This window comes from Somniosus microcephalus, chromosome 25, assembly GCF_052327205.1.
Source record: "Somniosus microcephalus isolate GS21.2 chromosome 25, FLI_Smic_1.0, whole genome shotgun sequence".
NCBI lineage: Eukaryota > Metazoa > Chordata > Chondrichthyes > Squaliformes > Somniosidae > Somniosus > Somniosus microcephalus.
Window position 1 is genome coordinate 37,190,845 of NC_141011.1, and position 144,179 is coordinate 37,335,023.

At 44.8% G+C, this 144,179-nt stretch overlaps 2 protein-coding genes across 4 annotated transcripts in view; one reads left to right on the forward strand and one right to left on the reverse strand.

Annotated features, from left to right (window-relative positions):
- Window positions 1–7,064: 7,064 nt before the first annotated feature.
- On the reverse strand, window positions 7,065–72,329 carry LOC147100710 (dnaJ homolog subfamily C member 11). Of its 3 annotated transcripts, none has more exons than XM_085967237.1 (16): window positions 72,205–72,329; window positions 61,194–61,323; window positions 60,894–60,967; window positions 54,156–54,257; window positions 46,996–47,121; window positions 45,750–45,872; window positions 44,159–44,232; window positions 41,668–41,857; window positions 40,986–41,071; window positions 40,520–40,636; window positions 39,314–39,469; window positions 37,885–37,954; window positions 27,518–27,575; window positions 20,297–20,439; window positions 18,918–19,047; window positions 7,065–7,448 (listed from the first exon to the last, which is right to left on the reverse strand). In XM_085967237.1, exons 1-16 carry the CDS (start codon window positions 72,274–72,276, stop codon window positions 7,423–7,425), a joined length of 1,677 nt encoding a protein of 558 aa, XP_085823363.1. In that variant the 5' UTR covers window positions 72,277–72,329; the 3' UTR covers window positions 7,065–7,422. The 3 variants fall into 3 exon arrangements, with proteins under 3 accessions (XP_085823363.1, XP_085823364.1, XP_085823365.1); XM_085967238.1 differs by having other exon boundaries at window positions 72,283–72,301; XM_085967239.1 differs by lacking the exon at window positions 46,996–47,121.
- Window positions 72,330–105,293: 32,964 nt separating this feature from the next.
- Window positions 105,294–144,179, forward strand: part of LOC147100711 (calmodulin-binding transcription activator 1-like) — a 744,706-nt gene continuing 705,820 nt past the window's right edge. The window contains exons 1-2 of the mRNA XM_085967240.1: window positions 105,294–105,396; window positions 141,417–141,535. Of these exons, the coding sequence (XP_085823366.1) occupies window positions 105,372–105,396; window positions 141,417–141,535 (144 nt within the window). The 5' untranslated portion in view covers window positions 105,294–105,371. The remainder of the gene's footprint in view (window positions 105,397–141,416; window positions 141,536–144,179) is intronic.

The window sequence follows — 144,179 nt, forward strand, 5'->3', positions numbered from 1 at the left end:
CTTCTCAAGGGCAATTAGGGATGACCATAAATGCCCACATACTGAGAATTAATAACAAAGAATTAGGCAGGTAAAAATTGAAACCTGATCTAGTGAACCCTGTCCTTGGAGCAATCCAAGTAAATGATATATTAGCGGGTTCCTCTAATGAGGCCATATGGGTAGAACTTAAAAACAAAAAGGGGGCAAGCACTTTGCTGGGAGTGTACTATAGGCCCCCAAACAGTCAGGGGGAGATAGAGGAACAGATATGTAGGCAAATCTCAGAGAAGTGCGAAAATAATAGGGTAATAATAGTGGGGGATTTCAACTTCCCCAATATTAATTGGGATAGTCAGCGTGTGAAAGGCTTAGAGGGTGCAGAATTCTTAAAGTGCATCCAGGAAAGCTTTTTGAGCCAACATGTAGAAAGTCCTACAAGAGAGGGGGCGGTACTGGACCTAATTCTAGGGAATGTAGCCGGGCAAGTGGTGGAAGTGTCAGTAGGAGAGCATTTTGGCGACAGTGACCATAATTCGGTGAGATTTAAGGTGGTCATGGAAAAAGACAAAGACGGCCCGGAAATAAGGGTTCTAAATTGGGGAAAGGCCGATTTTAATATGATAAGGCAGGATCTGGCCAAAGTGGACTGGGAGCAGCTACTTATAGGAAAATCCACATCAAAGCAGTGGGAGACTTTCAGAAGGGAAATAGAGAGAGTACAACGCCAACATGTTCCTGTAAAGGTCAAGGGTGGGACCAACAAGCAAAGGGAATCTTGGATGACAAGGGATATACAAAAATGCATTAGGAAAAAAAGGGGGGCTTTTGGCAGTTACAAAAGACTAAAGACGGAGGAAGCCCTAGAGGAGTATAAAAAGTGCAGGGGCATACTTAAAAAAGAAATTAGGAGGGCGAGGAGGGGCCATGAAATAACACTGGCGAGCAAAATAAAGGAAAATCCTAAGATATTTTATAAGTATATTAAGGGCAAGAGGATAAGCAGGGAAAGGGTAGGGCCCATTAGGGACCAAAGTGGCAATCTGTGTGTAGAGCCAGATGATGTAGGCGGGGTTTTTAATGAATTTTTTGCATGTGTTCACTGTGGAGAAAGACGATGTAGACATAGAAATCGGGCAAGGGGACTGTGACATACTTGAACATATTAGCATCGAGAGGGAGGAGGTACTAGCGATTTTAGCAGGCCAAAAAATGGATAAATCCCCAGGCCCGGACGAGATGTATCCCAGGCTGTTGTGTGAGGCAAAGGAGGAGATTGCAGGGGCTCTGACACAAATTTTCAGAACCTCTCTGGCCACAGGGGATGTACCAGAGGACTGGAGAACAGCTAACGTAGTACCATTATTCAAGAAGGTAGCAGGGATAAACCAGGGAATTACAGGCCAGTGAGCCTAACATCTGTGGTAGGGAAATTATTGGAAAAAATTCTGAGGGACAGAATTAGTCTCCACTTGGAGAGGCAAGGATTAATCGGGGATAGTCAGCATGGCTTTGTCAAGGGTAAATCATGTCTGACCAATCTGATTGAATTTTTCGAGGAGGTGACTAGGTGTGTGGATGAGGGAAATGCTGTGGATGTGGTTTACATGGGTTTCAGTAAAGCTTTTGACAAAGTCCCGCATAGGAGACTGGTCAAGAAGGTAAGAGCCCATGGGATCCAGGGTGCCTTGGCGCGTTGGATCCTAAACTGGCTGAGTGGCAGGAGGTAGAGGGTGATGGTCGAAGGTTGCTTTTGTGACTGGAAGCCTGTGTCCAGTGGGGTACCTCAGGGATCGGTGCTAGGACCCTTGCTGTTTGTGATCTACATAAATGATTTGGATGAGAATGTAAAAGGTATGATCAGTAAGTTTGCAGATGACACGAAAATTGGTGGGGGGGTAAATTGCGAGGAGGAAAGCCTCAGGCTACAGGACGATATAAACGGGTTGGTCAGATGGGCGGAAAAGTGGCAAATGGAATTTAACCCTGAAAAGTGCGAGGTGATGCATTTTGGACGGACAAATAAGGCAAGGGAATACACAATGAGTGGTAGGACCCTAGGAAGTACAGAGGGTCAGAGGGACCTTGGTGTACATGTACATAGATCCCTGAAGGCAGCGGAACAGGTAGATAAGGTGGTTAAAAAGGCATATGGGATACTTGCCTTCATTAGCCGAGGCATAGAATATAAGAGCAGGGAGGTTATGATGGAGCTGTACAAAACGCTGGTGAGGCCACAGCTGGAGTACTGTGTGCAGTTCTGGTCGCCTCACTATAGGAAGGATGTGATTGCTTTGGAGAGGGTGCAGAGAAGATTCACCAGGATGTTACCTGGGATGGAGCGCCTCAGCTATGAAGAAAGACTAAACAGGCTGGGGTTGTTTTCCTTGGAGCAAAGAAGGCTGAGGGGGGACCTGATTGAGGTGTACAAAATGATGAGGGGCATAGATAGGGTAGATAAAGAGGAACTTTTCCCCTTAGTAGGGGGGTCAATAACAAGGGGGCATAGATTCAAGGTAAGGGGCAGGAGGTTTAGAGGGGATTTGAGGAGGAACTTTTTCACCCAGAGGGTGGTTGGAATCTGGAACTCACTGCCTGAAAGGGTGGTAGAGGCAGGAATCCTCATAACATTCAAGAAGCATTTGGATGAGCACTTGAAATGCCATTGCATACAAGGCTATGGACCAAATGCTGGAAAATGGGATTAGACTGGACAGGGATTGATGGTCGGCGCAGACACGATGGGCCGAAGGGCCTCTTTCTGTGCTGTATAACTCTATGACTCGGCCTCCATCCACTCTTGCTATCTTATGTTTTACAGGATGGTTTTAGGGAGGCTTGGCGGGTCAGAAATCAGGTAGTGTGTGTATTAATCTAGGATGAGGTAGTAGGACAGACGGCTATTAGGCTAAAGGTAAAGGAAACGATTGATGGGAGGCCTCTCAGGGGAGGTTGGACAGTTCGGAATAAGGGTGTCTTTTTAATGTATTTAAGAAAGCCTAGGATTTTAGAATGATCTCGGAGCAGGACTGGACACCCTCAAGTGAAGCCAAGACAATCCAAGTCTGATCACCTCAGAACCGTGTGATGTTAGTCAGGTTGTATATCAACGTTTTATTCGCTGTTTAACTATTAATAAGTATAACCGTTGCATTTTAACTTCTTTGCTTCTTGTATTGTAGTTTCTTTTATAAGTATAATAAACACATATAGTTTGGAACAAGGCTCCCTCTAGTCTGAGTATTAAAGACTGAATCTAACATAAATCACTTACACTCCTTCATGATGGGATAACCTGCCGCCACTCACTGTCTAGATTCACACATGGAGAATAGCAACTTGGGTCAAGTACCAGAGAGCAGTTGGTGGTTCTGGAACTGAACTCAAGCGAGAGGGAAAAGGCTTAGGCCCAGTCTTGACGATGTACCACTTGTTCAATGAGCATTTCGCCTATGCCGAGTGGGACTTTAGCAGTCAGCATCCACCCTTCATCTGGTGGATTTCTCGCTCAGCCAGAGGTTTGCTGGTTTTGCTCTTCCACCCCATTGAATGGAGACTAAAGTCCTGCGGGAGGTTGTGTGGCATTGAACAGTCGTCTGACAGAGCCTGGTTTGTCCACCCACTGCTGCAGGCTTCAGGTACTGACCGAATATAGGAAGTCCCTAGTGCAAAGAAAGGCTCATATTCTCCCTGAAAACTCAAAGCAGGTAAACGCTACAGATATGGATGACTGTATACCAAGCTCACTGGGCCCAGAAGATCTCACACAAACAGCTCACTACAGCTGGTCATCACCACACTTCACCCTAATAGAGAGAAACCAGCAAAAGCATCCCTGTAATTCCTGGCATGACAGTTAAACACCAACCTAACCAAGCCCACTGCCTTGCCCTGACTGACTCCAAAGGCATTTGTCCGTGCAATGCACTTGCTCCTCAGGGAGGCCAGCGGGGACCTAGAAACAAAGAGCTACTCCCTCTGGCACCCAGCAACTCTATTGTGTCCTGCCTTCTATATCAATGCATTGTTCCTCACTGAGGATCTTGTCTCTAATGACAGCATACTTTCTAGCTCCTTTCATCAACCCATTAGCAAAGAACGTTTCCTGATTGTCTATATTGTGTGAAGATGCTCACAAGCTTCTTGTGGCTGTGTCGACTGAAGGGGTTAGGAAAACACAGAGTTTTAATCCAGCTACTTTATACTCCCTAGAGGATTGGTTTAATCTTATCCTAGACCTAGTTATTGAACACCTTTACTCTGAATGAGAAATCCAAGATGATCACTCTGCCACAGATCATCCAGTGGGCTGTAGCTAACCTGACATGATTCCACACTGCATTTTGAGGATGCACCTTTAGCTTAGCACTGGTGGAGTGATCCACCGTAACAGATAACCGCATTCAATTTGACATCATGCCCAGGCGTTTTGACCCAGTGGCCATCAATAGTGGCAGCCTCTCTGAGGCCGCAAGGACTCTGTGTGCAATTGGATGGATGGTTGGTCTAACAGTGAAGTTCTGAAGGAAAGTTGTTCAGACCATGTTGTCTATGGGATTGATCAACTGGGAGAAACACAGGAAGAACCATTCTTCATAGGGGGCTGGTTCCAAAGGTGCGGTACCCCTGACATTTGGTCTCATGTGATCCAGGCTTATTGCTCAGCACCAAGCAGAGGCTCCCAGCTTTGACCACATCAGTATCTGTATATGCTAAAAACTGGCATTGCTGCAGGAGCTCCAAGCTCGTGTGGAGGCGCAGATCCTCAGTCCCACCTCAAGTGTTTTGTGCTACTGTGGTATATTTCCTACTTTGGAACAAATGAGGAAGAAAAATAATTACCAGGGCTAGTCTTCCTCATTGACAGAATGTGTGATTAATTCATTGACAACTGTATTACCTTTGCCAACGCATGTAGTTCAATAAAGTGACCATTAATGCAAGATTGAACCATATACTGTCCAGTCCTTGATGTCTGAGCTGAGCCAAGAGTTTTGATATTCCTTTCAGTGTTGCACTCTAATCATGATGATTGACACGTCATAGTTTTCTTTTAGTTGAATCAGTTTAAGTAGGACTCCCAAAACTCGGACAACAAATTACACTCCTAGATACCAGCACAAATTATCAAATTTGTCTTACAAATTGTGTTTGTTAAAAACATTTTTTTTTAAATGCATATTATTTGTAAGACATTACAGTGAAGAATTCTGCATCAAGCAATCCCAGGTCCGCGACAGCATCGATTCAATGCAGAGTAAAGCTCCACCTGGGTTAGCAGGTTGCGGGTTTGAGTCAGTCGCCAGCACTTGAGGGCAATCTAGGCTCAGACTCCAGTGCAACATTGTCAGAGGTTCAGTCCTTCAGCTGGGATAGAAAGACTTGCATTTATATCGTGCCTTTCACAACCTCATGACGTTCCAAAGCGCTTTACAGCCAATGAAGTACTTTTGAAGTGTAGTCACTGTTGTAATATAAGTAAATGCGGCAGCCAATTTGCGCATAGCAAGATCCCACACACAGCAATTAGATATTGACCAGATCATCATTTTAATGTTCAATGAGGGATAAATATTGACCAACAGAAGGGCACACTCACCTGCTCTTCTTCGATATAGTGCCATGGGATCTTTTACGTCCACCTGCTGGGGCAGATGGAGCCCTGATTTAACGTGTCTCATTCAAAAGACGGCACCTCAGACAGTGCAGCACTCCTTCAGTACTGCATTTGTGTGTCAGCCTAGATTCTCTGCTCGTCTCTGGCGTGGGGCTTGAAACCACAATCTTCTGACTCAGAGGTGAAAGTGAAACCGACTGAGCCGTGGCTGTTAAATCAAAGTAATTGATTAATGGAACCTGTTCAGAGCCCATTAAAGATCCCACTGCACTATTCGAAGAACAGTATGGAGCTCTGCCAATGTCTCTCCCAGTGTACTGGGCAGGATTCTTCCATCCAATCAGTGCCACCAAAAAAGAACAGATTAACTGGTCATTCATCTCATCGCTGTTAACAGCAGGATATTGTTAAATGACTACCACATTTCTCTAAATAAGTGACAGCACTGCAAAAATAATTCTTTGTATGAAGCACTCGAAGATGTTCCAAGAAATAAGCTGCCATAAAAATGCAAGTATTTCTTTCTTTCCCTCCCTTCTGTTGCTCTGCCCAGTAATTTTCCTCAGAAGCGACTTCAGAACAGCAGTGTGCTCCACGGAGTACGTAACTTCACCCTGTAACTTCCAATTCCATTCTCAACAATATATTTAAACACTTCTGGGTGAAATTAGTCAGCAAACCACAAGTGCTTTTGCTCGGACTCTGTTTCAAATGTCTCTAAAGTCTTGCTTGAGACTGGTGATTTTCCACTTGCGTCCGCCAGCTCTGTGCTCACAGTCCAACTTCAACAGCCTGCTTGCCTCCACATCATCCTTGCCTGCTGATATTCTGAAGACCTGGATCATGTCCCCTTACCAGTTCTTCATGTCTCCATTGAAAATAAGCTCAGCACTGGGATAGCTGTAGCGTAGATTCAATGCAAAGTATGTGTAACTTAATAGCCCCAACAAAAAGGAATTGCGTTAAAACAACTTGGGACAGATCTTGACCTTGTGCGATTGTGTAAAATGGGTGGCAGAGAGTTGGCAGCCCGTTTTACAGCTCCCTCGATTTTGGAAAAAAAATCGGAAGAGATGTAAAACTGGCTGCCGACTCGCCATCACCCACGTTATACTATCGCACAAAGTTAAGATCTACCCTCTTGTGTTCATACCTGCCCCTTAATAGAAGACATTTTCCAAGGCAGGTCACATAACTGGAGAAAGGACACCGCGCAGTAATGGAGGAGTTCGGAGAGATGCCTCGATAGCATGTTTCTGAGGAGGGAGAGAGGTAGCGAGGCAAAGAGCTTCAGAGAGGGAATTGCAGAGTTTAGGGCACAGCCGGGTGAAGGTGGTGCGTGTGGGGTACACGAGAGGTCCGAGGTGGCGCACTAACGGATACAGGCGGGGACAGAGAGCTCGAGGAGTTTGCAGAAGTAGTTGGGGGATAGGGACAAAACAGTGAAGGATTCTATACAAGAGCAAGGTTTATTATGGCAAGTGTGTCTGGTTTTATTTTTTATTATACATCAAATAGACTTAATAAAACAGAATCTTCTTCCAGGACACAGGAATTGCTGACAAAAGGTCTGAATTACTTCAGATTGTTACAGCATCCCATTACAAATATGACATGGAGAAAACCACAACCGAATGTTGCTATTGAGTGATCTGTAAAAGCATTTTTTAAATCTTTTATACAGGGAAAAGAACCAAAAAAATCTACATACATAAAAATAATCATATATGTGCACGTTCTCTTTAATTTATGCGATATGGAGAAGATGTTTAGCAGCTGGTCTCTGTTCCGGTCCAACCTCTTACCACTGTCTGCACATATTCTCCTCAACCATCTGTGTCAATCCTGTGTGCTGTGGAGGGAATCAGAGGGAGCCGTTATTCCGCAGTTACAGACCATACATCTACACGCAGAAATAGCAAAAGCTGGCAGCAGCTTCAAAAAAAAAAGCCAATGAGGCAAAAATAATCTTTATTAGACAAGAAGTTAGACTGAAAGCGCAGTGGGATACATGTTCGGAACATTTCCATCACTCTCATAAAAGGGAAAAATACCCAAAGTGAATAAAAGCTCAGATCGCAGCAGTGAACTTAGAAACTATTGAAGGGGACATTCGTGTTGATCACAAGGGATTTATTTTCTATGTGGATTTGGAGACATGGGAGGTGCTCAACACCATGGCTAGCTTCCATTTCCTTTCTTAAGCCAATTTTCTATCCAGCAACAGACCTTACATTTATCTCCCATTCTGTGATTCTATATCTTAGTCATTAATGTCAAACCTTACCAACAGCTTTCTAGAGCGCTCCTGTCGACTAGGTCAGTAATATCTTATTTTGGGGGTGGGGGGAGAGAGAGAAAGAGAGGGTGAATGTCCAGCAAGCCAGTTAAACATTAAGCCGGTTAATCCCTTTCCTGAATCCATGCTGACTGCTATACTTGTTAAGTGCTCACATACCAGATCTCTCAAAATCATTTGAAACTCTTTCCCGACAACTGATGTTAAACTAACTGGTCTGTGATTTTCAGGTCTGCCTCTTTATAACTAATGAAGTTGTGTCAGCCCAAAGCCAATCTCAGGAAGCCCGTCCAAAGTTAACAAACTTACAAAAAGGTCAATTACAAGTTTTATTAATTTCATTTCCCATAAGATTCAAGGTTGCGAGATGTCTGGGCAGTTGGTGAGTACAGACTTCCTGTTGTTAAAAATAATACATGTTGGTTACTTCGCTTTTTGGTTTTACCGCCCACGAGAGAATAGTGTTAATACAAACGCACCGGCTGTAAGCAGTGGGGACTGTACTCTGATCTCCGCTGTGTGTGGCTGATGGGACAGCCTCAGGAGCAATGGAAACCCACATTGGGCAACGATTTTCAATGTTCCCAGAAGGCTACTCCTTTTATTCCCTGCGGCTCGGCGTCAAGTTTTATCCGATAACCCTCCTGTGCAGCGCCTTGGGACGTTTTACTACATTAAAGGCGCTATATAAATACAAGTTGTTGTTGTATGACTTTATTAGTCCAAAGTCCACCCAAACTTATCACATTCACAGCTGGATATTAATGCTGCGATACCTACTCTATTACAAGCCATAAGTAAGTTTGTACTCATGGCTCTGGGGCACCTCAGCGGAGTCCTGTTCTCCTGAAGTAACAGCAAACTAATCTACTCCCTCTCTCTCTTTCAGATAAAAAAAGACTTGCATTTTTATAGCGTCTTTCACGACCACCGAACGTCTCAAAGCGCCTTTAAAATTAAAAAAGGGCAGTAGACAGAAGGCTTGAAACTATAGACCGGTTAGCCTAACATCTGTGGTAGGTAAAATTTTGGAGTCCATTATTAAGGAGACAGTAACAGGACATTTGGATAATCATAATTTAATAGGACAAAGTCAGCATGGTTTTATGAAGGGGAAGTCATGTTTGACAAATTTGCTGGAGTTCTTTGAGGAAGTAACATATAGGGTGGATAAAGGGGAACCAGTGGACGTAGTGTATTTAGACTTCCAAAAGGCATTTGACAAGGTGCCACACAAAAGATTATTGCTTAAGATAAAAAATCACAGGATTGGGGGTAATATTCTGGCATGGATAGAGGATTGGCTATCTAACAGAAGGCAGAGAGTTGGGATAAATGGTTCATTCTCAGACTGGCAATCAGTAACTAGTGGTGTTCCGCAGGGGTCAGTGCTGGGTCCCCAACTCTTTACAATCTATATTAACGATTTGGAGGAGGGGACCGAGTGTAACATATCAAAGTTTGCAGATGATACTAAGATGGGAGGGAAAGTAGTGAGCGAGGAGGACATAAAAAACCTGCAAGGGGACGTAGACAGGCTAAGTAAGTGGGCAGAGATTTGGCAGATGGAATACAATACTGGAAAGTGTGAGGTTATGCACTTTGGCAGGAAAAATCGTAGAGCAAGTTATTATCTTAATGGCAAGAAACTGGAAAGTACTGAAGTACAAAGGGATCTGGGGGTCCTGGTGCACGAAACTCAAAAGGTTAGTATGCAGGTGCAGCAAGTGATTAAGAAGGCCAATGGAATGTTGGCTTTCATTGCTAGGGGGATAGAATATAAAAATAGGGAGGTATTGCTTCAGTTGTACAGGGTATTGGTGAGACCGCACCTGGAATACTGCGTACAGTTTTGGTGTCCATACTTAAGAAAGGACATACTTGCTCTCGAGTCAGTACAAAGAAGGTTCACTCGGTTAATCCCGGGGATGAGGGGATGGACATATGAGGAGAGGTTGAGTAGATTGGGACTCTACTCATTGGAGTTCAGAAGAATGAGAGGCGATCTTATTGAAACATATAAGATTGTGAAGGGGTTGGATCGGGTGGATGCGGGGAGGATGTTCCCGATGATGGGTGAAACTAGAACTAGGGGGCATAGTCTTAGAATAAGGGGCTGCTCTTTCAAAACTGAGATGAGGAGGAACTACTTCACTCAGAGGGTGGTAGGTCCATGGAATATGCTGCCCCAAAAAGCTGTAGAAGCTACATCATTACATAAATTTAAAACAGAAATAGACAGTTTCCTAGAAGTAAAGGGAATTAAGGGTTACGGGGAGGGGGCAGGAATTTGGACATGAGTCTAGGTCCGGATCGGTCATGGCCCTGTGGGTAGCAGAGCGGGCCCAGGGGCTGTGTAGCCTGATCCTGCTCCTATTTCGTGTGTCTAATTCTGTTAGATTCAGGAGATGGTTCTGTGATAGTGGATTGGCGGTTAGGATCAGATCAGCCATGATCTTATTGAATGGCGGAGCAGGCTCGAGAGGCCGATTGGCCTACTCCTGCTCCTATTTCTTATGTTCTTATGTTCTAGCCAATGAAGTACTTTTGAAGTGGAGTCACTGTTGTAATGTGGGAATGTATGCAAGATAGCTTTCTAGATCAGTATGTTGAGGAACCAACTAGGGAACAGGCTATTTTAGATCTAGTATTGTGCAATGAGAAAGGATTAATTAATAACCTTGTAGTAAAGGGGCCTTTAGGAAAAAGTGACCATAATATGATAGAATTTTATATTGAGTTTGAAAGTGATTTAGTTAAATCCGAAACTAGCGTCTTAAATCTAAACAAACTACATAGGTATGAGGGGAGAGTTGGCTGAGGTAGATTGGGAAACTACATTAAAAAGGTATGAAGGTAGAGAAGCAATGGCTAGCATTTAAAGAATTAATACATAATTTACAACAAATATACATTTCTTTAAGGCACAAAAACCCCACAGGAAAAGTGGTCCAACCGTGGCTAACAAGAGAAGTTAAAGATAGTATTAGATCAAAGGAAGAGGCTTATAATGTTGCCAAAAAGAGTAGCAAGCCTGAGGATTGGGAGGGTTTTAGAATTCAGCAAAGGAGGACCAAGAAATTGATAAAGAAAGGCAAAATAGAATATGAGAGTAAACTAGCGAGAGACATAAAAACAAACTGTAAAAGCTTCTATAGGTATGTAAAAAGGAAAAAAGATTAGCGAAAGTAAATGTGGAAGGCTGAGACAGGAGAAATTATAATGGGGAATAAGGAAATGGTAGAGAAATTAAACAAATACTTTGTGTCTGTCTTCACGGAAGAAGACGCAAAAACTTCCCAGAAATAGCGGAGAACCAAGGGTCTAGCGAGAATGAAGAGCTGAAAGAAATTAGTATTAGTAAAAAAAATAGTACTGAAGAAATTAATGGGATTGAAAGCCGATAAATCCCCTGGACCTGATGGCCAACATCCTAGGGTTTTGAAAGAGGTGGCTACGGAGATAGTGGATGCATTGGTTGTCATTTTCCAAAATTCCAGATTCTTGAACGGTTCCCGCAGATTGGAAGGTAGCAAATGTAGCCCCACTATTTAAAAAAGGGGGGAAGAGAGAAAACGGGGAACAATAGACCAGTTAGCCTGACATCAGTAGTAGGGAAAATGTTAGAATCTATTATTAAGGACATGGTAACAGGGCACTTGGAAAATAATAATAGGAGTGGGCAGAGTCAACACGGATTTATGAAAGGGAAATCGTGTTTGATGAATCTGTTCAGAGTTTTTTTGAGGTTGTAACTAGCAGAATAGATAAGGGGATGTGATGTATTTAGATTTTCAGAAGGCATTTGATAAGGTGCCACACAAGAGGTTATTAAACAAAATTAGGGCTCATGGGATTGGGGGTAATATACTAGCATGGATTGAGGATTGGTTAACTGACAGAAAACAGTAGGAATTAAACGGGTCATTTTCGGGTTGGCAGGCTGTAACTAAGTGGGGTACCGCAAGGATCAGTGCTTGGGCCTCAGCTATTCACAATCTACATCAATGATTTGGATGAGGGGACCCAAATGTAATATATCCAAGTTTGCTGATGATACAAAGCTGGGTGGGAATGTAAGTTGTGAGGAGGATGCAAAGAGGCTTCAAGGGGATATAGACAAGCTAAGTAGTGGGCAAGAACATGGTAAATGGAATATAATGTGGAGAAATGTGAAGTTATCCACTTTGGTAGGAAAAATAGAAAAGCAGATTATTTTTTAAATGATGAGAGATTGGGAAATGTTGGTGTTCAGAGGGACCTGGGTGTCCTTGTACACGAATCACTGAAAGTTAACATGCAGGTACAGCAAGCAATTAGGAAAGCAAATGGTATGTTGGCCTTTATTACAAGAGGATTTGAGTATATGAGTAAAGAGGTCTGCTGAAAGGGGAGGTGAGGGGAAAATGTGTTTGGTGGTGGGATCACACTGGAGGTGGCAGAAAATGATCCATTGAATGTGCAGGCTGGTGGGGTGAAAGGTGAGGACAAGGGGAACCCTATCGTGGTTCCGGGAGGGAGCGGCAGGAGTGAGGGCAGATTCTGCAATTATATAGGGCCCTGGTGAGACCACGCCTGAAGTACTGTGTATAGTTTTGGTCTCCTTACCTAAGGAAGGATATACTTGTCATAGAGGGAATGCAATGAAGGTTCACCAGACTGACTCCTGGACGTACAATCCCTCTACACCTCCATCCCCCACCAGGATGGCCTGAGGGCGCTCCGCTTCTTCCTTGAACAGAGGCCCAACCAGTCCCCATCCACCACCACCCTCCTCTCTGCCTGGCTGAACTTGTTCTCACGTTGAACAACAACTCCTTTGACTCCACTCACTTCCTCCAAATCAAAGGTGTTGCTATGGGAACCTGCATGGGTCCTAGCTATGCCTGCCTTTTCGTGGGATATGTGGAACACTCTTTGTTCCAGTCCTACTCGGGTCCCCTCCCTCACCTCTTTTTCCAGTACACTGATGACTATTGGTGCCATTTCCTGCTCTCGCCCTAAACTAGGTAATTTCATTCACTTTGCTTCCAATTTCCACCCTTCCCTCACCTTCACATGGTCCATCTCCTACTCTTCCCTTCCTCGACTTCTCCGTCTCCATCTCTGGGGATAGGTTATTGACAAACATTCACTACAAGCCCACTGACTCCCACAGCTACCTGGACTACACTTCCTCCCACCCCGCTTCCTGTAAGGACTCTATTCCAGTTTCTCAGTATCTGCTCTGACGATGCCACCTTCCATGCCAGTACTTCCGACATGTCTTCCTTTTTCCTCAACTGAGGGTTCCCCTCTACTGTGGTTGACACGGCACTCGACCGGGTCCGTTCTATCTCCCGCACTTCTGCCCTCACCCCTTCCCCTCTCTCCCAGAACCACGATAGGGTTCCGCTTGTCCTCACCTTTCACCCCACCAGCCTCCACATTCAATGGAACATCCTCCGCCATCTCCAGCGTGATCCCACCACCAAACACATTTTCCCCTCACCTCCCCTTTCAGCATTCCGAAGGGACCACTCCCTCTGCGACACCCTGGTCCACTCCTCTATCACCCCCAACATCCCTTCCCCTTCGCCCGGCACCTTCCCATGCAAGCGCAGGAGATGCAACACCTGCCCTTATACCGCCCCCCTTCCCACTGTCCAGGGCCCCAAACACCCCTTCCAGGTGAAACAGCGATTTACTTGTACTTCTTGCAATCTAGTATACTGTATTCGCTGCTCACGATGCGGTCTCCTCTACATTGGGGAGACCAAACGCAGATTGGGTGACCGCTTTGCGGAACACCTCCGTTCAGTCTGTAAGGGGGACCCCGAGCTTCCAGTCGCCTGTCACTTTAATTCTCCGCTTCACTCCCACTCTGATCTCTCTGTCCTCGGCCTATTACATTGTTCCAATGAAGCTCAACGTAAGCTCGAGGAACAGCACCTCATCTTTCGATTAGGCACTTTACAGCCTTCCGGACTCAACAATTTCAGATCATAACCTCGGCCCCTATTCATATATATTTTTTTATCCACATTTTGTCTGTCTTTTTTTCTTCTCTCCCACATGGCAGCTGTCTTCCATTCTGCCAGCGCAATTTACACTTCATCTCGAGCCATCCTTTGTTTCTTAACCTGTCCCATTACCGTCTCCTTTTTCCTTGAATATCTCTTAATGTCTCTTAACCTCTCCTGCCTTCTATCCTATCACAGACTTTCCCTTTTGTTCTTTCATTCCCCCCCCCCCCCCATTTCCCAGCCTCTTCACTTGCTTAAAAATCTGTGCCATTTCCTGCTTTTTTCCAGTTCTGACGAAAGGTCATCGACCTGAAACGTTAACTCGGTTTCTCTCTTCACAGATGCTGCCTGACCTGCTGAGTATCTCCAGCATTTTCTGTTTTTATTTTTGATTCCTGGAAGGAGAGGGTTGTCCTATGAGGAGAAATTGAGTAGAATGGAGCTATACTCTCTGGAATTTAGAAGAATGAGAAGTGATCTCATTGAAACATACACAATTCTTAGAGCTTGACAGGATGTTTCCCCTGACTGGGGAGTCTAGAACCAGGGGTCACAGTCTCAGAATAAGGGGTCGGGCATTTAGGACTGAGATGAGGAGAAATGTCTTCACTCAGAAGGTGGTGAATCTTTGGCATTCTCTACCCCAGAGGGCTGTGGAGGCTCAGTCGTTGAGCATATTCAAGACAGAGATCGATAGATATTTGGATATTAAGGGAATCAAGTGATATGGGGATAGTGCAGCAAAGTGGAGTTGAGGTAGAAGATCAGCCATGATCTTATTGGACAGCAGAGCAGGCTCGAGGGGCCAAATGGCCTGCTCCTGCTCCTATTTCTTATGTTCTTATATTCTTATATTCATTCCTGATTTAAACTTTATCAGCCGACTGTGGCACTCAGGTTACATGATCTGCAGAGGCCTCACTCTTATCTATACTTTCTCAAGGTTGTAGACCCAGTTCATTCTTCTCTTTGTATTTTCTATTACCCCACTGCTTCTACTCTCCAAACCTTATTTTCCTGTTCCGGCGGTTTGCTCAAAATCAGGTTCTCTCGTGGGGATGTGACTGGCTGCACATACTAACTGGAACTAACTTTGCTTACCCACGAGGCCTGTGTTAGCCATTTTATCACAGTTTAGTGCTAAAACCTACACAGAAGCACCGTTATTTTTTAACACCCACCTCCACTTTTAAGCTTCCCCTTATTATCTACCAGCAAAAGGTGGTAGAGAGAAAACGGGGAATTATAGACTGGTAAGCCTAACATCGGTAGTGGGGAAAATGCTAGAGTCCATTATAAAAGATGTAATAGCAGAGCACTTGGAAAACAGTGACAGGATCGGACAAAGTCAACATGGATTTACAAAAGGTAAATCGTGCTTGACTAATCTACTGGAATTTTTTGAGGATGTAACTGGTAGAATACATAAGGGAGAACCAGTGGATGTGATGTATTTGGACTTTCAGAAGGCTTTTGATAAGGTCCAGGGGGAGTGTTTGTTAGTGCTCTGGGGGAGGGTTTAAACTAAAATGGCAGGGGGTTGGGAACCTGAGCGGGGAGACAGAGGAAAGGGAAACAAGGATAAAAGCAGAAGACAGGAAGGAGAAAAGCAAAAGTGGCAGACAGAGAAATCAAGGGTTTAAATCAAACATGGCCACAGTAAATAATAATTCTAAAAGATCTAAGAGCGTTAAAAAAACAAGCCTGAAGGCTTTGTGTCTTAATGCGAGGAGCATTCGCAATAAGGTGGATGAATTAGCTGCGCAAATAGAGGTTAACGAATATGATATGATTGGGATTACAGAAACATGCCTCCAGGGTGGCCACGGCTGGGAACTCAAAATCCAGGGGTATTCAATATTCAAGAAAGATAGGCGAAAAGGAGGTGGGGTAGCATTGCTGGTTAAAGAGGGGATTAACACAATTGTAAGGAAGGATATTAGCTCTGATGATGTGGAATCTGTATGGGTAGAACTGAGAAATACCAAGGGGCAGAAAACGTTAGTGGGAGTGGTATATAGACCTCCAAACAGTAATGCGGAGGTCGGGGATAGCATTAAAAGGGAAATTAGAAAAGCGTGCAATAAGGGCACAGCAGTTATCATGGGTGACTTTAATCTACATATAGATTGGGCTAACCAAATTAGTAACAATACTGTGGAGGAGGAATTCCTGGAGTGTATACGGGATGGTTTCCTGGACCAATATGTCGAGGAACCAACTAGAGATCAGGCCATCTTAGACTGGGTATTATGTAATGAGAAAGGATTAATTAGCAATCTTGTTGTGCGAGGCCCCTTGGGGAGGAGCGATCATAATATGATGGAATTCTTTATTAAGATGGAGAGTGAAGTAGTTGACTCAGAGACTAGCGTCCTGAATTTAAATAGAGGAAACTACGATGGTATGAGGCGCAGGTTGGGTAGGATTGATTGGGGAATGTCACTCAAAGGGTTGACGGTGGATAGGCAATGGCAAACATTCAAAGATCGCATGGATGAACTACAGAATTTGTTCATCCCAGTTTGGCATAAAAATAAAACAAAAAATGTGACTCAACCGTGGCTAACAAGGGAAATTAGAGATAGCATAAGATCCAAGGAGAAGACATATAAATTGGCCAGAAAAAGCAGTAAACCTGAGGATTGGGAGCAGCTTAGGATTCAACAAAGGAGGAAAAAGGGATTAATTAAGAGGGGGAAAATAGAGTATGAGAATAAGCTTGCAGGGAACATAAAAACTGACTGTAAAAGCTTTTATAGATATGTGAAGAGAAAAAGATTGGTGAAGTCAAGCATAGGTCCCTTGCAGTCAGAATCAGGGGAATTTATAATGGGGAACAAAGAAATGGCAGACCAATTAAATACATAGTTTGGTTCTGTCATAACAAAGGAGGACACAAATAACCTCCCAGAGATGTCGGGGAACATAGGGTCTAATGAAAGGGTGGAACTGATAGAAATCAGTATTTGTTGGGAAATGGTGTTAGAGAAATTGAAGGGATTGAAGGCCGATAAATCCCCAGGGCCTCTCAATCTACATCCTAGGGTACTTAAGGAAGTGGCCCTAGAAATAGTGGATGCATTGCTGGTCATCTTCCAAAATTCGATAGACTCTGGAACAGTACCCATGGATTGGAGGGTAGCTAATGTTACCCCACTGTTCAAAAAAGGTGGTAGAGAGAAAACAGGGAACTACAGACCGGTAAGCCTGACATTGGTAGTGTGGAAAATGCTAGAGTCCATTATAAAAGATGCAATAGCAGAGCACTTGGAAAACAGTGACAGGATCGGACAAAGTCAACATGGATTTACAAAAGGTAAATCGTGCTTGACTAATCTACTGGAATTTTTTGAGGATGTAACTGGTAAAATAGATAAGGGAGAACCAGTGGATGTGGTGTATTTGGACTTTCAGAAGGCTTTCGATAAGGTCCCGCATAAGAGATTAGCGTGTAAAGTTAAGGCACATGGGATTGGGGGCAAGGTCTTGACTTGGATAGAGAACTGGTTGGCAGACAGAAAGCAAAGAGTTGGAATAAACGGCTCCTTTTCCGAGTGGCAGACAGTGACTAGTGGGGTACCGCAGGGATCGGTCCTTGGACCCCAGCTATTCACAATATATATTAATGATCTAGACAAGGGAACTAGATGTAATATCTCCTAATTTGCAGACGACACAAAGCTGGGTGGGCGTGTGTGCTGTGAGGAGGATGCCGAGAAACTCCAGTATGATTTGGACAGGTTGGGTGATTGGGCAGATGTATGGCAGATGCAGTATAATGTGGATAAATGCGAGGTTATCCACTTTGGTGTCAAAAACAGGAAGGCAGATTATTATCTGAACGGCAATAGACTGGGAGAATGGGAAGTGCAACGAGTCCTGGGTGTCCTTGTGCACCAGTCGCTGAAGGTAAGCATGCAGGTGGTTAAGAAGGCAAATGGTATGTTGGTCTTCCTAGCAAGAGGATTCGAGTACAGGAACAAGGATGTCTTGCTGCAGTTGTACAGGGCCTTGGTGAGATCACACCTTGAGTATTGTGTGCAGTTTTGGTCGCCTTATCTGAGGAAGGATGTTCTTGCCATGGAGGGAGTGCAGCGAAGATTCACCAGACTGATGCCTGGGATGGCAAGAATGACATATGAGGAGAGATTGGGTCGATTGGGCTTATACTCGCTGGAGTTTAGAAGAATGAGAGGGGATCTCATTGAAACTTATAAAATTCTAACAGGACTAGACAGGCTAGATGCAGGAAGGATATTCACCGATGGCGGGGGAGTCCAGAACCAGGGGTCACAGTCTAAAGATAAGGGGTAAGCCATTTAGGACAGAAATGAGGAGGAATTTCTTCACCCAGAGAGTGGTGAACCTGTGGAATTCTCTACCACAGAAGGCAGTTGAGGCCAATTCATTAAATATAATCAAGAAGGATTTAGATATATTTCTTAAGGCTAAAGGGATCAAGGGATATGGGGAGAAGGCAGGGACAGAGTACTGAGTTTGGATGATCTCACTGAATGGCGGAGCAGGCTCGAGGGGCCGAATGACCTACTCCTGCTCCTATCTTCTATGTTTCTAAATCATCTTCAGCTGCTTCTTCACTGACCTTCCCTCCATCATATGGTCAGAAATAGGACTGTTCGCACAGTGTTCAGCTCCATTAGCAATTCCTCAGATAATGAATGCAGCACGATCCGGTCAACATCCAGGCTTGGGCTGATAAGTGGGAAGTAACATTTGTGCCACACAAGTGCCAGGCAAAGACCATCTCCAACAGGAGAGGGTCAACCACCTCCCCATGATATTCAATGCAGCATAAATCGACCAGCAAGTTCTGGAGATTCGCAACTCATGGCGTTATCTCTTCTCTTAATCCCCTGAACTTGCTGGCCGATTTGTACAATAATAACGGCATGCATCGTTAACACGCTGTTATTTTCCCAGCAAGATCTGGCTCATGATCTCCTTTAACTGAAGGTCAATGGGGGTGCGTGGGGTTCAATTTGAACATACTCACATTGCTTTGGTATCCTAAGGGACTCATTGTCTGCTGTCATGACCTGGTGCAGAACTCCTCGGAACATGTAAATTACTTTCAGACTCTTTTCCTCCCCAACACACGGGTCATAGAATCCTGGTACGCCTGTCTGTGATAAACACACAATGCGCGAGGAATTACTCAAACAAATGCACACGGCTTAATTCAGCAGGAAGAATCTAGGAACGTACACAACGCCGGGCCCTCCGAGCACTCTCTCTCTCCCCCCCCCCCCCCGGAAACTGGGAGGTTGGTGCGGCACCGAGTCACACAGACCAGAAAGGTCCTGGTTTCATCCTCGTCTGTGCTGAATCATAGTCAGGGCAGTAGTTGTGGAGCAGGAACAGGAACCGGTCAGGAGAGAGTTCGGGAGCGGCGGGGGGGGGAAAGAGATTTAGGATGAGAATGAGGGAGCTGTTAGGGATATAAGGGGAATGAAGATAAATCTTGCAAAGTTCCCACTCCTGATCATCTGTTGGGGAGGGCACAATTGCGGATTCTGGTCAAGGTAAAGAATTATGCTTGGTTGTGATGCCACCCATAGTCCAATATCCTACTGATAATCCTGTTTCGGTTCTCATATGCAAAATGGCCGCTTGTATTTGGCACATGGCACTGCACCTCAGCAAGAGTCACTACCATTTATAGAACGATCATTTCATTTGTGAAATTTAGTTACGGAAATTTCTTTGGAACTTGAATCTTGCTCACTGGCAGGTGGCAGCTTGGCTCAGTTGGTAGCACTCGGATCTCGGAGACAGAAAGTTGTGGGTTCAAGCCCCACTGCAGGACTTGAGCACATAACCTAGGCCAACAGTCCAGTGCAGTGCTGAGGGAGTGCTGCACTGTCAGATGAGACACTAAATCAAGGCTTCTTTAGATGACTGGAATAGATTAATAAAGAGCAGGGAGTTCTCCCAGTGTCCTAGCCAGCAGCTATCCCTCAACCCACACCATCAAAACAGATTAACTGGTCATCATCACATTGCTGTTTGTGGGACCTTGCTGTGCGCAAATTGGCTGCCACGTTTCCCACATTACAAGTGACTACACTGGCTGTAAAGTGCTTTGGGACGTCCTGAGATCATGAAAGGGGCTATATAAATGCAAGTCTTTCTTTCTTTCACTTCTATCCTGATCACTGCTGGGATACTTGTGGGGAGCCAACCAGTGCAGGTCAGGGAAACCTCAGGGAGGGAGTGAAGAATGGGGAGCAGGAGGTGGTAGTTGGGTGGGCGGGAGAAAGAGGAAAAAAAGAGCTGGAGAGTCGCTCCTGGTCCAGTGAGGGCGCAGTGGCAGGGTGGGCAACACAATGTCGGAGAAGTGCAGATCATTTTCAAACAAACATTTAGCCTCACCTTACACGCTTCAGTAAGGATGAGTTTCGACTCTTTCACCAGACACTGAAGAGGAACAGTCACATCAATCACCTTTGCCCTCTCGTTCCTCCCACTGTTGTCAGTCACGAACTTGCCGTACCAGGCATTGGTGATGATTAAGCCTGGAGGAGACAAGTGGACAGTTACACGTGTCCCAGCAATACCACGTTCACAACAGGCACACCCTGTACCACTGCACAAGCCAGTGAGACTCGAGAACAGAGATTCTCAAAATGGTTTCCTCAAGGGTCCTGAGGAGGGCATGAGGTCAGTGGATTCCTGTCTGTGTGGGGTCTGGCACAGTGCGACTCTATATTTGCCGATTTACAAGCGTTTTATTGCAATACACCAACAATAAAACATCTGTGGCGACTATAGCATTGCTTTTCTTCAGGTTGCTGAAACACTCTTGGTAGCCAGCACAGGGGGTCCCTGGAAGTATGAGGATACGGGCCCGAGGGGCGGTGTCCCGGGAGTATGAGGATACGGCCTTAGGGGCTGGGGGGGGGGGGGAGGTGTCCCAGGAGTATGAGGATACGGGCCCGAGGGGCGGGGGGAGGTGTCCCGGGAGTATGAGGACACGGACCTGAGGGGCTTTTGGGGGGGGGGGGGGGGGAGGTGTCCCAGGAGTATGAGGATACGGGCCCGAGGGGCGGGGGGAGGTGTCCCGGGAGTATGAGGACACGGACCTGAGGGGCTTGGGGGGGGGGGCGGGGTCCCAGGAGTATGAGGATACAGGCCCGAGGGGCGGGGGGAGGTGTCCCGGGAGTATGAGGACACGGACCTGAGGGGCTGGGGGTGCGGGGGAGGTGTCCCAGGAGTATGAGGATACAGGCCCGAGGGGCGGGGGGAGGTGTCCCGGGAGTATGAGGATACGGGCCTGAGGGGCTGGGGGTGGGGAGAGGTGTCCCGGGAGTATGAGGATATGGGCCTGAGAGGCGGGGGGGGGCGGTGTCCCGGGAGTATGAGGATACGGGCCCGAGGGGCGGGGGGAGGTGTCCCGGGAGTATGAGGATACGGGCCTGAGGGGCGGGGGGGGGGGGGGAGGTGTCCCGGGAGTATGAGGATACGGGCCTGAGAGGCGGGGGGGGCGGTGTCCCGGGAGTATGAGGATACGGGCCTGAGGGGCTGGGGGTGGGGGGAGGTGTCCCGGGAGTATGAGGATACGGGCCTGAGGGGTGGGGGGGGGGGGGGGGGGCGGTGTCCCGGGAGTATGAGGATACGGGCCCGAGGGGCGGGGGGAGGTGTCCCGGGAGTATGAGGATACGGGCCCGAGGGGCGGGGGGAGGTGTCCCGGGAGTATGAGGATACGGGCCCGAGGGGCGGGGGGATGTGTCCCGGGAGTATGAGGATACAGGTCCGGCAGGAGGATTGCTCCCTGAAAGTACATCAATATTAACAGGGGTCGCCCACACAGAGAAGATTGGAAACACTCCTCTATCATCATCTTTCGACACTATATATGGAGGCAGCCCAGAAATGGGAGGATATAGACTTTGGGAGGTGTGATTTCTCTACACGGCATTTATGCATCCACCAAGTCACAGAATTCCCCCCATCCCTTCTGTAAACAGTCGGGGCCTAAAGTGGTTTAAACTTTTCATAAATTGCTCTCTGCCGCAGTGCACACTATTTCACTAAGTTTGAGGTTTTTTTTAAAGTTATGAATTAATCTAATTTTTGTCCACCGGGTGGTGCTGTAGCCAATGCTGCTGCTAAGGTCAGGGGTTTTGCTTCCTGTATAGGTCAGCACAAGGTGGAATGCCAGGATGCTGGGTGCAGGCCTGTCTGTATGTGTTTCCCAGTTGTTAATAAAGTACTCGTGTTAATTCTAACATCTAGCCTCTTCGAGTTCCTTGTTTCACTTTCTGGATTTATCACATTTGGCGACGAGGTAACTAAAGGACCCTGAATAAAGAAGAAAAGTCTGCCGGGACGTTTAAACAACAAAATTACGAGCTACGGTTAGCTACCAGTTTCCGCTTTTGATATTCAAGCACAAACCTGGGAGGAATACTGTGAAGTGTTGGGTTATTTTTTCGAAGCAAATGAAAGAAATGATGCCGGAAAAAGGAAAGCCATTCTGCTTAGATCAGTGGGAAGCCAAACCTACAGTTTGATGAAGAATCTGCTCAGTCCTGAAAAGCCTGGAGACAAATCATTTGTTGAATTAGTGGCCTTGCTAAAAGAACATTTCAACCCTAAGCCTAGTGAGATTGTATAGCGGTTCAAGTTTAATTCAAGGAACAGAAAAGAGGAAGAGAGCATAATGGACTATGTAGTGGTGTTGCGTAAATTAGCACAAGATTGCAATTATGGGAACAACTTGAAGGAAATGCTGAGAGATAGGCTAGTTTGCGGAATTATGGACGACCGAATGCAGCGTAGATTATTATCCGAGACTGGGCTTACTTATGAAAAAGCATTGGAACTTGCTCAAGCCATAGAGACAGCGAACCGAGATGTAAAGGAAATACAGGGTTCAGACAGGGCTAATGCTACGCAAGTTGCAGGTCAGGTTGTTGTGCACAAGTTGAACATGCGTCAGAAACCACAACGTGAGCATGTGAAGGCATGTTATAGATGCAAGGGCGATCACCTGGCGAGTGAATGCCGGTTTCTGGAGGTAAAGTGCTACAAGTGTGGGAAACAAGGACACATAAAATGAGCTTGCAGGGCAAAATCACCTGTGGATGAATCCAAACCAAAAGGGGGAGGACAGCAAAACCAAGGGAGAGAAGTGAAAAAACATGGAGCACACCACATCAGCGGGGAAGCTGAGGAAGAAGAGGACATGTTCATAATGTATGGCATGTTAGAGAACATTACAAAAGTGGCTCCTATCACATTGCAACTGACAGTAAATGACTCTAAGGTGAACTTTGAAGTGGATACAGGGTGCGGTGTGACCATAATGAACAAGGCAGAGTACTCAAAATTGTGGAATCGTGCAAAAGTTCCAGAGTTAAAACCTTGCTCCCTGCATCTTAAAACATATACAGGTGAACGAGCAGCGACATTAGGTACAGCTAAGGTAACTGTGCAACACAGGGACACAGTGGAACAGCTACCTGTAGTTATAGTATCGGGTACCGGACCAAACCTGTTAGGTCGGGGCTGGATAAAAGAACTTAAATTAGACTGGGGAGCAGCACATCAAATAGATGCGGGCAAACAGTTGACTTTGCAAGAAGTGTTGAGTGAACATGAGAATGTGTTCAAGGAGGAACTTGGCACATTTAATGGCCCCCCAGCTAAGATTTATGTAGACAAGGAGGCACCGCCAAGGTTTTTTAAACAACGACCTGTGCCTTATGCCATGAAGCCAAAGGTAGAGGCTGAGCTTGACCGTCTATTGAGAACATACTGGAGCCAGTGAAATGTTCGGAATGGGCAGCTCCCATAGTACCTGTTTTAAAACCGGACAATTCGGTAAGACTCTGTGGAGACTATAAATTGACAGTCAATCGGGTGTCCAAACTAGAGCAGTATCCTATTCCCAAAACAGAGGATCTCTTTGCAAACCTGGCTGGAGGAAAGAAATTCACAACGTTGGATATGAGTCATGCCTACTTGCAGATTACACTGGATGACGAATCAAAGAAGTATGTCACCATAAATACACACAAGGGCTTGTTTACATATAACCGCTTACCATTTGGTGTCTCATCTAGTCCAGCTATCTTCCAGAAGGGATTCCACATGTTTCCATCTATCTGGATGACATTCTGGTGACGGGAAGAACCGACCAGGAGCATCTGAGCACTCAGAGAGGTACTACAGAGATTGGAGAGGGCAGGGTTCCGGCTCAAGAGGAGTAAGTGCACTTTCCTGGGGAATGAGGCAGTGTTCCTGGGACACAGAGTGGGCGCCACCGGGCTCCATCCACTCAAGGAGAAGGTACAAGCACTGCAGGACGCCCCTGCTCCTACAAATGTGGCTGAGTTAAAAGCTTACCTGGGACTGTTGAACTATTATAACAGGTTTTTACCAAACTGGTCAACAGTGTTAGCACCTCTTCACAAACTACTGCGCAAGGAGACACAGTGGCAGTGGGGAGAGGAGCAGGGGGTTTCATTTGAACAGTCCAAGAAACTGATGCTGTTGTCGGATGTGCTGGTTCACTACAATGCAGAGAAAGACATCATTCTCTCTTGTGACGCTTCACCTTACGGGGTGGGGGCAGTTCTTTCAGTTCCATCTTCCATGCAGTGTGAAAGACCAACAGGGTTTATGTCCCGAACTCTAACACCAGCGGAAAAAAACTATTCCCAGTTAGACAAAGAGGGGTTAGCAGTAATGTTTGGGTTACAGAGGTTCCACAAGTACATATATGGCAGGAAGTTCACCATATGCACCGATCATAAACCTCTTATCTCTCTTTTCAATGAAATGAAAGCAGTTCCACAGATGGTGTCACCCCGGATCCAGAGGTGGGCCGTGACGTTGAGGGCATATGAGTATGTCATCGTCTACAAGGCGGGCAAGTACCATGGGAACGCAGATGCCTTGAGCCGTCTTCCACTGCCAGGCACACCTGTCCGTGCAGCTCCAGAGGACAGAGTGTTGATGTTGGAGGACACTGACACAGCACTTGTGACTGCAGAGCAAGTAAGAACATGGACAGGTAAAGATCCAGTACTGTCTAGAGTTCGAGAATATGTGGTGAGGGGATGGCCACAGCATCCGGGAGGGGCTGACTTCACACCCTACAGTGTCAGGAAAACAGAGCTGAGTGTGCAGGATGGTTGCGTGTTGTGGGGAGCACGAGTGATTATTCCACAGCCAGCACGACAGTCTATCCTAGAGCAACTACATCAGTGTCATCCTGGGGTCGCGCATATGAAAGTCTTGGCTAGGAGTTACTTGTGGTGGCCAAAGCTAGACGAGGAGATAGAAAATCTGGTCAAGACATGCAGCACTTGTCAGGAACACCGGAAGGCACCAGCAGCGGCTCTTCTCCACCCCTGGGAGTGGCCGGATAAACCATGGAGAAGATTGCACTTAGATTATGCGGGTCCATTCATGGGAAAGATGTTCCTCAATCATTGATGCACATTCCAAATGGATGGATGTTTATCCTGTAAATTCTGCTTCCGCCACTATTACTATAGACTGCCTGCGTCGGAGCTTCAGTAATCAAGGGCTACCAGAGATCGTGGTAAGCGACAATGCCACTTGTTTTGTGAGTACAGAGACAAAAGAGTTCTTGAGGAAAAATGGCATAGTGCAGGTGACCTCGGCTCCATATCATCCGTCCGCAAATGGACTTGCGGAGAGCCGTACGAACATTTAAAGAGATGATGAAAAAAATGCAGAAGGGAGTTTAGCAGCCAAAGTGTCACAGGTTCTGTTCAGCTACAGAATAACACCTCAATCCACCACAGGACTCTCTCCTGCTGAGATGTTATTAGGTCGTAGACTACGCTCCACTCTTGACCTTGTCCACCCAGACCTAAAAAGGAAAATGGAAAACAGACAAAACAAACAAAAAGAGAACCATGACAAAAGAACAAAGAGCCAAAGTTTTGGAGAAGGAGATGCGGTCCTTACCAGGAATTTCAGTTATGGACCAAAGTGGATTCCTGGTTTCATAGACTCAATGACCGGTCCAGTATCATACAAGGTCATGTTGGGAGATGGTAGGGTAGTGCGCAAACATGTAGATCAGATACTTACCAGACAAGGGGAAATTGAAATGAAGGTTCCAGATGCAACGGCTGAGGACAGGTTGGCCCCCAGTTATTCAAGTGCCTCTGTGGTGACACCACCAGGGACAGAGACAATTCCACAGGAGCCCATTCGTAAAGAGGGAACAATCGTTGCAGAGTCAGATACTCCAAGCACTGCTCAGGAGCAGCTGGTGGCTTCACCACAAACAAGCAGGGACTTTACTGTTAGACGTTCACAAAGGACTTGCAAGCCACCAGAGAGATTGATACTGACCTGTTAGATTTGTCAAGTATGGAACATGGTGAATGGAGACTTGTGACCCTTAGGAATGGTTGTTTGTTAAGAAATTCATACTGAAATCTTAAGGGGGGAGGGATATAGTGATCTGGGTTGTTATGGTTGGGGTTGTCCACCGGGTGGTGCTGTAGCCAATGCTGTTGCTAAGGTCAGGGGTTTTGCTTCCTGTATAGGTCAGCACAAGGTGGAATGCCAGGATGCTGGGTGCAGGCCTGTCTGTATGTGTTTCCCAGTTGTTAATAAAGTACTCGTGTTAATTCTAACATCTAGCCTCTTCGAGTTCCTTGTTCCACTTTCTGGATTTATCACAGTCACTTTAGGTCAGCTGTGGCTCAGTGGGGAGCACACTCGCCTCTAAGTCAGTAGGTTGTGGGTTCAAGTCCCACTCCAGGGACTTGAGTATATAAAGCTAGGCTGACACTCCAGTGCAGTGCTGAGAGAGTGCTGCACTGTCGGAGGTGCCGTCTTTCGGATGAGATGTTAAACCGAGGCCCCATCTGCTCTCTCAGGTGGACGTAAAAGATCGCATGGCACTATTTCGAAGAGGAGCAGGGGAGTTATCCCCGGTGTCCTGGCCAATAGTTATTCCTCAACCAACATAACAAAAAGAGATTATCTGGTCATTATCACACTGCTGTTTGTGGGAGCTTGCTGTGTGCAAATTGGCTGCAGCGTTTCCTACATTACAACAGTGACTCCACTTCAAAAGTACTTCAATGGCTGTAAAGCGCTTTGAGATGTCCGGTGGTCGTGAAAGGCGCTATATAAATGCAAGTCTTTCTTTCTTTACAGCAATTCACAATCTACAGGAAACTCTTTGCTATCCGGCACCGACGGGACCGGCGTGGTGCCGGTTTATCAAAAAGTCCGGATTACAGAGAGGTATAGTTAAAAGGTACGAGAACTCCGTACACAGCAACAAATCCAGGCTTCCCTGTTGCTTAGCAACATGTGCAGGAATTCCGGCCACAGACCAAGCGTCCCTGTTGCTTAGCAACAAGTGTAGGAGCCCCAGTTACACAGCCACAGATCCAGGAACTGCCACTAATATGAAGTAAAACTTACCTGAACCTACTCCTGAATTTTGCCGGTTAACAGAGATTTCCGGTTATTTAGGTGCTGGTAAATCGAGAGTTTCCTGTACATGGCTTGGCTAATGCAGGGTTAACGGGTGATAAAGAAAATGCAACAAAAAACGTGACACAAATTTTAAAACAAACACGTTCTCACCCAGTTTAGACTCCTCTGTTTCTATAATTCTCCTCACAGACTCCTGCATCAACCGAACCTAAAACAAAACAAAAACTATTAAAGAACAGGTACAGCAAGCAATTAAGAAAGCAAATAGTATGTTGGCCTTTATTACAAGAGGATTTGAGTATGAGTAAAGACATCTTACTGCAATTATATAGGGCCTTGGTGAGACCACACCTGGAGTATTGTGTACAGTTTTGGTCTCCTTACCTAAGGAAGGATAAACTTGCCATAGAGGGAATGCAACGAAGGTTCACCAGACTGATTCCTGGGATGGGGGGGATTGTCCTAGGAGGACAGATTTAGTAGACTAGGCCTATATTCTCTAGAGTTTAGAAGAATGAGGGGTGATCTCATTGAAACATACAAAATTCTTACAGGGCTTGACAGGGTAGATGCAGGGAGGATGTTTCCCCTGACTGGGGAGTCCAGAACCAGGGGTCACAGTCTCAGAATAAGGGGTCGGTCATTTAGGACTGAGATGAGGAGAAATTTCTTCACTCAGAAGGTGGTGAATCTTTGGAATTCTCTACCCCAGAGGGCTGTGGAGGCTCAGTCGTTGAGTATATTCAAGACAGAGATCGATAGATTTTTGAATATTAAGGGAATCAAGGGATATGGGGATAGTGCAGTAAAGTGAAGATGAGGTAGATCAGCCATGATTTTATTGAATGGCGGAGCAGGCACGAGGGGCCAAACGGCCTACTCCTGCTCCTATTTCTTATGTTCTTAACTTCAGTACACAGATTACCTACCCCAAACAGCACTAGATTAACTTTCTTACTCGATACAGTAATAGGGACATTTGTGAACAACTTCTGCTGGCTTTATTTACACATTCTGTGAAGCACTTTGGGATGTTGTTCTACATTAAAGGCACCAAATAAATGCAAGTTGTTGTTAATAATAAAACATAGGAATCGCAGGACGTAAAAAGACCAAAGTCTATTGATCATCCTGGTAGTTGCATGATGCAAAAAAGAATGGAGTTGTTGACTAACTATCAAATCGGGAATTTAGGAGAAACTTCTTTACCCAGAGAATTCCAAAGATTCACCACCCTCTGAGTGAAGAAATTTCTCCTCATCTCAGTCCTAAATGCCAACCCCTTATTCTGAGACTGTGACCCCTGGTTCTGGACTCCCCAGTCAGGAGAAACATCCTCCGTAAACTTGAGCGCACCCAAAACTCTGCTGCCCGTATCCTAACTCGCACCAAATCGCGTTCGCCCATCACCCCTGTGCTTGACCAACATTGGCTCCCGGTCCGGCAACACCTGGATTTTAAAATTCTCATCCTTGTTTTCAAATCCCTCCATGGCCCTCGCCCCGCCCTATCTCTGTAACCTCCTCCAGCCCTACAACCCTCAGAGATCTCTGCGCTCCTCCAATTCTGGCCTCTTGCGCATCCCTGATTTTAATCGGCCCACCATTGGCAGCCGTGTATTCCACTGCCTAGGCCCTAAGCTCTGGAATTCCCTCCCTAAACCTCTCCGCCTCCTTTCCACCTCTCTTTCCTCCTTTAAGTTGCTCCTTGAAACCTACCTCTTCGACCAAACTTTTGGTCACCTGTCCCAATATCTCATGAGGAGAGATTGGGTCGACTGGGCTTATATTCGCTGGAGTTTAGAAGAATGAGAGGGGATCTCATTGAAACTTATAAAATTCTAACAGGACTAGACAGACTAGATGCAGGAAGGATGTTCCCGATGGCAGGGGAGTCCAGAACCAGGGGGCACAGTCTAAGGATAAGGGGTAAGCCATTTAGGACTGAGATGAGGAGGAATTTCTTCACCCAGAGAGTGGTGAACCTGTGGAATTCTCTACCACAGAAGGCAGTTGAGGCCAATTCATTAAATATATTCAACAAGGAGTTGGATATATTTCTTAAGGCTAAAGGGATCAAGGGATATGGGGAGAAAGCAGGGACAGGGTACTGAATTTGGATGATCAGCCACGATCGCATTAAATGGCGGAGTGGGCTCGAGGGGCCAAATGGCCGACTCCTGCTCCAATCTTCTATGTTTCTATGTTATGTTGCTCGGTGTCAAATTTTGTTTGATTACGCTCTTGTGACATGCCTTGTGACGTTTTACCATGTTAAAGGCGCTACATAAATACAACTTGTTGTTGTTGTTTGCTGCTAAGGAAAATTCAAACCGAAACCTTAACCTTAATAACGAACCTCCCCACGTCATGGGACATAGCAGCACAGTGGCAAAAATTGACTATTTTCCAAAAGCAACAGACTCTAGGCCTGGGTTACGCTAGAAATCTCCAGACACCCAATTCACAAACCAGGGAGGCCTCAGATAGCGAGTCAGTGTTCTAAAACGCTGCACTACAGACGCAGGCCATGACCCACAATTCCCCATGTTGGCGAGTCCCAAAAACTTGCATTTAGTCAGCACCTTTACGGTAAGGAGTGTCCCAAGGCGTTTCACAGGTAGGCGCAGACAAAACTGATGTGAGGGAGGCATAAGGAGGGGTGGCCGAAAGCTCAGCCGAACACATGAGCTTTTTGGGGAGGTTTTTGTTAAAAGGGTGGAGAGAGATTAAGAGGGAATTCCAGAGAGTAGGATCATGGGGACGGAAGGCACTGCCAGAGGGGCAGGGTGTCTGCAGTAAAAGGAGAGCGAGTCAGAGGAAATTGCAGCTAGGTTAGGGCAAGAGCAACGAAGGACAGGAAATCAAAGATTAAAAAACACACGGACACTGGAAAAAACAAACAGCTGGAAATACAAATTAGAGATGTTTCCACCAGCAGCTGGGGGAAAAAAACGTGTGTGTTCAGAGCTCTTGCCAGTATTTCGAAGAAGGGTCTTGGCCCAAATTGTTAACCTGCCCTTTCCAGGTTCAGGTACTGACGGACCTGAGTTTCTGTTTACATCAAGGGGCCTGCGCTGGTGCAAAGCTCTCTGGTGCCACGTGGTGGCAGAAATCTGGTACTACACCCAGCTGATTCTCCGAGGCACCTTGTAATTCCCAGCTAAGCACCTCCAGAATTTGGGTCTTAACAACAGGCGGAAGATGGGGTCACTTTCAGTCTTTCCCCTTTATCTAACTTGCTTCAGTGTTAACCTAGCGACTTCTAAACACTCAACTCACCCACAGAAGAATTGTTTTGTTCTAGTGATTAAGTAAGGAAGTGATCTTTTCCCACTGACAAAGTAATCTCCCTTTCCTCCCCTAAAGGTGCCGATTCCTTGCTGAGGTACAGTTCCACAGGTGCAGTCTGATTCCTTGTTTAATTGGCCTTTGTGTCAGCTAGGACAGTGAGTGTGGGCTGGATTACATCGGATATACGGCACAGAAACAGGCCATTCGGCCCAACCAGTCCATGCCGGTGTTTATGCCCCACTCGAGCCTCCTCCCGTCTTTCCTCATCTAACTCTATCAGCATAACCCTCTATTCCCTTCTCCCTCATACACTTGTCCAGCCTCCCCTTAAATGTATCTATACTATTCGCTTCAACCACTCCCTGTGGTAGCGAGTTCCACATTCTCACCACTCTCTGGGTAAAGAAGTTTCTCCTGAATTCCCGATTGGATTTCTTGGTGACTATCTTATATTGATGGCCTCTAGTTATGCTCTTCCCCACAAGTGGAAACATTCTCTATCCACTCTATCAAAACCTTTCATAATTTTGAAGACCTCTATTAGGTCACCCCTCAGCCTTCCTTTTTCAAGAGAAAAGAGACCCAGCCTGTTCATCCTTTCCTGATATGTATACCCTCGCATTTCTGGTATCATCCTTGTAAATCTTCTCTGCACCCTCTCCAGTGCCTCTATATCCTTTTTATATGGCGACCAGAACTGTACGCAGTACTCCAAGTGTGCTAACCAAGGTTCGATACAGGTTTAGCATAGCTTCCCTACTTTTCAATTCTATACCTCTAGAAATAAACCCGAGTGCTTGTTTTTTTTATGGCCTTGCTAACCTGCGTCGCAACTTTTAGTGATTTGTGTATTTGTACTCCGAGCTCCCTTTGTTTCTCTACCCCACCTAGACTCGCACCCTCCAAGTGATAAGTGACCTCACTATTCTTCCTACCAAAATGTAATCTCTCACATTTATCTGTGTTGAACTTCATTTGCCAATTATATGCCCATTCTGCAAGTTTATTAATGTCCTCAGTATTGACTATCCCTTCCAATTTGGTGTCATCTGCAAATTTAGAAATTGCATTTTTGATTCCAAAGTCTAAATCGTTAAGAACATAAGAAATAGGAGCAGGAGTAGGCCATTTGGCCCCTCGAGCCTGCTCCGCCATTTAATAAGATCATGGTTGATCAGCTCGGCTCAGCTCCATTTCCCTCCCCGCTCCCCATAACCCTTCACTCCCTTATTGTTCAAAAATCTGTCATTGTCCACCTTAAATATATTCAATGACCCAGCCTCCACAGCTCTCTGGCGCAGAGAATTCCACAGATTCACGACCCCGAGAGAAGAAATTCCTCCTCATCTCAGTTTTAAATGGGCGACCCCTTATTCTGAAACTATGCCTCCTAGTTCTAGATTCCCCCATGAGGGGAAACATCTTCAGTATCTTGTATGTTTCAAGAAGATCACCTCTCATTCTTCTAAACTCCAATGAGTACAGGCCCAACCTGCTCAACCTTTCTTCATAAGTCAACCCCTTCATCTCAGGAATCAACCTCGTGAACCTTCTCTGAATTGCCTCCTTTAATTGTGAACAACAGTGTTCCCAGCACTGATCCTTGTGGAATGCCACTACCCACCTTCTGCCACTGTGAATAATTACCCTTTACTCCTACTCTCTGCTTTCTGTCCTGAAGCCAGCTAGCTATCCATTCTGCTACTTGTCCTCTGACTCCGCATTCTCTGACCTTGTTCATCAGTCTCTTATGGGATACCTTATCGAAGGCCTTTTGAAAATCTAGATAAATTACATCTACTGCATTACCATTGTCTACTCTCTGTTACCTCTTCAAAAAATTCAATGAGATTGGTCAAGCAAGACTTTCCCTTTTGAAATCCATGCTGACTATTCACTACTATATTTTTGGTTTCTAGATGTTCTTCTATTTTCTCCTTTAGTAGGGATTCCATTATTTTTCCTAACACCGATGTTAAGCTACTGGACTATAATTCCCTGGACATGTTCTATCCCCCTTCTTAAATTATGTTAGCTATCCGCCAATCTTCTGGCACTACACTTTTTCTAACAAATTATTAAATATGCGTAGTAATGCCTCTGCTATCTCTCCCCTAGATTCTTTTAAAATGCATGGATGCAATCTATCTGGATCAGGAGTTTTATCCTCTGAGTTTGATTCGTTTATTTAATATAGCCCCTCTTTTTATTTTAAATGCACTTATCTCATTACTAATCTCATCATCTAATGTTATGTCCACCTGTTCTATCTCCCTGGTAAATACTGAAGCAAAGTAATTATTTAATATTTCTGCCATCTCTCTATGGTTACCTGTGGTTACTCCCAAAACAAGCGCTCTACTCGGAGCTCCGGCATGGCAAGAAAGCCCCAGGTGGGCAGAGGAAACGCCTCCTTGAAAAAGTGCAACATCCCCACCGATACCTGGGAACCCCTGGCCCAAGACCGCACAAAGTGGAGGAGAAGCATCCGGGAAGGCGCCGAACACCTCGAGACTCTTCGCCGGGAGCAAGCGCAAGCCAAGCGCAGGCAGCGCAAGGAACGCACGTCAACCCAAGCACCCCACCCACCCGCCCCTTCAACCACCGTCTGCCCCACCTGTGACAGAGACTGTAGGTCCCGCATTGGACTCATCAGTCACCTGCAAACTCATTTTTAATGTGGAAGCAAGTCATCCTCGGTTCCGAGGGACTGCCTAAGAAGATGACCTGTGGTATTACCTGTCTATCCCCTAATGACCCTATTCCCATCCCAACCTTCCTTTTTTTTTTTTAAATTGATGTGTCTGTAAAATATTTTACTATTTTGTTTTATGTTCCTTGATAATTTAATTTCATAGTTCCTCTTTGCCTTCCTAATTGCTTTTTTGACTTCTCTCCTAATCTCTTTGTATTCTTCCTTATCATGCACTCCCCTGCTGTCTATGTACTTTCCTTACCCTTAATTGTTCCCATACGGCTTTATTCATCCATGGAGTCTCATTAGTGTTTAATTTGTTCTTTCCTTTTAGGGGAATATATTTTTCTTCCACTCTGTTGAACACTGTTTTAAATGTTTCCCATTGCTATTCTACATCATTGTTTGCCAATATTGTTGCCCATTTTATTTTCTCCCAAGTTCAATTCTCAGCCCCTCAAAATCAGCTTCTCTCCAATCTATTACTCTGGTTATCATCATACTTATGTCCTTCTCAATTATCATCTTAAAGCGTGTTATATTATGGTTACTATTGCCTTTATGTTCCCCTACTTTTACTTCTCTTATCTGCTTTGGTTCATAGAAACATAGAAGATAGGAGCAGGAGTAGGCCATTCGGCCCTTCGAGCCTGCTCTGCCATTCAATGAGATCATGGCTGATCATTCAAATTCAGTACCCTGTCCCTGCCTTCTCCCCATATCCCTTGATCCCTTTAGCCTTAAGAAATATATCCAACTCTTTCTTGAATATATTTAATGAACTGGCCTCCACCGCCCTCTGTGGCAGAGAGTTCCACAGGTTCACCACTCTCTGGGTGAAGAAATTCCTCCTCATTTCAGTCCTAAATGTCCTACCCCTTATCCTTAGACGATGACCCCTGGTTCTGGACTCCCCGACCATCGGGAACATCCTTCCAGCATCTAGTCTGTCCAGACCTGAAAGAATTTTATAGGTTTCGATGAGATCCCCTCTCAATCTTCTAAACTCCAGTGAGTATAAGCCCAATCGACACAATCTCTCCTCATACTTCATTCCTGCCATCCCAGGTATCAGCCTGGTGAATCTTCGCTGCACTCCTTCCATGGCAAGAACGTCCTTCCTCAGGTAAGGCAACCAGAACTGCACACAATACTCAAGGTGCGGTCTCACCAAGGCCCTGTACAACTGTAGCAAGACATCCTTGTTCCTGTACTCGAACCCTCTTGCTACGAAGGCCAACATACCATTTGCCTTCTTAACCGCCTGCTGCACCTGCATGCTTACCTTCAGCGACTGGTGCACAAGAACACCCCATTCCCCATTACTAGATCCAACAGCGAATCTTCCCTTGTTGGGCTTTTTACATATTGGGTTAGGAGACCTCTACACATTGTAGGAACTCTATTCCCTTTTCCCCTTTACCTACCTCTTCTGTCCCAATTAATGTCAGGGTAGTTGAAATCCCCCATGATTATTATTCTATATTTTTTACTCTTTTCCCTAATTTCTCTGCATATTTCTTCCTCTACCTCCCTTTCACTATTAGGTGGTCTGCGGACTACACCCATTAGTGTGATTGATCCTTTATTATCTTTTATCTCCATCCATGTGGATTCTATTTTTGCCTTGCTGATAGCCGAGTCCCTAATAAGTACAGCTACTCCACCTCCCCGTTTTCCTTCTCCGGGCTCGATTTTAATAGCCCCGAGGAGGCGGGTTTAAAGACGGGTCAGCAGCGAAAATCGGAAAAATGGCTTCAGATTACCAACCCGAATCCATCCTGCCCCCACGCGATTTTCGTAAATGTTGGGTCAGCCGCTCCCAAACTGACCTGATGGGAACCAGTGGGACAGGTAGTTAAAAGCCTATTAACTGCCTTGCTAATCCTATTTTTATAGTGGTTTCCCATTTTCATGCTTCTAGTTCCTGTTTCCTGTCTTGACAGAAAAACGCCAGCTGCAAGGAGAGGAGTTTCTCGAGGACATGATTTGTAGTCATTGGTGCAGCACTGTAAAAGTGCTCCTGTAACATGGCTGACATTCAAATGCAACAACTTTGTTGTTGGAGGTTTGGGATAAGATTTTGCAAATCTACTGACCTTGTGACTGTTCAAGTCGACACCCATCTGCAGTGTGACCTGGTTGGAATAATTTCAGGCCACTTTGAGTGCGCTTGCAAGCTTCTTGCCTCAACTGAAATCTATAGCAACGGGATGGGAACCGTTTGCATCCCCTCATCCTGGTCGTCAGATTCGGAGGAAAGGCAGCCGTGGCAGCACCACAACAGCAGCACCAGGAGCGCCAACCTCCTCCTCACCCACCTGATGCTGCACTGGACACAGGGCACCAGCCCCTGAAAAAATTGCTGGCCGGAAGGCCAGCGATGGCATCACCATGGCCAGACTTTCTTCACTTGATGCTGTAAACCCTGGCTGCCATATGATGCGCCAGGTTGACACCATCCCACACCAGCACCGTGAAGCATCCCTTTAATGTCCAAGCCACTCCATACACACACACACACATCACTATAGTGGGGGGGTTATGACTGAACAATCACTGGAACTCAGTAAGACACTTCTCAGTGTGCGCTCAGATCTCTCCAATAAGGGGCACTTTTGAAAAAAGATATTACACTGTATGACAACACATTACCAGAAACTTCACATGGACATTGGCTAAACCTCGCAACTGCCTACCCTTGTGTGTTGTTAGTTGGTATGTTTGCAGTAGGATGAGGGCGAGTGTGAGGGGTGGCTAGTGAGATGGGGAAGTGATAAAGTAGATACAGAGGGTTGGGTGGAGGTGCAAGATAAGTTGGTGTCCTGGGGAAGTCTCTACTGCCCTTGGAAGGGAAGAGAACCTCCCTGCGTGCTATGACTCCCTCCATAAGCATATGAAGGGAGTCATTGGAGAGCCTGGGTGCAAGTGTTCACCTTTGTGCAGTGATTGTCAGTGTTCGCAGCACCTCAATGCTGTCAAACACTGACAGATCAACTGTCAAAATAAAATTGTGCATGGTCCCCTTCAGGAAACCAGATGACAGGTCATCAAATGACATCATCAAATGATGTCATCAGACCCGCTTCCTGTTAATTGGCCACAGGGCGGGCTTTAGAAGGCCAATCAATGGAAAATCACGTCTGGAGAGCGGAGGCAGCTGGGGGTGGGACCGAAACCGGAACCCGGAAACCAGCTGACCCGCCCCATCCCGCCTCCAGAATTAAATTTGCGGCCTCCATCTTTTCTAAATATGTTATACCCTGCAATGTTTAATTCCCAGTTCTGATTTTTCTGTAGCCATGTCTCAGTAATCCCCACTATGACTGGTTCCTCACAATGCATGATTGCCTCCAGCTCCTCGGTTTTATTACGGACACTGTGTGCATTGCTGTACAGACAGTTTAACTCATTTTAATAGGATTTCCTCTCACTTTATGTTTAACCATCTTTTTCGACTCCTGTTCTGTAACTATTTATTCCCTTGCCATCAAATTACTTTATTCTTTCCTATGTTCTCTTTTCCTGTTTTATTTATATTTAGGCTGGCTACGTTTCTTGTAGCTCCCTCCCCCCATCTTACTAGTTTAAAGCCTTTGCCACCTCCTTATTTACCCTTTCCATCCCGGTTCAGGTGGAGCCCTTCCCATCGGTACAGCTCCTTCCTGTCCCAGAACTGGTGCCAGTGTCTCAAGAAGAGGAACCCCTCTTTCTCGCACCAGCCCTTTAGCCACGTTAATTCTCCTGATCTGTCTGCTTCTATGCTAATTTGCACGTGGCTCCGGCAATAATCCAGAGATTATTACCCTCGAGGTCCTGCTTTTTAATTTAGAGCCTAACTCCTGATACTCTTTCAGCAGGACCTCCTCCCTGTTCTTACCTATGTCGTTTGTTCCAACATGGACCACGGCAACTGGATTTACCCCCTCCCTTTCCAAGTTCCTCTCCAGCCGTCGTGAGATATTCCTTACCGTGTCTTAGATTATGAGGAGAGATTACATAAATTAGGCTTGTATTCCCTGGATTTGATTGAGGTTTTTAGGATTTTGAAGGGAATTGAAAGGGTAGATAGAGAGAAACATTTTCCACTGGTGTAGGAGTCCAGGACAAGTGGCCACAACCTTAAAATCAGAGACAGGCCTTTCAGGAGAGAAGTTAGGAAACACTTCTTTACGCAAAAGGTGGTAGAAGTGTGGAACTCTCTCCCACAGAAAGCAGTAGATGCTAGCTCAATTAATAACTTTAAATCGGAGCCCGATAGTTTTTTGCTACCTATGGGTATGAAAAGGATATGGAGCCAAGGCAGGTGGATGGAGGTAAGATACAGATCAGCCACGATCTCATTGAATGGTGGAACAGACTCGAGGGGTTGAATGGCCTCCTCCTATTCCTACGTTCTTATCATACAGTGTGCGGATTTTACCTCTTCACAGATTGTAGGGAGCTTTATACTATTATCACTCCTAGTTTTAGTTGCAGCATGCAGATTCCTTGCCTAACTAGAAAATGATTAAAGTCACATCACTTACCGCTGCCTCAGCCTCCTGCTTCTTCACTGCTATAGTACTTGATGAATTCTCTCTGTGTTTCTCTAATTCCCTGTCACATACACACACAAAACAAAATGGCAAGTTATCTCACTGACCACCCAAAGTCTCAATTTGTTTTAACTTTTTTTTTATATAAACAGGGGGGCTCCTAGCCTACCTACCCCTTTTTTTAAAAAAAAGATATGACAGGAGATTGGTGATAGTTAGAATTAGATATAGAGAATAAGAGATAGCCGAGAGCGAGTTGCAGACTAGAACCCAACCGAGGGGTTCATAGGATTTATATGGATAGAACTAATAAATTGCGAGTGATGTTGCCGACAGTCAATTGATGAATATAGGTTTCTATTTCTCTATAAGATGACAGTGCAGTTTGGAGACACCTCAAACTCATGCCACAGAGCCACCCAGTGGCCAGAACCTGCAACTACACCATGACAGTTTACATAACAAAATTGAATGGAAAATGTTGACATAGCAATTTACAATGGCAAAGGTTGGCACAAAAGCTTGATCAATTTTTTTCTAAATATAATTTGGGATAACAGGAAGAAAAGTTTGTGAAGGAATTCTGCGTCCTATCTTTCAATAATATATAGATAATGGACAGCGGAGGGAGTTACAGGCTGGAATCTAACATGGCGTTTGGATTGTTTATACAAATAGCGTGACGGATACCCAGGAGTAAGCTACGGACTGGAATCTAATAGGGGGGTTCGGAAAGTTTAGAAATTGAACAATGGATACTTGGGAGCTGGTTGCAGGCTGGTGTCAAACCAAGGGGATCAGACGGTTTAAAAATAGAATAAGGCCACTGTGGCTGAGAAAAGTGCCTGATTGTCCCACGTGCCTAATGGACAGTTTGCATAAGCTAACGTAGTACTGACGTTGTTACTGGATGCTACCTGCGCATTTAGTAATTACTGCAAATTGCTAAGTGCACCAAAGGATTCCAGAACAAACTACTTTCAGAATCCAATAGCATGAATTTTTTTCCCCCTTTGTCTCCTGAAGGCACTGACTTTTTGGGGTACATTCGTACAGGTGCTGGCTGCTCACTGGTCCCTTAGCCAAATGGCCATTCTTCACATCAGCCGCCCAAGACAGTAACACTGGTAAGTTATCTGATTATTGAGGGGTCACAGCTCACAGCCCAGCCCAATCTTGTCCTCGTCTGTCATCCACACCTGTGCTTTCAAAAAGGAGCTCACCCTAGCCCAGCACAGTAAATGCAACAGGCTATGAATTGTGCCTGGGGCTTTCTGGTCTGAATGGCTCAGTACCACACTAGACAAATCTCCCGAATGACCAAATGGATCAGCTACAGTTGGAGGGACGAAAAACATGGGACACCTAGAGAAGAAAATAAAAAAGAGACAGACTGGCACCCCGACAAAGGAACACTCACTTTTCTTTCTGCATTTGGAGGTAGGGTTTGATAATGAGCTGGTGCATGGCAAAGTAGATGACCAGGGGTCCAACAGTAGCGTAGAAGATGGCACTGGGCAAGAGTTGGTCTGTCAGATGAATAGGGAAGAAGTAAGTCTGGCTGGCTCGATTTAACCTGGAGTGAAAGGAAGTTAAAAACAGAATTCAGAAGGGAAAAATAAAATCCACGAAGGTAGGTTATCCCACTGCTTAAGGGACTTCAACTTGCTGCACAACCTTTAGACATTGTTATAAGACACTGCAGACAGTTTCATTTCCCCATAAAATACTGATTCAGCAGCTGGATACCCCCTTTAATTTGTGGGGGCACGGGTTGTACAGACCCATTCTGCATGCGAGCGTCGAGGCAGAGTGTGTCAGCAGGCTCTGCTACTGCTGATGCCCCAGCTGGGATTCAGCTAACTCTGCATAGGGATCGAAGCCGAGACCTTCTGACCTGTATGGCTCAGTAGTACCTTGGGCAATGCATCTGCCCACTCGGCCATGGAGGGACGGCGAAAGATGCCAACAGCTTGCTTTTGAGAAGCAGAACTCACTGTGCTGTGCACCAACACACAGTGCCACACCAGTCATTGGGTGCAGCTTCAATTTACCCTGTGCCGTTGAGCTCCTGATCTTGGCCACGACACTTTGGGAGGCAACGAGGAGAGACCAAGGAAGGAACAATCTCTCAAGATCAAATACTAAACGCTTCTGTCAAGTGTGACGCTGTGCTGTAGGATGGTTGCAATGACTTATAGGAACAGGACTAGGCCATTCACCTCCTCGAGCCTGTACCACCATTCAATTAGATCATGGTTGATCTGACTGAGAGGACAGGCAGGCGATCCACTCTCGGACTTGATGAGTTTCTAAAAGCAGAATGAGGAAGAGGCAGAAGCAACTCATCTGATTTTCTTATTTTCCCCCATCTCTGGAAGTCATCACAACACTTGGGAGTTTCCCTGTGGGTACCCCGTGTATTGCAGGGTGGAATAGCGGGGCTGAACCCGCATTCGGTCGCTCAGTGGCTCAGCAATTGCACACATCCAGGGCACAGGTCATCCGAAATGGAAAAGCTTCAACAAACCCCTCACGTCAACAACTCTGGCTCCCGAACTTGTACAAAAGAAAGAATTTGCACAAAGAATTTTACACATGCAACGCATTCTTCTTCAGTACGTACTTAATTTTGAGAGACACTCCCTGAGGCACCCCAATGCTGACAGTTGCTCCTAAGATGCTGTGTCTGGAGATCTTCCTCTCAGCACCGTATTCGACTAGAGTGCCAAAGAATCCCGTCCTGCAGACAGAACCACACCAGACTCCGTGAAACATTGCCACTTCTGTACAGCTATTCATTATTAGACTCCAGCCTGTAACTCACTCCAGGGTATGTGTTATTCTGTATATAAACCACCCGAGCCCCTCAATTAGATTCCAGCCTGTAACTCACTCCCAGGTATCTGTTCCCAGAAATATTTGAAATGTCTAATCATTATCCTATATTTTGTTCCCATAATTGTTGCAGTTACCTGGCTTTAATAAATAGCATTTTATTTTATTATCTACGGTTGTGTACTAGAATGGCCAGTTCCTTCTACAGTCTAAGTTACTTAATTTATATTTAAAATCACAAAAAATATTCTTACTTGATTGTCCCCTTTACCCTGGTTTGGTCGTCATCCTGGAACTTGTATTGGTAGCTCATTAGCATAAATGAATGAGGAATTCCTAGCTGTAAACGAACCAGTACACGTTACTTTAAAAACTATTTACTGTAAGACTTTAATAACAGTGTAGGGACTGGGCGATGCAGTGGATATACCTCCTGGAATTTGGGTTCAAATCCATGCCAGGTTCATGAGATAAAAGTCTCCTCTGTCTGCAGGCTCCAAGGGTCCAATGTAAAATGGGTTCAGACAGTCCAACCCAGTCCTCAGTGAGCATCAACCCACAGCAAAAACTAGCTCTAATTGGACACAAGTTGCCAATCTCAGTCAGTCAAAGATGGGTGGTGTTGGAATTGGAAAATGTCACATTGGCACAGCAGCGGGCGCTGTTCTGAGGTTGGGACAGTGTAGAGGCAGCTTTACTTTGTATCTAACCCATGCTGCACTTGCCCTGGGAGTGCTGACACTGGGTGACTGAAATGGGAAGAGTTCCTAACCTCAGCACTATTCATGATGCTCACAAAAAAAGCCACTAATTGCTGGGGGGGCAGGTTGAAAAACCATGAATCCAAAGTGAATAATAGCTAGAGGAATGTTTGTGATATGATAAGAGATTATAAAACAATAGTACTTGTTTTAAAAATGTTTAAATCCCCCTTACCTGCAATGCTATTGTAAAGTGGCTGGTTTTGGTGTCCCGTACTAGACTGGTATTCATGGCGGACTGAGTGCCCCAGCGCCACTGCAGGTAACCCATCGTGTTCTTGTCCAGGTTTCGGGCTAGAACCGTGGTCAGCCCAGGACGGATTCCACGAGATGAAAACTGTAGCCCACAGTGAGTGGTGATAAAACTGTATGGGACCAGGGAGAACGAAAAGAACATTTGTAGGGAAAGGCCAGTGTTTTATTTGAATAAAAAGCTTATCTTTCCTGATTTTTCTCCTCTCTTAGCTTACCCGAGTGGCCCTTCATCGGGCGAAAGCCTAGACAAGGAGCGTTGATCAGCCAAACCTGACCTTGCCCTCACCCAATTTTCACACATATGTACCTGCAAATTATGGGCGGGGGATAGGGGGCAGCCAATGGACAGTGGTTGAGTGCAGGAACACTGGCTGATTTTCCTGTTCCTAACCAGTGGGCTAATTGTAGCCCCTGCCGACACTCCAGCTGAGATTGGCTAACTCAAGGCCAGAGGTTGAACCGAGTCCTTCTGGTCTATATGACCCCATATTCTGTTGGCTCTGTATTTACTCACTAATCCACTCAGGAAAGATAGTTAGAACTTTTAAGAGGAGGTCAGTTTAATATTCTCAACTAACAAGGACATTTTCCCTGTAGGAAAGTTCGATGTCGGAGCATTTCAGTTTTGGCACTTGACCTTGATTACTGTGCATGAACCAACTTTGGACCTCATAGCCCACTTGCCTAGTGGCTCTCCGCCAGGAAATGGTGTTGACTGTGGAGGGAGGTGGAGCATTCCTCATTACCTCAGAGCTTCTGTTGAATCTCAACCTGAAGGCTTAGGGCTCCTTATTTCAAAGCATTTTTGCCTTCACTCCATAGGAACATAGAAATTGTTGGACAAAAAAGACCAAGGTCCATCTAGTTTGCTGTCTACCATCCTGTTAGTCACGTGATACAATTATGATGGAGTTGTTTACTAATCATAGCAATCAATCTCTATCAATTGGTCTACAACAGACCCAGACATGAGGCGAGGAAAACTTCCAGCAGTGGAGAGCTTTGGGAACCACAGGTCCAAAGTCACCTCTTCACCCCAAGCATGCTACGCTTACCACGTCATGTCTCAAATTACCTACACACTATATCCCAAAATATTATTTTCTGAAAGAAATCTATCTAATTTGCATCTGAATGAATCAATACTAACTGCTTCCACCGCCTCCCTATGGAGTCTGTTCCATAGATTTACCACTCGCTTATTGAAATGTTTTCAGGTTAGTTTTGAATTTACCCCACTTCAAGTGCAGGCCGAGTCCTCTGGTTCGACTGTCCTGGACAAGCTGAAACAGCTGGTCATGGTCGATATTATCTTGTCCATTTCAAATCATATCAGCAGTCATATTGCCTCTCAACCTTCTCTTTTCCAGTGAGAACATGCCCAATTTACACAATCGTTCCTCATAATCCAATCCCTCTATCCCCTCAATTGTTCTGGTTGCTCTCTCCTGTATCCTTTCAATTGCTGCAATATCTTTTCCATACTGTGGTGACCAGAACTGTACACCGTATTCTAAGTGCAGTCACACTAATGATTTATAATGTGGCAGGATTACCTCACTGTTTCTGCCCTTTAACACATCCCAACATCTGATTTGTTTTACTCAGTCACCAAGCATTGTTGCGATAGCTTCAATTTATTGTCAATCAGGGCCCCCAGATCGCTCTCACTTTCCACACACATTATTATTTTTTCCATAGTCAACATCATTTCCTGATAGAGAGCAGGTCGGCGAGTGATTCACTTCTAGCTTTGTTGCTCTCGGACCACCTGCCAGAACTGGCAAGAAGCCCAGCCAGACGCCCAAGCATTTGCCAACTAACAGTAGTCTTGGAGTTACCTTTATAAACAGGAGGCAGTTGAAATAGTGCCGTGTTGTCACTGGTGTATTTGGAATATTGGTAGCCATTTAATTTTCTGGGGTGCACTTCCTGAACCTCAAGAAGGATATATTGCCTTGGAGGGGGTGCAGTGTAGATTCACCAGAATGATACCAGGGCTTAAAGGGATAAACTATGAGGACAAGTTGCATAAACCTGGCTTGTATTCCCCTTGAGTTTAGAAGATTGAGGGGTGATCGAGATATTTAAAATGATTAAGGAATTTGGTAGGATAGATACAGAGAAACGATTTCCTCTAGTTGGTGGGGGGGGGGGGGGGGGGGTGGGGGGGAGATTCCAGAACAAGAGAGCATAATCTTATAACTGGAGCTAGGCCGTTCAGGCGTGAAACCAGGAAGCACTTTTTCCACACAGGATAGCGGAAATCTGGAACTCACCAATATCAGAAGGACAGAGCTATAATTTACTGCTGGCCATTTTCATTTCTAGTGAACACAGAAGAAAATGCCAGTGATAACACAGTCATAGCTATTTGGAACTTAATACTGTAACCTGCTCATGTCACTTACCTTTGCGACGTGAGGTTTCGAAATATTTTCACCCCAAATAAAGGCCCTTGAATGTCTCCTGCTCCAAATTCCAACTATTGAACACAAAATGAGCGTGAGTATCTGAGATTTAATGGAAAATTACAGGCCCCGAGCTAATTTATACGGCTGCTTCAGGGTTCTATCACGATCATTTTGAGCATTCATCGTGTCAGTTAGTAGCACTCTCACCTCCGAGTCAGGGGTTGTGGGTTCAAACCTCACTTCAGGACTTGAATACGCAAGTTCGGCTGACAGTGCAGTGCTGAAGGACGAGCTATTGAACGAGTATCTGCCTGCCTGTTCTGCTGATTCAGGTGAACATTAATAATCCCAGGACACTATGTGAAGAGGGGCAGGGAGCTCTTCCAGTGTCCTGGACAACATTCCTTCTTACAAAAAAACAGAGTGACTGCTCATTCATCTCATTTTTCTGTTTGTGGGTTCGGCTGCTGCACAAGCGGCTGCCATGTTCAGCTGCACAGCAGTCACAGAATCTCAAAGTAATTGCTCCAAGATGTTCCTGAGAGATGTAATGAGGAGCAATATCAGTGCAAAACTTTCATCTGAAGAACTATCAAGCTGGGTGCGGGAGAGCGCAAATCTCCACCCACAAATGTCTTCTGTCTAAAATCCTTTGCCCAGTGATTAAACAGCAGAGCCATTTTCTGTGTGTTAATGGGCACAATTGCCACGCAACTTTAAAACACAAGCCATTGGCTGCACGACCCTGCACTGCAACCGACAGCAACCAATGTGACCTCACCACCCGAGGATCTCTGCCAAGCGGCTGACAGCCACTAGGAGTCATGGAGAATCGTTACACGCCAGCCAGTTGCAGCAACTATGATTTGGACAAATGCTATCAATACAAAGAGGCACGGGAATCGGTTATAAGGAGCAGCACGCTGTAACTGGCATTGCTAGGAGTTAGAATCACAAATACTCTGAAACTGACACAACCAATCTACCGATTAAGGGTCAAAAGAAATTGGGAGCCGGCAAAATATTTTAACTCATGAATTTATGAGTTCGATAGCATGTCAGTTTCATGTGGGTCGCTGAGTTAAGTTCCCTCAGTATCACTTAAGTAACCTATTTTGTGTTCTCCCATAAGTTACAGTCTCTCAGAACTTGCTGCATTTCACCAAAAAACCTAAAACAAATCAAGTTTACAGCTGACGCCAAAATTCACTCCTATTCCAAAAAATTCTCGTACAAACGTACAATCCCAATGGATCAAACCCTTTCCCATTCACTACCACTGTGTAGAATCCCAAAGAATCAAACACTTTCCCACTCAGACTGTACAGAATTCCAATGGATCAAACCTTTCCAATCAGTACCACTGTAGAATTTTGCTGAGTGATTGAATGGGCTGTGGAGCAGCCATTTGCAGACGGTTAGTTTTATGCACCTTTTCTACATCCAAACACAATCAGAGTTCAAGCTCAACACTTCTCAGCAAACCCATCCTAAATCAGGGGTGAGATTCTAAACGATAATCGCAAAGGAATTCCAAGAGCGGCACGTTAAAGTGCGTTACCGCGAGGAGTAAAGATTCAGCCCTTACCTCTCCCCATCCCTTTGCAGACATTACCCGCCTCAATGAAATGTTGATCGAACCACCGCCATTGCCATTCTGTGTCGAGAGGCTCCCTGCCAGAACAGCTGTATCCGTCGTGGTTAATGGAGCCTGGGTGAAAGATAATTAGAATATCTTCAACTTCGCTTTTCTTCTTGTTTTCTACCCTACTCTCCTGAAGATGCCAACCCACAGTGGGGTATGGTTCCCACAGGTGATGGCAGTCCTCTTGCACCTCGTACAAGTGGGGATTTATTTTAAGTGTCAGCCGAGATAGTGAGAGCTAGCAAGATATTCGACTGTGGAGGACATTACAGCCAAGCCCAAAACCACCCTCAACAAAACATCTACACACATGCTCCTTCCATCACTGGATCGTGATCAACAGCAGGAATGGCAGCTACTTTGTTCCCCTCCCATGGACATTGAGGCCAGTTGTAGTCGCTCTCACCCCCCCCCCCCCACTGACCGAGGAGCCCATTCAGCAGAGGCCAGGGAACGATCCTGGTCTACGTGGCTCAGTGTCACACTGGCTGCTGCATCGACTAACCCATCAGGGTAGAATCCGCATCCCTTTAAACTCCATAAAAGGGTCTGATGTGTACAAGTATTGGACAGAATTAATTACACCTTCAAATGATTTTACACAGTCTCAAAATGCTGACAAAAGAGCTGGATTGCCCAATACAGGAAACACCAGAAGAGCTGGATTGCCCGATGCAGGACATTTGAAGAACTTAACAGATACCACTGATTCAATGTGTTGTGGCTGCAGTCCTCTGGGCAACTGTAGCTCCTCACTGCTGCCCCAACCAAGGCTGGTTGATTTGGCACAGACCAGAGCTGGAACCTTGAACCGTCCTGGTCTGTACGGCTCAGTACCACACCAGGGGTGATATTTATTGAAGAATCATCATAGCTCATCGCTCCAAAGCCACAGCCAGGATCGGGTGGTGTCACTTATCTCGAATAGTCCCTCGGGAGTACAGGACGTTGGCAGGAGGGGCTGCAGCAGGCAGTATTCAGCATTTACCTTGGCTCTCCTCATTCACATCTGGGGTGGTTTATTCAATGAACTATCAGGAAGGTGCTACATAGTACAGTTTCAAAACAATTTTTCTGTTACAAACTTTTGTTAGAAGGTCTGAAACAATATTTCCCCCAACATATACTAACACAAGGAGGACACACCAAGTGTCAAAGAGGGACTTCAGACTGTTCTGTTGCCCCGTACCTCAATAGATTGTGATATGTGCATTTTATTAATCTCGATCTGAGGAAACCCACTGCCTGCCTCTTCAAACTCTTCATCGTAGCGGTCAAACAGATCAGTAGCATCCACGCCGACACTTATCGTACCCTGCAAGAAGATGAAGTAAGTTATTGCCCTTTTATTAGGCTGTGCAATTCTCAAGTGGCAGTGCAGCGATACCGCTAATGATATGTGCAGTTCCTGGCACGAATCAAAAGGAGCGCCTTGAATTCACATCTGTACTTGTCCATCTCCTGCATCACTGCATGAGGAGTCAAGACCAAGCCTGATCTTCAGAGGAAGTAGGGTTAGAGGGCAAGTGATAATTGGACTGGGGATTGCAGTCATAATTCAGCCTCTATTTTAAAGACCTGCATTCTGTCTTTATTTTATATATTACCATTATAAATTCCTATGTCCACATTTCAAAGGGAAACAATGTAAACTTGTCACATTCTAATCACACCCTCCTATTAGTTGTGGCATTGCAGCACCGCCACTGGTGGAAGGGTGTAATTAGAACGTGACAAATTTACAAAGGCACTTCACACAAGTGCAGACATAGGAATTTATAATGGAAAAGTTGACAGAATGCGCACGCAGACTCATTTTTAATATACTATAGATATAGACTCAAACACATGCGCATTTTGAAACTTTTTGGATTTTTCACCTTTTGTACCTGTTTAAAATTTGAAAGTCACTGAGTTTATGACATTACGACAGTGACTACACTTCAAAAGAACTTAATTGGCTGTGAAGCATTTTAGAATGTCCTGGTTTGTGAAAGGCACGGTAAAAATACAAGTTCGTTCTTTCTTTCGTCAGCTCAAACACTGGGGGAAGGAGATGGTGAACATGGTGAGTATTTTAAAACGACAATGGCTGGATTGCATTGAATTGAAAAAGCATGTTACACTCCATGGGATTAAGAACAAAGGAGGTATGCGAGAGAAGTACTACAAGTGAAAGAAACACAATGAAGGAAAAACACTTCAAGAATTAACCCTTTAACAGTTAAGCTATTAAAGCCTTCCTTGTACATAAAATGGTGACCATGGCAACGACCATAGTCATTGGGATTATGATTTGTGTCTTGGCATGAACGGGGCTGAATTTCCATAAAAATCCAAAGCGAAGGACGAGAGTTAAAAATACAACCCTATACCTAAGCCTTTACAACACCAACAGAATGAGGGATAGAATCTAACCCGGCCCTTCAATTACACAACCCTTTTAGAACCTACAATCTAATGGTTTGGGACTCAAGCAATTAGGCCACTCGGTTCTGTTTTCTACCTCTGCACCGATTTTCCTGTTCCTCTCCTGAAGACATCAACTGGTCCCATTCCACAGGCACTGGTGGATACTCTCCAGCACCGCACCCAGTGGCCGTTCTCCATGAACAAGGCTGAACGTTGAGCTTTAGCCGCTATTCCATTGTGGTAGCCATCACAGGCAGACTCGACTATGATCTGTCCCACCGTCCACATGCTCCCTCCCTTCAGCAGGAGCAGAAACCCTGGTTGATATTGTAGTGTATGTACCCGTCTACCTTTAAGGGAACTATTGAATGTAACCGTTCACCTTTAAGAGGACTACTTTCGGTGTGGCACTATTTGTTTGGCTTCTGTATACTGTAATACCGATAGTGACCACACCAGTATATAAGTGTTGAGGCAGGATTGCTGGGGCAGATTCGCCCGGACCTTCGAATAGTAAAGACCTGTTTGTTTGTTACTTCTGAAGTCTGTGTATTTATTAACTGCACAAACCACAGACTTTACAGTGGCGACGAGTCCGATCGTACCCTGCGGCAAGATTACCAAAGCAAGAAGAGCGTCGAAGAGAGGCAACCGCCCTCGTCGTGCTGCTGGAAGAAAACACGAGGCTGCAGCAGGAGAAAAGCAGGAAGACCAACAACAAAAGCTGTATCAGCAACAGGCACTGACTACCCTTCTGCCACGGTGCGGAGTGAGCCGACCAGCAAGAAACAAGGCGGCCGAAGAGACTGTGAGTAGGGGAAGGTGTAGAAGTATCCGGAGGATAAGGGCAGAGCACGCGACCTCGGTCGAGGGGGAGCTGTGCCGGCCAAAAGTCGGGTCCAACGGCGTCGGGTGACAGCCGGACCGCGATCGGCGGGAAAAATCCGGGCAGCGACCGCAGCCACGAAGCGCTGAGCCTGCGAGTAGGCGCGGGAAGAGAAACCCAGCCGCAGCCGGGGAGGGAAACACCGGTCTGCGAGAGGGCTGGGGAGGCGAGCGGGAACCGTGCGGGTGAGAGCCGGGTGCGGAGAGAGAGACTGCGAGGAGCCAGTCCAGCGGCTGAGCTGTTCTCCACCAACGGGGTGCTCAGAGCCAGCAAAACCAAACGTGCGGGAGTGGGAGAGAGACACAGCCGAAAACGGGGTGAGAGACTGCGCGAGAGCCAGTCCAGCGGCTGAACTGTCCTCCGTTAACGGGGTGTACCCAGCGCCGGTAGAGCCGTGCGGGCGGGAGGAAAAGACAGAGCCGAGTAAGGGGAGCTGTGCGGAAGCCAGCCAGCGGCTGAACCTGTCCGCTGTGGGGAAAGCGTACCCCTTCCACCAGGGAAGAAACGCGGGAAGCCGCCATTAGGCGGGGAAGACGATTGAAGTGGGCGGGGCGAGAAGGAAAGAGCGGGAAACCGCCATTTTCGCGGGAAAACCACCATCTTAGAAATAAACAAATAAATAAGAATACTTGAAGAAATACTTGTGTTGTACCCAAGGAAAGAAAGATGCCTAAGCGGGCGGTCATCAACGAGTTCAATTCGGAGATAGAAGACTGGGCCACGTACGTAGAACGTATTGAGATACATTGTAAGGCTAACAAAATAGCTAAGGAGGAAAAAGCTTTAACCTTACTTAACATGATGGGTGCGAAAACATTCGGGGTGTTGAAGAATCTTCTCTCACCAGCTAAACCGGCAGATCAGACTTTCGATGATATTGTAGCAGTGCTGAAGGATCACTTGAACCCCACACCGTTGATGCTGGCTGAACGATTCAAATTCTACGCAAGAACGCAGAGGAAAGACGAAAGCAATGCGGAATACTTGGTCGAACTGCGTAGGATAGCGAAATACTGCCAGTTTGGAGGGAATCTGACAGAGGCACTGCGTGACAAGTTCGTATGCGGATTGTCCAAAGAAGGAACGCAGAAGCGACTACTGGAAGAAAATGACCTCACACTGGACAGGGCTGTCCTCATAGCTGCATCGCACGAAGCCGCAGCGAAAGGAACGGCGGAAATGCAGCTAAAGGCGGCGGCACTAGGGGTGGACCAAATTACTTCGAGCACAACAAAATGCTACCGTTGTGGGAAGACAACACACGACCAGAATCAATGCTGGGGTAAAAACCAAGAATGCAGGAAATGTGGCAAGATTGGGCACATAGCTAAGGTATGCCGGTCAGGAGCAACGTACAACAATAAGAAGTCACCACAAAAATGGTACGGAAAGGTACAAGAGGTGACTAAGAAGAGTCTGAGGGAACAGAAGTCGGTCTCACACTCCAAATGCAAAGGACTGGACAGTCTGAGAATTCACAACGTGAGCAATGAAGCTGACCGACAAACTATCTGGATAACGCTACAGATTGCAAAGGTCCAAGTAAAAATGGAAGTGGACACCGGATCGGCGTTGACGGTCATGAATAAGCATGACTATAAGAAATTTTTCAAGCATATTCCACTACGGGATACGGAACTAGTACTACAGACATACACGGGGCACAAAGTATTCCCCATCGGTATGATAGAAGTCAAGGTGAGATACAAGGATAAAGATCATCACCGGTTGGACCTGTATGTATTGCCTGAGGGAGGACCACCACTTCTGGGACGGGAGTGGATCTGAAAAATAAAATTGGACTGGCAGTCGCTAAACACCATGACGGTGGATTCCGAAAAAGAGGATGTCAAACCTGAACGGTTGTCCAGAATATTGGACGAAGCTAAGGAGGTATTCCAGCAAGGACTGGGAACACTGCGAGGTATTAAAGCAAAGGTTAAGATTGCAGAAAATGCAAGCCCAAAGTTTTTTAAGGCCAGATCAGTACCTTACGCAATACGACCAGCTGTGGAGGCAGAACTGGAAGAACTTGAACGATCAGGGGTTCTGTCAAAAGTGGACTGGAGTGAGTGGGCCACGCCCATTGTTCCCGTCATGAAGTCCTCACCGAGTAATAAGCCAGGGGGACCGGGGAAGGTCCGTATCTGCGGAGATGTCAAGATTACTGTGAATCCGGTGCTTCACACGGTACAATACCCGCTTCCGCGGATTGAAGATATCTTTGCTTCGTTGGCTGGAGGGAAACATTTCACGAAAATAGATCTGGCTCAAGCATATCTACAGATGGAGGTCGAGGAAGAGTCACGCCAGTACCTCACCATCAACACTCACAGAGGCTTGTATCGCTACAATAGACTGGTCTTTGGGGTAGCTTCGGCGCCAGCAATTTGGCAGAGGGCCATGGAACAGGTGTTACAAGGAATTCCAAGCACGCAGTGCTACTTAGGTGACATTTTAATCACGGGAAAAGATGAGGAAGAACACCTCACGAATTTGAAACTGGTACTCACCAGGTTGAAGGAGTATGGCCTTCGGGTTAATCGCAAGAAGTGTGAGTTCTTCCAAAAACGGATCTCATACTGCGGTCATGTTATTGACCGAGAGGGACTGCATAAGTCACCCGAAAAGATAGAAGCGGTCGTGAAGGCCCCCGCTCCAGGAAACGTATCACAGTTAAGATCATTCTTGGGGTTGATTAATTACTATCACAAGTTTCTGCCAAATTTATCCACGGTACTGCATCCGCTGAATGACCTGTTGCGGAAAGAAACACCATGGAAGTGGAGTGAAGAATGCAAAAAGGCTTTTCGCAGAAGCAAGGAGTTGATTACCTCTGAAGAAGTGTTGGCTCATTTCAACCCAGCATTACCCCTTCGTCTAGCTTGCGATGCTTCCCCGTACGGAATTGGGGCAGTACTCTCGCACAGGCTACCAAATGGCTCGGAAAGGCCAGTGGCTTTCGCGTCCCGATCATTGACACCCGCGGAGTGAAATTACGCCCAAATAGATAGGGAGGCCCTCAGTCTTGTGTGGGGCGTGAAGAAATTCAACCATTACCTACAATGTAAAAAGTTCACATTGCTGACAGACCACCAGCCGTTGGTGTCCATATTCAACCCAAATAAGGCCGTTTCCACCATGACAGCACAAAGGTTACAAAGGTGGTTCGTGTTACTTGGGGCACACCAATACGAAATTGAGTACAAAAGGTCTAAACAGCATGGAAATGCTGATGGGTTGTCACGCTTGCCATTGCCGATGGTAGAAGAAGCGAGTATAGTGGACCCAGTAGAGTTGTTCCACTCATCCATAGTGGAGTGTCTACCGATAACAAACTCAATGATTGAGAATGAGACAAGGAATGACCCGAATCTTTCACGAGTCTATGATGTAACGGTGGAGGGATGGCCAGCACAGAGCGAACCAACACTGCAAGCATTTGCACAGAGGAAAGAACAACTGTTAGTGTGTCGAGGAACCCTGATGTGTGGATCTAGAGTGGTGATTCCACCCAAACTCCAAAAGAAGGTGCTAAAGGAGCTGCACGAAGGACATCTGGGGGGAGTAAAGATGAAAAATCTAGCAAGAGCGTTTGTGTGGTGGCCAGGCATTGATGGAGACATAGAGGAGATCACGAAGAACTGCCTAGGATGTCAGAGGGTTCAGAACGCGCCACCCCAGGCTCCTCTGCATCCATGGGAGTGGCCCTCATCGCCTTGGCAAAGAGTACACATCGACTTTGCTGGTCCATTTATGGACTCGATGTTTCTAATAGCGGTGGATGCCCACTCCAAGTGGCCGGAAGTAATTAAGATGACCACCACCACGACGGAAAAAACCATCACAGTGTTAAGGACTATGTTTGCTCGGAATGGCCTGCTGGAACAGATCTGTTCTGATAATGGACCACAATTTGTGTCCGAAGAATTCAAGAAATTCTTAAAGAGCAATGGGGTTAAACATTACGCGTCAGCCCCATACCATCCCGCCTCCAATGGATTGGCTGAAAGGTTTGTCCAGACCTTCAAGAAGGCCGTAAAGGCCATGAGTAATGAAAATATAAGTCTGCAACATAAGGTGGATAGCTTTTTGTTGGCATACCGAAATGCGACACATGCGGTCACAAATCAAACTCCCGCAATGATGTTCTGTAATAGACGCCTAAGATGCCGGCTGGATTTACTAAAACCAAACGTCAGAAGAGACGTAGAGAACCGGCAATTCCAGGGCATGAACGACAGGGTCACTAGATCTTTCCAGATTGGTCAACGAGTTTTGGCCCAGGACTACCGTACTGAGAAATGGCAGCCTGGAACTATTGGGAAAAGGCTGGGGCCATTGATGTACACCGTGGACATTGGAGACAATATAATAAGGCGCCATGTTGACCAAATCATAGGGTCCGCCACCAATGGGCAACCGACTTCACCACCTTCTCCGGGTAATGTTGAAACTGAGATACCCAGAACACCTACTTCCGATCTAGTGATACTGGAGTCAGCTGAACCTGACACGGCTTTTCAAGCCGAATCGACCTTGCCAGAAGCACCTCCTAGCCCGCCTGAAATGACGACACCACTGCGGCGTTATCCGGACAGAATCCGGAAACCCCCGGAAAGACTGAATCTATGAACTGTTTTACATAAACCTGTATATATGTTAGAATGTATGTTCACTATGGACTTAGTAAGTAATAAGCTAAAAAGGGAGGATTGTAGTGTATGTACCCGTCTACCTTTAAGGGAACTATTGAATGTAACCGTTCACCTTTAAGAGGACTACTTTCGGTGTGGCACTATTTGTTTGGCTTCTGTATACTGTAATACCGATAGTGACCACACCAGTATATAAGTGTTGAGGCAGGATTGCTGGGGCAGATTCGCCCGGACCTTCGAATAGTAAAGACCTGTTTGTTTGTTACTTCTGAAGTCTGTGTATTTATTAACTGCACAAACCACAGACTTTACAGATATTCCCCTCCCTCCTCTGGGGTGCTGAGGGTCATTGGAACACATTATTTCCAGATGATCCAGCGTGTCCTTGCATACCTTGGGGTTTGTTCTTTGCTGCAGTCGCCTCTCTTCCCTTTCTCGCTGCAGCCGCTCAAATTCTTCACGTATTTCAACTGCTGCTTTCTTCCTTTCCACTACCTGTAAAAACAAAATAAAGCATCAATTCACAAGCTGCAGCATTACACATAAACTACAAACAATGGTTACAGCTTCTTGTATGATAGGTGGCCTAAAAATTGCAGTTTTCTAAATAAGTCAAAAAAAAGCCCTGCATAACTTCAACCTCTCCCACTCAGAACTGGTAAACAGTGCCCCCTGGTGGCTAAGCTGGTTGAAGCAGTGAGCGTTGAGCCAGACCAGACAGGTCTCAGGTTTTGCACTCTTGTGTAGAGTTAGCGGATATCAGCTGGGTTGGCAGGGCCAATTTAATAGCCCTCAGCCTCAGTGGGGAGGGAAAAACAGCAACTTATTAAGACGACTTCAACAGAACCTCCCTATCCCGCATCCCCCACCATCGATGAGGACAAGAGCAGCAATGCCTTGGTAACACCATCCTGACTTGGGCATTCCATCATTGTTGCTGTGTTAATATCCTGGAACTCCCTACCTAACACCATTGTGGGAGCACCATCACCACAAGGATGGCAGCAGTTGAAGGAGAAGGCCCACCACCACCTTTGCAAGGTACAGGAAACTCTCGATTTACCAGCACCTAAATAACCGGAAATTTCTGTTAACCGGCAAAATTCAGGAGTAGGCTCAGGTAAGTTTTACTTCATATTACTGGCCGTTCCTGGGTCTGTGGCTGTGTAACCGGGGTTCCTGCACTTGTTGCTGAGCAACAGGGATGCTTGGTCTGTGGCCGGGGTTCCTGCACCTGTTGCTAAGCAACAGGGAAGCCTGGATTTGTTGCTGTGTACGGAACTCTCGTACCTTTTAACTATACCGCTCTGTAATCCGGACTTTTTGATAAACCGGCACCACGCCGGTCCCGGATAAAAAAAAAGTTTCCTCTTATCTAGAGATGAGCAGCCAGTAATTAAAGCCTTGCCAGTATCGTCCACATCCCATGAACACATTTTTAAAAAGCCAGGGCCCCGTTCCAGATTGCCATCCAGTTATCCCTGATGCCAGGTGCGCACATGTGGACAACAGGCGAGGACAGGATCAGGCTCGGCCATGATTCCCGTCAACACTCAATGCACAGGCTCAAACGAGAGGCAAGGTAGCACAGTATCCATGGAACTATACCAGAGCAAGGAGTCAACGTCTTCAGGGGAGAAAATTGGGAAAGAGGGGGAAGCTCAGCCCAGTAACGTCTAAAGTAGATGTGAGTTGGTACGCTTAAGAACAGGGGAAGGGCAAGGTTGAGAAATCTAAGAATTGGACATGAATTTGATCAACGACACCTTATGCAAGGCCTGATGGACAATTCAACAGCGACAGTCAGAGATTGGGGAACATGCCTTCTGAGCAGTGGGTACAATATTTTACAAAATGGGAAAGAACATAAAGGGGCTCACTACCCCATCCCATAATATCAGCTTCTTAAATGGAAGGGTGCACAATGACTTACAAAGAAAGAAAAACAGATTTGCATTTATATAGCGCCTTTCATGACCACCGGACATCTCAAAGCGCTTTACAGTCAATGAAATACTATTTGAAGTGGAGTCACTGTTGTAATGTGGGAAACACGGCAGCCAATTTGCGCACAGCAAGCTCCCACAAACAGCAATGTGATACTGACCAGAGTTATGTTGGTTGAGGGATAAATATTGACCAGGACACCGGGGATAACTCCCCCGCTCTTCTTCGAAATAGTGCCCCGGGATCTTTTACGTCCACCTGAGAGAGCAAGACGGGGCCTCGGTTTAACGTCTCATCCGAAAGAAATGGAGTGTCAGCCTAGTTTTATGTGCTCAAGGTCCTGGAGTGGGACTTCAACCCACAAACTTCTGACTCAGAGGCGAGGGTGCTACCAACTGAGCCACAGCTGACACAGGGTAAAAAAATCCAAATGATGCGCTATCAATTACTCATAAAAGACTGAGAGTTAGAAGAGTAACCAAAGGCTTTTATTAACAACAGAATGGAGGTCTGCCTCGCGTGGTCGACCGGTCCATGATACTCAGGGCTGGGGAGCAGTCACCTTTATACTAGGACCTGTGGGAGGAGTCAGCCGAGGCATGTCCAGGCATGTACACAGTGGAATACAAACAGGACAAACAGGAATACAAACAGTGGTTTACCACATTCACCCCTTGTTTAAAATTGAGTCCGGCGGGGTGAAGTGTATTAAAAGTTAGTGTATTGGAGTCTCTCCGGAGGTCTTGTCTGCCGCTGTGATCTGCGTGGCGACGGCAGGGGTAGTGAAGTTTCCGGCGTCGAGTCCAGCGTAGGCTGTGGCACAGGCGTGTCGTCCTCGTAGATGTCGAGCGGGTCGCGGGGCCCAGGCCTGCCGTCTGCTGGGGCTGGATATCGGATCGTGGGGGGGGGGGGGGGTGGTAGTGGGTAGTGGGTTACTGCGGCCCCCGAGGGTGCAAGGTCTCTTATGGAGACTGTGTCCTCCCGCCCGTCCGGGTATGCGATGTAAGCATACTGGGGGTTGGCGTGGAGGAGGTCGACCCTCTCGACCAGGGGGTCCGTTTTATGGGTCCTCACGTGTCTTCTCAGTAGGACCGGCCCTGGGGACGTCAGCCATGGCGGTAGCGATGTCCCCGATGTGGACTTCCTTGGGAAGACAAACATTTTCTCATGAGGGGTGGCGTTAGTGGCAGTGCAGAGCAGTGACCGAATAGAGTGGAGCGCATCCTGCCAGCGGGATGTTGGAAGGCCCCTAGACTTTAAGGCTAGCAGGACGGCCTTCCAAACTGTCGCATTTTCTCTTTCCACCTGTCCGTTCCCCCGGGGGTTGTAACTGGTGGTCCTGCTTGTGGCAATACCCCTAGTTAGCAGGTACTGACGGAGTTCGTCGCTCATAAACGATGAGCCCCGGTCGCTATGGATATAGCTGGGGAAGCCGAACAGGGTGAAGAGGTTGTTCAGACATTTAATGACCGTGGCACTGGTCATGTCCGGGCAGGGGAAGGCGAACGGGAAACGGGAGTACTCATCAATAATATTGAGGAAGTACACATTGCGGTCGGAGGAGGGGAGAGGCCCTTTAAAATCGACGCTCAGGCGCTCGAAGGGGCGAGTGGCTTTTATCAGGTGGGCCCTGTCTGGTCTATAAAAGTGCGGTTTGCACTCAGCGCAGACTTGGCAGTTCCTGGTCATGGTCCTGACCTCCTCAATAGAGTAAGGCAGGTTGCGGGCCTTGATGAAGTGGAAGAACCTGGTGACCCCCGGGTGGCAGAGGTCATTGTGGAGGGCCCGCAGTCTATCGATCTGCGCGCTGGCGCAGGTGCCACGCGATAGCGCATCCGGGGGTTCATTTAGCTTCCCGGGCCGGTACAAGATCTCGTAGTTGTAGGTGGAAAGTTCGATTCTCCACCTCAAGATCTTGTCATTTTTGATTTTGCCCCTCTGCTTGTTGTTAAACATAAAAGCAACTGAACGCTGGTCAGTGAGCAGGGTAAATCGTTTTCCGGCCAGGTAGTGCCTCCAATGACGCACAGCCTCCACAATCGTCTGGGCCTCCTTCTCAACAGCGGAGTGTCTGGTCTCCGGGCCTTGGAGGGTTCGTGAAAAGAAGGCCACGGGTCTCCCCGCCTGATTGAGGGTAGCGGCCAGGGCAAAGTCGGACGCGTCGCTTTCCACCTGGAAGGGGATGGATTCGTCCACTGCGTGCATGGTGGCTTTGGCAATGTCCTCCTTGATACGGTGGAAGGCTAAGCGGGCCTCTGCCGTCAAGGGAAAAGAGGTGGACTTGATCAGCGGACGGGCCTTGTCCGCATAGTAGGGGACCCACTGGGCGTAATAGGAGAAAAACCCTAGGCACCTCTTCAGGGCCTTGAGGCAGTGGGGCAGTGGAAGTTCCATAAGGGGACGCATCCGGTCGGGGTCGGGGCCGATGACTCCGTGTTCCACAACACAGCCAAGGATGGCGAGGCGGTTTGTGCAGAATATGCACTTCTCCTTGTTATATGTCAGGTTTAGGAGTTGGGCGGTGCGGAGGAATTTTTCGAGGTTTGCGTCATGGTCCTGCAAGTCACGGCCGCAGATGGTCACATTGTCCAGATATGGGAAAGTGGCCTGCAACGCATTTTGATCTACCATCCGGTCCATCTCCCTTTGGAAGACGGAGACCCCGTTGGTGACGCCAAAGGGAACCCTAAGGAAGTGATAGAGGCGGCCGTTTGCCTCAAAGGCAGTGTACTGGCGGTCCTCAGGGCGGATGGGGAGCTGGTGGTACGCTGATTTCAGGTCAATGGTCGAGAAGACGCGGTACTGCGCGATCTGGTTGACCATATCAGCTATACGGGGGAGTGGGTAGGCGTCCAGCAGGGTGTAGCGATTTATTGTCTGGCTGTAGTCGATGACCAGGCGCTGCTTCTCGCCGGTCTTAACGACCACAACCTGGGCTCGCCAGGGGCTGGTGCTGCCCTCAATAATCCCTTCTTTCAGGAGCCGCTCCACTTCGGTTTTAATGAAAACCCTGTCCCCGGCACTGTATCGCCTGCTCTTTGTGGCGATGGGCTTACAGTCGGGGGTGAGGTTAGCAAACAGTTGGGGGGGGGGGGGGGGGGGGGGGTGACTCTGAGTGTGGAGAGGTTGCACCTGGTGCGCGGCGGGCAGTTTGGAAGCTGCTGGCTGCGGACTGTGAGTGGGGGTAGGGGTCCACCGTACGCCATCTTAACACTTTTAAGGTGGCACTGAAAATCTAACCCCAGCAGGACGGCAGCGCAGAGGTCAGGCAGGACCAGAAGTTTAAAATGATCGTACACGGTCCCGTCTACTACGAGTGTCACCACGCAGTAGCCGCCGATGTCCGCCGACTGGGACTCGGAGGCCATAGAAATCCGCTGTTGCGCAGGCAGGACTGGGAGAGAGCAACGCCGCACCGTGTCGGGGTGGATGAAGCTCTCCGTGCTCCCAGAGTCAAAAAGGCAGATTGTATCGTGACCATTTACCTTAATGTCCATTGTGGAACTGGCCAGTTGGTGCGGTCTCGCTTGGTCCAGTGTAACGGATGCCAGCGTAGGGGTCGGTGTGTCGCTGCGGGTATCAGATGAGGCGGTGTCGGGGGCCTGCTGCGTCCCGGCTGTCGTCCAAGATGGCGGCGTCCATGATCCCCATGTGGCTGGAGGCGTCCAAAATGGCTGCTGTACCGGTGATTCGCACATGGCCGGGGAGGTCCAAGATGGCGGCCCGCATGGCCCACACGCGGCGCTGCTGGGGTTCGGGGTGGCTTTGGCCCTGCAGACGCTAGCGTAGTGTCCCTTCTTCCCGCAGCCCGAGCAGATCGCGTTTTTCGCCGGGCAGCGCGCTCTGGGGTGTTTTGCCTGGCCACAGAAGTAGCATTTCTGGCCTTGGGGCACTGCTGTCTGGCCTTGGGACACTGCTGCGGTAGTTGGGCCGTTGTTGGGGTGTGGCTGGGGTGGCACGGCGCTATGAGGCGGTCCTACCGTGTCCCAGGCTGTCATTCCCCGCGGCGTCCACGGTGCAGAGGAGTAGGCATCCATGCCCTGGTAGGCTGCATCCAACGATAGTGCGAGTTCAGAGGCCTTGTTGAGGTCGAGGTTACTCTGCTCCAACAGTCGCTGTCGGGTGTAATTGGATCTGTGGCCCGCTACAAAAGCGTCCCGGATAAGTTCCTCTGTGTACACGGCGGCCTTTACATCCTTACAACCACAGGCCCGGCCAAGCACAGACAGTGCCTGAAGGTATTCCACGGTCGATTCCCCAGGTTGTTGTTTACGACTCCCCAGGAGGTGCCTGGCGTACACTTCGTTCACTGGGCGCGTGTACTGGTCCTTGAGGAGCTTGATAGCGTCCGCGTACGAGGTCGCGTCTTGGATGACCGAGTACACTCGGTGGTTCACTTTGGAGGTCAGGACATCCAGTTTGTCCTCTTCCGATTTGATTGCTTCGGAGGCGGTCAGGAATTTTTCGAAACACTTAAGCCAGTGAGTAAACTTGGTGGATGAGTCCGCCTCCCGATGATCTAAGTCCAGGCATGCTGGTGTGAGGATCTTCTCCATTATAAAAATGTTGTTAATAAAATTGATGCGCTATCAATTACTCATAAAAGACTGAGAGTTAGAAGAGTAACCAAAGGCTTTTATTAACAACAGAATGGAGGTCTGCCTCGCGTGGTCGACCGGTCCATGATACTAAGGGCTGGGGAGCAGTCACCTTTATACTAGGACCTGTGGGAGGAGTCAGCCGAGGCATGTCCAGGCATGTACACAGTGGAATACAAACAGGACAAACAGGAATACAAACAGTGGTTTACCACACTGGACCTCATGTTTTTCAGGCAGCAGCTCGGGGCTTCAATTTCATTATTCAGCCCGTGAGCAATCTTTAAGCATTTGCAATATGTGTTTAATCGCAAACACTACGGTCACCAAGATTTCAGTGCCTCCTGCTGCACCACTGACAATTTTACCAGTTCCCACACCAGGAAATCTGTTAGATTATTAATTTAGCGCTGGTTTAGGGGACAGTTTGGGCTGTGGGCTCACACTCATTGGGAACCGGTTCGAGAATACCCAAACTTCTTTCAAGCAAGATCCTTACAGCCAGCAGAGAAAGAGTCTTATAACTTGGGTCTAAGCCTGGGTCCAGCCTTTGGAGAGAAGTGCTAGGGATAGAATATTGCCTTACCTCCCATCCTTCCATTTCCAGGCCCTTTTTCCCATAGATGTCATAGATGGCTCGGTTCTGGGGATCACTAAGTACTGTCAAGAGAAATAGGGAAAAAAACAAGGATTCAGAACAAACTGATCTTTAAAAACCAGGAGAGCCACGGTGTACAAGACACAGGATGCTGTGATTCTGCATACACACGGAATTTGTAACCTACATGGTGGTATGAGAGTGTCAGAGAGAGAGAGAGAAAAAGCGAGGGGAAAGTGGAAATAAAGCAGCACGCCCCATTTTTTTCCTGCCGCCCAAAGTACTTGCCTTCATATGCCTGGTGCACGAGGTTAAAGAGAGTCTCTGCCTGTTGTTTCAGATCAGGGTCTCGGTGCTTGTCTGGGTGGTAGAGCATACACAACCGGCGATAGGCAGCCTTCAGCTCGTCTTGTGTGGCCTGCGATCAACAGATCAATGAGCAACATTAAACACAAAGTAATATAGAAGCAAAGGTCGTTTCAAAGTGACCTGGTATAGCATCACTATGACAGTGCTGTTGTCTGATCCAGGAGTTTAATTTAGTCCTACCAGACACATTCTGTTGGAAGATACGTCACTCAGTCCTGTCTGTGTAAGGATCACTGAGGTGGGTGGCAGGGCAGATCATGACAGGGGAAAGCTGTGCTGGTACTGCTCACTCCCCTGAAAAGCAAAGCGCTGAATAAAAACTTCCTACTCACTCTCCATGGCTCCTTGGGTTAATGCAACACATTGTGTGCTACAGAGGCATATAGACCAGGACTATCCAAGGTGCTACCTGGGGAAACAATTGATGTCAGTACCTCAGGCTCGTAGGGGGAAGTGGAAAGGATAGAATTGGGCTTGGCTAAGATACCCCTCACAGCCTGCTGACACTCGCCGTCGCTGACACACACACACACACACACACACACACATTTATTGAACTTTGGATAGACGTGGCAAGTCTATTTCTAGAACCACAGGGAAGTTCAGGGGCATAATTAGAAGCTCTGAAAACCTGAAATTAAATGTAACGTCAGGAGCTACTTTCTCATACTTCTATCAACTTTTCTCTTGCCAATGCCATCTCTACCCCTCCTACAGATCCTGACTTTTGTTGGGCTACAGTTCCACAGGGACCAAATATACTATGGAACTTCCTCCAAGTGGCCATTCTTCGTGTATGGCCTTAGTGAGTTATAGCAGGTTATTCATAGGAATTGCTAGACAAAAAAAGACCACGGTCTATTTAGTTTGATGGCATGATACAACGATAATGGAGTTGTTGACTAATCAGAACAATCAATCTCTAGCAATTAGTCTACAACAGACGCAGACATGACGCAACGAAACCCCCAATGGTGGAGAGCTTTGGGAACCATAGATCCAAAGTCACCTGCTCCTCCCAAGCACGCTGCACTTGCCACACGTCATGTCTCAAATTACTCATATACTGTGTACCAAAATATTCTGTTCTAAGGAAAATCAATCCAATTTACATTTGAATGAATCAATACTAGCCGCTTCCACTGCCTCCCTAGGGAGTCATTTACCACTCACTTCAACGAGGGATATCAGAGCCCAGCTCGATCTTGTCCTCACTTGATGAGCACTTTCTAGCTGGGAGTCGCTGGATTACAATCAGGCGTGGAAATCCTAGTCAATTTTCTTTACCCTACTCCAGGAGCGCCCAGACCCATTGAAACACCCCGACTGCTGCCCCAGCCGAGATCAGCTGACTCAGCACGGGGTGTGAACCTGTGGCCTCGCTGGCTTGGATAGCCCAGCTCAAGCGATAAACCCGCCGAGCCATCACAGAACCTTAAGAATGGTTAAACACCACCAACTACCCCGACAGGCTACAAAAAGATTCTGAAAAAAAACTGCTAGACGCAGTTACGAACATTTATTTTCTGCAGTTATTTTGTGAATTTATTTTTTGTCATGTTTTGTAACAATTTTTCCCCTTTAACGTTTTGGAGAGTGGCACCTGTTGGTAGATTATGTAGTTCGAAACTCAGAAGCTTGAGAGACGACCTGTTCTTCTCTACCATTTTGCTCTCGGAGGAGTGTATCAGCAGAGTCACGGTAACTTTCTGGACAGTGCTTTCTTAATCCTCCACAGTGATAAATCACTTCCCTGGTTTTGCGGTTATGTCTAAAATTTCCCCCTTTTCCTGAAGATGTTGAATTTTATTAGCTCCACGTGCGCCCACCACCTCACCCAGCGACCATTCTTCATAGGCGAGCCTGGACGACGAGTATCAGCGGGGTGTTGAAGCATGAGGGAATATCAGTGCAGACCAATTCTGTCGTACTCAACGTTACCTTTACTCACTGGGCCAGAGAAAAACCCACTCAGATGTTATTCAAAATCGCTTAAGCTGCGCTCACTTAATAGGGGTCAGAGACTACTTGTGACCCGTCTTGCCTTCAACTGTACCTTGCAGCCAACTTATTGCTCTGTGTGTCTCTGGGCTCCATTCACTGGCTGCCCGGCTGTGGCATGTTGACTGCAGCGAGATTCAGTGCTGTTCCTTCTTTCTATTGCTCGCTAGTTAAATGGTAGAATCATAGAATAGTACAGCACAGAGGCCGTCATTCGGCCCATCGAGTCTGCGCCGGCTCTTTCGAAGAGCAGTTAGTCCCACTCCCTCGCTCTCTCCATAGCCCTGCAATTTGTTCTCCTTCAAAGTATTTAATTCCCTTTTGAAGGCTACTATTGAATCTGTATCCACCACCCAATCAGGCAGTGAATTCCAAATCCTAACCACTCCTTACATGAAAAAGTTGTTCTTCATGTCGCCTCTGGTTCTTTTGCCTTAAATCTGTGCCCTCTGGTTATTAACCCTTTAGCCATTGGAAATAGTTTCTCTTTATTTACTTTATCTAAACCCTTCATGATTTTAAACAGCTCTATCATATCTCCTTTTAGCCTTCTCTGCTCCAAGGAGAACAAGCCCAGCTTCTCCAGTCTATCCAAGTAACTATAATCTCTCATCCCTGGAACCATTCTGGTAAATCTCTTCTGCACCCTCTCCAAAGCCTTCACATCCTTCCTAAAGTGTGCTGCTTAGAATTGGACACAACACTCCAGTTGGGGCCGAACTAGTGTTTTATCTAGGTTTAACATAACTTCCTGGCTTTTGTACTTTATGCCTCTATTTATAAAGCCCAGGAACCCACATGCTTCATTAACAGCTTTGTTAACCTGTCCTGCCACCTTCAAAAATTTGTGCACAAGCACCCCCAGGTCTCTCTCTTGTTGCACCCCCTTTAACACTGTACCACTGTCTCTCCTCATTCTTTCTGCCAAAATGTATCACCTCACACTTTCCTGCGTTGAATTTTATCTGCCATGTGTCCACCCATTCCACCAGCCTGTCTATGTCTTCTTGAAGTCTATTACAATCTTCCGCAGTGTTTACTACACTTCCAAGTTTCGTGTCATCTGCAAATTTCAAAATTGTGCCCTGTACCTCCAAGTCATTAATGTACATCAAAAACAGCAGTGGTCCTAATACTGAACCTTGGGGAACACCACTGTATACCTCCCTCCAGTCCGAAAAACAACCATTCACCACAACTCTTTTTTCTACCACTTAGCCAAATTTGGATCCAGGCTGCTACAGCCCCTTTTATCCCATGGACTTCAATTTTTCTAACAAGCCTAACATGGTACTTCATCAAACGCCTTTTGAAAGTCCATATACACAACAAAAAAATCATTCAAATGCTAGGGTGTCTTATCTGCATCAAACGTTTAACACAGCGATGAGGATGGGGTAACACTCCCGTCTAAGTCAGAACGTGCTGGGTTCAAACCGCACTCCAGACATCATAGCGAGTGGAGGTTGGGGCTCTGAATTTTGGTTTAACATCCAGCGGGATACTCACGTCCGGTGGGTGTGGGTATGTGTATGGGTGCCCCCCCCAACACACTCATCATATGGGTCACGGGAGCCCATAAAACCCTCCCGCTATATCGGACTAACCCCCCATCGACTGGTATAAAGACGATTACGGCCATGGAAGGAACGTCGCGTCATGGCCTGTCAGACTGTTAATCAGCCCGCGAGTCCTTTCACTACTTCACACTGTTCTATAAGGGTGAAGAGGGTGAAGATAGCTAAACAACAACATTGCTCGCTAGCAAAAATAGGTTAGGAGTCAAGGTTAATCCCAGCTGTTATGCAGCACATTGGCAGATTCCAGCTTCTATTGTGTCTCAAAAAAGAAACATTTCTGTCTGTTTTTTACCAACTTGAGTGAATGTACCAAGAGTTCTTTTGTCTTAGCGGAGAGAAAGACAATACAAAGCGGTCTAGTTTTGACAGGAGACAGCCAGCCACAGGCGGCGTCATTTCTTGCAAACAGCATCTAACCCGGTCAAGTCTGTTGGTCAATCTCTCAGTTTTGAAATGTTAGTGCATGGAGATTCGTGTCAGACACCCCAGGTATCAAGAGCAAAAAGACTCAAAAAAAGAGACTGTTCTGGACAACAGTTCTTGGGTTTTCACCACCTGTCTCCACATTGAGGTACTCTATTGCTTTGAAACAGTTTGTGTAGTAAGGACTCTACTCCAGTGTCTGGTCCTGTGTTACCCTGCTTATAAATAAATGTGACTGTTAGTTTTAGCCTGAATGCAATGGTCTGACTTAGGTATTTTCTGCCTTTGAAATGTGACGGGAGAACGTGGTGGACAGTCCGTGTAATCTCTGGTGCATTCCATGGTAAGAGGGTAACTATTAATCCTGTGGTACACTATCCCAGTCACTTCACACATTAGGCAACATGTTTGCTCATAGGAGATACAGGTCTGCTTATGAAAACTGGCTTTTCAGTATACACACAAGTTAAGAGTTGGGTAAAAGCCCAAATTGCAACAGCCAAGTGAAAAAGCCCCATTAAAGCAGTAGCATTTAACTGAACTATTCACCCAGAATCTCTCTTTCTTCCTGTGTGGAAGAAACATAGAAGATAGGAGCAGGAGTAGGCCATTCGGCCCCTCGAGCCTGCTCCGCCATTCAATGCAATCATGGCTGATCATCCAAGTTCAGTACCCTGTCCCTGCTTTCTCCCCATATCCCTTGATTGCTTTAGCCTTAAGAAATATATCCAACTCCTTCTTGAATATATTTAATGTATTGGACTCTACTGCCTTCTGTGGTAGAGAATTCCACAGGTTCACCACTCTCTGGGTGAAGAAATTCCTCCTCATTTCTGTCCTAAATGGCCTACCCCTTATCCTTAGACTGTGACCCCTGGTTCTGGACACCCCCGCCATCGGGAACATCCTTCTTGCATCTAGTCTGTCCAGTCCTGTCCTGTCAGAACTTTATAAGTTTCAATGAGATCCCCTCTCATTCTTCTAAACTCCAGCGAGTATAAGCCCAATCGACCCAATCTCTCCTCATACGTCATTCCTGCCATGACCTCTGGTTGACAACTGCCCACAGCGGCACAACTGAAATTAGGAGCTCACTGTACGGAGTCACAGGCACTGACCTACGTCTCTCATCTGTCCACGGTCCAGTCCGCTGCATTCCCGAGAGCAGCCATGTGACAAGACACCGGTTGGGACTGTGGCCCTCAACAGAAAGTTCTTCAGTAAAACCGTATCAAAGGACAGAGCGATAGGAATATTCTTGCAAAAACCATTTTTGTAAAACTGATTTTGGACAAGCTATTTACAATCAGACAATTTTCTGCAGCAAGATAGTAACTTTTTGTAAAAAAAATCATTCATTAAAAACTGAAATTGCTGGAAGCACACAGATCAGATCAGACAGCATCTGTAAAAACAGAAGTCATGTTATGCTGTTTTGGATGTAGACCTTTTCAGTTCTAATGAAGGATTCACACCCAAAATATTAAACTATTGATCCTCTTTCCAGATGTTGAATGACCAACAGTTACAGTTTAAAAAAAATCATTCATTATTTGGAAAAGATATTTCCTTGTCTCTCAGGATTTTCTCTCACTCCCCCTTGACACCAAGCAGTATTCCCAGCCAATGTTGCTTAATCAGCGTTACAAGGTGCACGAGAGCAGCCTGGATCTGGGTCAACTCTTCCAATTACCCTTCAGAGCCACCGCCTCTTCACCTCTGCTGCCAAACAGGTTGACGGAGATCAGAAACTCACCGCGCGCTATCGAGCCACACCACAGAATGCCGGAGCACCAACATTCCACAACAAAGGAGCTCTTAACCTCGCCGGCTTCTCTTTAACGCCACAGTGAAAAATCTGTCAATTAAAAACGGTTAATTCTGACAGCAAGGGAAAGAGAACTGTCTAGGTCATTCTACTCGCACCCATCAGGTGTACGAGAGGGTTAATCCCACAAAGCCAAAATGTACAAGAAACCTGACAGTTTTCATTAAGGGGAAGTAAAGACTAAAGGTAAAATATTGCTTGAACCTTTGATGCAGACAACCACATTACACACAGTTATTAATATAAAACCAAATTAGAAGCGAAGATCCCTGAATAGGCACTTCACGAACGACCTTCTCTCTCCGGTTATTTGACAAATTGTTTAATAATCTATCGATTATGTGATATAAGTGAACAGTTTCATTTCTTGTGAATATTGAATTCATTGAGACAGCAGATTGAATCGTCCATCACTGTTGAGTCCTTAAGGTCAGGTGTTCAATACTTGATGAATGATGACTTGTGTCTGAAATGGTTATAAAGTGCAAGGTACTGCCACCATCTAACTCAGTAACAAGCTGCATCAGTCAATTCAGCATTGTCAGTGGGATTTCAATAAAGTATAATGGTGGGTGTATGAAATTTTCTTATCCCCATCCTCCTTTTTCCACCAACTTTCTCTCTTCCCCCCCCACCCCCCCCACCACTTCCCCTGGGGCATGGCTGGGACTTGAGCCCAATATTCAGCCAAGTAGCACTTCTTCGCATCAGCCTGTTAGCCTATTGATCTGAAGGCGACACTGCAGCCAAGTCCAATCCTGTCCCCACTTGACGTCATATACATACTCTTTCCAGCAGGGGTGGCTGGATAGCAACCAGGACCCCTTGCTGGTTTGCTACTCAGTAGCCCAGCAGAGGCAAGGCTAATTGTAGCACCCCATCACATCAACAAGTCAGCACAGTGGCTCAGTGCCAAAGCAGGCGATGCATTTATAAACTGGCCAATCAGGCGAGCTGCAGAACAAGCGGCTAAGATTTTATACACAGTAGTTAAGTCACTTTAACTGGAAGGAGCACTACTGAGACTGTGACAGGAGGTCAGTGCCTCATGCTTTATGTAGCTCCAATCATCAGGTATTACATACACAGCATCACCCAGCAGCAGGGCTCAATGAAAGGAGCAGAACCGCCGGACAGTGGCTGACAGAAGTCAGTGGTTTGAAATATGGAACGATGTTTGCTGGAGTAAAGTTTATTTTTTTTAAAGCTGTGCACAAAAGATTTCCTGCACAGTGAGCAAGCAGTGGAGCTGGGATTCACTCAGTGGCCCATTAGGCCAGTCTCACAGTTAACCTACTTCGTGTTTGGCAAAAAAAGGTTTTGTCTTACAGATGTGTGTTAATTTTCAAGCCTCAGTTTTCTTAAGGCCGGATAGAAGGAGCTAAACTTTGCATCTAACCAATGCTGTACCTGACCTGGGAGTGTTTGATGGGACAGTGTCGAGGGAACTTTACTCTGTATCTAACCCGTGCTGTACCTGTCCTGGGAGTGTTTGAAGGGACCGTGTAGAGGGAGCTTTACTCTGTATCTAATCCGTGCTGTATTTTACCTGGGAGTGTTTGATAAGAGACAGTGTATAAGGAACTTTTCTCTGTATCTAACTCTTCTTGTACCTACCCTTAGAGTGTTTTATGAGACACTGTAGGAGTTTTATTCTGCATCTAACCAATGCTCTACCTAATTAGAGTATTTGATGGGACAGTATAGAAAGAGAGTTACTCTGTATCTAACCAATATGCTGTACCTGACCTGGGAATGTTCAATTCAAATACTGAATGCAATAAAGGGAAATGTTCCCCGAAATGGTTATCACTCACTTCAATTAAAATTTAAGAAAACATTCAAAGCGACAGACAATAAGATCTCAGGTAGAGTAACTAGTGTAAAAATCTCGACCCGAGGTTCACGTGCGGTGCTGGACCTCTAGTGAAGAACAGAAACAAACATTTACTCCATTTACTGATAACAAAATTGAAATGATTTTCAAAACACCAAAGAATTTGATGATTCAAAGTAACCGTACACACAAGGCAGCACAGGAGATATCAAGCATAGCAACCTAAATAGATAGAAAGATATTTCAAACACACCATCACTGGATGTAATGTATTAGCACCAATACGCTAGATCAATACTTGCACTTAAGCCAATATGTCGCATGATTCCCTTAATTCATCTCCTCAAATTGCTCCCACCGCCAGCGACAGGTCTGTATGCCCCAGTACTTCACTCCAGTTTATACAAATCTAGATAGATACAGCCCAGATTTAGGACAAATTCATGAATGTTGTCCAGCGGTTCTGCTCCTTTCATTGAGCCCTGCTACTGGATGTTTTTCAGTTCACGAGGACAGACAGCAGCATAAACATCTGACACCCACCATTACATTATGCTGACATCCCAGTGATTGCTCCGGGCAGAACCCAAGTTTGAAGGACAGTGTCGGTAATTGTTCTCGGGGTGCTTTTCACATTTGAAGTGGGGACATCACAAAAATGTAAGGGACGACACTGAATTATATGCATGTTACAGTGCCAATTCTTCTATCTGGAATATATTCAGCATTTTAAATCTGCTAAGTTCTGACTGTGAAAGTCATTCTTTGAAGTTCACCATTTTTCTCAATCTTTGATCTGGAAATTACATAGCATTTCTTGTCATTAAATTCCCACTTGTAAAAAAAATTAAATTATTAAAAATACAATTCTATCTCCTGATCCCATCCCATCTCCCAGCAAGCCATCCAGGCCTCTCACTCAATCGGGTCATCAGCCTGTTGGTTTTTCCCACTCTCAGCGGGGAATGCACTTGGCTCCTATCAGAGATCCGTGCCCACTCAAGGCAGTACGGCAGTAATTGGGAACTTGCTCTTGGAGCATGGTGCGGTGCCGGAGCGGTTGGGTAACATTCTTTTTATTCTGTCCAAATAATGCACCTTAAGCCAGAAGGGTGCATCAACATAACATTTCCATTTCCCACAAGCACTGAACCTCGTCAATCTTTTGGCAAGTTACACCCTCTGGATTGACACCCATTTGAAACAGAGTTGAGGTCAGGGCCAAAACATTCTAACTAATCCAGTCAATAATGGCAGGGATATGAGATGTCAGGGTCGCCACGTGTCCAGATTTGGAGCAGATGGTACAAGTTTTTGGACTGGAAAGTCTACAAATTTCTAAAATATAAACAGACGCCAAATTTGTCTCTTACTACAGGAGTTCATTTCTTCCACTTACTTGTGTGTCCTGTGATATGGAGGCTTCAGCTATTAAGAATATTGATTTTTTGGTCAGCAGCAAAGCAAACTGAGTCTTCAATCCCTGCCCCAGCCCTTTCTTGGGCTTAGCAAAAGGTTGTAACTCTAGGGGCTGTCACTCGGTTTATTTAGTATGTACTGTACATTGATACCAATACACTTGGCAACACACTTCTTGTACAATACCGTTAATTCATCACTACAAATCATGCCCATCACCAGCAACAGAACTGAAACATCAGTACTTCACTGAAGTGGGATACAGACAAAAATGCTCTCTCTACAGTTGCAGCCTATGGAGTCATGCCCATTTGAAACTGGGCTGAGCTCCACTCAGAATAATTTCTCACGAGATACATGCAGCTGTCAGATAGAGGAGACTCATTGATTCAGCCAGGTCTAAAAGGTTAAAGGACAGCTTCCGTAGGCATGGAGGCAGTTTCACTACCACCCCTTTTTAATCAAAAAATAAATAATCCAAAACACTAATGACTGGGACACATTGGTTTTAAGGATTTAAACCTCCACATTAAAAGACATAGAAGAAATGGACTTCTGTATGAAGTGACAAACTCGGCATCAATTTAGAAATTCATGGACCATTCAACAACTTCCATTTATTTAGCACCTTTAACGTAGTAAAACGTCTCAAGGAGCTTCACAGGAGTGTTATCAAACAAAATTTGACACTGAGCCACATAAGGAGATACTAGGACAGGTGACCAAAAGCTTGGTCAAAAGAAGTAGGTTTTAAGGAGCATCTTAAAAAGGAGGAGAGGTAGAGCGAGATGGAGGGGTTTAGGGAGAGTATTCCAGAACTTTGGGCCTAGGCAACTGAAGGCATGGCCACCAACAGTAGAGCAATTAAAATTGAGAATGTACAAGAGGCCAGAATTGGAGGAGCGGAGAAATCTTGGAAGTTTGTAGGGCTGGAAGAGGTTACAGAGATAGGGAGGGCCAAGGCCATGGAGGGATTTAAACACAAGGATGAGAATTTTAAAATCGAGACGTTGCCGGACCGGGAGCCAATGTAGGTCAGTGAGTACTGGGGTGATGTGTGAATAGGACTTGGTGCGAATAAGGAGATGGGCAGCACATTTTTGGATGAACTCAAGTTTACGAAGGGTGGTAGCTGGTTGGCTGGCCAGGAGAGCATTGGAACAGTCAAGTCTGGAGGGAACAATGGCATGGATGAGGGTCTTTGGAGCAGATGCGCTGAGGCAGGGGCGGAGTCGGGCAATATTACTGAGGTGGAAGTAGCTGGTCTTGATGATGGGAGTGGATATGTGGTGGGAAGCTCAGCTCAGAGTCAAATAGGACACCAAGGTTGTGAACGGTCTGGTTCTGCTTCATGCAGTGGCCAGGGAGAGGGATGGAGTCAGTCCAAAGTTGCACTAACTGTCCCAAATCTGGACAGATGCCAACCCCGTTATGTCACAAGTTTGCAAGGGCGAAATCTGGTAACTGTAGCGTCGCCGTTTTTCCACAAACCAAGTGGGCAAAGTGTGAAAATTTCACAACCGTTGGACAACTGAATTCCCAGTGACAACACCAGAGTCCTACACACTATGTGGCTATTTATAATAGTGCGAACAGGCTGAATAATGGGCAAGCAGCTAGAAACAAGTTTCTACAATGAGATCTAGATGTACGTGCGGCCGCTCTGCGGCTTACACGGCGTTGGCTGGGCCCCGCCGCAAACTGACTTGAGTGCCGCCAGGCGCCCGCGGCCAACAGTGGAAAACCGGCAGCGACTATAAGAGATTCCCGTCACCTCCTGACCGCTAAAAATAAAAGGGCCCTGGAGTGGCCGGCGTGCGCTGGTCCGAGCCTCCCCCTCACCTCCCTCCTGACGTTCAAAAGCGCGTAAAAGTCATCGTTGTTAATCTCCTCATCCACCAAGGCCGCCGCCATTGTCACCTTTCACCCCGCAGCGGGGCACACCAGCCGCGCCGATAAAGAGGTTTCTCCTCATCGCCCCAGCTCGTTCTTCCCAGCTCCTTTGTGCTGCCCTCTGCTGGCCTGGTATGACGAGGAGGACCAAATTGTTCTAAACCGCCTGAAGTGCAAAGTCATAAATGCAAAGTTTTTCCTTTTTTTAAAGGAAGGACTTGCATTTCTACAGCGCCTTTCACGACCACCAGACGTCTCAAAGTGCTTTACAGCCAATTAAGTACTTTTTGAAGTGTAGTCACTGTTGTAATGTGGGAAACAGGGCAGCCAAATTACGCACAGCAAGGTCCCACAAACATCAATGTGATAATGGCCAGATAATCTGTTTTTCTTATGTTGATGGGGGGATAAATATTGGCCAGGACACCGGGGATAACTCCCCTGCTCTTCTTCAAAATAGTGCTGTGGGATCTTTTACATCCATCTGAGAGAGCAGACGGGGCCTCAGTTTAACGTCTCATCTGAAAGATGGCACCTCTGACAGTGCAGCACTCCCTCAGCACTACACTGGAGTGTCAGCTGAGATTTATGTGCTCTGGAGTGGGACTTGGACCCACAACCTTCTGACTCAGAGGCGAGTGTGCTACCCACTGAGCCACAGCTGACATATAATGTAGGAAACGTGGCAGCCAATTTGCGCACAGCAAGCTCCCACAAACAGCAGTGTGATGATGACCAGATCATCTGTTTTTAGGTGTTGACCAAAGAACTTACAGTTATTATAGAAATAAATATTCTTTATTTATAATAGAGCACCTTTCAGGTCCTCAGGACATCCCAAAGATCTTCGCAGCCGATGAATTACTTTAGAAGTGTAGTGGCTGTTGCTACTTGGGCAAGCACAGTAGCCAATTTCTGCATAGCAAAGCCCCAGAAACATCAATGAGATAAATTACTTGTTTATCTATGCAATGCAAGGTCAGCATTTATCGCCCATCCCTAGTTGCCATGAGAAGGTGGTGGTGGGCTTGAACTAATGAGTAGCAGTTAAATATAACTGGGTGGCTTGCTAGGCGATTTCAGAGGGCAGTTAAGATTCAACCACGTGGGTGTGAGACGTATAAAGACAGCAGGTTTCCATCAGTAAAGGACATTAGTGAACTATTACGTCCGTGAATGATTGAGACACGGACAGCAGGAGTTAAACAAAAACACGTCTTTACTGGTGGAAGTCAATAGTGAAACTAAAACAACAGAGGCTCACTAGCGCCTTTTATACAGGGGTGGTGACTGCCAGTACTGCAGTCTGAGACCAGTTATTCTTTTAAAGGTACATACACAACAATTCCTCCCCTTTTAGATAAACGGTACATAACATTCATTTAACAACTAAATGATAACTAATTACAATCACAATTACTGTTGCAAGATACATTGGTTAAGTTTAAGCAATTATAAGTTCAGTCTTTGAGGAGGCTTCCTGATTCTGTCTGGATAACGCCTCTTTGGGGTATCAGGTTCTTCTGGCAATGTTGAGTCAGGATCAATGTCGTTGTTTGGTTCATCTGCTTCCAATATTACCGGTTCTGCGGGAGCTGCAATTGGAACGTCGATTTCATTACCAGGTGTATCAGATCGTGGTGTGGAGTTGACGCTTTCCAGTGACTCTAGAATCTGGTCAGCATGGCGTCTTACAATGCTCTCCCCAACGTCCACGGTATACATGAGAGGTCCTTGTCGTGTACAAATCGTTCCTGGCTGCCATTTCTCAGTGCGGTAGTCCCGGGCCAAAACTGGTTGACCTATCTTAAAACTCCTGGTCGGCCTTTCATTCATATTCTGAAACTGCCTGTTCTCCACATCTCTTCGGACGTTTGGCTTAACCAAATCCAAGCGGCATCGTAGTCTTCGATTGAAGAACATCATGGCTGGAGTTTGGTTGGTAACCGCATGTGTCGCATTCCGGTAGGCAAACAAGAAGTTGTCCACCTTGTGTTGTAGGGGTATATCTTCATGACACATTGCCTTGATAGCCTTCTTGAATGTTTGGACAAACCTCTCGGCCAATCCATTAGTGGCTGGATGATATGGGGCAGATGTGTAATGCTTAACACCATTGTTCTTTAAGAACCTCCGGAACTCTTCAGACACAAACTGTGGTCCATTGTCAGAGCAAATCTGTTCAGGCAGCCCATTCCTGGCGAATATGGTTCGTAAAACTGTGATAGTTTTTTCCGTGGTGGTTGAGGACATTTTTATTACCTCTGGCCACTTTGAATGTGCATCCACCGCAATTAAAAACATCGAGTCCATGAAGGGACCAGCAAAATCAATGTGCACCCTTTGCCATGGAGATGCGGGCCACTCCCATGGATGCAGAGGAGCTTGTGGTGGGGCGTTTTGAACCTTCTGGCATCCTGCACAGCTCTTGGTCATCTCTTCGATTTCTCTATCGATTCCCGGCCACCACACAAACGCTCTGGCTAAGTTCTTCATTTTTACCCCACCCAAATGACCCTCATGAAGCTCATTGAGCACTCTATCCGTCAACTTAGGTGGAATTACTACTCTGGATCCACACATCAAGGTTCCTCTGCACACTGACAGCTGTTCTCTTCTCGGCGAGAATGCTGGCAGCAGTGGTTCGCCATGTGCTGGCCATCCCTTCACCGTTAAATCATAGACCCGTGATAGTGTCGGGTCATTCCGGGTTTCCTTTTCTATGTTTGCATTCGTCACAGGGAGACATTCGACTATGGTCGAGTGGAATAACTGCATTGGATCCACTGCAAGGTCTTCTTCTTCCACCGTCGGCAACGGTAGGCGTGACAATCCATCAGCATTTCCATGCTGTTTAGTTCCTTTGTACTCGATGTCATATTGGTGTGCCCCTAGGAAAAGGGACCATCTCTGCAGCCGTTGTGCTGTCATTATCGGTACGCCCTTCTGAGGGTTGAAAATGGAGACAAGAGGTTGATGATCGGTTAGTAGAGTAAATTTTTGACCGTGCAGGTAGTGATTGAACTTCTTCACCCCCCACACCAGGCTGAGGGCCTCTCTGTCAATCTGGGCGTAGTTACGCTCGGCAGAAGTTAACGAGCATGACGCAAAAGCTATCGGCCTCTCTAAACCATCAAGGAATTTATGTGACAGTACCGCCCCAATGCCGTAGGGAGACGCATCACACGCCAGTCTGATCGGCAGTGCTGGGTTGTAGTGAGCCAATACTTCCCTTGAAGTGATTAAGTCCTTACTCTTCTGAAAAGCACGCTTACAATCATCGCTCCATTTCCATGCTACCCCCGTTCGTAGCAGGGCGTTCAGTGGGTGCAGAATTGTCGACAAATTTGGCAAAAACTTATGATAGTAATTCACCAATCCGAGGAATGACCTCAGTTGCGACACATTTTCAGGTGCTGGGGCCTTAACAGCCGCTTCAATTTTGTCAGGGGACTTATGTAACCCCTCTTCATCAATCACGTGGCCACAATACGATAGCTGTTTCTTAAAAAATTCGCACTTGGGGCGGTTGCCTCGCAGCCCATGTTCCCGTAGTCTAGTGAGCACCTGTTCTAGGTTGTTAAGGTGTTCACTGTCATCTTCACCTGTCACAAGGATGTCGTCCAAGTAACACTGAGTCCCCGGAATCCCTCGCAGGACTTGTTCCATCGCTCTTTGCCATATCGCCGGAGCCGATGCTACTCCGAATACCAATCGATGATACTGGTAAAGACCTTTGTGAGTGTTTATCGTGAGATACTTCCTAGAGGACTCTTCAACCTCCATCTGCAAATATGCTTGTGCTAGGTCAATTTTTGTAAAACGCTTCCCTCCAGACAGTGAGGCGAAGATGTCTTCTATCCTTGGAAGAGGATATTGTACTGTGTGAAGGACTGGGTTCACCGTCACCTTGAAATCCCCACAGATGCGAATCTTCCTTGGCTCCCCGGACTTATTGCTTAACGTTTTCTTCATGACAGGAATGATGGGTGTCGCCCACTCGCTCCAGTCGACCTTAGACAACACGCCTGCCTTCTCCAGATTCTCCAGCTCTGCCTCGACGGCTGGGCGAATTGCATATGGTACCGGTCTTGCTTTGAAAAACTTGGGAACTGCATTCTCTTCTATTTTTATCGAGGCGGTTATGCCTTTAAGCATGCCCAGTTCTTGTTGAAATACCTCTTTGGCGTTAGCTAAGATTGTTGACAATCGTCCAGGAGTGACGTCTTCATCTTTTTTACCGTCCACCGTCATTGCATGAATGGAGTGCCAATCTAAGTTTATCTTCCTGATCCATTCCCGTCCCAATAACGGTGGTCCACCATTTGGCAGTATGTAAAGATAAAATTTCCGTATTTTCTTGCCGTTGTATTCGACAGGCACCCTTATTTTTCCTCTGGGGTATACTTTTTGCCCCGTATACGTCGTCAAGACGATGGATGTCTCTCTCAAGGGTATGTGTGAAAATAGCCGCTCGTAGTCTCGTCGATTCATGACGGTTAGCGCTGATCCTGTATCCAATTCCATTTTAACTTGGGACCCTGCTATCGTGAGGGTGACCCAAATGGTTCGGTGATCCTCTTTTGCGATTACATTGTGAAGTTTGAGACAGCTTAGTCTCCTGTTCCCGGATTCACTATCGCTCATCTGGTCTTCGGAACTACTGTCCGTCATCTTTTGTACTTTCTTGTACGGTTCCTTAGTAGCCTTTTTGTTGTCGCTGGTCTTCTTCCCAGACCTGCAAACTTGTGCAATGTGTCCCATCTTCCCGCATTGCCTGCATATTTTGTCTTTGGACCAGCAGTCCTTCTGGTCATGGTTAGTTCTGCCGCAGCGATAACATTTTGCAAATCCCCGTGTCATTTCGTGGGTGCTGTATTCCTGTGGTTTTTGTTGAATTTCTGCAGCTCCCCTGGCTGCTGCTTCATACGATACTGCCACGCTGAAAGCCTTATCTAGCGTCAACTCTTTCTCTGAGAGTAACTTCTTCTGTGTTCCTTCACTCAGGAGTCCACAGACAAATTTATCCCGTAGGGTATCTGCCAGTCCTGCTCCGAACTGGCAGTGCTTTGATAGCTTACGTAGTTCCGTAAGATACTCAGCATTGCTCTCATCTTTGTGCTGAGTTCTCCTGTGGAATTTAAATCTTTCTGCTATCAACAGCGGTGCAGGGTTTAGGTGTTCCTGTAGGACAGCAACAATTTCGTTAAAACTCTTCGCCTTCGGTTTGGCTGGAGTAATCAGGTCCCGCAATAGGCCGTACGTTCTAGCGCCCATTAAGTTTAACAATATCGATGCCATTTTCTCCTCCGCTATTTCGTTTGCCTCGAAATATACCTCGACTCTTTCCACATACGTGGTCCAGTCCTCTATTGTATTATCAAAAGCAGTGATACAGCCAGTCTTCGGCATCTTGCAAATCTAAAATGGCGCCTCCCGCACTTTGCCTTCTTCCCCGCTGTTGTTAGCGCTGCTTTCCGCGGTTCCCGTTGCAACCTGCAGCTCCTCGCGGTTTCTTGCGCGTTTAATATATTTTTAAAAATTATTTTCCTGTCGTGGAACAACCCTGTGGGACTCTTGCCTCCCTCTTCGCGGGTCTATACGCAGCCCGGCTTCGTAGCACCGGCCGCGCCCTGTGTGCTCCACCCTCTCTCTTCTTCCCGACAATGCTGCTCAGCCCCGTTGCAAACCACCCGCTCGAGTTCGCGACCGCCGCAGCCCAGGAAAGATCAGTGCACTACCTGCCACCAGCCGGATTAGCTGAAGCACCGTCGACAGGAACCAGACCCCGCATCCGACAGCTTTTCCAGCAATCTTCAACTCTGCAACACAGGGCGGGTGCCCACGGTCGACGCCCGTTTCTACTGCCTCTTACTTTCTTTTCTTCTGGCCTCGACCTCTGCTCACTTCGCTGTAGGAATGGATCCCAGGAGGTGATGCAGACTGTAGGTAGGTTCGTATCTGCTCGTCGCCAGTATTACGTCCGTGAATGATTGAGACACGGACAGCAGGAGTTAAACAAAAACACGTCTTTACTGGTGGAAGTCAATAGTGAAACTAAAACAACAGAGGCTCACTAGCGCCTTTTATACAGGGGTGGTGACTGCCGGTACTGCAGTCTGAGACCAGTTATTCTCTTAAAGGTACATACACAACATGAACCAGTTGGATTTTTTACAAAAATCCAATAACTCATGGTCACTTTTACTGATACCAGCTTTTTTATTACCAGATTTTTTAAATTACCTACTTTGGTGGGATTTGAATTCCTCTTCTACTGGATTATTAGACTAGCTCTCTGGATTACTAGACCAGTAACATAACCACTATACCAGCATATTCAGAAATAGCATGGACAAGAATTTTAAATGTAATGCATTGGGCAATCAGGAACAGGAGCTAATGTAGGTCAGTGAGTGGAATTTGCCAGACAGAAATGTGTCACAGTTTTGGACAAATTAGAATTGATGGAGGTTGGAGGCCAGCCAGGGGAATGTTCAAGTAGTCGAGTCTAGAGTTGACAAAGGATTCTATAAGGGTTTTTGAGGTGGAGGGCTGAGGTAAGGGAGAAGGCGGGCAATGTTGAGAAGGTGAAAGTAAGCAGTCTTGGTAATAAGATGTCAGTTAGGTTGAAAGAGGACACCAAGATTATAGGAGGTCTGCTTCAGACTGACAGTGGCTGGGGGGGTAGGGGGGGATGAAGCCAGTGGCAAGGGAACGGAATTTATGGTGGAGGCTGAGGAAGGTGGCTTCTGTCTTCCCAATGTTGAGCTGGAGGAATTTGCGACTCATCAAAGACTTGATGTCACTCAGGCAGTCAGACAGTAGAGAGGCAGTGGAGGGGTCGAAAGAGGGCGTGAAGAAGTAGAGCTGGGTATCATCAGTGTACATGTGAAAGATGACCCCCATGCCTTCAGATAATGTTGTTGTGGAGCAGAAAGTAGATAAGGAAGAGGAGGAGCCAAGGATCGATCCTTGAGGGACCGCTGAAGTGATGCTGTGAAGAGAAGGAAGAGAAGCTATTAGTGGAGATGTACTGTCTGCATTCAGATAGGTTGGAATGGGACTGTGCAAGGGCAATCCAATGGAGTTGGACAACAGAGGAGAGGTACTGGAGGAGGATGGCGTTTCAAACATCGATCGTATTGAATTCTGCAGAGAGGTCAAAAAGGCTGAAGAGAGAAAGTGCACCACTGTCACAGTCACAGACAATGTCATTTGTGACTTTGGCTAGGGCTATTACAGTGCTGTGTGAAAAAATGAAGCCGTACTGGAGGGATTCGAATCTGGAGTTTGGGGAAAGATGGGAACCGAGCTGGGAAACGATGGCACCAGGTTTGAGGGCCCATGATAGGAAGAGGTTAGGAGGTAAAAAAGCTTAGAATGAGGAAAAGGCCATTCATCCCATCAAGCCCACTCCTTGTACAGACCATATACACTCTACCCTATGATGGAATCTACTCCATTTAATCTCCTGAGGGATTTATCTGCAACATTACCCCTTGACACCCAGAGATAATCAAGCAAAACTCCAGAATAGTCATACCCACATCTCCACTATTCAATAGGGTGTTAGTGGGTGTTGCATTGTGGTGTTAATAGATGTGAATGTAGGGCATTAGTGGCTGTTATGGTACGGCACTGGAGGGTATTATGGTAGAGCGTTGGTAATGTTATGGTAGGAAGTTGAAGAGTATTATGGTCAAGTGTTATTGGGTGTTATGGTAGGGTGTTGATTTCAAATCCCTCCATGGCCTCACCCCTCCCTATCTCTGTAACCTCCTCCAGCCCTACAACCCTCCGAGACAGTAATGCTGAGGTTGGGGATGGCATTAAACGGGAAATTAGAGACACGTGCAATAAGGGCACAGCAGTTATCATGGGTGACTTTAATTTACATATAGATTAGGCTAATCAAATTAGTAACAATACTTTGGAGGAGGAATTCCTAGAGTGTATACGGGATGGTTTCCTGGACCAATATGTCGAGGAACCAACTAGAGATCAGGCCATCTTAGACTGGGTATTATGTAATGAGAAAGGATTAATTAGCAATCTTGTTGTGCGAGGCCCCTTGGGGAGGGGCGATCATAATATGAAAGAATTCTTCATTAAAATGGAGAGTGAAGTAGTTGACTCAGAGACTAGGGTCCTGAATTTAAATAAAGGAAACTACGATGGTATGAGGCACGAGTTGGCTAGGATGGATTGAGGAACATTACTTAAAGGGTTGACGGTGAATAGGCAATGGCAAACATTTAAATATCGCATGGATGAACTACAGAATTTGTTCATCCCTGTTTGGCATAAAAATAAAACAAAAAAGGTGACTCAACCGTGGCTAACAAGGGAAATTAGGGATAGCATAAGATCCAAGGAGAGGACATATAACTTGGCCAGCAAAAGTAGCAAACCTGAGGATTGAGAGCAGTTTAGGATTCAGCAAAGGAGGACAAAGGGATTAATTAAGAGGGGGGAAATAGATTATGAGAGTAAGCTTTCAGGGAACATAAAAACTGACTGTAAAAGCTTCTATAGATATGTGAAGAGAAAAAGATTGGTGAAGTCAAGCGTAGGTCCCTTGCAGTCAGAATCAGGGGAATTTATAATGGGGAACAAAGAAATGGCTGACCAATTAAATACATACTTTGGTTCTGTCTTCACAAAGGAGGACACAAATAACCTCCCAGAGATGTCGGGGAACATAGGGTCTAATGAGAGGGAGGAACTGAATGAAATCAGTGTTTGTAGGGAAATGGTGTTAGGGAAATTGACGGGATTGAAGGCCGATAAGTCCCCAGGGCCTGATAATCTACATCCTAGGGTACTTAAGGAAGTGGCCCGAGAAATAGTAGATGCATTGCTGGTCATCTTCCAAAATTCTATAGACTCTGGAACAGTTCCCATGGATTGGAGGATAGCTAATGTAACCCCACTATTTAAAAAAGGTGGTAGAGAGAAAATGGGGAATTATAGACCGGTAAGTCTGACATTGGTAGTGGGGAAAATGCGAGAGTCCATTATAAAAGATGTAATAGCAGAGCACTTGGAAAACAGTGACAGGATCGGACAAAGTCAACATGGATTTACAAAAGGTAAATCATGCTTGACTCATCTACTGCAATTTTTTGAGGATGTAACTGGTAGAATAGATAAGGAAGAACCAGTGGATGTGGTGTATTTGGACTTTCAGAAGACTTTCGATAAGGTCCAGCATAAGAGATTAACGTGCAAAGTTAAAGCACACGGGATTGGGGGTAAGGTACTGTCTTGGATAGAGAACTGGCTAGCAGACAAGAAGCAAAGAGTTGGAATAAACGGGTCTTTTTCTGAGTGGCAGGCAGTGGGGTACCGCAGGGATCGGTGCTAGGACCCCAGCTATTCACAATATATATAAATGATCTAGACGAGGGAACTAGATGTAATATCTCCAAGTTTGCAGATGACACAAAGCTGGGTTGGCGTGTGTGTTGTGAGGAGGATGCAGAGAAACTCCAATATGATTGGGACAGGTTGGGTGATTGGGCAGATGTCGGCGGGAGGCGCGAGCGGGAAGCTTAAAAAGGCTTCAGAGACCCAGGTAAGGCCTCAGACCGCGGGTGTCGGCGAGAGGCGCAAGCGGGAAGCTTAAAAAGGCTTCAGAGACCCAGGTAAGGCCCCAGTGCGAGAATCGGCGGGAATCGCGGGCTGAGCAGCTGTATAAAGGCTCCAGAGACCCAGGTAAGGCCTCAGTGCGAGAATCGGCGGGAATCGCGGGCTGAGCAGCTGTATAAAGGCTCCAGAGACCCAGGTAAGACCTCAGTGCGAGAATCGGCGGGAATCGCGGGCTGAGCAGCTGTATAAAGGCTCCAGAGACCCAGGTAAGGCCTCAGTGCGAGAATCGGCGGGAATCGCGGGCTGAGCGGATGTATAAAGGCTCCAGAGCCCAGGTAAGGCCTCAGTGCGAGAATCGGCGGGAATCGCGGGCTGAGCGGCTGTATAAAGGCTCCAGAGACCCAGGTAAGGCCTCAGTGCGAGAATCGGCGGGAATCGCGGGCTGAGCGGATGTATAAAGGCTCCAGAGCCCAGGTAAGGCCTCAGTGCGAGAATCGGCGGGAATCGCGGGCTGAGCGGCTGTATAAAGGCTCCAGAGCCCAGGTAAGGCCTCAGTGCGAGAATCGGCGGGAATCGCGGGCTGAGCGGCTGTATAAAGGCTCCAGAGCCCAGGTAAGGCCTCAGTGCGAGAATCGGCGGGAATCGCGGGCTGAGCGGCTGTATAAAGGCTCCAGAGCCCAGGTAAGACTTCAGTGCGAGAATCGGCGGGAATCGCGGGCTGAGCGGCTGTATAAAGGCTCCAGAGCCCAGGTAAGGCGTACCAGTCTCCAGTCTCGGACCTCAGAGGGAAGGAGAGAGGTAAAAAGTAATCCAAGTGTGACGTCACCAGAAAGCGGGTAAGTGATTGGTTGGTGAGTATTTCTCTCTTTTGAAGCTTAAACTCTGTGGTTTATAGTTTCTAAGGTGCGATATTCATCATCTAGAATCGGGGCAGAGGGTATTTAAGAATAATATTAATAAATTTATTTAATTACATAGAATGGGAGATCAGGTGATGTGTTGCTGCTGCAATATGTGGGAGCTGGTAAACACCATTGATGCTCACAGTGATCACATTTGCAGTAAGTGTTGGCTGCTCGAGGAATTCCGGCTCCGTGTTGAAGAGCTGGAGTCCGAGCTTCAAACACTGAGACACACCAGGAAGGGGGAGAGTTACCTGGACTCTGTGTATCAGGAGGTAGTCACACCAATTAGATTAATTAATTCAGATGTAGTCCGTGGCCAGGGTCAGGATGGTGTGACTAGAAGTGAGGCAGGTACGGGGATCCAGGAGGTAGTGTTGGAGGAGCCGCAGCCCTTGCTCTTGTCCAACAGGTTTAAGGCTCTTACTCCCTGTGAGGATGGGAACGGGGACTGCGGGGAGGATGAGTAACCCAGCCACAGCACCGTGGAGCGGGGGGCCATTCAAGTGGGGGGAGATAAAAGAAATGTTGTAGTGGTAGGGGATAGTATCATTAGGGGGATAGATAGAGTTCTTTGCAGCCGAGAGCGAGAGTCCCGAAGGCTGTGTTGCCTGCCCGGTGCCAGGGTTAAGGACATCTCCTCTGGGCTGGAGAGAAACTTGGAGTGGGAGGGGGAGGATCCAGTTGTCGTGGTCCATGTTGGTACCAACGACATAGATAGGACAAGGAAGGAGGTTCTGCTGAGGGAGTTTGAGCAGCTAGGGGCCAAATTAAAAAGCAGAACCACAAGGGTAATAATCTCTGGATTACTACCTGAGCCACGTGCAAATTTGGCTAGGGTAAATAAAATTAGAGAGTTAAATGCGTGGCTCAAAGCTTGGTGTGGGAGAATTGGGTTTTGCTTCCTGGGACACTGCCATCAGTACTGGGACAGGAGAGAGCTGTTCCGTTGGGACGGACTTCACTTGGCCAGTGCTGGGACGAGAGTCCTGGCGAATCGAATAACTAGGGCTGTAGCGAGGGCTTTAAACTAATTAGTGGGGGGGAGGTTTTAAGAGAGCGAAAAATAAAAATGACAGCGGAGAAGGCAATAGAGCAAGGTAGCATGGGGGAATTAAAAACCAGAGCATGTCAGGAAGGGACAGAATGTATAATGATAAAGGTAAAGTAGTAAAAGGGATAAAAGCAGGAATAAATTGTCAGAAAACATATTTGAAAGTTCTTTATCTGAATGCACACAGCATTTGTAACAAAATTGACGAGTTGACGGTACAAATAACTACACATGGGTATGATCTGGTGGCCATTACGGAAACATGGCTGCAAGATAATCATGACTGGGAACTAAACATACAAGGGTATTTGACAATTAGGAAGGACAGACAGGAAGGAAAGGGAGGTGGGGTTGCTATGTTAATCAAGGATGGAATCACTGCAATAGTCAGAAATGATATTGGGTCAAAGGATCAGGATAGTGAAATAGTTTGGGTGGAGATAAGGAATAAGAAGGGGAAAAAGTCACTCGTGGGCGTAGTCTATAGGCCTCCTAACAGTTGCAACTCTGTTGGTCGGAGTATAAATCAGGAAATAGTTGGGGCTTGTAATAAGGGAACAGCTATAATCATGGGGGATTTTAACTTTCATATTGACTGGACTAATCAAATTGGGCATGGCAGCCTTGAGGAAGGATTCATAGTGTATTAGGGACGGGTTCCTTGAGCAGTATGTAACTGAGCCAACCAGGGGACAGGCAATCTTAGATCTGGTCCTGTGTAATGAAACAGGATTAATAAAAAATGTCCAAGTAAAGGATCCCCTTGGAATGAGTGACCATAATATGGTTGAATTCCAAATTCAGTTTGAGGGTGAGAGAGTTGGATCTCAAACCAGCATACTGAGCTTAAATAAAGGAGACTATGAAGGTATGAGAGTAGAATTGACTAAAGTGGACTGGGAAAACAGATTAAAGTGTAAGACGGTACAAGAGCAGTGGTCTACATTTAAGGAGATATTTCACATCTTTCAAGATAAATATATTCCACTGAGGAAAAAGGGGAGTAAAAGAAAAGACAGCCATCCGTGGCTTAGTAAAGTAATAAAGGATAGTATCCGACTGAAAACAAGGGCATATAAAGTAGCCAAATCTAGTGGGAGGATAGAAGATTGGGAAGCATTTAAAAGCCAGCAAACAATAACTAAAAGATTAATTAAGAAAGGGAAGATAGATTATGAAAGTAAACTAGCAAAAAATATAAAAACAGATAGCAAGAGTTTCTACAGCTATATAAAAAGAAAAAGGGTGGCTAAAGTGAACGTTGGTCCCTTAGAGGATGGGACCAGGAAACTAGTGGTGGGGAACATGGAGATGGCAAAGACGCTGAACAAATATTTTGTATCAGTCTTTACAGTAGAGGACACTAAAAATATCCCAACACTGGACAAACAGGGTGCAATGGGGGGGGGGGAGGAGCTAAAGACGATTAAAATCACTAAGGAGATGGTACTCAGTAAAATAATGGGACTTAAGGCAGATAAATCCCCCGGACCTGATGGCCTACATTCTAGGGTCTTGAGAGAAGTGGCGGTAGGGATTGTGGATGCATTGGTGATTATTTTCCAGAACTCCCTGGACTCAGGAAAGGTCCCGGCAGATTGGAAAACTGCTAATGTAACACCCTTATTTAAGAAGGGAAGTAGACAAAAAGCTGGAAACTATAGACCAGTTAGCCTAACATCTGTGGTTGGCAAAATGTTGGAGTCCATTATTAAGGAAACAGTAACAGAGCATTTGGATAAACATAATTTAATAGGACAGAGTCAGCATGGTTTTATGAAGGGGAAGTCATGTTTGACAAATTTGCTCGAATTCTTTGAGGATGTAACATACAGGGTGGATAAAGGGCAACCAGTGGATGTAGTGTATTTGGACTTCCAAAAGGCATTTGACAAGGTTCCACACAAAAGATTACTGATCAAGATAAGAAATTACGGGATTGGGGGTAATATACTGGCATGGGTGGAAGATTGGCTATCTAACAGAAAACAAAGAGTTGGGATAAATGGTTCATTCTCGGGCTGGCAACCAGTAACTAGTGGTGTTCTGCAGGGGTCAGTGCTGGGACCCCAACTCTTTACAATCTATATTAACGATTTGGAGGAAGGGACCGAGTGCAACATATCCAAGTTTGCCGATGATACAAAGATGGGAGGGAAGGCAATGAGTGAGGATGTCATAAAAAACCTGCAAAAGGACATAGACAGGCTAAGTGAGTGGGCAGAGATTTGGCAGATGCAATATAATGTTGGAAAGTGTGAGGTTATGCACTTTGGCAGAAAAAATCAAAGAGCAAGTTATTATCTAAATGGAGAGAAACTGCAAAGTGCTACAGTACAAAGGGATCTGGGGGTCCTGGTGCATGAAACACAAAAAGTTAGTATGCAGGTGCAGCAGGTGATCAGGAAGGCCAATGGAATCTTGGCTTTTATTGCAAGGGGGATGGAGTATAAAAACAGGGAAGTCTTGCTGCAGTTATACAGGGTATTGGTGAGGCCACACCTGGAATACTGCGTGCAGTTTTGGTTTCCATATTTAAGAAAAGATATACTTGCTCTCGAGGCGGTTCAGAGAAGGTTCACTCGGTTGATTCCGGAGATGAGGGGGTTGACGTATGAGGAAAAGTTGAGTAGGTTGGGACTCTACTCATTGGAGTTCAGAAGAATGAGAGGCGATCTTATCGAAACATATAAGATTGTGAGGGGGCTTGATCGGGTGGATGCGGGGAGGATGTTTCCACTGATGGGTGAGACTAGAACTAGGGGGCATAATCTAAGAATAAGGGGCTGCCCTTTCAAAACTGAGATGAGGAGAAACTTCTTCACTCAGAGGGTAGTAAATCTATGGAATTTGCTACCCCAGAGAGCTGTGGAAGCTGCAACATTAAATAAATTTAAAATGGAGATAGACAGTTTCCTAGCAGATAAGGGAATTGGGGGTTATGGGGAGAGGGCAGGGAAGTGGACGTGAGTCTAGATTCGGATCAGCCATGATCCTATTGAATGGCGGAGCAGGCCCGAGGGGCCATATGGCCTACTCCTGCTCCTACTTCTTATGTTCTTATGTTCTTATGTAAATGCAGTATAATGTGGATAAATGCGAGGTTATCCACTTCAGTGGCAAAAAGAGGAAGACAGATTATTATCTGAACGGCAATAGATTGGGAAAAGGGGAAGTGCAACGAGATCTGGGTGTCCTTGTGCACCAGTCGCTGAAGGTAAGCATGCAGGTGCAGCAGGCAGTTAAGAAGGCAAATGGTATGTTGGCTTTCATAGCGAGAGGATTCGAGTACAGGAGCAAGGATGTCTTGCTGCAGTTGTACAGGGCCTTGGTGAGACCACACTTTGAGTATTGTGTGCAGTTTTGGTCACCTTATCTGAGGAAGGATGTTCTTGCCATGGAGAGAGTGCAGTGAAGATTCACCAGACTGATACCTGGGATGGCAGGAATTACGTATGAGGAGAGATTGGGTTGATTAGGCTTATCTTAGGTACAGTTTAGAAGATGAGAGGGGATCTCATTGAAACTTATAAAATTCTAACAGGACTAGACAGACTAGATGCAGGAAGGATGTTCCCAATGGTGGGGGAGTTCAGAACCAGGGGTCACAGTCTAAGGATAAGGGGTAAGCCATTTAGGACTGAGATGAGGAGGAATTTCTTCACCCAGAGAGTGGTGAACCTGTGGAATTCTCTACCACACAAGGCAGTAGAGGCCAATACATTAAATATATTCAAGAAGGAGTTAGATATATTTCTTAAGGCTAAAGGGATCAAGGGATATGGGGAGAAAGCAGGGACAGGGTACTGAATTTGGATGATCAGCCATGATCTCATTGAATGGCGGAACAAGCTCGACAGGCCAAATGGCCTACTCCTGCTCCTATCTTCTATGTTCCTATGAGACCTTTGCGCTCCTCCAATTCTGGCTTCTTGCACATTCCCGATTTTAATCACTCCACCATTGGCAGCTATGCCTTCAGCTTCCAAGGCCCTAAGCCCTAGAATTCCCTCCCCAAACCACTCCGCCTCTCTACCTCTCCTCCTTTAAGATGCTCCTTAAACCATACCTCCTCTGTCCTAATATCTCCTTATGTAGCTCGGTGTGAAATTTTGTTTGATAACGCTCCTCTGAAGCATCTTGGGACTTATTACTGTGTTAAAGGCGCTATATAAATGCAAGTTGGCGGCTGTTGGAGGAGTAGTTCACATTGGTCAATGTTTTGCGAAGGAGTTATCTGCTGCTGTTATTAAAAATGAACATGCACAGAAATATTTGTGTTATATACAAAGTTGTACTGGGAAAAATGGCAAGCTACCTAAAAAGCAGTAAAAAAAAAAGAAGGGATATGATGATCTCTCAGAAGGGACATGGCGTTTAATGTCATTTGGCAGCCCTGAAATCTCATGATTTTTTATAACAAAGTCATCATTTTTTAATGACTGACTGGAGGTTGGTGGTGCTGGATTAATGCAAGTCATGTAACTCTTCCATAAATTACATTCGTCAGCAGGTCCCAGACTAACAACTTGCGAAAAAAAATGCTTTGGCTTTTCTCCATAGAAACTTAACATTCTGTGAGGATCCCATCAGATAAAATGAATACCGACAGCACTATGATCTGCTAAAAAATGTTTTTTTTTTACTTTCTTTTACTTTGTGAATTTTGTACTTATTAAGGTAAGGGATGTCAGCCTTTAGGAATGGAGCACTTTCATTTTGGGTCTGAACCATCAACATGAAGGACCAGGTGTAGTACAGAGGCAGACTTGAACAGCGTCTTCCAGCCTTGTGTTATATACCATCAAGAGGAACAAGAGAAGCAATGTCAAATATCATCGCTCCCAAGTTCCCCTCCAAGTCGTGCACCATCCTGACTTGGACATATATTGCCATGGCTTCATATTCACTGGGTTAAAATCCTGGAATTCCCCAACTGACAGCTTCATGAGAGCACCACCATCACATGGACTGCAACAGTTCAAGGAGAAGGTCTACTACCACCACCACTACCTTCTCAGGGCAATTAGTGATGGGCAAATCAATGCAGTCCTGCCAGCATCACCCAAATCCTAAGAACAAACAACTCTGGCTCAACAAGGCAGCTCAGCCTGAACCCAAGAAGATCTCCTCCTGGCGCAGAGGTGCGACAATTCCCATTGCCCACACCGGCTGTCCTGTTGCCTCTTTGAGTCAGGTTATTAGTATAGTGCCAACTGATGTTAAATTAGAGGCAATTTTGCGCAGAGTTTCGTACATTGCTTAATTAGAAAGAAAGAACATGCACTTATATAGCACTTTTCTCATCCTTAGAATGTCCCAAAGCATCCCACAGCCAATGAATTACTTTTGAAATGTAATCATTTTTGTTATGTAGCCAAACACAGCAACCAGTTTGCGCACAGCAAGGTCCCACAAATAGCAATAAGATGAATGGCCAGATAATCTGTTTTGGTGGTGTTTGTTGAAGGGTACAGTATATAGGGCCAGTTCCGTGCTGTGGGCCCATGTGCACCTGGAATTGGTTTGAGACTGCCCAGACTCAGTTCAGGTAGGATCCTTACAGCCGACAGATAGCCCCATTATCTGGGCTTAATTTGAACCCAAGTCCCAGAGTTGAAAGGCCAGAGTCTAATGTGCTGCAGTACCCAGACCCAAGAAATATGCCACAAAAATAGAAACTGCTGGAAATACTCAGCAGGACACTTGTCTGTTCTCTCCACGAATGCTGACTGACCTGCTGAGTGTTGCATTTTCTGTTTTTGTTTTAGATTTCCTGCATTTGCAGTTTTTTTGCTTTTTATTCCAAGAAATATGCATTTTCTCAGTAGATGATGATGAACATGACTAAGTGCTGTGAAAATTAATTTCAAGTTGAGATAATTGTTGTGCTTTGGGAGTAAAAAACAAGGTCCCACTAGATGTCGCTAGTTACGCTTTAATTTTTTTTACACAGTATTCACCTTCCACTCCCGCAGCACTAACTCACCTTTGGGTTTGGTTTCACCGGTGTCACCAGACCTCCAATACCAATTCCAAGTGACTATTCTTTGTGTGTGAGATTAGGCAGTGAATGCTGGTAGGCTATTGGATCATAAGTTGCATTGAAGACAAGCTGAACCATCCTGTCCTCACCAGTTTCCACAAAGTGCGATTTCTAGCACTGGATAATGATCAAGGTGGGGAATCCTGGCTAATTTTCCCTCTCCCTAGCTTGGCAGCTAAGGCCAATTGTAACAATCCAACTTTAACTAGCTGACTCAAAGCAGACCAGGGATCAAACCTGGTACCTTCCTGATCTGTATGGCTCAGTTCCACCTGACATTATTTTATTACTGTAGATGTAAAAAATTATTTCTTCAAATAAATGTTTATATCGTTGCGTAGCTTATAGCTTCTCTTCTTGTGTGTGCTACTGCTGATGTGTGTCGAAAATCGATTATGCACTTAACAGAAGTGCGCTGTGCTGACATCTCCATGGCAATCAGCCCAGTTAACACAGTTACCTCTATCCTGGAGTGAATCCAGAGTCGCTTCAGCTGAGCTATAAGAATGTAGCTGGCAGACATTACACTGAAATCTTGAACTCCGGATTGTTTCCAGAGTATTAACTCTCCTCTCGACAGGCAGTCTGGTAGCTTTAGCATTACAGAGAAGCATTTAACCAAGATCTGACTGTCACTCAAATCTGCCGGCCACAGGAAAGAACAGAGTAACTTCCCTGATCAAAGGGCTTCTGAATCTCGAAAGCTTGTGGAAACATATATTGAATACACAGCTGAACAAACAGCATCCTCCTTCTCTTGCGCATCCCTGATTTCCTTCGGCCCTCCATTGAGGGCCATACCTTCAGCTGCCTAGGCCCTAAGCTCTGGAATTAGAGCCAGGCCTTTCAGGAGTGAAGTTAGGAAACACTTCTACATCAAAAGTGGTAGAACTTTGAAACTCTCTTCCGCAAACAGCAATTGATGCTAGGTCAATTGTTAATTTTAAATCTGAGATTGATAGATTTTTGTTAACCAAAGGTATATGGAATTAGATCACAGATCAGCCATGATCTCATTGAATGGTGGAACAGGCTCGAGGGGCTGAATGGCCTACTTCTGTTCCTATGTTATCAGAGGTTAACTGCAGCTAAACCCCTTTTCTTCATATCCCTCAATCCCTTCTGTTAGATCCGTGATTCTTTAAATAGGATGTTTCCCCAAGAACTACACGGATGCTGTAACTTAACAATCAACAAGTATTTACTGGAGTAGAGTAGTTTCAAGACTGAAGTACAGAAGCCTGCTCCGGCTTTATATACAGGTGTGGTCACTGCCGGTACTACAGTATACAGGAGCTGTAAAACAGTTCTCTCTTAAAGGTACATACACAACAATTCCTCCCCTTTTAGATTAACAGTACCATAACATTCATTTAACAATTAACATTTTTAACATGCAACATTAACTGAAAATAGTCCATTTATAGATTCAGTCTTTGGGGCGGCTTCCTGATCCTTTCGGGATAGCGCCTTTCCTGAGGTTCTTGTTCTTGGTGCGGAGGCGATTCTGGCCCCTTTTCGTCGGTTAGTTCATCGGTTTCCACTGCTACTGGTTCGGAGGTAGATGCTACCGGTATGTCGGGTTCATCCCCAGGTACTCGAGACATGGGGTTGACTCGTTCCTGTGACGCTAAGATCTGATCGACGTGGCATCTCACAATGTTCTCCCCAACATCCACTGTGTACTTTAATGGCCCCTGCCTTGTGCATACCGTTCCGGGTTGCCATTTCTCTGTTCGGTAGTCACGGGCCAAGACTGGTTGCCCTACATTGAAGCTCCTTGTTGGCTTCTCATTGATGTGCTGGAATTGTTTATCCTCAACATTTCTTCGCACATTGGGTCTGAGCAAATCCAGACGAGATCTCAACCTTCGGTTAAAGAACATCATGGCCGGGGTCTGGTTGGTAACTGCGTGTGTCGCATTTCTGTAGGCTAATAGGAAATTGTCCACCTTATGCTGTAGTGGAATTTCATCGTCGCACATGGCCTTTATCGCCTTTTTAAAGGTTTGTACGAACCTTTCAGCCAATCCATTTGTGGCTGGATGATACGGGGCGGATGTGTAATGCCTTACCTCATTCCTTCTCATAAATTTTCGAAACTCTTCGGACGCAAACTGTGGTCCATTATCAGAGCAAATCTGCTCTGGCAAGCCGTTCCTGGCAAATATGGTCCGTAGGACTGCAATCGTTTTCTCTGTAGTGGTTGAGGACATTTTTATCACCTCAGGCCATTTCGAGTGAGCATCCACTGCTATTAAGAACATTGAGTCCATGAATGGACCAGCAAAATCAATATGCACCCATTGCCATGGAAAGGAGGGCCACTCCCATGGGTGTAGAGGGGCATGTGGTGGTGCATTTTGGACCTTCTGGCATCCTGAGCAGCTCTTGGTTAGGTCCTTGATTTGTTGATCGATCCCCGGCCACCCTAGCAAGGCTTTTCATTTTCACCCCTCCCAGATGACTTTCATGAAGCTCATTTAGCACTCTCTCCCTTAACTTGGGCGGAATCACCACTCGGGATTCACACATCACTGCCCCCTGGCATACTGACAGCTGTTCTCTTCTGGATGAGAATGCTGGCAACAGTGAGTCACCATGTGTTGGCCATCCCCTCACCGTCAAATCATATACCCGAGACAGTGTCGGATCATTGCGGGTCTCCTTCTCTATATCCGCGTTCGTTACTGGCAATCGTTCAATTATTGATGAATAAAATATCTCGATAGGGTCCACTGCTGGTGCTTCCTCCACTGTAGGCAGTGGCAGGCGTGATAGCCCATCAGCGTTTCCATGCTGTTTCGTGCCTTTATATTCTATTTCATATTGATTCGCCCCTAGAAACAGGGACCATCTTTGTAACCGTTGTGCCGTCATTACTGGAACGCCCTTCTTAGGATTAAAGATGGAGACAAGTGGTTGGTGGTCAGTCAGCAAGGTGAACTTCTGCCCATGCAGATAATGGTTGAATTTTTTTACTCCCCATACTAGGCTGAGGGCCTCCCTGTCAATCTGGGCGTAGTTGCGCTTGGCTGAGGTTAGTGACCGAGACGCAAAGGCTACTGGCCTCTCCAACCCGTCTGGGAATTTGTGCGACAGCACCGCTCCAATACCATAGGGTGATGCATCACATGCCAAACGAATTGGTAGTGCTGGGTTGAAATGGGCCAACACCTCTTTTGATGTGATCAATTCTTTACACTTCTGGAAAGCTCGTCTACGTTCGTCATTCCACTTCCATGGCACCCCTGTTTGCAGTAGGGTGTTCAGAGGGTGTAATACCATGGACAAATTTGGTAAGAACTTATGGTAGTAGTTTACCAGCCCGAGGAATGACCTCAGTTGTGACACATTTTCCGGTGCTGGAGCCTTGACTACTGCCTCAATCTTTTCAGGGGACTTATGTAACCCCTCTTCATCGATGACGTGGCCACAATACGAGATCTGCTTCTGTAAAAACTCGCACTTGTGGCGATTAGCTCGTAGCCCATATTCCTTTAATCTGGTGAGCACCTTCTCCAAGTTGGCGAGGTGATCACTGTCATTTTCGCCCATGACGAGGATGTCGTCCAAATAACACTGGGTCCCTGGAATCCCTTGCAGGACTTGATCTATCGCCCTTTGCCAAATAGCCGGAGCCGATGCTTCCCCGAACACCAGTCAGTTGTATTGATAGAGACCTTTATGAGTGTTGATCGTGAGGTATTGTTTCGAGGCTTCTTCTACCTCCATTTGCAAGTACGCCTGGGCTAGATCAATTTTGGTGAAGCATTTACCTCCAGATAGCGAGGCGAAAATATCCTCAATTCGTGGAAGCGGATATTGTACCGTGTGAAGGACTGGGTTCACTGTCACCTTATAATCCCCACAGATGCGGACTTTCTTTGGTTCCCCAGGCGTATTACTCAACGACCTCTTCATTACAGGAACGATGGGTGTAGCCCACTCGCTCCAGTCTACTTTGGACAGTACTCCTGAACGCTCCAACCCTTCCAGCTCTGCTTCGACGGCTGGTCTGATCACATAAGGCACTGGTCTGGCCTTAAGAAACTTTGGGCTTGCATTTTCCTCTATTTTAGTCGTTGCTGTTATGCCTTTTAGTGTTCCGAGTCCCTCCTGGAACACTTCTTTTGCGTCAGTTAGCATTTTTGACAGTCGTCCAGGTGTGACGTCGTCATCCTTTTTGGCCTCAACCTTCAGTGCCTGTATGGAATGCCAATCTAATTGTATCTTCCGGATCCATTCACGTCCTAGCAGTGGTGGTCCTCCATCTGGCAATACATATAAGTCCATTTTAGGTATTTCCTGGCCTTTGTATATCACTTTCACCCTTATTTTTCCTTTGGGGTAGACTTTTTGCCCCGTGTACGTCTTCAAGACAATCTCTGTAGCTTTCAAGGGTATATGTGAAAATAGCCGCTTGTAGTCCCTTTGGTTTATGACTGTTAGGGCTGATCATGTGTCCAATTCCATTTTCACTTGGACTCCGTCTATCTTGAGTGTAACCCAGATAGTCTGGTGATCCTCCATTTTGGTTACCTTATGTAGTTTCAGACAACCCAGCTCCTTGCTTCCGGAGTCTGTGTCACTTTTCTGTTCGTCTGAACTACTGTCCATCACCTGGTGTACCTTTTTGTACTTCTCCTGTGGAGATTTCTTGCTGTTGGTTTTCTTCCCAGACCTGCAGACTCTTGCTATGTGTCCTGCTTTTCCACACTGTCTGCACACTTGGTCCTTGAACCAACAATCCTTCTGGTCATGTGTTGTTCTGCCACAGCGATAACACTTCCCTGTTCCATAGGACATTTCATTGGTGCCATATTCTTGCGGTCTCCGTTGTATCTCTGCAGCGCCCCTTGCGGCTGCTTCGTGTGATACTGCCATACTGAAAGCCTTGTCCAGCGTAAGATCCTTTTCTGATAGAAGCCGTTTCTGGGTTCCTTCACTTTGAAGCCCACACACAAACTTGTCCCTTAACGTATCTGCTAGTCCCGCTCCAAACTGGCAGTGTTTCGATAGCTTCGGCATCCCTGGGTGTGATTTAACTGTCAAAAATGGCGTCTCCCGCGCTTTCCCTTCTTCTCCGCTGGCACAAAATGGCGTCTCCTGCACTTTCCTTTCTTCCCACGCTCGCACTTCTTCTCCGCTGCGGCTTCTAAAAATGGCATCTCCCGCACTCTTCCTTCTTCTCCGGACACTGTTCAGCCCTTGAGCCCTGGCTGTGCTCTGCGCGTTTTTTTTTTCTGTGCGCCTTTCCTGTTTCCGCCGCTCGATTTTCAACTCCCGGCTGCGCCCTGTGCGCTTCACCCTCTATCTTACCCCGTCAACGCTGCTCGGCTTTTTCTCTGCCGTCGGTCGGCTCCAGCCGCCGCTGTCCGGGAAGGGTCTGCGCTGTACCTGTCGTCAGTCTGTTGCTGATCGTCGTGGCTGGGGAACCAAGCCCGGCTCTCCACAGCCTCCCCTGCGATGTTCACTCTCTGCCGGACGACTGGGCGGTTGCTCGTGGTCGACGCCCATGTTTCTGGCCTCGACTTTCTTCCACCGCCCTCCCGGAGCGAATCCTCGAAGGGAAATGCAGAGTTGCAGGTAGATTCGAATCGACACTCGTCGCCACTGTTAGATCCGTGATTCTTTAAATAGGATGTTTCCCCAAGAACTACACGGATGCTGTAACTTAACAATCAACAGGTATTTACTGGAGTAGAGTAGTCTCAAGACTGAAGTACAGAAGCCTGCTCCGGCTTTATATACAGGTGTGGTCACTGCCGGTACTACAGTATACAGGAGCTGTAAAAGAGTTCTCTCTTAAAGGTACATACACAACACCTTCTCTCTCCAGAAACACATCTATATGCCTCTTGAACATACTTATACCATACAATTCAAATATTCCTCCTAGTAATTGTTCCACAATTCTATTACATTAGATTGACAAAGTTCTACCTGACTTTCCTTCTTACTCCTAATTTACTAATTTTTAATTTGTGTCCACTGGGACTTAAGTCCTTCACAAGAGTGAACAATTTATCTGGATCAATTTTGTCAATTTAAATTGATCCAAACAAACATTGCCTCTGTTAATTCTTTTCTCTCTCTCTTGGAAAATGTCTAGCTTCCATTTAGAACCTCCCTGCAAGATCAGGAACTCATCATATGGGGATTATCTATATGCGTCATGAAGCTGCTTGCTGGTTGCTCCTTAATTCTATGTAATTTATTAAAGCTCCCGGGGAGTCTGTTTTTCTGTTCCCGCTCATTTCCCCTCGCTTCTTTGCTCCTGCAGAAAGAAGAAGGTTAGGCTTGCATTTATAGAGCATCTCATCGCACCTCTCAAAATTGTCCCAAAGCGTTTCATGGACAATAAATTACTTTGCTGTGCGGTGATTGTTGTGTAGGAAGTGCAGCGGCCATTCTAAACACAGCAAGGTCCCAGAAAGAGCACTGAAACAGAAGACCAAGTAATCTGCTTTTTTTGTGTGTGTGTCTCTAGCTGAGGGAGGATCGTCGACCAGGAGAACTTGCTGCTCTTCTTCAAATAGCGCCTTCGGACCTTCAACATCCATCTGAACCAATGGGCGGACAGACGCGGCGTTAGTTTAACATCTCGCCTGAAAGATGGTACCTCTGACAATGCAGCACTCCCTCAGCACTGCACTGCAATGTCAGCTTAGGTTTTGTGCTCAAGTCTCCGGAGTAGGACTATGAACCCACAAACCTCTGACTCAAAAGTGAGAGTGCTGCCAACTGAGCCAAGTTGACAAGGCAGCGACCAGAGCTGCATAAAGAATTCTTGGGGCCCAGTGCGTTAAGAACGTTCGGGACCTCACTGCAGCTCTTGCGATGGCAAGTGTCAGTATTTATAATGTAATAAATCTGCCGACTCTGCCTCTTCCCCTTCTGACAAGATTTTTAAATGCTAGAATATTTTGATCCAGCAGTCTTCTGTAGTTTTTCTGCGTTATGGTGAATTTTACCCAGGCCCCATTTTGCACAGGTCACCTGGCGGGGACTCCACACTGGGCTGGGGCCCATAGACCCATGCGTTAATCTGCCCTTGGCAGTGACTCATGATTTTAGGCAATTTGCGAAATTCCACCCCCCCCCCCCCGCCACCTCCGCACACCAGCCCCCACCTGGGCAAAGGATTACATCAGAATCTGAAAGATTGAGCAGTGGGGATTGTGTGGTGCAGTTGCCCTTTTAGACGCTGCCCTTTCAGCTCTGGGGTGACAGTTCAAATCCAGCCCAGAGAGAGGAGTTCAAGGTCTCTGCTGTCTATTGGCTGTAAGGATTCACAAGAAATGAGTGTGGGCTGGCTCAAGGGGTCACAACATTAAACTGTTCAGAATTAAGAAACCAAGGCCCCATCTGTCTGTTCATACGGACATAAAGGATTCCATGGCACTAGTGTAAGCAAAGGAGTTCTCCTGAAGTCCAGGCCAACATTCCTCCCTTTGGCCTCTTGTGCATCCCCAATTTCTTTTGCCCCTCCATTGCCTTCAGCTGTCTAGGCCCTGAGCTCTGGAATCCTCTCCGCCTCTCTACCACTCTCTCTTCTTTAAGTCGCTCCTTAAAACATACCTCTTTGACCCAGCTTTGGTCTGCTGTCTTAATATCTCCTTATGTGGCTCGTGTCGAATTTTGTCTGATAATCGCTCCTGTGAAGCGCCTTGGGACGTTTTGCCACGTTAAAGGTGCTATATAAATACAATTTGTTGTTTTTGTTAACCACGTCTACCAAAACTAGTAATCCATATCATTGTTGTTTGTGGGATCTTGCTGTGTGCAAATTGGGTGCCATGTTTGCCTACATAACAACAGTGACTGCTCTTCAAAAGTAATTCATTGGCTATGATGATGTCCCAAGGATGGCACTATGTAAATACAAGTTCTGTCTTTCTAAATCCAATGTGTCATACAAGGAGGTGACAGGACGGGTGTTGTGGGAAATGGCCGGTCATCACGCAGGAAGCAGAGCGAGCATTATTCTGTATCTAACCCCTGCTGTAATCTAGGAGTGCTTGATGCTGCCATTGGGTGTCTGGAATGAAAGAATGCTCCATTCACATCCCCCACCTTGAGGAGCGCACAACATTTTTTTTTTAAAAGAAGAAAATAAAGTTTGATTTGTCCTATTCTTACATAAATTAAACTATAGGGAAAGTGGATTATTGGGAAAAGACTGATGTGCAGTGCCAAATCTGTTGACAAGCTGCTGATGATGGGATGTCTTGCACTGGTGGGAAATGTGCAGAGCTGAAGCAAAAAAAAACCCCCAGCAACAGCAGCATTACTCAATAAATGGATTAACTCAGAGGGGACTGGTAGGTACAGCGTCCCAGGCTCCCGCAGGCCGGTGGTTCCCACAGAAATGATTTCCCAGGCGCTCCCTTCCAGGGTTTTCCCGGGGGATTTACAGAGCTGACAGCATTTGAGGATCTACCCTTGCCTGACACATTCAGCAGTTGAAACCCAAATCCCTTTGGAAGCTGCAGAATGAAGCAACTCACCTCCAAGCTGAACGTGTAGGAAGCATTTTGCATGAATGACACTTGAAAGGGATGGTAAGTAAATGTTACATATTCATGTTACATATTTTATTGCTTCCATAATATATGCCGAAGGGACCTTATTCTACTCTATTTTCTTATTTTTGCTCGGATGAAGTCACTACATAAATGCAAGCTGTAGCTGTTGTGTAAGGGGGGTTATTTTTTTTCTCTCTCCTCCTCTCCTGGAGGTACTGACCCTGGCCGGGGCACAGTTCCATGGGCACTGCCTACCCTCTGTACCTCACGCAAGTGAATGTCGGCAGGATATTCAACCCTGGAGGCCATCACTGCTGAACGCGATCTTGACATCTGCACGTACACACATTCTAACAGGAGCAGGAAACCCTGGCTGATTTCCCCCATTCCGAGACTAATCGTAGCTTCCCAAGCACTGCCCTGGCTGAGATCAGCTGAGTGCAGACCAGAAACGGAACCTGGGATCATTCTCACACCTTTAAGGGTATCGCGGGCTCGCCCCCTGTATGTTCTAACCTGTGATAGGAAATGCATTTGTGCCCATGAATCTTTATCCGGCTGGTTCAATGTGTTTTACCAGACTAGTGGATCTCCACTGGCATTGCTCCTGGTAAGCTGAATGATACATTGTCGTATCAGGACCATGTTGTATCATGTAATTCAGAATGTATTATTCTGCTGCTAAGGTGAAGTTGGGTTCCTTTAAGGACACAGTATAATTGTTCTTCAGCAAACACTGGATGAGACCAGAATTTGATTACTCATCAAACTGCAGGTCAGAATGCTGACTTTCCATCTCTTATTTTAAAAAGTGTGATTGCTAAGGTCACTCAGAGGTTGTGGACACTCCAGTCCCTGTAAGCTAATAACAGTTCTGCCTTTGATGTCAGAAGGTTGTGGATTCAAGGCCCATTACAGACTTGAACACATAATCCAGGCTGATACTTCAGCATTCAGAGCATTCCTCCCTCAACTAACATTGCCAAAAAATAATTATCTGGTCATTCATCTTGTTTGCTGTTTATGGGACCTTGCCTGCAGAACAAAGTCCCACAAACAACAATGAGTTAAATGACCAGATAATCTGCTTTAATTAAGTTCATTGAGGGGTAAATGTTGACCAGGACACCAGGAGAACACGCCTGCTCTTCTTCGAATAGTGCCAGGGGATCTCTTATGTCCGCCGAGAGGACAGATGGGGCCTCGGTTTAACGTCTGATATGAAAGACGGCACCTCCGACAGTGCAACACTGAAGTAACAGTCTAGATTATGTGTGTAAGTCTCTGGAGTGGGGCCTGAATCCACAACATTCTGACTCAGAGACAACCGTGCTACCACTGAGCCAAGACTGACACTTTATATAATTTTGCAGTAGTGCTGGATGCCATCTATCTTATAATATAGTTTTGAATAATAATTACTTGGTGTAGTTTTAGTTACATGTTGAAAATACCAAATCATAACACCATGTGTGATCGATTGAGACAACACTGGGTTTTTCCACTAGGTGGAGTAGAAAGATCTGCTTTTACACATTGAGCTGATGACCAATGAAGTTGACTTATGGTATGGTTGCCTTGTGTTTGTCTGACTGTAGAGATAAGATAAAAGAGCAGATTAGGCTAAGAGGAGATTTGATAGAGGTGTTTAAAATCATGAAGGGTTCAGATAGAGTAAATAAAGAGAAACTGTTTCCAATGGCTGAAGGGTCGATAACCAGAGGGCACAGATTTAAGGTGATTGGCAAAAGAGCCAGAGGCGACATGAGGGAAATAAAATGTATGCAACGAGTGGTTAGGATTTGGAATGCGCTGCCTGATAGGGTGGTGAATACAGATTCAATAGCAGCCTTCAAAAGGGAATTGGATAAATACTTGAGGGAAAATAAATTGCACGGATATGGGGAAAGAGCGCGGCAGTGGGACTAATTGGTTTGCTCTTCGAAAGAGTCAGCGCAGAATTGATGGGCTGTGCTGTACTATTCTATGATTCTATGAAATGAAAGTTCCTTGGGTAAACCTCATTCTGTTTCCCAAGCACAACAACACATTTATGTTGCAAATATATTATTGGGTTACTTTTGTGTGATATCATCAATCATGGTAGATCAGGCCTACTGACACTCCCATGCTGGGCAGGGCTCTCACCTCTCTCCTGGTCTCCTGCCTCACTTGCAATCCCATGCCTATATCGACTGTATTTTGGGTAAATATTTGTATACTGTCCAGCGACAGAACACTATGCAGGTGGTGAAAATGTTCCATTCAAACTACAGCCCCTATTGGCATGTTTACATCAATTTTCTCCTCCTTCCCTCCTCTCCTGGAGATGTTGAATACTTGCAAGGGTAGAATCATCCTCCGACACCTTGCCCAATTGACCAACTTCATGTGTGAGCTTAACAGTGAATGATGTGTAAGTTATTCAACTGTATGGGCATCACAGCAGAACCCATGGGCATTGGATAGTGATAAGTAGCAGGAATCCTCGATGATTTTTCCCCCCCTTTCATTAGTCCAGGGATGCTGAGGCCAACTGTAGTGCCTCAACTGTTTTCCTGGTCAGAAGCGCAATCGCATACAGTTGAAGTGAATATCAGGGGTAATCTGTAATTTAGAGTTGTGGGGATTGGGGCGGGTGGAAGGGGAGATAGGAACATAACTGATGCCAAATAAATTTGGGGAGGACACGTGCCTTTCACTTCCCCCTGTGGTTGTGTCCATGTCCGGGCTTAGATCAGCGAATTCAGCACACACGGATTAAACCCTGGGCTTTCATAGAAACATAGAAGATAGGAGCAGGAGTAGGCCATTCGTCCCCTCGAGCCTGCTCCGCCATTCAATGAGATCATGGCTGATCATCCAAATTCAGTACCCTGTCCCTGCTTTCTCCCCCTATCCCTTGATCCCTTTAGCCTTAAGAAATATATTTAACTCCTTCTTGAATACATTTAATGAATTGGCCTCAACTGCCTTGTGTGGTAGAGAATTCCACAGGTTCACCACTCTCTGGGTGAAGAAATCCCTCCTCATCTCTGTCCTAAATGGCTTACCCCTTATCCTTAGACTGTGACCCCTGGTTCTGGACTCCCCCGCCATCGGGAACATCCTTCCTGCATCTAGTCTGTCTAGTCCTGTTAGAATTTTATAAGTTTCAATGGGATCCCCTTCTGAACTCCAGCGAGTATAAGCCTAATCGAACCAATCTCTCCTCATACGTCATTCCTGCCATCCCAGGTATCAGTCTGGTGAATCTTCGCTGCACTCCCTCCATGGCAAGAACATCCTTCCTCAGATAAGGTGACCAAAACTGCACACAATACTCAAGCTGTGGTTTCACCAAGGCCCTGTACAACTGCAGTAAGACATCCTTGTTCCTGTACTCGAAACCTCTCGCTACGAAGGCCAACATACCATTTGCCTTCTTAACCGCCTGCTGCACCTGCATGCTTACCTTCAGCGACTGGTGTACAAGGACACCCAGGTCTCGTTGCACTTCCCCTTCGCCCAATCTATTGCCGTTCAGATAATAATCTGCCTTCCTGTTTTTGCCACCAAAGTGGATAACCTCACATTTATCCACGTTATACTGCATCTGCCATGCATCTGCCCAATCACCCAACCTGTCCAAATCATACTGGAGTTTCTCGGCATCCTCCTCACAGCACACACGCCCACCCAGCTTTGTGTCGTCTGCAAACTTGGAGATATTACATCTAGTTCCCTCGTCTAGATCATTAATATATATTGTGAAAGCTGGGGTCCTAGCACCGATCCCTGCAGTACCCCACTAGTCACTGCCAGCCACTCGGAAAAAGACCCGTTTATTCCAACTCTTTGCTTCCTGTCTGCCAACCAGTTCTCTATCCAAGTCAGTACCTTGCCCCCAATCCCATGTGCCTTAACTTTGCACGCTAATCTCTTATGCGGGACCTTATCGAAAGCCTTCTGAAAGTCCAAATACACCACATCCACTGGTTCTCCCTTATCTATTCTACCAGTTACATCCTCAAAAAATTCCAGTAGATTAGTCAAGCACAATTTACCTTTTGTAAATCCATGTTGACTTTGTCCAATCCTGTCATTGTTTTCCAAGTGCTCTGCTATTACATCTTTTATAATGGACTCTAGCGTTTTCCCCACTACCGATGTCAGGCTTACCGGTTTATAATTCCCCGTTTTCTCTCTATCACCTTTTTTGAATAGTGGGGTAACATTAGCTACCCTCCAATCCATGGGAACTGTTCCGGAATTTATAGAATTTTGGAAGATGACCAGCAATGCATCTACTATTTCTAGGGCCACTTCCTTAAGTACCCTAGGATGTAGATTATCAGGCCCTGGGGATTTATCGGCCTTCAATCCCGTCAATTTCCCTAACACCATTTCCCTACAAATACTGATTTCATTCAGTTCCCCCCTCTCATTAGACCCTATGTTCCCCGACATTTCTGGGAGGTTATTTGTGTCCTCCTTTGTGAAGACAGAACCAAAGTATGTATTTAATTGGTCTGCCATTTCTTTGTTCCCCATTATAAATTCCCCTGATTCTGACTGCAAGGGACCTACGCTTGACTTCACCAATCTTTTTCTCTTCACATATCTATAGAAGCTTTTACAGTCAGTTTTTATGTTCCGTGAAAACTTACTCTCATACTCTATTTTCCCCCTCTTAATTAATCCCTTTGTCCTCCTTTGCTGAATCCTAAACTGCTCCCAATCCTCAGGTTTACTTCTTTTTCTGGCCAATTTATATGTCCACTCCTTGGATCTTATGCTATCCCTAATTTCCCTTGTTAGCCACGGTTAAGTCACCTTTTTTGTTTTATTTTTATGCCAAACAGGGATGAACAATTTCTGTAGTTCATCCATGCGATCTTTAAATGTTTGCCATTGCCTATCCACCGTCAACCCTTTGAGTAACATTCCCCAATCAATCCTACCCAACTCGCCCCTCATACCATCGTAGTTTCCTTTATTTAAATTCAGGACCCTAGTCTCTGAATCAACTACTTCATTCTCCATCTTAATGAAGAATTCTATCATATTATGATCGCTCCGCCTCAAGGGGCCTCGCACAACAAGATTGCTAATTATTCCTTTCTCATTACATAATAATATGGCCTGATCACTAGTTGGTTCCTCGACATATTGGTCCAGGAAACCATCCTGTATACACTCCAGGAATTCCTCCTCCACAGTATTGTTACTAATTTGGTTAGCCCAACCTATATGTAGATTAAAGTCACCCGTAATAACTGCTGTGCCCTTATTGCACGCGTCTCTAATTTCCCCTTTACTGCCATCCCCAACCTCTGCATTACTGTTTGGGGGTCTGTATACAACTCCCACTAATGTTTTCTGCCCCTTGGTATTTCTCAGCTCTACCCATACAGATTCCACATCATCAGAGCTAATATCCTTCCTTACAATTGTGTTAATCTCCTCTTTAACCAGCAATGCTATCCCACCTCCTTTTCCTTTTTGCCTGTCTTTCCTGAATATTGAATACCCCTGGATGTTGAGTTCCCAGCTTTGGTCACCCTGGAGCCATGTTTCCGTAATCCCAATCATATCATATCCATTTACATCTATTTGTGCAGCTAATTCATCCACCTTATTTCCTGGTCTTTATGGCACATTGAGGAGCCCCCTGATAAGCTTACAATCACGGTTGGGATGTCATGAAACAAAGCCTCTGGGCTGAAAATCTCACATCTGGTGAAGCTGTGGAATGTTACCGACTCTGCAACAACACATACTGAAGTTCCCCTCAGTGATGGAGATACTGCTTCCTTAAATCTGGGGCACAGTGCAAAGTTTCTACACTATTACTAGAATGGTACCAGGGATGAGGGACTTCAGTTATGTGGAGATCCTCGAGAAACTGGGATTGTTCTCCTTAGAACAGAGAAGGTTAAGGGGAGATTTAATAGAGGTGTTCAAAATCATGAAGGGTTTTGATAAGAGTAAATAAGGGGAAACTGTTTCCACTAGCAGGAGGGTCGGTAACTAGAGGACACAGATTTAAGGTAATTGGCAAAAGAACCAGAGGCAACATGAAGAGAAATCTTTCTACTCAGCGAGTTGTTGCGATCTGGAATTGACTGACTGAAAGGTTGGTGGCAGCAGATTCAATAATAACTTTCAAAAAGGAATTGGATAAATACTTGAAGGGGAAACATTTGGGGGGGAAATTGGAGGGCTATGGAAAAGGGCAGGAGCTCTTTCACGATGGGCCGAATGGCCTCCTTCTGTGCCGTATCATTCTGTGAATCTATTCTCAAACATTCGACCCGAAACGTCAACTCAAATTTCTCTCCACGGATGTTGCCTGACCTGAGCTTTTCCAGCATTTTCTGTTGTTATTTCGGATTTCGAATATCTGCAGTATTTTGCTATCATAAGACTTAGAATCTCGTGTGTTAGAGCGCAAGAGTGTGAGCACGTGTCAAAAGCCCTGCACAGGTCTCAGACCTACGTGTTAGCTGTCTATGATCCTCCAGGCTTCGTTGCGCTGATCCAGGAGGGCCTACGTGAGCTAACGTGTAGGGCTCATCTTGCGTTTTGATTACACTCGTTGTCAATAGTTCTGAGAACGGAGAGGGTGGGTAGGAAATCACCAAATCTCACGAGATTTTCCGTTGACTTCGCGTGAGCGGGCAGATCTGCTCGCTGGGTCGTGCTCGCGCGCGGAGGGACGCACGCACGGCTCATCGCGCGCACTCGCTCGCAACGAACGCGAGACGCCTTTCGGGGCGGGCACAACCTAACTCGATAACCGGAAGCTGCGGGCGGCTGATGGACCTGTACGCTGACCAATAGCACGTCGATCCGACAGGCGAAGGGGCGGGAGGGTAGGACGGTTTGCCCAATCGGCTGAGCGGCACAGGGAGGGGGGCGGGGTGGGTTCTGTGCCCGGTGCTCAAGGTTGGTTGAGCGGCGGTCTCTCCGGCGGTCGGGTTTAGGGATGTAAGTGGGGGACTGAAATGGCTGCCGAAAAGAAGCCGGAAGGTAAGGGGCTGAGGAGGAGGAGGGGGAAAAATCACTGCTATTTAATTTTTTATTGCGATGACAACCTTCGGGACGACGAAAAAAAGCTAAATCTGACAGAACAAGGGGGTGTGAGGCGCTGCGAATGGAGCAAAAAACGGTTTATCTTAAATATTAAAAATCGCTGTATGTGGAATATGAAGAAGGGCAATCGGTTTCTTCACAGAAATGGAGCAGATGCCTGAATATTTTTTATCCTCAGTAAACTGTCACTTTCTGCAGAGAGGGAAAAAAATAATTATTATTTTTAAAAAATCAAATATACAAGGTTGTGTGGTATTTGCTGGCGTTAAAATCCACAAGAGGGCGGTAACGGATTGTTTATGTGGTGTGAAAGTGATTTAACTCCTCTCTCAAATATTGAAATATACTTTAAGTAATATACTCCAAAATAACTGGCAAGATCATTATCGACAAGTAGATAATTGCATGCAACGAGTAACCTCAGATTTATATTTTGGCTTAATTTTAGCTCAGATGCAAATATGCAAAAGGTAAAAAAATAGAGAGATTTATAGATTGAATGTTTTGAACAAATGTAATCAAAACCTGTGTGGAAAATACTGCTATCAGAAGTTGAGATTACTGAATTAATGATAATCATTTTGTTTTAGGGGCAGCAGTAGATTCCGGCTCCAGAACAAAAATTCTGCACATTTTCAATGTGCTAGAATTTATAAACTTATTAGAAAAGTTTTTTTTTTAATGTACAACTTTAAAAAAGTGTAACGTGTTAAAAGACATTCCATGATTGAATTATCTACCATTTTACTATTTTAATATATATCAAATAATTTTACAATTTTCAAGCACTAATGCTTTGAAATTATAAATATGAAAATTTAATGAAACTCTTGCAAGTCGACTGTTCCCATAATGATAGAACAGTCTAATTTTGCTGTACACACAACAATTTGTGCAAATGAGGAGAAAGCCATGCATGATATAGTAATTCCAAGTAAATTCTTGTAATTACAGTCAGATATTATTTATTCCATTAACATAAAATACTGATTACACTGGTATATTTTACTTGCAGATTTGTAGCATCTGAAACATTCTGTGTATACGTTACAGAAAAAAACTAATGACATAGCAAAAATGTAGTAAGTTACTTGTAGATTTGTCGGATGTATAATGCTGGTGGAGATTCCCAGGAATCTGAGACAATTATTACTTATCAAATCAATTTTTTAGTCAATGGGATTTTAAAAAACATACAATCACTCATAATACCAGTAACAGAGAAACCAATTTTTAAAATACGTTGTACGATATCTGTGATTTTGTTTTGTGCTAAAATTAAAATTTGATCATGCCAATCCAGGAATAGAAATTGTTCACTATTGTGTGTGCTGGGGTGCATTGGGACATCTTTATAAGGTTTTTCAAAGTCTTTTATTGGTGATTGTGAACATAATTGTTTGAAAATATATTGGAGTTTTAAAATAAATTGGGGAGGAGGCAGCTTTAACCCTTTGTTTCACTGCTGCTGTTTGACATGTGGAGCATGTCTCTCTTGTAAGTAATGCATGATGTGGACGCAAATCAAGCCTGGTTCTGTTCTAAGAAGAGCCAGTCTTTATTTGTGCCCATATGATGTGCAATATGTTATTTCTTTTAAGGAAACAGACTCTTGTTGCACCTATGTAATGTCTTTCTTTCTTGAAGATTTAGACTCTTATCAGAAATAATTGTGCCAATATCAATTCTATTGGACAAGACTATTTTGACGGCTGCCAGGATTTTTCTTCTGGCCTCTTGGCTGCTGGTTTTGCTCCTGATTAAATAATCAGTTTCTCTTTCAACAGAAGGACCAGCTCTCAGACTCCGAGAGACCCTGCTTGCTTCAAGCAGCTTCCTCTCTTCCTGATAGGCATTTGAGCAGCTTACGGTATTTCTGTCATACAACAATAGCAAAGAATCAAACATTCAGTGGTGGACTGTATTCTCTGAATCAAGCTGTCAGTTCAAGGAATCCTTTTGTAGTTCTACCTATTCTCTGGCAACTTAGTACCGAGTAATTACACCACTGCTGTTCGCAGAGAAAAATGAAATGAATCAAAAATATCTTTATGAAACTAGTAAGTGTACTTTTTGTTTCATGTGCTGATGGCAATAATAGAACTGAAGGAAATCAAGGTTACGGCAGCACAATATTATATTGGGGAATTACTAGTTACTAGCCCATAGTAAAAAAAAAATACACTGTCCACTTGGAAATTGGAAAATGCTGGTTGGGGCAGTTTGGCAAAAATCACTTTCCTTTCTTATTCCTTCTAAGTCCCAAATGCCCCATCTTATGTCCTCTTCCTCTCTGCACCATCACTGACTCATTTTTTCCCAGGACTACAGAACAGTGGAACTTCTCGCCTCCCTCAGCCTTTCATTCCTTCTGTAATCATCTGGTTTTTAAAACCCAGGCTTTGTGTTATCCAATTGCTGCTTGATTCATCTTCTCTCCACAGCTGTGATGATATCCTGCACGATGGGCCTTTGCCGACCCAAGTTTCTCAATAAAATAAAATAAAAATGGAAGAATTCACTGAGCCATTATACAAGTCCGACAACCACTATCGCCAACCTGTTGCTAAATAGACTAGTTCAGCCTGATCGATTGATGTTACTTTTGAGTAGGTTCGGTGTCTGTAAATCTTGAGGTTGTGTATTTGAAGTAAACTTTGTACGTTTAGTATTGACAAGATGTTAAGATGCACAAAAATGGAATTGTTGAAATGTGTTGGTATTGTGATTTTCTCCCCCCCCCCCCCCCCCCCCCGCCCCTTGTAATGAATTGAAGTGCGTCGATCATTGGCGAAGGCAGAAAGCCTCTTCGTGATGGGTTGGTGCTGGCTACTCCGCTGGCGTGCCATTTCATCATGGGTAAATGTATATCCATCAAGCTAGGTTACCTTTTCAATTGTCCTATTTTAACCACTCCCGCACCCCCCCCCCCCCCTCTGCCTTTCTGAATACTCTGACTCCCTTGTTGGGTTGCTGTTCTATGGGCGCTGCCTACCTCTGGTACCTTGATCAAGGGTTCATTCTCCATGTGTGAGCCAAGGCCGAGAGTGATGGCAGGCTATTTTATAATGGGGGCATCACAGCCAAACCCAATCTTGTCTTCACCAGTGTCCACATTTTCTAATAGGCGCCATGACTGATTCCCCCACCCCCCCTCACCTCCACCTCCCCTTTTCCATGCCTTGTGGTGCTGAGACCAATTCAGCTAATAGTTTATTTGCAGAATTTTTTTCCTTTTTAAAATAAGCAGATTTTTGGATATTGGGAAAATATGGTTCTTCTCATGTTTAACTGTAGGATTGCAAAAGGAAGGAGTTTGCTCTGCAATTTAAAAAATTGGATTCCGGGGTTGTGGAAATGGCTGCTACAGCAATAATCTCTCTCTGGGTGCCCTGGGCATTCTTCATAAGATATGGCATTTACCAAATATGCTAATGAGACAAAGTGGCAGAGTATTGGCATTGCTCCTAATTTGCCAATGTAATTTGCTCCTGTGCCAACAATTCTGGTAGAAGACTGGTATTGCAATGAATGTGTGAAGTGGAGGTGCCAGTGATATCTAGTGGCAAAAAATTGCTGTTACAATGGATGTGACAGTGACCTGGTTGCTGCACCAGTATAGGATTAAATTCTGTTATCCAATCTGAATGTCTTGTGTATCATCTCGCTGGAACTGAAATTTGTGCATTGGACAGTTCGCTGTACAGCCAGATGTAAAACTGTTTAAAATAAATGAAATAAAACTACTAGTCTGGAAAAGTGATTTATTGGTGGTTTTTGTTTGTCGGTATTTGCTTTGTGTGTTGCTCCCCTCTTACCAAGGAAACTGCCAACTGAGCAGAAACACCATTTTTGGAAACTTCAAAACTTATTTTAATTTGATTAATGTTCTAAAATTGCAGGTACAAGGTTGGCTGCAGCCAATGTGGTTTATTTATTCATTTCTCCAGTTGGGTATACCTGGAATAGAATGTAGATTATTGTAGTTTAGCATCTTCTAACAGAGCTGAGAGTCCCCCCCCCCCCCCCCCCCTCTCAAAAGCTGGTTGGGGAACTGAGCTCTTTGAAGGCCATTGAACTGTCCTGTTTTTTGGAAGCACAAATTGTCTAGCTGCAATAGGCTATTTAAAAAAAAAAAGTTATTGTTTGGATTTTGTGGTGGTAATGACAGCGAAACTGTCAGCGTTTGCTGTCATTACCGCTCTGAAACTGACCGTAACTTCAGGATGTAGTGCATGCGCAGATAAATGCAGAAATCCTGAAGTTACAGTCAGTCATTCCTGGCTCTGCCACAGGCTGCGCTGTGGAACTCCCCAATGCCGGCAATCAGTGAAATCACTTGAACCGACGAAAATTTCCCCTTTTCCGCTCTAATATCGCTGTTAAACACCCCATAAAAAGTTAAGCCTTGTTGGAATAGGTGTAAGTGAGGTTTTAATGGTGTATTGACTGCTGAACAACTGTTCTGAAAGATTTTATATTTGTGGAATGTCAAATTTCTCCATTACTGTATAATAAAAAATACTAGATTCTTAAAAAAAATATTTTTTAAAGGTTTGTTAATGATATTTCAACTTCTACCTTAAACCCATGTGTATGTCTCAATCTTTATTCTGCTCTCTCTAAAACTTGTTAAAGTGTGACTGATAATCAGTGCTTTTTATTTCCTGGTTTGCCATCTGTGAGAATTCTTCAAAGTGATTGGCTGCTTAGACAGCTTGATGATATCAGTGCTAATGTACGCTAGGGATCCCCTTTTGACAGCGCTAAATAAAATTAAGGTCAAGAAAGCTAAAGTTTTTGCTACAGAGACGGCAAGATCTTTGTAGGCAGCTTTCTTCGAGGTCATTGGTGATTGCTGGCGCTTTACAGCTGCTGGCAAATTCCGGGCCATTATGCTGAGTGCGCTTAATGTAGCTGTATGCTAATTGCAAAATATGCAGTTTAAAAAAAAAAAAAAGTTTTGTTTAAAACATTGAAGTTCATGTTTTCTGTTGCAGTAGTCAGTTTTTTTTCTTACTGTTAACCACTGTCATTATAGTTTTTTATATCTTGAAGAGACTTATTTTGGTACTAAATTATGGCACATTGGAGCCTGGTGTCTTGGAAGAGTGGCATACAAGCTCCACATTCATGGTTATAGCCAGCACAGTACCCCAGACACCAGTTATTTGGTTAAGTATATTAAAATTCCCTTGTCCGAGCCATAGAGAACAGGAGGTCCCAGTCTTCCCTGGGTTAGCTGTTGTCAGCCAGTGTGGCATTAAGTTACTGAAGTTGCTCATGGCGCATCTGGGATGGGGAAAGTTACCCAGGCTTTTTCCTCATGATGTCTATCTAAGGACCCCTTTTCAATATGTTGGATGAGGGTTCAACTTTGATGTTCTCAGTGATTGAATAACCTGTTGACTATCACTTTTCAGGCTCTTGAGTGAAGGGTGACCACTTGGGTGAGACACTTGAGAGAAAATTGACAAAAATAGAAGTACTTGCTAGTAAGTTTAGTAAATTGATTTAGATTTGAACAACAAGGTGCAAAGAATAGGAGCTTGGATTTCTTCCGAAACCTGTAGTGGGATTGCACCTGTGTAGGCATGTACATGAAATGCAAGAATAAGCCCTTGTTCATGTGCAGCATTGACTCTGGGCAATGTAATCTCACTGGCATTCTTTTATAATCAAGAAATAAAACAGCCATGAATATGTGACTTAACACATTACATTTATTGTCTCTTTCTCCCAATTCTCTCAAAAGTGAGTTTGTTTCATTTATCTTGATCCTATCGGACAAATATTGCAGATTATGTGGCGCATACTTTCAATGTTCCCCCGAGAATTTCAGTGAAGTGTAGTGGTGGGCATATGAAGCAACAACTTGCATTTATATAGTACCTTAGCATCCCAACATGTTTCACGGAGGTGTAGCAAATGGATGCCAAGCCAAAGAAGGAGATATTTGGAGGAGTGACCAAATGCAGGAAACTTTTTTTATCCGGGACCGACGTGGTGCCGGTTCATCAAAAATTCCGGATAACCAAGAGCTATAGTAAAAGATACGGAGAGCTGAGAGCTCCGTATAAAGCAACAAACCCTGTTGCTTGGCAACAGGTGCAGAACAATGGCCACAAGTTCCAAGCATCTCTGTAGCTTAGCAACAGCTGCAGCCACACCCTTGCACAGCAACAGATCGAGGAAGGCAAGTACAATATGAAGTAAAACTTACCTGAACCTACTCCTGAATTTTGCCGGTTAACCGAGATTTCCGGTTATTTAGGTGCCGGTAAATCGAGAGTTTCCTGTGCTTCGGTTTTAAAGAGTGTATTAAAGGAGGACAAGGAAGTGGAAAGTCATAGGAATATAAGGTGGAAATTGGTGATGGTGGAGTGAGAGGTATTTGGTGTGGGTTAGAGTCCAAGCAGCAGAGTTTTGTATGAGCTGAGGTTTCCAGCGGGTGGAGGATGGGAGGCTAGCTGGGAGAGCAGTGGAAAATTAGAGTCTGGAGGTGCTGAAGGCATGAAAAAAGGTTTCAGTGGCAGATGAGCTGAGGTAGGGGTTGAGGCCGGTGATGTTCTGGAGGTGGAGTAGACAGTCTTTGTGGTAGACAAAATATGCTGTTGGAAGCTCAGCTGAGTGTTGAGTAAGACGCTGAAGTTGCAAACAGTTTGATTCAGCTTGAGTGGTTGGAGAAAGAAATTGAGTCAGTGGCAAGAGTAAGGTGTTTGTAATGAGGCCCAAAGATGATGGTTTTGGTCATCCCAGTGTTTAGCTGGAGTAGATTATGGCTCATCTAAAACTGAATGTTAGACAAGCAGTCTGACTGCACAGTGGCAGTGGAGATGTCAAGATAGTTGGTGGAGAGGGTGAATTAGTGTTATCAACAAATGTGTGGAGGAGATCTGCAATCTGTGGATGATGACACCAAGGGGCAGCATGTAGGAGGGGAGCCAATAATGGATCCTTTTTGGGGGTGGGGGGGCTTGGAAGTGATGGTGTGGGAGTGAGAAGAGAAGCCAATATGAAGGATGTTATGGCACCAGTCAAATAGATAAGAGTGGAACTAAGCAAGGGTGGTCCCAAGGAACTGGACAGTGGTGAAAAGGCATTGGGAGGAGCATGGTGTGGTTACCACGTCAAAGGCTGCAGGGAGAATGGAGGGATAATGCACCATGGTCACATACTATACCCATTTGAACTGTGCACCCAAACTGTTTTGGTACATTTTGCCTTCCCAAACTTGGGCTTTGTCTGAAGAGGCCATTTTGAGCTGTTTAACAGTAGCATGAAATACTAGTGGCTACAAGTGTGTCACTGATGGCGATCATGGTGGGAGAAATTCACAATGCTGCCGCCATTAGTCAGAGCGGTGATAAGTAAGGAACTTTGCAGAAAAAGTTTATTGGCCCAGCATTTAATAATTTACTTCATCCTACTGATAATGCTAACATTAGTGCCTGCACACATGTTCACATTAAAAGGATTTCCATTAAAGAAAACAATATATAAAAGTATCATGGCTTATAGGTATAGTTACTTCTAATGAATATTAAACATATAATCCACATAAAATTGTATGCCATTTTTGGGAACACTTAAACATTACATATTATCGCAACCAGGAAATATTTTCTTTTTGTTCACATACAACTTGGGCCTTGGGGAGAGGTGGCGGTATCCTGAGCCTTTAAAGTGCCTGAATGGTTCTAGTTTATTGCCACTGTGGATTAAACCCAGATTGTGAGAGATCCTTGCAGCCAGTAGTAGTAGCAGAGTAACCTTTTATCAAGTGTCCCTGGAGTGAAATTAAAAGTGCCTGATAATACACTGCTTGAAGAATATCTAAGCCACAAAGACCAGGAAGGTTCCAGTTTGATCTCTGGTCTATGCTGAGTTAGCTAGTCTTAGCCAGATGATGATGAGATGGGAGCTTTAATTGGCCTCTGGATCCCTGGGCCAGGGAGGCAAAAAATTGACCCAGCATTCCTGCTTCTGATCACAATCCAGTGACTCCTGGTCTCTGTTTGTGTGGGCGTACGCACGTGCACACACAAGCACACCTCGGGTGGTACATGATGTCCTGGTGTGAGCAGCTTGCTTTGTCGGCTCACACATGAAGTATGGCCAGTTGAGCAAGGTGTTGAGGGCAGCCACTGTGCATAGAACTGTACTTAACTCACTGCCTTTGTTGGGTGGGAAGACAGGCATTGGATATTTGGAGTTTATTTCTTAGATCATCAGCTTGGTTCACTGCCTTGTCCAGTCTTGTTTCTGCTAGTGAGTCATGTCAAATGTACATATGTATATTTTTATATACATGTTTTGATTAAAACATTTTTCATGGAATGAGGATATAACAAATATTCCATGAGATATGTTTGCATTTGTTTCTGAGACTGTTTGATAACGTTTTAAAAAGTTTGTTGGATATTGGTGCTTTTTGGGTTGTCTAATTTTGGTTTTGCATAATTTCTAAAATGCAATGTAATTTTTTTTTCTTTACACGCTATTCATTTGAGACAAACTCTGATGTATGATTTCTGTGCTTTGGTCTAATTTTGTTCTGTAGCATTAAGTACATTATGTTGTTGTATAATTAGGTGTGTAGGACAGCCAGTATCTCTGGCTTTGACGCCTTGTTCCCGTGGGACACTGAAGCCTTCGAGCTCTAATTACAATAGCAGCATGTTTTTGGGAGATGATGCTGAGAACGAAAGAGAAAGAAGTTTGTAGTCCGATTAAAGCAAAAATTGAGGAAGGAGCAGAAGAAAAACCCAGGAATGAGCACCACAGATTGACTTGAACTTCAGGGATCCTGAGCTTTCTTATTTACTCCCCACCCCTCCCCATGTAGAATATAATTTAAGAAATAAATTATTGATAAAGCTTTTCTGGAAAAATAAATATAAGAAATAACTTCAGTTCGTTGGAGTGTTGACAGTAATGGATGATTTTGGTTTCATTTTTTAATCTAGTCTGCACTGAGCATTACAGTGGTAGGAACTGATTGGTTTGGATAGATTGCAAAGATAGTTTCCTCTGCATTGCCCTGTCAGTACATTTCTTGCAGAGCACCCAACTGCCCCCCTCACCTCTACAGTCCCAATCAGTAATCCCTTTATTTTCAGTCAGACACCCATTAGTCTTTCAGAGCTAGCGATGTCAAACCTTCTGATTCCATTCAGGATTCACCAGAGACCAGATTGAGTGTGTAGTTCACATGTGATCCACTAACCCATAGCCATTTGTTTCCCCATGCTTGACTTAGAGTTACTGTCAAATGCTGAGTGTAATAGGGAACAGTTGGAGGGCAAGTCACCCTTGGTTGTTACTGCTGCCATATTGCCAGTTGGTAAGACAGGGTTGCAAGTTATCTTTCCTTTCTCTTGACCACAAAATGGTGTGTAGCATGTTGGTTGGGGGGGGGGGGGGGCGGCGGAAGAGAAGGAAAGCAAATTTTCATTATTTTCTTTTGGCATTGCAACAATACATACAGATAAGTAGCGGTATTAATATGGTGAAACTACCATTTATGTGTTCAATTATCCATCTTCAGACAGGACTTTTGCAGAACGGAGCCATATTTGTAATGTTGCTTTATTGCACAACCTGCTAATGTTTCTTTTGCTATTTGTATTGTACACACCTTCATTCTTGTGGTTGGTTATTGCTGTACCAAGTTTTGGGGACTCTTGGTTTTCTGCCATTTTCATTATCTAGGGGGAGTTAAGATGGACAGTGGAGATTCCAATGTACTGTTTCTGTACAATATAGTGTGTTTATTTGTGTTCCATAATTACAAATACATTAACAACTAAAAGTGCTTAGTGAGCTGATTGTTGGTGCAAGAGGCTATGTAATACAGTCTGCACCACAAGATGTTTTCACTTACTGGGCAACCAACGACTATTGAAGTTACTTTTTAAAGTTGTGTATATGTTTATTAAACTACAAGTTTTGATTGAGTTTGGCAGTCTTCTAATAAATGAGCCAGCAAAGTGCTAATGTGAGCAGTTCATAAAATCATAGAAAGTTACAGCACAGAAGGAGGCCATTTCGGCCCATTGTGTCCGTGCCGGCCAACAAAGAGCTATCCAGCCTAATCCCACTTCCCAGCTCTTGATCCATAGCCCTGCAGGTTACAGCATCCTAAATGCACATCCAAGTACTTTTTAAATGTGGTTAGGGTTTCTGCCTCTACCACCCTTTTAAGCAGTGAGTTCCAGACCCCCACAACCCTCTGGTTGAAGAAATCTCCCCTCCAATCCCCTCTAAACCTTTCACCAATTACTTTAAATCTGTGCAGCCTGGTTTTTGACCCCTCTGCTAAGGGAAATAGGTCCTTTCTATCCACTTTATCTAGACCCTTCATAATTTTATACCCTCCGCCTCCTCTGTTCCAAGGAAAACAAACCCAGCCTATCCAGTCTTTCCTCATAGCTAAGATTCTCTACTCCCAGCAACATCCTTGTGACATGAATCAACTGAGCGGCCTGCGGGTGGTGCTGTCCAGGGAGAGTATAAATACTCGGGCACGGGCCCAGCTTGCGCAGGACATTCTTAACAGGAACGAGTGAAGGACACAACTAGACCTCCATGTTGTAAAACAGTTGATTAAAGCTTTGTTTAACGCTTAGACTAAGTGCCTAGTAGTTTTCTTGCGTCGCCTTGTAAATCTCCTCTGTACCCTCTCTAGTGCAATCACATCTTTCCTGTAATGTGGTGACCAGTATAAATCGATGTCAAATTATGGACTGTTGATGGTGTGTGCTGTATAGTGAAGGATTTGATCATTAAACAACGTTTTTATGCAGCTTACTGTTGAACACAAACACACCTCCTAACTTTGCAAGTGGTTTTATTTGGTGTATCATGTCATTATGCAGTTAGTGACTTTGATACTTTGATTGAAGCGTTGCAGGTGTAGTAAATCACCATTAAGTTTAATAACTAAATGGGGATAAATACTTCCAAATATATTGGTGTCTCCTGCCTTTTACAATTTTTGGGGGGCATGAAGTTGGATTCACAGTGGAAGTTATTAGATGTGCTGACTTCTGTTAAATTAATTACAACAATGACTCCTACAAACGGTCGGTCTTATGGACTCCCCTTTCCCTGCAGTCTCATTTTCAGGTCTTTGCTGTTACGCTCTTGAATTGGCCATTTTTCTTCACGGGGCTTGCTTGACGAAAAAAGACCAAGGTCCATTTAGTTCGCATTGTACTATACAGGTAGTTGCATGATGCAAAAATAGTGGAATTGTTGACCAATCATGGTAACCGATCTCTCTCAATTTTTCTACAACAGACCCAGTCATGAGGCAAGGAGAAGCCCTCCGTGATGGAAACCTTTGGGAACCATAGCTTTACAGTCAGTTGTTCCTCCCAAGCATGCTACACTTGGCACATGTCATGTCTCAAATTACTCACATTCCCAGTGCACCGCACGGTCTGCCACAGAGCCATACAGACTAGGAAGCTCCCATGTGCTATCCTGTTGCTTTGCATCTCCAAATGGCCAATTCAAGAGCATAACAGCAAAGACCTGAAAATGAGGCTGCAGGGAAAGGGGGGTCCTTAAGACTGACCGTTTGTAGGAGTCATTGTTGTAAAATATTTGTTTAGGCTGTGTTGAATACAAGGTTTGAAATTGATATTTTTAGATGCCGAAAAGCAGGTACGGTATTTATTTTGGGCAAAGTTAAAGTAAACTTATGCTGGATATTCGGAGAAAGGGGAAATCAGTTTGTCCATATTGGTGTATAAATCAGAATTGTGAAATGGTTCGTACTTCTCCAGTGTAGGTAAATGGCTGTAAAAGCCCAATAGAGCATTTTTGTGCAGGCCAGCGGTTTTCAAACTTTTCTGTGTGGGGGGGATCCCGTGTAAAAGGAGCACACTTCCAAGACCTGCTGTCCTAATTTCCACAGTACAGTGTCAGCAATCCTAAAGAAAATAGTGCTATCATTGCAGAAAATGTTTTAGTGTACTGCAAGAAAAATAACGTGCCAGTAGATCAACAAATACAGAAAAAAATTACAAATCTGATGACCTTGAGGACTCCCTAGGGTTTGGGTATCCACGGTTTGAAAACCTCTGATCGAGGCTAAAGGACATTGATAAAGTTACTGCCATTAAAAGGGTCAAATTGGAATTATTTTTTCTTTGGTCTTTCATTTCCAAGAATTAAAGGAAAAGAACAGGTTGGGAGGTGAAGTCAGTTCGCATATGTTCTTCGCTCCTTTTGGATCTGCCTTCCAATACAGCCCAGGCTGATGGGCTGAAAGCCTCATCTGCCTGCTGGCTTTGAGTCTATGTGAAATGAGTTTGATCAGTCTCCGTGCAGTTTCTAGTGGATAAGAGCCCACAATGCAAAACAGTTCATAATTTGACATGGATTTATACTGAATTGACTGTTGTTCTTAGGGGCCACAAGGATAGCAAGTGGTCCTCTGAAGTTGAGGTGAGGAAACATTGTTATTGCAGAGTACGAACGCTTTCCTCTGCTTTTAACTGGGAATGCTTGATGCTGATAGTGCAAAAAGTGGAAAAAATTTTCAGCACTGGCGTCCCTTACCTTAATGAGCACAAAAATACACAGAACCATAGTACTTGGATCACAATCATTTCAGTTTAGATGAAATTGTGCACTGACTACATGGAGTGTCCTGGTTGTTTGTGCTTATCTGACATCCACAACTGGGAATTAAAAAATAGTGACAGCTGAACAAAACAACCTTTACAAGCTCTACTATACAAAATTATTTCAGTGCTGCACCTTTTTGTTTTTGGTTCAGGTGACGGTTATAAACCACTTAAGCTTCTCCCTTGCAGTTTATGACATGACCTGAACTCCCTTGATGAGATTACTGCCTTGTAATCACTTCTGGATATCTATTATTCTGGATGTAGTATAAGTTTATAGAATGTTGAAAAACCCTGAAATAACATAAAAATAGGCATGTCTTAAGGAAGAAATGTAGACTTGCTGTATGACCTGTTGAATAGAGGACAAAAGAAAATAAATCATACCAGGAATCTTCTGAAGATTTGGACCCCTGATCTGAGATGAGCTAATTAATATCAACCAGAGCAGTACTTGGGACCTGCAGTACAGCTCAGTATCCCTGTGTTAGGAAGGAGAAATTTGCCGCTGTTTTTATTCCTTATTACCAGCCAGCGGGCCCCTGTTATGTGTGGATGCTGAGTGAAGATGAGATCAGGCTTGGAGCATGATGCTCTCCACGGTCAAAGATCTTGACTATACTCAATATTTCAGCTTGTACATGAATAATGGCCACTTGAGTGAGTTCCAGAAGGATGACTTGCTCGTAGAACTATATTTCAACAAGGTGTCAACGCTTCATGGGGATTAAAAGAATCTGCAGGTCTCGTTCAATCTTTTGGCGCTCAGCCAGCTGTCCACAACTCCCAAACCTTCCATCTCAGTCAATTATGTTATAATAATGTATCTTGTTTTGTTAGTATTATGATTTAACTTTTTTGTTGTTGTTTTTTTCCTTAATTTTCTTTATATTTTTGGGCTGGAAACTAAGTGATTCATTTGCAATGGGGAATGGTGCCAATGCTTCATGGGAAAATAAATGTTCATGGAAGTGTTTTCCTACCAGGGCAAAATACATATTTTCTGCTCTCACTTTGTTCGTCAATCGAGTAAGATGGGACATTCATTTTGCTTCAATTTTGTCCCCCTCATCTCCTGAATGTAATCGTTCGTACTGGGCTACGGTTCAGGAGTGCCAGCCACCCTCTGGTATCTCACCCACGTGGCCATTCATTACGTGAACCTGTATGGTGAGTGTTGAGAGACTGCGGCAATATCGCAGGCTAGCTTGATCCTGTCTTCACCCAATGTTCATATAGTTGCAGTTTGTAGCAGAGACCACTGGATAATTATTTTTTCCCTCCCTAGCTGAGGTTATTTGTAGCACCCCTACTGCAGCCTGGCTGAGATCATCTAATTCAGCACAGACTGGGGATCAAACCTGTTCCATATGAGTTGGTTCCATAGTACACATACCAATTGAGACACTGAAGTAGAATTGCTCCCTTTTATAATGAGTAAGTCGTGGACATGGGAATTTATAATGGAAATACAGAAGTAAAGGCAGAATGTGTGGCATTAAAATGGGGACTGAATGGCATTTGTGTGCCAAGTTCCAATTCTTCCCATTTTCTAACTCTGGTTCATCTGAAGAATATATTTGATCTTGTCTCCCCATGTGAAATTTCATGGGAGATCGAATAGTAAATTATTGAAGATCTGTGGTTTGCATGCACTTTTAGTCTACAAAACCCTATTTCCTGTTGTCAGGTTTTTGTCACACTGTTTTCAATTTTTTCCATTTATAAATTCCTTTGCCTACATTTATAATGGAAATTGCCTATGTAAGCTTGTCACACTGTAATTACACCCTCCTGCCAGTGGTGGTGATGTCTTAGTTTTGTGTCCCAGCCCCTCAACCTGTACTGCATAGAAATATTTTAATAATCTTATGTCTGTGCACCCTGGCTCAATTATTTCCCATCCTGTAAACCCGCATCTGAAGACTACACTTGCTCTTGACTTCTTGTGTGCAATGCAATGGAAGATAATCAACCACTATATATAGATATGCTTTCGGTTTGATGAAAATAGGGCTTGGTTTTTTTAAGCTTTATTAACAGTACAGTAATGATTTTCCATTTTGTTTTGAATCACATGTATTTTTAAAACTTTAATTTCTCCCTATTCTCCTGGAACTCCAGACTGTCACTGGAGTATGATTTCATAGGTGTTGGTCATTCTCTCACTTACCTTGGCTAAATGGTCATTCTTTGACCCTGAGGGTATTTTGTTCAAGCCTCATCCTGCTCACACTGGTGTCCATGCACGTGTGCTTTCCAGGAGGAGTCAATATAGTGTGATCAAGAGTGGGAACACTGATATTAATTTTTCACTTTACCTGGTGCTAAGGCCAGTTGTAAGCCCGACAGTTGCCCTGGCTGAGATGAAGTAACTGAGCACAGATCAGCAATCAAAGGTGGGAGCTTCTGGCTTATATGGCTTAGTACTACACTGAGCAGTGATTTTACCCACCAGACCACTGGGTTTTGGCACTTGAAATTTTTGAAGAGTTCATTATCCAAGGATTTTTCTTGGAAAAATACCAAGGATTATTTTTGTCGTCTGAAGCACTTGGATGCATGTATGAGGACTGTGCCTGGGGAAAGGACCAAATGTTTTTGGTCAAAAGAAATTGCTGTTTGGAGACAAAAATAATGATTTTTGAACCAAGTGCCAAGCAGCATGTAGATACACTATTTTTCACCCATGTTGACAGCAGTATTTGCCTATTAATGTGGCATAAGCAGTTTTTCTTGAAGATACTGGTGCTCTATGTGTACATTTTAGTAAAGTATATTACTATTTTACTACTGATCTTGGGACTTGATGTTAAAGCAGCAAATCAACTGGCAGACCAGTCATTGAATATATGATGTATCATAGACTGCTACAGCACAGAAATAGGGCATTTGGCTCATCAAATTTGGACCGCTTTCTCTACATAATCCCACTTGCTTGCTCGCTTCCCATCTCCTTAAATGTTCGTCTTTTCAAGCATCTATTTAACACACTTAGAAAAAGAATGATTGAACTCTGCTTCAACAGCGGTTTGGTGCAGAGAATTCCACATTGTAACGTGTGTGTGTTTTGTATTTCAGGTTAAACGAGTGTTTGCAGCCTCTGTGTTTTATTTGACTTGAGCTGAGCTTCCATTCCCATCTCCTTCCACTTCTCCTAACAATACCTGTCTCCACCTCCATCAGTCCATCTGCCGCTGAAATCCCCAAACGTGCCTCTGCCATCTCCCAGACTTCTTTAATGCTCTCCTGAGTGGCCTTTCATCCTCCACTCTCCATACAGTTCAGCTCATCCAAAACTCTGCTGCCCATATCCGCTTTGGTTTCCTTTCCTTACCTAAGGAAGGATATACTTTCCTTCGAGGGGGTGCAACGAAGATTCACCAGCCTGATTCCTGGGATGGGTGGATTGTCCTCTGAAGAGAGATTGAAGAGACTAGGCCTGTATGCCCTAGAATTTAAAAGAATCAGAGATGATCTCATTGAAACAAAATTCTTACAGGGCTTGACAGTTTAGATGCTGGGAGGATGTTCCCCTGGCTGGGGCATCTAGAACTAGGGGTCACACTCTCTGACTAAGGGGTCGGCCATTTAGGACTGAGATGAGAAATTTCTTCACTCAGGATTGCGAATCTTTGGCATTCTCTATCCTAGAGGGCTGTGAATGCTCAGTCGTTGAGTATATTCAAGACACATCGATAGATAGTTGGATATCGAGGGATATGGGGATAGTGCGGAAAAGTGGAGTTGAGATAGAAAATCAGCCATGATCTTATTGAATGGCAGAGCATGCTCGAAGGGCCGGATGGCCTAGTCCTGCTTCTATTTCTTATGTTCTTGTATCAGTCCTACATTGTTGGCTCCCAGTCCCCCTAATGAAAACAAAGAAAGAACTTGCATTTATATAGTGCCTCTCACGTCCTCAGGATGTACCAAAGGACTTTACAGCCAATGAAGTACTTTTGAAGTTGTAGTTACTGTTATGTAGGAAATGTGGCAGCCAATTTGTGCACAGCAAGGTTCCATAAACAGCAGTGGAATAAATGATGAGATCATCAGTTTTATGTGCTGGTTGACAATAACAACAACTTGTATTTATATAGCGCCTTTAATGTAGTAAAACGTCCCAAGGCGCTTCACAGGAGTATTATAAGACACAAAATTTGACACCGAGCCACATAAGGAGAAATTAGGGCAAGTGAGGTCAAGGAGGTAGGTTTTAAGGAGTGTCTTAGAAGAGGAAAGAGAGGTGGAGAAGTTTAGGGAGGGAATTCCAGAGCTTGGGGCCTAGGCAACAGGTTGAGGGATAAATGTTGGCCAGGGCAATGCCTCATTCAAAATTTTCATCCTTGTGTTTAAATCCCTCCATGGCCTTGCCCCTCCCGAACTCGTTAACCTCCCGATAGTCCTTCAATACCCCCCCCCTCAAGATGCTTCCTGAGCATCCCCCCTGCCGTCTTCACCACACCATTGACAGCTGTGCTTTCCCTCTGCCTCTCCAGCCCACACTCTTGCTTTAATACCCTCCTTTAAAAGCTAAGTTTTTAGTCCCCCCTCCAAATATCATCATCTTTGATTTAGCGTCCAATTTTATTCCTTGCGCCTCTATGAAGTGCCTAGGGATATTTTTCTACATTAAAGACATTATATAAGTGCAAGTTGTTCTTGTTGGAGGCAGGTTTCAAATTGTTGTTTGATCAAGAAACTTGCTGGCTCCTGGTGGAGTGAAGATTCAAAGCAGTTGGAGTAGGCTCCTCTGATTGGCTCAGCAGCTCACAGCCTTATCCAGTTGAGCTTACAGACAAGGAAACCCCCAGATTTGATTCTTGGTCAGTGTTGAGATAGCTGACTTCCCCTGGGTCAGTGGTGGAGCATTTCATTTGGCCTTTGCACCCTATGTCCAGGGCAGAGAAAAATCAGCTCGTGCCCCTACTTCTGATTGCAAGCCAGTGATCCCTTTTTGGAAATGTATGCGTCTGGACATTGGGTGAGGGCTAGATCGGGCTTGCCAGGGATTCCATCTTCCCTTTTCATAATTGAATAGCCTGCCAGTGCTCACTGTCTAAATTCACACATGAAGAATGACTAGCCAGCAGAGATACTGGCAGGTGACCAGGTCCCACAAAAACTAACCCGAGCAAAGGCTCCATGCCTTCAGGTTAGAAAATTGGTGTAAAAAAAAAAGGCAAGTAGTGAAGTTGTGGAGCTAACACTGGTCTCTAAGATCAGTTGCGCTCATTTTCATTGCTCTTTTGTTAATTATACTGCTGTGAGTCTGGTGGACCAGTACTCATTTGGAATTAATAATGCTGCCACTGAGAAGTATACATTATCACCTTTGCATAATGGGTTTTTGCTTTGAATTGCAGAAGAAAATTTAATTTAAAAAGTTTTAATATATGTAAATTAAATACATTGCAAGCTATTAATATGCAATTCCAAATAAGAATGATTCTAAACTGCTGAAGTGTGCCTGGAAAGGTGTTATGGGTTTTGAGTTTTAAAAAAATGCAAGAGTGTTTGTCAATCTCATTTCACTCTCCTGTTGTAACTTGCTACCCAGAGTAAAAAGGAAGTGTTGCACCAAGCGTTAACACATTAGTAAATAAGAGCGACTGTAATTAGTAAATAGTTGTTTGTTTAGAACTTAAGGGACACTCTTCCACCAAATGAGACCAGTCAGTATTTATCGCAGTAACAGCATGCGAATTGTGCGTCATGCACAAGGAGCAGTGAACTTTCAAGACAGCAGTTAACACTGGCAGAATTTCTACCATTCTCCCTCTTCTTTTCTCCTGAACAAGCTGAAGGTTGCATAGGTGCGGTGCCATGGATGCCGGTATTCAAGTGATCTTATCCATATCCAATGTCCAGACATGCATGCTTCCCAGCAGGCAAAGGTGTCTCGGTAGTGATGCGAAGAGAAACTGTGCTTGGGGATGCAGTGACCAAATGTAGATTTGTACAATTTATGGCAAAACTGTCAACCATCTTCTATTCTTGAGTGTACCATTTCAAAAGTGGACATTAATCTAAGATCAGTAGAAATTACAATTAAGTATTCCAAATGCATAACTGTAGGAATTTTCAGCAATAATGAAAAGTCCATCAGGCTCTGCCTGTACCTTTTTCAGAGATCACCCCCTCCCCTTAACTTCTCTATCTCTTTACTTTTCAGAAATGCATTTAATTATCTCATTAAATCATCTATACTGTCTACTTGGAAGCCAGATAAAAACATGAGGGAGAAAAGAATAAAAGGATATGTTGACAGGATGAGATGAAGCAGGGTGGGAGGAGGCTCATGTGGAGCATAAACACCGGCATGGACTTGTTGGGCCGAATGGCCTGTTACTGTGTTGTTAGTACTTTGTAATACATTAAACATCTGCCTGTTCAGTTGTTTCAAGTGGATCTTGAAGATCCCATGGCACTGTTTAAAAAAGATCAGGGAGTGCTCCTGGTCAAATTACTCCCTGTTGGGCTGAATGGCCAGGGCTACAGGTAAAGGGCGTGGGAGTGGGACTAGCTGAAGTGCTCTTGCAGAGAGCTGGCACGGGCCAAATGGCCTCCTTCTGTGCTGTAACCATTCTATGATTCTATGGCCTGTTTTTGTACTGTAAATACTATGTAATACTTCAAGTGGCTATCTCTGGCTAGTTATTCCACAACAGGATTACCCTTTGGGTGAATAAACGCCACCTGACTATCCTCTTAGTTTCTTCATTTCTAATTTGCCAGTTTAGTTATTTTGATATTATGCCTTGTTTTGCTGTCTGTAGAGACAAAGCAATACGCATATGTAGTAGATGTACAGACAGTAGAATCTTGTTTATGTTAATATAAGTCAAGCAGACAGAAATGTTACATCTAATCAGACTTGCAAACTGGGTTGGGGCTTTGATGTTTTGAAGCTTTGTTAATTAAGCAATCCATATTTCCAAATTTTTTGACTGTTTTCCCAACTCAGTTCTTGCTGAGACACATTTCCAAAGTTGGAGCTTTCCAAAGCAGTGTTGCTAACAGCTCTATTTGGCGGTCATTACACCATTATTGAGTATCTAGGCTCTTGATTAGATTGTCTGATTTGAAATACACTGACAGCCATCCAGTATCCTGTGTGTCTGTTGAAATAAAGCCTGTGGCTAATTTGGTTTAATTTGGCAGAGATTTGATTTAGGGTTTAACTAAACTGGCAAGTGGCAGAAACAAGTAATCGATTTGTACACTGGTTGCTTTCACCAACCCAACAGTAACTGAAGGGTTCACTTTTATGAACCCTTAAATGACACTTGGGTCTTGCATTAGTCATTTGTTTTCAACACAGTGAAGTCAGTTACTTAAGACAACATGCAGTTAGTTATCAGCAAAATACTGCAGATGCTGGAAATCTGAAATGAAAACAGAAAATGCTAGAAATACTCAGCAGGTCAGGCAGCATTTGTGGAAAAACAGAGATAACGTTTCAGGTTGCTCTGATGAAAGGTCAATGACCTGAAACATTAACTATGTTTCTTTCTTCACAGATGCTGCCTGACCTGCTGAGTATCTCCAGCATTTTCTGTTTTTATTTCAGATTTCCAGCATCTGCAGTATTTTTTTTTTGTATACGTTTTAAAAATTATTTTGTTTCTTGACTGGATAGTTTTGACAATTTAACTTTCTAACCAATACCTTTCATTATTGTTCTCTGGTTTAAAGTTTAATGAAGCTGGTGTTCCCCCGATAGTTCAGTTGGTAAATGCACTCCATTGTGTTCTGCTGAGCAATATAGACCAGGAAGGTCCCATGTTAAATCTCTTGTCAGCACAAGGTTAATTCGGGTTCTTGGGCTAGGGAAGGGAAATTAATCCCAAATCCCTGTTCCTGATTGCTACCTCGTGACTCCTGCTGAAAAGTGCGTGTGTGTGGATGTCGGGTGCAGACAGGATTGGGCTTGGCTATGATGCTTCCCATTGTCGAATAGTTCACCAACACTCTGTTTAGGCTCAGATGTGAACAATGGCTACTTGTGCAAGGTACCAAGGGTGTTTGGTACCTGTTGAGCCATTCTCCGGCAGATGCAATACAGGAGAAAACTGGCAAAATAAAAACCTATTTTGTCTATATATACTGAATGCACCAAAAGATTAGTGACCTTGATTGAAAAGGATCAAGTGCGCCTTTTTGTTTCATTAATGGTAGTTTATGGTGATTGGGGTTGAGTGACGTTACTTGTGATAATATACCATCTGATTAATATATGCATTTTTATAGTGCCTTTTCATATTGAAATATAAAATATTTTCTACAATGAATTAGAAGGTTTGATGATACTGTTTTGCCAGCAATTTTGGATTAGTGATCAGTATTTCATTCTAAGTATGACAGTAGATTTTGGAGAATTTAGTGCCTGAATTGACACGTTTTGTACAGAGTTTGCTTTAGGTGTTTTCATTAACCATACATAGGTATCCTGCTTTTTATATTCACATTAGTGGGAAGCATGCGTTTTCAAGCTTCAGATTTGGAATGGTAGTATAGTAGTGAAGTAGATAATTTTTCAATCACAAAAATAGCACTTTTTCCCCAAAAAGCAGCAATTAACAGGTGATAAAGGTATTTGAAAATTGTAAAATAAAAATATGAAGAAAATATTTAGAGCAGATCATTTTATGAAGTAAGTGGCTATCTTTTACAGGACTTGAGCACATAATCTAAGATGACACTTAAATGAATTACTGAGAAAAGGCTGCATTGTCAGAAGTGCCATCATTTGAATGAGACATTCAAATGATAATGGAATCCTTACTCAAAGATGTAATAGAAAAACATATAGAAACTGAAAATATATTAGAGTAGTCAGCACGGATTCTAAAAGGGAAGGTCATGCTTGACCAATCTTACTGGATTCTTTTGAAGAAATAACAAAGGGAAGATAAGGGTAATGTAGTAGACGTAACATATTTAGATTTTCAAAAAGCCTTTGATAAGGTACTGTGTAGTAGACTCGTGACTAAGGTCAGAACTTGTGGAGTCAGGACAAGTAGCAGAATGGATAGCAAGCTGCCTACAAAACAGAAAAGCGTGTAGGGGTTAAAGGTAGTTACTCAGATTGGCAAATGGTGGAAGTGGTGTTCCACAAGGATCGGTGCTGGGACCATTGTTGTTCACCATTTACATAAATGATTTGGACTGGGAATCGGATGTCCAATTTCAAAATTTGCAAATGGTGTAATTAATACAGAGTAGGACTGCAATTAAAATACAGGGAGACATTAATAAACTTGCAGAATGGGTGTAGGAGGCAGTATATTTTGGTAGGAAGAATAAGGGGGCCACATACTCTATGGAAAGTAAGTGTCTAAATGGGGTAGAGGGATCTGGGGATACAGGTACACAAATCGCTAACAGTCATGACACAGGTTAATAAGGCCATAAAAAACTCAAAACAAAGCACTGGGGTTCATTTCTAGAGGGATAGATTTGAAAAGCAGCGAAGTTATGTTAAACTTGAATAGAATGTTGGTTAGACCAGATTTGGATTACTGTGAACAGTTCTGGTGGTCTTGTTATAAAAAGGATAGAGAGGCACTGGAGAAAGTCCAAGAATGGTTTCAGTTCTAGTAAATCTATCAGGAAAGATTGAACAGGCTGGGGCTCTTTTCTCTAGAAAGGAGAAGACCGAGGAGTGACCTGATGGAGGTCTTAAAGATTATGAAAGGGTTTGATAGGGGAGACGAAGAGAAGATGTTTCCACTTGCGGGTAGGCCAGAACTAGGGGCCATAAATATAAGATTGTCACTAATTAGTCCAATAGGGAATTCAGGAGAAACCACTTTACCTAGAGAGTGGTTAGAATGTGGAACTCGCTACCACAAGGTGTCGTTGAGGCGAATAGCATAGATGTATTTAAGGAGAAGCTAGATAAGCACACGAGGGAGAAATGAATGGAAGGATATACTGATGGGGTTAGATGAACAAGAGTGGGAGGAGACTCGTGTGGAGCATAAATACCGAATGGACTTGTTGGGCCGAATGACCTGTTGCTGTGCTGCTAATACTTTGTAATACATTAAACATCTGCCTGTTCTGATGTTTCAGGTGGAACTTGAAGATCTCATGACACTATTTAAAAAAGACCAAGGAGTTTTCCTGGTCAAATTACTCCAACAACCAACATCATCAAAACAGATTAACTGACCCTTCATCTCATTGCTGTTTATACAACATTGGTCCCACATGAATAACAATGCCTGCAGTTCGTAGTAACTAATTGTATGTGAAGCACCATGTTTCGGAGAGACCAAATATGGCATTACATAAATAAGTTATTTCTGCCTGCCTGTCTATCTACCATGCTAGCACATCACTGCGATCTTTCATTGTACTTCAACCCCTCTGCTCCCGGGCACCCTCCCTCACCCACCGCCCCCCCCCCCCCCCCCCCCCCAATCCCTTTGGAAGGCACTAACTCCTGCTGCTGAATGGCTCCATGGAAACCAGCGACCCTCCAGCACCTTGCCGAAGTGGTTCCTCTTCATGTGTTGCTAGGCTTATTAATCATGAGGCATCACAACCCAGTACGATCCTATCCTCCTAAGTTGCTCACACGTGGACCTTCATGAATGGGTCACTGGATACCTGTTGAGCGCACTGGGTGATTTTTTTTCAATTCCACTCCCCATTACCTAGCCCAAGGGCAGCTACTGCCAGCATGTTTTGAGATCAACAAATTCAGCACAGACCACAACCACTTGAATCTTCTTAGTGGAGATAAAAGTGGTATACACATAGGAACAGGAGGAAGCCATTCAGCCCCTCGAGCCTGCTCCGCCATTCCACGATATCATGGCTGATCTGCGACCTAACTCCATATACCCGTCTTTGGCCTATATCCCTTAATACCTTTGGTCAACAGAAAGCTATCGATCTCCGATTTAAAATTAACAATTGATCTAGCACCAATTGCCATTTGCGGAAGAGAGTTCCAAACTTCTACCACCCGTTGTGTGTAGAAGTGTTTCCTAATTTCACTCCTGAAAGGTCTGGCTCTAATTTTTAGACATGCCCCCTAATCCTAGACTCCCCAACCAGTGGAAATAGTTTCTCTCTACCCTATCTGTTACCCTTTAATATCCTGAAAACTTCAATCAGATCACCCCATAACCACCTAAATTCTAGGGAATACAACCCTAAATTGCTTACATTAAAATCCATTTGCCACAGTTTTGCCCATTCACTTAATCCATCAATATCCCTTTGTAATTTTGTGCTTTCATCTACACTGCCTACAATTCCACTTATCTTTGTGTCATTGGCAAATTTGGATATATGACTTTCGATGCCATCAACTAAGTCGTTAATAAATACTGTGAATAGTTGAGGCCCCAACACACATCCCTGCGGGACACCACTAGTCACCACCTGCCAATTTGAGTACCTACCCATTATCCCTACTGCCTGCCTCCTGCCACTTGGCTAATTTCCTAACCAGGTTAATAATTTGCCCTCAATTCCGTGGGCTTCTACCTTAGTTAGCAGTTTCTTATGTGGGACTTTATCAAATGCCTTCTGGAAGTCCATATAAATAACATCCATAGACATTCCCCTGTCCACTACTTTAGTCACCTCCTCAAAAAAAAATTAAATTAGGTTTGTCAGACATGACCTACCTTTCACACATCCAGGCTGCCTCTCTCTGATCAATTGAAAATTTTCGAGGTGTTCAGTCACCCTGTCCTTAATTATAGACTTCAGAAATTTCCCGACAACAGATGTTAGACTAATTGGTCTATAAATCCCTGGTTTCCCCCTCTCATCATTTTTAAATAGCGGTGTGACATGCACAATTTTCCAATCTAAAGGAGCGGTTCCTGAATCGAGAGAACTTTGGAAGATTATAGTTGGGGCATCTGCAATGTGCTCACCTCCTTCCTTTAAAACCCTGGAATGGAGACCATCTGGTCCTTGAGATTTGTCACTCTTTAGTGCTATTATTTTCTTCATTACTGTTATTTTACTTGCATTAATTTTATTGAGTCCCTGTCCCTGATTCAGTATTAGTTTCTTTGGGATTTCTGGCATGCTATCCTCCTCCTCTACTGTAAATACTGATGCAAAGTAATTATTCAACATGTCCGCCATTTCCTTATGATCATTGATAACATCACCACTTTCAGTTTTTAAGGGGCCAACGTTGCTCCTGATTACCCTCTTTTTCCTAATATAATTGTAAACAAATTTGTGTTGATTTTGATATCCCTTGCATGTTTCTTTTCATACACCCCTTTTGTAGCTCTTGCTGTCTGTTTTGTGACCCTTTGCTGTTCTTTGTATCTTTGCTGTTCTTTCCCATTCACCAGGATCTGTGCTATTTTTTGCATTTTTGTATGCTTTTTCTTTTAGTTTGATGCAGTCCCTTACCTCTTTAGTCATCCATGGCTGGTTTTTTTGGCAAGTAGAGCTCTTGCCCCTCGAGTATAAACTGGTTCTGTATCACCTTAAATTCTCTTTTGAACATCTCCCGCTGATCTTCTGTCATTTTACCCATTAACAGATTTGCCCAGTTCTGTGGACAGTCCCTGACTCGTCCCTTTGAAGTTGGCCTTGCCCAAATCTAGAATCTTAGTAGCTGTTTTGCGTTTCTCCCTTTCAAACGCTACATTGAACTCGGTCGTGTTATGATCGCTATTGGATAAATGTTCACGCACAGTTAGGCTGTTAACTAAATCTGGCTCATTACTCATTACTAAATCTAATATGGCATGCCCCGTTGTTGCCTCTCGGACATATTGTTGTCGAAAACTATACTGGACACATTCAAGAAATTCGCTACCTTTCTGACAGGTGCTAGTCTGCTGTAGTCTATTCTGTAGATTGTTGTCACATTCTCAAGGGTTGTTGGCTTCAAACTTGGGTTGCTTGAGGTCATGATTTATTACAAATGGCTTTTTTTTCTCATCGCACTAATCAAAAGAAGAGCTGAGGATTTCTCCTGGTGTCCTGGCCAACATTTGCCTCGCAACCAATGCCACCAAAAGTAATTATCTGATCATTTATCTCATTGCTCTTTTTGGGATCTTGTGCACATATTGGCTGCTGCATTTATATAAATTAAAAGTACTTTATTGGCTGTAAAGTGCTTTTGGACGTCCTGAGATGGAGAAAGGCGTGATATATTGATGCAAGTTATTTTTCTCTTCCAATGTTTCATCTGAAAGATGGCATCTCTGATAATGCAACATTTCTTTAGTATGGAAGACTAAGGCTAGATTATGTGCTTAAGTCAGGCATATCAACATTTATTTACCTTTCAGGAGGGTGAAGGTTCAGTGGTTTATTGAATCCACAGAGAAGACTTTGTTGTTGTGATCACTCCAATGCACAAATTTTTATGTAGTTGTGCTATATTTGACTGGTTTCTGCACGAAAGGTGCTTTATTTTTTGTTATGGTTATGGCACCCATCATTGATTAGAATGATGCATTCAGTGGGTGTGTTATGACATTCTGACTGAAAAATTAAATTAAAAATTATATTTATTGCAGGTTAGTGGAAATACTGTAACACTTTTATGTTTATATGGAACATTAAGCAAGAGAGTAATTTATCTGGAATTTTTTGTGTACACAAAGCATGATGTCAGGAAAGTTTCATTTCATGCTTGTGGCTTATGCCTTTTTGTACCTGATGGTTTTTTTGTTGTCTTTGGATTCACATTGGGGTATGTTTTCAAAGGTGTGGCATCCCTCTGATGCTTTGCCCAAATGTGCATTCTTCATAGGAAGTCATGTAAGTGTCAGTATGATATTTGAAGGGTAGGGGGTGAGTAGACGAGGGAGATTGGAGCATCATAGCCAAGCCTACTCCTGTCTTCAAATTATATCTTTATAGTTTTTTTTTATTCTTGGAAAGTGGGCACCACTGGCCAAGCAGCATTTGTTTCCCATCCCCAGTTGCCCCGAGGACTTTAAGAGTTAACCATTTGGTGTGGGACTGCAGTCATGGAAGCCAGACTGGATATGGCTGGAAAGTTCGCTTCCCTGAAGGGCAATAATAAATCAGTTGGGTTTTTATGTCAATCCAGTAGCTTTCATGGTTATTTTCTCGAGCCAGCCCGTAAATTACCAATTTTATTTGAGTTCACTTTCACAACTTGCCAGGGTGGGATTTGAACTGAGTTGATCGTCCAGTATCATAACAATTAGGCTGCTGCACCCTCTAAGAGCATGAGTCATTCATGGGCATCATTCTCCTTCCTCTTTTGCCCCCTCCCAATCCTAGGAACATTGAGATCAATTGTTTCAATAAATGAAAGTCTCTGCTCTGCTGGGTGTAAGGGTCCTACGTGAAATGAGTTTGAACAGTTGTAAGACAGTTGCCCGTGGGTATGGATGTATAGCACAAGACTACCCCAATTCTGCGCTATATTAGCAATCTTACCCAGAGAAGGCATGGGATGACTGGTGTGGGAAATGGAGGAAACTTGCACTGTTATAGTAGAGGTGCAGAGTAAAGGGAACTTTGTAATGATATCAGCAAATAGTGATGGTATTTGCCTGTTTGATTATGATGCCTTACCAGCATATTTGCCTGTTTGATTATTTATGCCTGACCAGCAGAGGGCATGTGAGAGAGAGAGTTTAGTTTTAGTTTCGTTTTAGATGGATCTCTAAGATGGTGTCTCCTGTAAGGCTGTTAACAGAGTTGAACAGACTTTAGATTAAAAGACATTCTCTTTCATGAATGTGTCATCATTGAACCCACATACAAATCAATACATGGTGTCAGAAGTGATTGAAAGAGATGAAGAGGAAAAATCTGAAGTTAAATCAGCTCTCCACATATTAGCAAGCCAAAAGAGAACATCGTTACTTACCATTGGAGAATAGCTAACGAAGTGAAAAAATGGTAGGATTACACCCACCGGCGAAGCTTCAGTTGACAGGTAATGTGGCTGAAAATTGGAGGAGGTTCAAACAACGTTTGGAGTTGTATTTAGCGGCAATCGGAGCTGACGAGAAAAGTGATAAAATGAAAGCGTCAGTGTTCTTGCATGTCGTGGGTGATGAAGCGCTGGAGGTGTAGAAAAACTTCACATTCGCTGCTGATGGAGACAAAATGAAGCTGGATAAAATAATGGAACAGTTTGAGGCCTACTGCATACCTAAACGTAACGTGACGTTTGAGAGGCACAGATTTTTCACGTGTACAGAAAACAGGAGAGACTATTGATCAGTATGTGACTGAACTGAGAAACAGAAGCAAATCGTGTGAATTTGGGGGACTGACAGACTCGCTGATAAAAGACAGACTGGTGTGTGGTATTCCAGATAATGGTCTAAGGGAAAGACTGCTAAGAGAGCAAAATCTAGACCTGGGAAAAGCCATAGCACTGTGTAGGGCTACAGAGACTGTAAAGTCGCAGGCAAAGGAGCTGTTCAGTGGCAGTAGCTGCAACGTGGATGCAGTGAATAAGAACGGACACAAACCGTTTAACAAAAAGAGCGCCAATAAGAGGCGTGGCCAGCGAACAAAAATGAAAGGGGCAATCGAAAGTCATGTAGTCGATGCGGTACACAGCATCCACCAAAAAAGTGTCCAGCATATGGTAAAACATGCAATAGTTGCAACAAAAACAACCATTATGCCCGTTGCTGCAAGAACCAAGCGCAACAAAGCAAGGTCCATACAGTAGATGAAAGCGAGATAGAGGAGTTCTATGTAGATGTTGTGTCTGAAAACAAAAAACAAAAAAGAGACTGGATGTTGACACTAAAAGCGAATGACATACACATTCCATTTAAATTGGATACTGGAGCACAAGTTAATGTGATATCAGAGACTGATTTTAAGAAAATTAGACCCAGACCAAAGATACATGGAATAAAAGTGAAAGTGACAGGATACTCAGGTACTGATATACCAGTGAAAGGAAGATGCATTGTCAAAGTGACACACAAGGACAGAGAGCACACGCTAGCATTAATCGTGGTGCCAAAGGATGTGCAAGCCATACTAGGTTTAAAAGCCTGTGAGAGACTGAACCTGGTAAAGAGAGTCCTCGTTGTGGAAAGCGAAGGAGAGACAGTCTATGATGAACTCATGAAAGAGTACAACAACCTATTTCAGGGTCTAGGCTGCCTTCCAGGAGAACACACGATCAGAGTAGATAAAAGTATGCCAACGGTCATACATCCATGCAGAAAAGTTCCGTTTGCTCTTCAAAAGCAACTGAAGGCAGAGTTGGACAGGATGGAAAGCCTGAACGTGATTCAGAAGATAGATGAGCCAACTGAGTGGGTGAGTTCCCTCGTCGTTGTGGACAAAAAGAATGGAAAGCTCAGAATTTGCCTGGATCCAAGAGATCTAAACAGAGCAATAAAGAGAGAGCACTTCAAGCTTCCTACACGTGAGGAAATCATGTCACAGTTTGCAAATGCAAAGTCTTTCAGCAAGTTAGATGCATCATCAGGATTTTGGCAGATGAAACTGGACGAGGCAAGTTCAAGACTGCACGTTCAACAGTCCATTTGGCAGATACAGATTCCTAAGGTTACCATTTGGCATTGCCTCAGCTCCTGAAGTGTATCACAAAACTATCCATATGATCTATGAGCACCTGGAGGGAGTTGATACATCAATGGATGACATCATAGTATGGGGAACCACGAGAACTGAGCATGACGAGAGCCTGAAAAAAGTGCTGGAAGCAACAAGGAAAACAAACCTGAAGCTGAATAGAGAGAAATGCCAGCTCGGGGTGACAGAACTGACATTCGTGGGCGATATCCTTAGCAGTGAGGGCATCAGACCAGATCCCAGAAAGGTGTCCGCCATTGAGAATATGCCAAAGCCACAATGCAAAAAGGACGTGCAGAGGTTTAATGGAATGATCAACTACATGGGTAAATTCATATCCAACCTCTCAGAAAAGATGGCGCCACTGAGAAGACTAACTGAAAAGAACATAGAATGGGAATGGAATCATGAGCATGAGAAGTCATGGAGCGATCTAAAGAAACTGCTCACAGAGGAACCAGTTCTGAGGTTTTATGACCCAGCGAGACCCATCAAGATATCATCAGATGCATCACAGAGTGGGCTCGGTGCCGTTCTTCTGCAAAAATATGACTACTGGCAACCTACTGCATATGCATCGCGCTCAATGACAGACGCGATATGCTCAAATAGAAAAGGAGCTGCTCAGCATCACATACGCCTGTGAAAGATTTCACCAGTTTGTGGCAGGGCAAGCAATCAGTGTAGAGACTGACCATAAGCCCTTGATTGCATTGTTCCAAAAGCCACTAAATAGCTGTCCGCTTAGAATACAAAGAATGATGATCAGGCTGCAACGCTATACACTGAATGTTGCGTACACACCGGGTAAGCTGATGTACATAGCAGACACGTTGTCCAGAGCTGTTGACCCAAGTGAGCCCGCAAACACCAAAATGGATGAAAAAGCGAACGCTTACGTGGACATGATCACAAGTGCACTGCCCATAGCAGATGCAAAAATGGAGCTCATAAAGACTGAGACAAACAAAGATGAAACAATGAGATGACTGAGGAAAAGCATCTTGGATGGATGGCCCAACATGAAGCAAGACTGCTCACCTGACATGGCAGAGTACTGGAACTGCAGGGCGGAACTATCAGTGGTCGAAGACATCATCTACAAAGGAAGTAAAATAGTTATCCCAAAGAGTCTGAGAAAAGAGATGCTAAAAAGGATCCATGGAGGACATCTGGGAATCGAAAAGTGTAAGAAAAGAGCACGAGAGGTGATGTACTGGCCACGAATCAACCAAGATGTGACAAATGAGGTGTCAAACTGCACAATATCCCTGAAATATCGAGCAAGCAATCCGGTAGAACCACTAAAGCCACACCCAGCGCCAGACAGACCTTACCAGAAGGTAGGTGCTGACCTATTCGTATGTCAAGGGAAGGACTATCTTGTAGTCACAGACTATTACTCCCTGTATCCAGAGGTTTGTAGACTGTACACCACCACTGCAGATGCTGTGATAACATGTATGAAAGCCATATTCTCCAGACTGTACACCACCACTGCAGATGCTGTGATAACATGTATGAAAGCCATATTCTCCAGACATGGCGTGGCAAGCGAGGTCTTCACAGACAACGGACCCCAGTTTTACAATGCAAATTTCCGACACTTTGCCAAAGAGTGGGACTTTGTCCACACAACGTCAAGTCCTCACTTTCCACAGTCCAATGGACTAGTGGAAAAACCGGTCCAGACAGTGAAAAGACTGATGTACAAGGCAAAAGACAGTGGAACTGACTTCTACCAAAGCATGCTTGTATACCGCACAACGCCGCTCGAGTGTGGTATGTCACCAGCCCAACTCCTTATGGGACGTCGGCTAGGGTCAAACCTACCCATCCCAGAGAACCTCCTGAAAACAAGAGGGGGAGAAAGTGAGGAAGTTCAAAGAGCAACAGAAAGAAAAGCAAAAGTACTACTATGACAGAGGAACACAAAACCTACCTGAACTCCACACTGGTGACCAAGTAAGGTTCAAAGACAAAACAAACATATGGACTCCGAAGGGAACTGTCCTGAGTGAAGTTCAACCAAGATCATACACCATTCAGACAGATGAGGGTGCTGTTCTGAGAAGAAATCGTCGGGATCTTCTCATGGGACCAGCCACAGCAAGTCAAAAGACTGATACTGTTGAACAACCTGATCACACAGCTGAGAAATCATCATCTGAGGCAACAACTCAGATTCAAGGACAATCAATCAGAAAATCCTCAAGACACGTGAAGCCTCCTGAGAGACTCATTGAGCAAATTTAAGGACTATTGTTATAGAAGGAAGTAATGTTATCTTATTCTTTCTTCAAGTTCTAGTGTATTTACATATTTCATCTGAACACACAAAGCAAGGTTAAAAAACCTTGATAATGATAATGTAAGTTCATTAAGTGTTACAGTTAAAATGCAGAGTAATACAAAGAAAACATGTTGTTAGATAAAAGTAAAATACTTTTGTTTTAAGAAAGGGAGATGTAATGATATCAGCAAATAGTGATGGTATTTGCCTGTTTGATTATGATGCCTTACCAGCATATTTGCCTGTTTGATTATTTATGCATGACCAGCAGAGGGCATGTGAGAGAGAGTTTAGTTTTAGTTTTGTTTTAGATGGATCTCTAAGATGGTGTCTCCTGTAATGCTGTTAACAGAGTTGAACAGACTTTAGATTAAAAGACATTCTCTTTTATGAATGTGTCGTCATTGAACCGAAATACAAATCAATACAAACTTTACGCTGCATCTTAACCTGTTCTGCATCTGCTCCGGAAGTGCTCAACAGGACAGCATAGCGGAAGTTTTACTCTGCAACTAACCTATGTTGTCCTTTTACCAGAACTGCTTGATGCTGGGTGCCTGAAAAGGAAAGTGTTCCCATGTCATCAACAAAATACTAGTTAAAATTTATACTGTTGAAACAAATCAGTGTCAGAGCTTGCATTATTGTTGTTAACTGTATAATTGAGAGAGATTTGTTCTGGCACCTTGTTCAAGGAAAGTTGCTTGTTGAAAATACCATACTACTGCAAAATCTTGTTGCTTTAAAGAGCTGTAACTCCTCAAATAGCTGAGACCTGAATGATTCAAAATGTATTGAAATATTTTAGATAAGAGGAATAGGGTAATAGATCACTGGCTTCGACTTCTGATGACGTCTTAAACCACAAGAGCTTTAAACTTGCTGACAACTACTTATTGTTCTTTATAATATATAGTCTGCTGAAAAGTTTTTTTTCCCTCTTTTTAACCATAGTACAGTGAAAATGCTGAGCATAGTAGAGGTGCAGTAATTTAGACGAAAGGGTACACATTCATCATGTGATGCCTCAGACCTTCAGCTTCTTCACAGTGTAGTAATGTAAGATTTTTGTAACAGATTGCCAGGAAATACACTACACAGAATAATTGATACTTGAGAGTGAGTTACAAGGCGGTAATTTAATGGAGAGATTCAGTAATTGTTTATAACAGTAATCTGAACCATGAGATTAAATTACTGCATCAAAACTCCCTGGATGGCTCAGGTGGTAAAGCCAGCATGTAACTGAGTCATGCAGACCAGAAGGTCCCAGGTTTAATTCCTGGTCTGTGCTGAGTTAGCTGATGTTAGTTGGCACGCTATAATTGGCCTCCGAGCCCCTGACCTAGGGCTGGGAAATCAGCCATCGTTTCTGCTTTTCATCCCTATTCAGTGATGCTTGCTAGTAAGAGCATGTGTGATTGAAAACGAAACTGGGCTGGGTGTACTACCCATATAGTCAAATAGTTTTAATAGTTATCATCTGGGCTCGTACATTAAGAATGACCTATTGGTCAAGTTACTGTACTTATGTCTGGAACACTACCCCAGTAATAATAAGTTAATGAAAGGAGAAAAACATTGGCTTTTTTTAATCCCATTGAGAACTTTTCAGTTTTCTTACATGTTGCAATATTTATGTGGTGGCTTTTTTTGTGTGTGAGTGAGTTACCAGGTAGTATTTAGCAATCATCAGTATGGCAGCCACTGCACTTTGTGTCATAATGCGTTACAACCTTCCTAATGAAGGGTTAAACTTCCAGTAATGTCATTACAATCTTCAAGTTATAATTGTGTCGTTGATTATTCTTCTTCTTAGGCAGTCCCTCGGAACCGAGGATGACTTGCTTCCAGATTAAAAATGAGTTCTCAGGTGACTGATGAGTCCAATGCGGGACCTACAGTCTCTGTCACAGGTGGGGCAGATGGTGGTTGAAGGGGCGGGTGGGTGGGGTGCTTGGGTTGACGTGCGCTCCTTCCGCTGCCTGCGCTTGGCTTCCGCTTGCTCCCAGCGAAGAGACTCGGTGTTCGGCGCCTTCCCGGATGCTTCTCCTCCACTTTGTGCAGTCTTGGGCCAGGGATTCCCAGGTGTCGGTGGGGATGTTGCACTTTTTCGAGGAGGCTTTGAGGGTGCCCTTGAAGCGTTTCCTCTGGCCACCTGGGGCTCTCTTGCCGTGCCGGAGCTCCGAGTAGAGCGCTTGTTTTGGGAGTCTTGTATCGGGCATGCAGACAATGTGACCCGTCCATCGGAGCTGATTGAGCGTGGTCAAATATTTGATGCTGGGGATGTTGGCCTGGCAAGAACACTGACGTCGGTGCACCTATCCTGCCAATGGATTTGCAGGATCTTGCGGAGGCAGCGTTGGTGGTACCTCTCCAGTGCTTTGAGGTGCCTGCTGTACATGCTCCATGTCTCTGAGGCATTCAGTAGGGCGGGTATGACTGCTGCTCTGTAGACCATGAGCTTAGGTGCCGGGTTTGAGGTCCTGGTCTTCAAACACTCTCTTCCTCAGGCGACCGAAGGCTGCACTGGCACACTGAAGGCGGTGTTGGACTTTGTCGTCGACGTCTGCCCTTGTTGACAGTAGGCTCCCAAGGTCGTTGATTACTGGAAAACTCCAAGGACAATACTTGTTTTAAAATGAGAAACCGAATTGGTGGGCCAAGGCCCCATAATGCTGAACTCCACCAAGGTTGTACAAGTGAAGATGAATTGAATCTGAAAGTACAGAGCGAGTAAGAGGCAACTTAATGTTCTGGCAACCATCCCAGGACACTGGAGCATCCTTGAGGGACTTGGTGTCTCTGCTGGTACTTTCCATTAGTGATCCAAGATCTACTGTGTATGTTGTAGTGTAATCATTTCTTGGCTATTTAATTAAAAAAAAAAAAAATAAATAAAGCGGTTGGTGTTTCTGCAGAACTTTGACTTGCGGAAAAGCTTCCATTTATGACCAGAAATCTGCGAAAGGTATACTACAGCTACAAAGCTAAACGCCAATCACAATGATGGCAGTTCACCCAAAATACATTGCAGAAAGACTTGAGGGTGTTCCCCTGGTGGTGGAACAAGCACAGCAATTCAAACTGGCTATTTTAAACACTGCAATGCAGAGTCCGACCAGCAGAGAACTGTGTTTTGAGGTTTTCACACCTGAAAATGAAATGTCTAAATTTCAACTGTTACGTATTACGGTTAACTTTTGTTTTTCAGATTTCTTTCTCTGCATGTACATTTTTTGTTTCATACCAGATTATACTGTAACTACTACTCCCTGCTTGGAGTCAAAAAAGTTACAGTATTTCTCTGGTTATATTTGTTGCAAATGTGAAAAGGAACACTGATAATTGTACTACATAGAGCAGAGGGTCCTAGTTTTGATTTCCGGTCTGTTTTGAGTTAATTGATCTCTGCCAGAAGTAGAGGTGCCAAAATTGGCTTCAATGCCCCTGGGATTTGGAAGTGAAAAATTGGCCGGGGTACGTGTTTTTGAGCACTATCTGCTGACCTCTGCTGATAAAGTGCACGGGGCTGTCAGATGAGGACAGAATCGGGTTTGTCTGTGATGCTCCCATTGTTTGGGTAGGCTGCTGAGATGTGCTATCAGGACTTGCTGTCTGGGCTCGCACAAGAAGAATGGCTACTTGAATGAGGCTTTGGAAGGTGTCTGGTACCCACGGAACGGTGTCTCAGTAAGAGTTAGCACCTTCAGTAGAGGAGAAAGAGAAAAACTTGTATTTGCATATAGAACCTTTCACATCCCTAAGCCCTCACAGCCAATGAAGTACTTTTGTTTTGCAGTGTAGTCACTATTGTAGGGAAATGTGAAAGCCAATTTGTGCACAGCAAGGTTCCACAATCAGCAGTGAGTGAGCAGCCCATGTGTTTTGTTGGTGTTGGCAGGACACTGAGAACTCCACTGCTCTTTTTCAAATAGTGTGATGGGATCTTTAGCTCACTTGAGAGGGTAGTTTTGTCCTTGGTTTAATGTCTCATCTGAAAGATGGCACCTCTGACAGTGTGCTGTTCCTTCAGTACTGCATTAAAGTGCCAGTCTAGATTATGTGCTCAAATCTCGAGTGGGATTTGAACCCGTAATCGTATGAGTGGTGCTCTCACTGAGCCAAGACTGACATTTGGGAGGGAAGACATTTTGGTGGTGGGAGGGAGGGGAAGGAAACCTCTTTTTGGATTCAAAAATTTCTTAGTGATAGAATAGGTTGTTTTAAAAATACGCAAGAGAAGATTTGAGAAAGATGCTTCGTACTCTACGTTAAAAAGAAAATTTTGATACTTCTTCCTTGGATATTTAAATATTTTAAATTTATTATTGACCTCTTGAGAAGGTTTTGACCTGGTTTCCACCACATAGATTGTTGCCTGTACTTGTTACTCTTAATGTGATAGACCATGAGCTTCTGGATCAGTCAGTAATTTATACCATGTCACTTCATTTCAGATGATCATGGGAACAGCAATGGCAGTCATGTGAAAATATTCTTGCCCAAGAAGTTACTCGAATGTCTACCGAAATGTTCTGCTTTACCAAAGGAAAGACACCGCTGGAACACAAATGAGGTACTGTGAAGTGTTTGTTTCTACTGACTCTCCCCGATTGTAGGTGGCATGGTAATATTTCGGGAGATGTCTCTCTAGCTGGAAGCTTTGCTTCAGGTCGTGCAGTTGCTGTTGTATGAATGGGTGGCAGGTAAAAGAAGTGATATCCAAACTAATGGCTTGATCTCGCAAAAAAGCAGAAACAATTGCAAGTTTGGATGTGAACAGGGAAGTTTCACTGGTGTAAACTCTTGGGGACCAGTACAGTACGTCTTACTGGGAACTCAACTAATCGAGGTTTGAACACACGCACGCGCACACAGACACGTAATCTGTTTGTACAATGTGCTAGTGATCTTTCACTGTTCCTCATCATGTGTATAAGAATGGTCCTGGATGATGAGCAAGCGGCTTGTATACCCTTAGCATATCTCTTCCTCCCGCTGCCTCAGTGATCTGGCTGGCACTGCATCATGAAAACTGCTTCGAGTCAGGGTTCTAATACTGATATTCCACAGTGTTGTCTGAATGTACAGAATGTGATGTTTTGTAAGTGCAGTGCCTCGTTTCTGACATTGAGATGATGTGCTGGCATTTCAGTCTAGGCTGTTCTGGTATTCGCTCATAAGCACTGCTTTCCTGACCTCCCCACCAGCACATAGCTGTTCCTTGTATTAGGGATGACTGCATCAGCAGAAGTCCTTCAGGTTCTCCTGTACGGTCTCTGATGACTGAACTGGATGCAAACATTACAGGTTTTGTTGCATTGCTCACAGTTTAAGATGATCTGGTTGGAGTCAGTTGGTTACAGCACTCAGTGATTTTCTTACAAAAGTAGGAATGGCTTGCTGGGGTATTCAACCTGGCATTGGCTGTAGATTGTTCTTGTAATACTGATTTTTTTTTGTTGTTGTTGTTTTTGTTTGAAGATCTGATATAAAGAGTCCTGCATTTTGAAAATTGTCAGTTATGTTGGATAACTGAATCAAGCCTGGAAAAAAAATTGGGGAAGGGGGGCTTTATATTTTTAATGAAACTTCCCAGTGGAAGTAATATTGATTATCACAAGCACACACTGTAGTGGCAAATGTTAAAGCACTAACTTTTAAGAGCATTATCTAATTTTTATGGAGTGTACATTTGTCTATGCTTTTGTGATGGAGAAAGCAGAGTGGTTAATGAAACCTGCTCTTCGGTCACAGCACTGGGTAGTGATGATTTCATCCTATTTTTTAAGAAGGGTGTCAAATTAATGTAGCAGTTATCTTAATAACAGGTTGCTGTAAGTATTGCAATAATTTGTTTGATTATGAAAGCACCCCTAGTTTATCTATCCCTTCACTGATTTCATAGTTTGTAGCAGTGGTGTTAGGAAAGCTGTTAGATATCTTTCTCAAAAAAAATTCTAACACATGGTATGTATTAAACCGGATTGGGCAGAATGATTGTACCGTTAATCCCTAGACTTAACTCGCATGTTCAGAGGTTGTGATTTGAAACTGCAGCTGACCAATGAAAGGAACTGTACAAGTAAGTTGGTGACAAACATGTAACCTTTTCTGCAGGGTAAAGGTGCTGTTTCCCCATCTTTTTTGTTGGAGTGTAATCAGTTTTTCATCGGTTTGTATCGGATTCTGTATTGCTTTTTTTGTACTATTGTATTTACTTCACATTTTCATGATGCCGAATGGAAAAAATAATAACCTTAAGGACGGCTGCATACTACAGGACTTAAAATAATCAGCGTTGTATACAGTACATAACCATCTCCATGAATGCAGTTAAACAGGATTGCAGACATAATCATAACCATTGGCAATTATTTGATTGTCAGTAGATGTATAGGCTGGCAAAATGTGGCTATATAAAGAGCTAATATCAAAAAGAATGATTAGCCAGGAAAAGAAATAATAACTTGATTTATAAAGCACCTTTTAAAGTAGTAAAACATCCCAAGGCACTTTACAAGAGCATAATCAGACAAAAAAATGACATTTATCCAAAGATTTTAGGGCAGGTGACTAAAAGCTTGGACGAAGAGGTAGGTTTAAGGAGGGTCTTAAAAGAGGAGCGAGAGGTGAGGGGAGGTTTAGGGAAGGAATTCCAGAGCTTGGGGCCCAGAAAGCTGAAAGTACGGTTGCCAATAGTGTAGTGAAGGAAATTAGGACAAGAGATCAGAATTGGAGGAACGCAGAGTTTAGATGGTTGTAGAGCTGAAGGAGGTTGCACAGTTAGGAAAGGGTGAGGCCATAGAGGGATTTGAACAGGAGAATGAGAATTTTAAAATGGAGGCTTTCGGGGACTGGGAACCATTCGGGGACCAGGAGCCAATGTCGATCCTCGAGCACAGGGGTGATGGGTGAATGGGACTTGGTGTGAGTTAGCATATAGGAAGCAGAGTTTGGATGAGCAAAAGTTTATGGAAGGTAGAAGATTGGAGGCTGGCCAGGAGGGCATTAGAATAGTCGAGTCTGGGAGTAACCAATTATGAAGATTTCTGAAGCAGGTGGGCTGTGGCAGAGGCGGGCGATATTAGAGGTGGAAATGAATGGTCTTGGTAATGGAGAGGATATGGGGTCGGAAAGTCAGCTTGCGAAAAGTCTGGTTCAGCCTGAGACAGTGGCCAGGGTGGGGGATGGAATCGGTGACTAGGGAATAGAGTTTG

What these genes read in the sequence shown, in the direction of transcription:
- LOC147100710 (XM_085967237.1), bottom strand. Translation starts at nt 72,276, where the DNA reads ATGGCGGCGGCCTTGGTGGATGAGGAGATTAACAACGATGACTTTTAC. An exon ending in AGCAAAGAACAAACCCCAAG is followed by an intron (nt 47,122 to 54,155) that starts GTATGCAAGGAC and finishes ATCTTCTTGCAG; the next exon opens with GGTACGATAAGTGTCGGCGT. An exon ending in GGAGTGTCTCTCAAAATTAA is followed by an intron (nt 39,470 to 40,519) that starts GTACGTACTGAA and finishes CTTTCACTCCAG; the next exon opens with GTTAAATCGAGCCAGCCAGA.